Below are 144179 nucleotides of genomic sequence, written 5' to 3'. Positions count from 1 at the left end.
AATGCGGTTTTGCATGCAAGTAGTGCTCATGCCAGTTCCACAATTAAGAATATACCATTTGGAGAAATGGTACGCCTTAAGCGGAATTGCACCGAAACAGAATCTTTTGACACCAATCTTCAAGCACTCAAGAGTCGTTTTGAAGCTAGGGGATACAGTAAAGAGGTCATCCATAGAGCAGAGAACAGGACACGAAAGATCCCTAGGGACGAAACTCTTAGAATTAAATCACGTAAGAAATTCAAAACAAGCACAGATGTCAGATTCATAACAAAATATACCAGGCATAACAACAGCATATTCAAAATCCTAAAAAATAACTGGCATCTTTTAAAAGAGGTCCCAGGACTACAACTACATGTGAGAAACAATCCTTCAGGGACATATCGCAGAGGTAGAACACTACGCAACCAACTATGCCCTAGCTATCTCAAATCGAACAAAGATACCAATACCAACTGGCTGCCACAGAAACCGAAAGGCTTCTTTACATGCAGGGATTGTAATATCTGTGAATATGGCAGAGATAAAACCAAACAGTTTACATTCAATGGCTCACCAAATTTTGAAATTCCATCCTTTATAAACTGTGCGACTACTTTTGTAGTATATGTTTTGGGCTGCAATTGCGGATTAATATACGTGGGCAGCTCGAAACGCAACCTCAGGATAAGAATCCAAGAACACAGGAGAGCAATTTTGAACAAAGATGCTAGATACGTCCACACAAAACACTTTTGGGAAAAACATAGTGGGAAACCTGATTTTTGGTTCCACGGTTTGGAACATGTACAACTGCCCCTAAGAGGAGGTAATCGGGAGGTACTTCTCAGACAGCGGGAGGCAAGATGGATATGTAAACTACAAAGCATAAAATACGGTATGAACTTGGATAATGAAATGTACCACTTCTTATGAAGATATGATAAGTTGTATTGCTTAGAATCAATACTTTGCCAAAACTGTGTGAAGAACTGTGTAAAGCTCTGAGTCAATACTGTATCAAAACTGTACAATCCAATTATCCTTGAAAAATTAGTCTTGTCTGACAGGAGTACCAACAATATAATAAGAATGTGTCAGCGATGTGACCAGATATGAATTCAATATAGACACATCCTCCTCCCCTTCTTTACACTCTCCCACATATAACTAGTTCTACTAACAAATTATTCTGCTCCCCTAATGCCATCTTCCCATTTACCTCTAAAATCTGGACAATACAAAAATGTGAATGTAAAAACAAATATTGCGAAGCTCAATACTCAGTTTGCCTAAACTTAGAGTGTACCCCTATGTTTTCGGAGACAGCCCCAGGCACAATGACCCACCCGTCCAACATGCCTAAAATCGAACTAAGGGCGTAGACTGGCGAAAGTTCTAGATAGAGAACCAACATAATCATTATGGATTGAAATAACCTCGAGACTATACAACCCAAACCCGATAAAAGGGCTTACTATAGGGCAGCTATCCGTTCCAAGATGGCGCCCGCGAAATACGCGAGTTGCAACAAAATAAAAAGGCAATCGATATACGAGTATACAAAAGAAAGGTTTTGCTACCCAGGACTATGACACCACTTAGGAACCTTTTTTGGATACAGCTCGACAAATATTCGTGATTACAAGGCCAAACCAATTAGGAAGACAGCATGATCGACAACATTAATGTTTTTTCCATAAATAGCGATAAAATACACAGAAAGGAGTGTATATCTCTCATAGACACAGGATTGCACGTAGGGCCCGCCGAATTGTACTTCTGACGCGCTATACTACTAACGTCATGCAAAATTGACTAGTCCAAGATGGCGCCCGGGAAACAAGTCTAGTCAATGCAACTACGAGTTGCAATTAGCTTCTAAACTCGATCAAATAACAAATAAACATAAGAAAGGACTTGGAATTCAGGATTACGACATTACTGAGGGGCCAATTGACATCGGCTCGGCACTATGACACCAGGCAAACTGGGTTGTCATCGCGATCGGCAATTTGAGCGTTTTGTGCATACCGAGCGCTAAAACACACAGAAACGAGGTCACGTTTCTTATGAAAACTAAACTGCATACAAGACTCAAGAAAATGCATATACCATGCGCTATACTACTAACGTCATGCAAAATTGACTAGTCCAAGATGGCGCCTGGGAAACAAGTCTAGTCAATGCAACTACGAGTTGCAATTAGCTTCTAAACTTGATCAAATAACAAGTAAACATATGAAAGGACTTGGAATTCAGGATTACGACATTACTGAGGGGCCAATTGACATCGGCTCGGCATTATGACACCAGGCAAACTGGTTTGTCATCGCGATCGGTAACTTGAGCATTTTGTGCATACCGAGCGCTAAAACACACAGAAACGAGGTCACATTTCTTATGCAAACTAAATTGTCCATAAGACCCAAATAAAATGCACATATCATGCGCCACACTAGCAACGCTATGCAATTTTGACTAGTCCAAGATGGCGCCCGCAAATACGTATTCTTTGCAACCATCCACAGGAGCCAAAAACAAATTGGCCAATGGGCTAACTCCTATCTGTATATAAGGCAGTTCCAATACATGGCGAATTCAGCCTGGAACCAGCCATGCCGAGACGCCGAAACTGACGACGGTCATCACAGGTGAGAGACAGGGCTAGGAGCTTAGCAAATACATGTACTGGGGTTGTTTAGGAGTCAATATCCCAGGGATATGAGAGAAATGGTAGCACTAATATACTTTTGTTACACTATTAAGTAACTTTTTGCTACTTCTTGTGCAAACCTTATGGTTTCCTCTCTTTAATTTGAGAGTATCTAACTATCTTAACTGCCCACACAGAAGGCTATTTAAGAGTGTATAACTATTCTAACTGTCCAAATAGAAGGCTATTTCTCCTAACCCATGGAGAAATTTGTTATGCTGTTTAGAATAGTAACAACCTATACAGCAGGGATCCTGTTTAGGAGCATGGGTTGAGAGTTATTACCGTTCTGGGATATTCTGTTATTGGGCAAGATGTCCCTTGGCAGTGACCATATGTGAGATCAGGTCGGACCAATAGTCTGCAATGAGAATAGGATACAGTACTAGGGGCCTGAGAGGCATGTAGATACACCCCCTCCTGATTTTACTGCAATAACAGTTTCTCCTTTTGGGAAGTTGTACTATCTAGACTCTGGATTATTGGGTCGGGGAGACCCAACAACAAAAATTTAAACATACAGCAGTCTGTAGATGTAGGAATACATGAGGGATTGGGTGCCGAATTCTGAACAGATTTACTTTTTCTCCTCCCGTCTAGCACTGTACCCACCTAGAACAAATACAACCAGGGACGGGTAGCTCTTTGAAATATCAGAACTACTTTTTCGGACAAGACCAACAAAGTCCACGATATAAAGAAAAGACAAGGGAAGAGATACTCCAAAGACTTTTAAAGGTATGCATAATAGGAAGATATATAAGACACCGCAGGCGTAACATAATAATATAGATTTGATGTAAAACAATGTCTCTTTTATTGATTAGAAATAGGCTGAAAAAAGAAACGACCGAAAAATACCAGTGCGATCACAGAGGGATCTTACATAAGACAACTTACCGAAAATACTCGCAGCGGTAAGAACGATAGCCCTGTTAGCATACTCTTCACTGCTAAATAATTTGTGTCCAATACTATTACTACCTTCTCCTCTCCTTGCCCCTCTGATAATGAAACATAACCCAATTTGATAATGAAATATAACCTAATAGATGGAAAGGAGGACGGTCTATGTTGAATATGGGTAGGCTTTTTTGTGATGTAAATATTGGAAAGAGAGTGAATATGATGTTGATATGTACCATGCATACATATGCATACTACTAAGTCAATATAGCACATGATACAACAAGACTAAAACTTGCAGTTTGTATTGGTGTATTTTTGGTGTGATCTCTCCAACCTATGACAAAATTATGTACGTGTTACCTATTCATGACTGTGAAATAGTGATGATAGATGTAAATGTGTTAAGATAAAGCGAGACATATGCTTTCTTTTACTAATAGCGATATACTCATCTCTCTATGCAGGGGATGCTCAACACCAGAGTAGAATCTCAACTGAGAGACATACATTGTATTTAGGATGCTTTGAACCTTTCTTGCTGTTCTTCCACGTAAACCTCCCCCCTTCCGTGGTGGTAACCGTTTAAGAAAAGGATGCTTTTTAAAATTTTTTCAAGTTAACAAATATTCGCTGATCAGTCTTTCCTTTGCAATAGGCTACTGTGTCTTTTCTCTGTTTTCCCTGGTCTCCAGGGAAACACGTATCCTAGAAGGAATGCCCTTTGAGGTAATGTCAAATGGGATTATATGTACACGCTTGGCTATGCAGGAAATTGATGGGAATATTTTGTCTTTTATTTGTTCTTTCAGCCCTGAAGAAACTCCTTGGTAGGGAGTGAAACGCATTGGCTGATCTCACTACATATTTTATTGATGTGCCCTTTCTTGCTGAACAAAGATAAATAAAGAACATTTCTCTACTTATTCTATTTGGACTCTCATTTTGGTGCGCCCCCTTGAGTATCTAAAAACTGTTTAACTGATCTGGAGAGCACAGCGACGCCAAACAGCAGCTGGTGTCGGGGTTGGCAGCACAATATCAAACTGACTTGATCATAGACCCATTGGCACTGGAGTTTAGGTGCGGCAATTTAAGGTCCGCTGCTGCTTTTTCGTACAAAAAAAAAAAAAAAAATCTTACAATCTAAAACTATGTCTTTACAGCTCCATATCTTGTGCCATAATAAAATTGGTTGGATTGTGAACTCTTCAGTTAAAAATTAAGCCCCAAGTTTGGTGTGACATAGGAAGGAAGAGGATCGCGAAGGGAAAGAGAGAAGGTTTCTAAAAAGGCATACTTTACCATCTGGAGTGAATTATGGTTGATGTGACCCCAAATTCCCGCCCATATGCGGCTGTTGACATGCATTTGGCCTTGTGTAGTCTAAATATTTCTCTCAAGGGGTTTTCTGCCGAATTTGGTAGCAAAATTTAGCAAAGGCCAGGTAATTTTTAAAATGCAGCTTCCTGTTGTTAAATCCATCTTTCCAAGAGCCACGAGCCTCAAACAAAATACACAAATAAAAAAGGTTGTAGGGAAGTCTAACTTGACATTGCCAATCACAATGTTGTGGCACGTCGTAGCTTTTCATTATGTATGTTTTTCCCAACATTAACATTCAGGCCCAAATCTAGCATATAGTTGACAAAACAGGCAAGTAGTCGCTGTAAACGCAACATGGTACAGGACATAAGTACGGCGTGAATCAGAGAGGGAGTAGGTCTATGCACAATCTGCAGGACATCCCTACAGTATTTTTTTCAAAACGGAACCCAAACTGTTCATGTACAGGGTGAACAAAAAAGGTGCACTGACATATCCCTGTCTACCCCCTCTCTCTAGATCAAAAGTGCAAGTGAATTCACCCCTGGGTTTGTTGCACACTCTTGCCCTGCCGCTGAATACATTTCTCTTAGGAATGATATTATTGGGAGGGGGGTTCCCACCCAAGCTCTGCCAAACTTTCCACAAATTGTCATGCAGAAAGATAAAAGCACTTGACAACTCAACAAAAGCCCCCAAAAAATGTCCATTCTATATTAGGGTATATTTTCCAATTAGTAAATTGAAATCTAACCCCTGTGCTCTCATTACCAGACCCTTACTGAAGCCATATTGAAAGTCAGTAAGTATTTAATTATTTTCTGCCCCCTCTTCTAGTCTGTTCAGTAATATTCTGCCAGTCGCTTCACCAGGGAGTCAATTAGTGAAATTGGGCAATGACAAGCTGGATTAGAATGATCACCTCTCTATCAGGGACGTTGACCAGATATTCAAAATATCAGAGTGGCAACAAGCCCCTAACACTCTGGTCAAAATAGGGCCCCAGAATTGAATATTTGCATTTAAAAAGATCAATTGGAATGCCATCTGGGACAGAAGCTTAGCCACCCTTACTTCCCATAAGTACCCTATTAATTTCATCAATGGAGAAAGATAAATTGCTTATGTCAGATGGAGAACCCTCAGCAGCAATGGGATTGGAGCCCTGATACTCCAGACTTGAGGTTGAGTATATCTTGGAAAAGTGGGCTACCCAATCCGACTTTTGATGGTGACCTCTAATCTGGGAGCCCTATCATCCCTTAAAAATGGGGCATTAATAACATGCTAAAAGTCAAAGCAATCTTTAGTCATACTGGCCTCAACTAAAGATTCACAGGCATAATTCTTTAGTTTGAATTTCCTTTGTTTCTTCGCTAAGCTGTACTCACGTCTACACATTCCCACTTCCAGGATGCATCGCTGGGACTTCTGAAGGGCTAACATAAGACACCTATAAGATTTGAAGGATTTATGGTCAAACCAGCCTAGACTTTGGATCGGTTCATTGTTCTTTAATCCCACGAGAAATACTAATGAAAGCTTCCTTGATGCCAAAATCATTAGAAGAATGATATAAACATATCCCGAAAGCCTCCTGATGATCGATAACAAATTTATCAAAAACTTTATCTGAGTTGACTAGAGACCAACGAAGTGTAATTCAATTGCAGGTGGCTAAAACAGTATTGTCAGTGACATGCTCAGGATGATTGCTGTTCTGCTTCAATAGTCGATTTACATTTACACTTTGTGGGTAATGATCACTCATTGATATGGAGTGAGTGGTGAAATTAGATAAAAACATACCCAAATTGCAGGAAGATAAAATATAATCAGTAACAGTACTAAGACCACAACCATTAAATGTGCAACTAAATGAGGTTGGAGAGACACACAATTCATTGGCAAAAACAAGATTATACTTGAAATTAGATCATTCAATTTCACTCCATAATTACCATGAAGAAAGTGGATTTGATCAGGGTTGTTTATGTACACCGTGCCACAGATCCTTTAAGGTGGGAGATGACATAATTTAACATTAAGATCATCACCCCTACAATATAGGAAGCTCCTCCCCTTCAGAACATCATAAGATTTCAAGATCGCAATCAAGCAGAGATGAAACCTTGAGTATATCATATAACGAGGCATTATAATAGAAATTAACAAGCGCAAAATGAAGACAATTAGATATTTTGATAACAATTATCTGACAAAATGTAGATCTAATCTCTGATTTTGTCACAACATAGGACAATACATTTGATATAAAGATGTACAGACCAACCTGTGATCTGTCAGCTTGCAAAGGGACTGCAGGTAGGTGAAATGTCTTGAAACCATTCATATAGATGAGCTTGGGAGCTCAAAAACAAATTACTCAATTTAACTAGCTATTAGGATGCAAGCCATTATGACCGAATGCTACTTGGTTGCGCTAGAAGAAACTCCACCGGTGGAAACCCTGCACTTTTTTAACGTTATAATACGGTGTGTGAGGGAAGTTTCAAAGCAAAGAAGTAGTGGATAAAACTTCTAAAGATAGTTATAATACCTATGGTTGTTCCTGTGTCCGAAACTTATCATCCAATTATAATAGAAAATATCAGCGAGGCTATCAGCCAAGAGTTTGTAAGCAGTTAAAACTCCTTGATAGATATCACTGTTCTGATGAGCCCTCTCCTCAGAGAATCAATCAGACAGAAGTCACTACAATCAGAGGAGTGACTGATGTGACTCCACAAAGTCAGAACAATCTACCCCATATAAGCTATCAGGGTAGGAACAAATCCGACACAAAATAAATAGGAAAATTAAAGACATAAGTATATTGGAGAAATCACACCTCAAGAACAGGAAGGTAGTAGATAACAAAAAGCAGAATACCTCAAAGATGAAGAGTCGTATGATAAACTGTGTTTGGTCAATATCAATTCAAGACAGTGCCACAAAAATGACTATAGACCACAAGAGTCTCAGTTCCCTGCTGAGCATAGCTATGAACAACGATAATATTCTAGTGGAGACCCTGAATGGGCCTATAAAATAACTAAATGTAATAAAATAAAGCTAAAATCCAGATTGAAGGAACTACAGAAAACACAAGACAAATAATGGTTGGCATATTAAAATGCTGCTTTCTTGGTAGCTATCCCCTTTTTCCTGCTGGATTTGTGGGCTGGAGTTCAAACTCTGCACAATGGAACACTGCTGACCAGTATGCAGTGTATCTGCTTGGACCCTAAAACAAGTTGAAATTGGGTAATCCATGATTGGCATATTTAACTTTCCTACAAACTATAGTATATGGTACACCCATGCCCTGGAAAGTTACAGGTCTCCTATGAACTAAAGAACAACTCTGGGATCCACTAGCGTGAAAGGCCAAACATGACTCCAGGCCTACCACTGTGTTCCGGCTGCTGCATTTTGAATACAGGTTACTGCCCTGTCACTATGATCCTCTTTGACAGAAGAAAAACTCCTTTTTACATATACTTAAATCACCCCTATGTAGGTTGTGTAGCCCACAATGCTGCATGCATTGTTTTTAAAAGCAGATAATGTAGAAATTTGAAGTTGATTAGTGGCTAATATTAAATAGCTATTTTTACTGTGAGAATCCGGGCCCAGGGCCACGCCCCCTGGCTCTCTTCCACTATCATCCTATAGAACATACACCTCCTGCCAACTTAGGAGCTACCGACCGCCACAGGATCCCCTATGTTCCACATTTGACCCGCATTCATTGGTGGGAAATGCTCACCAATGCTCAAACTGTGATGCTGTAATTGCAACTTATCATACCCTCCCTCACCGGAAACCCAATAAGACTCTTAGTGACTATCTTATGGCTCTCATTAATGTCCGCTCACTGGGTAAACATCGACATGAGATAGCTGAGCTCATGGAGGAAAAACAATTAGACATTTTGTTTTTAACTGAGACCTGGTTGGACAATGCTTCGGAACCGGACTTGGTTATTGCTGTCCCCCATGGGTTCTCAATCCATAGATTGGATAGACAACGTCAGAGAGGGGGAGGTATAGCCATAATTGCACGGGACACATATATGGTCAGAACTGACGAGATACCGCTTCTGTCTTGTGAGGCTCTTCAATTCTCTATCAAACTCACTCCCTCCATAAATTTTAAAGGTATCCTTCTTTACCGTCCACCAGGACAAAGGTCGGCTTTCATTTCTGACATCAGTCACATTCTTGAAGTATCTGCCTTGGATGGATCATTAACCATACTAGGCGACTTCAATTTTCACTTCGATAAAACTGAAGACAGTGACACAGTTGCCCTCCAGGCATGCCTAACCACATTCGGGCTTTCCCAACTAGTGAAAGCCCCAACTCATGAAGGTGGCCATATCCTGGATGGTATTTTTTCCAATTTAGACAACCTTCGGGTTTCTGCAATTTTCCCCATTATATGGTCAGATCACTTTGTTATAACGGCCACTTTAACCAGCCATCCCTCAGGAATAACTATGGAGAATGATAATAACCGTCAGACCTTCCTGGACTGGAAAAATATTGACAGCAATAGCTTACAATCAGACCTGATTAAAACTAGCCCGATTTTATCACTTGATTCTAATCTTGCTACTACCCAATATAATGAATGGGTTGCATCTGCTGCCACTCGTCTGGTCCAGTCAAAACAAAGCTCTCGAAACAGTTCAACTCCATCTGCCCCTTGGTTCTCGGATACACTAAGGACACAGAAGCAGCTGTGTCGGAAGAATGAAAGGAATTGGCGCAGGCACTACTCTGAAGAGGCCAAAATAATTTACAAGCACTCGGTTATCATATACAAAAACATGATCCTAGATGCTAAGAAGAAGTACTTCTCGGAAAAAATTGAACTTTCTAAAAATTCAAATAAAGCATTGTTTGAGACAACTAAACAATTGGCTGGTTGTTTACCTAACCTTCAACCTCCCTCCTCCCAACTGTTCTGTGATGCTTTGGCCAATTACTTTTATGACAAAGTTAATGATATTTATGCGGTCTTTGCTAGCTCCGAAGAAACGCATGTAGATATTCCTTCTGAGAAGGTGAATCCCTCCACAACTGGTCCTTCTTTATCTCAGTTTAGGGAGGTCTCTATTACTCAGGTCAGGGATTTTTTGGCACCTATTAAATCAGGCTCTGCCCTTGACCCATGCCCTTTTAAAGTATTGCTACCAGTTTTGGAAGTTTTGCTTCCAGCAATTACTAATATATGTAACACTGTGATTACCACTGGAGTCTATCCCGCTGACCTAAAAAAGACTTTACTGAAGCCACTCCTAAAAAAACCAAATTTAGACAGGACTGAGCTCAAGAACTATCGACCGATTGCCAATTTGCCCATCTTGGCCAAAGTTGTCGAAAAGGCCTTGAATGCCCAACTGTCAGCCTTTATAGAACACCATCATTTATTGGATGATTCTCAGTTTGGTTTTTGCCAACATCATGGGACGGAGACGGCCCTGATCAAGGCCACAGAGGATATCCGAATCATTCGTGATGCGGGTGGCACTGCGGTCTTGATATTGTTGGACCTTTCAGCAGCATTCGACACGGTCGATCATGCGATTTTGATCGACCGTGTCGAAGATCTGGGGATTAAGCATAAGGCCAAGGCCCTACTGGCATCCTTCCTTGCCGGAAGAACTCAGGTGGTCACCATAGGGCCTTTTCAATCTACCACCCTGTCCCTGCCATGCGGAGTCCCCCAAGGCTCATCCCTGAGTCCGACACTTTTTATTATATACGTGTTGGACCTTGCCAACACCATCAGAGCTCATGGGATGAGCCTTACTTCCTATGCTGACGATACCCAGTTGGTCTTGGCCATCAGAAATGATGGACAAAAAGTGGCTGACAACTTTAATCTGGGCATGCAGGCTATAGGAAGTTGGATGGCCGCCAACTGCCTTAAATTGAACTCGGATAAGTCCGAGGTGGTCATCTTTGGACACTTATCCCCAGATTGGTCCTCTCGTTGGTGGCCAAAGTCCATGGGCTCACCGCCTACTCCAGTCAACAAGGTAAGGAACCTGGGTGTCATGGTTGATGACAGGCTTACTTTTCTTCCCCATGCAAATCAGATTGCCTCGTCCGCATTTTATAAGCTACGAATCATCAAAAAAATCCTCCCCTTTCTCCCTACCTCAGCAGGCAAGACCTTGATCACGTCCTTGGTATTATCCACCTTGGACTACTGTAATGCCCTATTTTTGAATGCTCAAGAGAGAGTCCTTAACAAGATGCAGACTGTTCAAAATGCCGCTGCCCGACTGCTGGGTAACATCCCCAAATTCCAATCAGTCTCGAGCACCATCAGAGAGTTGCATTGGCTTACCATTAGGAACAGAGCTAAGTTTAAGGCTCTGTGCATTGTCTATAAGGCACTGCACAACCAGGGACCGGCCTTTCTGACTCAACAACTGATCCTCTACCGGCCCGCTAGGTCCCTGCGGTCTTCTGATCTCTTCCAGCTGGAAGTACCCCGTACCAGACTGGTCTCATGGGGTGACAGAAGATTTCTTGTTTCCGCACCCAAGCTCTGGAACTCCTTGCCGCTAATCATAAAGAACAGTCCTTCTTTGTGGTCCTTTCGGAAACAACTCAAAACATGGTTATTTGACCAATAAGTAGATCCTCCTTTAGGGCTGAATTTAGCAGATATCAGCGCCGAGATGCCCAAGGGCCATTGTAGCGCTTTACAAATGTTTAAATAAATAAATAAATAAATAAGGCTGGCTGGCCCATACAAACCTCAAAAAAATATTAACCATGTATTCTGCTATCTCAGACCAGGAGCAAGCTAGAAAAAATATTGTTAGAAATGGGATTTCTGGTAGACTAGGGCTTGCGCCTAAGCCAGGCAGAAACCACCACTCTAGTCTGGGCAAGGGAGTTACACACTGAAGATAACCCCTGTTCACCCCCTTGGTAGCATGGCACGAGCAGTCAGGCTTATCCCAGAGGCAATGTGTGAAGTGTTTGCGTAACACACACACAGCAGCAACACACTGCGCACACCACAAAAGGAACTCCACACAAAGTTATATATAAAAATAGCCTTTGTATTATCCAAAACACATTAGAATAGTAATCACACAATATACACTGTGCCAACTGGCACTATGCAATATTTACCGGAGATTATATAGACATGACTGGGGCAATTGGGCCACTGTCAGGACCATCACAACGCACAAATAGTAAATGTAGAACACAATCAGCAACTACTGGCAAAACACTGTACTCAGCATTATATCCTGCAACATAAATCAGATTATGCAATCAGTATCACATCAGGCGTAAAATACATTATGCGCCAACCTCTTAAGCCTAAACACATTAGGCAATAATATCCTTACCATCATAAATACAGTATGCAATAATCTCATAAGCATAAACCTCAGATTATAGAATAACCCCCTAAACATATACATCAGATGTATAAATCATGGTGCATAAATCACATTTATGGTGACCCCTTGGCGACCCCCGGCGAGGGTCAGAGCAACCCCTGAAACTCCTGATACGTCTCTCCCCCTCCGCACAGCTCTGCCGGTGTGCCCCTGCCCTAGCTGGTGCTGCTGAGGACCTTCGCGTAATTGTGGTCATCCTCTGTTTCTGTGTCCCGTTTTTTGCTTCTGTGCCACTGTTTCCCCCTCTTTTATGCCCCGTTTTGATTTCTGTGCCACTGTTTTTCCCCCTCTTTGAATTTGAATTTGAATTTAAAAGCATTTATTAAGCGCACATATACCTAGTGGTTTCTTGGCGCTGAGGATGCAATTGAACCTAGAGAAAGGGGGTGCAGGAGGTTAAGACGGAAAGGTTTGCAGGAAAAGATTAGTTTTGAGCACCTTGCGGAAGTCAGAGTACAAGGGTATGGATCTAATGGCGGGGGGAGGGGAATTCCAAAAAATGGGACCAAGTACAGCAAATCTCACCCCCCATCCTTTTTTTCCTGCAGCGTTGTACGGACAGGAGGGACTGGGTGGAGGAACGGAGTTGTCTGACCAAGGTGTAATTTTTGAGTTCGGAATTTATAAAAGCTGGAGCAGTTCCGTCTCTGGTCTGAAACGTGGTGCAGCCAAGTTTGAAGAGGGCCCGCTCTCTGATGGGCAGCCAATGCAAGTCGTTTAGTAAAGGGGTGGCGTGGTACAATTTAGGGAGACCATGGATGATGCGGGCGGCTTGGTTCTGGACAAATTGAAGGCGTCGAAGGGAATAGGCCGGGACACTGTTGTACAGGATGTTACCGTAGTCAACGCGAGATAACACCATTGCCATCAGAATGAGCTTTAAGGCGGAGGGGGAAAAGAATCTGGAAATGTTCCTGATGGTGCGAAGGGTAAAGAAACAAGAAGATACCACCATACTGATCTGGGAGTGTAGGGTGAGGTGTTGGTTCAGCGTGATCCCAAGGGTTTTAACTGAGTGAGAAGGTAGGGGAGGGGCACCAAGTGAGGGGGGCCAGAACGTGGGGGTCCAGGGACTGGATGTGTCACCGGTGAGAACCACCTCAGTTTTATCTGGGTTGAGTTTGAGGTGGTTGAAATTCATCCAGTCCTTGATGAAAATCATAACGATTGAAAAATGTGGATGGACTCAGGGGAGTGGGAGAGGTTGAAGATCAACTGTAAAGCAAAAATAAAGGGGGAAAATGTACACGTTAAATAAAAGGGGGGAAAGGGAGGAGCCCTGAGGGACGCCGCACTACACCTTGCGTGGAGAGGCAGAAGAATCTGCAAGATAAACGGCCTGGGTGCGGTCTCTCAAGAAGGAAGTGAGCCAAGCCAAAGGGGGCCCCCTGATGCCCGCAGCCTCGACACTGGTGATAAGAATGGAATGATCAACCATGTCGAAGGCAGCGGACAGATGGAGGAGGACCAGGGCTTGGGACCGGTTGGCATCCATCCCATCCCTGAGTCTGTCCAAGACTGAGACCACAACCCTCTCGATGGAGTGGAGAGGGCGAAAGCCGGTCAGGCAGGAGTCCAGACAACCACTGTCCTCGACAAAAGAGCCGAGGACAGTGGTGATGTGGCATTCCAGGATTTTGCCCAGGTAGGGGAGAAGGGAAATGGGGCGATAATTGGAAAGGGAAGAGGGGTCAGCACCAGGTTTCTTCAGGATGGGAATTATTATTGCCGCTTTGTGAAGGTCAGGGACAGAGCCTTTGCTGAGGGAATGGTTGATGAAAGCCAAGGGGGGGTGGGACAAGCTAGAAAGATCTCTCTCAGAACAAACGCTGGGCAAACATCAGAGGGGGAACCGGATTAAACCCGGACCAACAGGAAAGATAGAGTTTCCCTAGTCAGCGGAGGTATGTGGTCTAGATGGAGCCTGTTGGGTGGGGGTTCAGAGGCAGGGGGAGAAGAGGGAGGTGGAGGTATGTTAGCCTTGATGGCTGTAATTTTCTCAATGAAGAACTTGTTTAGAGAATCACAGAGGGATTGAGAAGGGGGAGGTTTAAGAGAAGTTCTGTCTGATAAGGCCAACTCGTGGACGGTGGAAAAAATTTCCCTCGATGGATTTTCGGCAGCGAGTATTATTGCCCGAGAAATAGTTTGTCTTGGCCAGGAGAATTGCCTTTTTATATATGGTAAGCATGAGTGAGTAGTGGGTTTTCAGTGTTGGGCAATAGGCGCGCGTCCAGGCGTGCTCGGCCTGACGCACAGCTAATTTCTTTCCTTTAAGGTCATCAGTAAACCATTTGTTGGCGTTATGAGCACATTTAACTGTGACGTGTTTCAAGGGGGCCACTTGGTTGCATGTCCTAGAGAGCCAGACGTTGATAGCAGCAAGTTGGGATGAGGGGGTAAGCTCCTCTAGGGCAGGATAGGTGTCTTGAAGGGAGGAGCAAAGGGAGGGAATGTCGACCTTATTCCAATTACTAGCCCAGGTATTTTTGGGAAAGGAGGGCCATTTAATCGGACTGAGGTCTAGGAAGAACGAAATCAGAAAATGATCTTTTGTACCCCATTTTGCTCTCTGTGCCACTGTTACCCCCTCTTTTGTGCCCTGTTTTGGTTTCTGTGCTACTGTATTCCCCCTCTTTTGTGCCCCATTTTTGCCTTCTGTGCCACTGTTTTCCCCCTCTTTTGTGCCCCTTTTTGCTTTCTGTGCCACTCATTTCCCCCACCGCTGTGCCCCCTGCGGCCCTGCCCCCCTGACTGCCTACTGCCCATTTGCTACTCCTGCCTCGCAGCTGCTCCTCCCTCCCACCTCCCCATTTATGCCAGACTCTGAGTGGCCATGTCCATCTGTGCCCGTCCGCGCCTGGACCGGGCCCACGCCAGGAACCCTGGCCCCCGCACACACCACGATGCCAGCCTCTGGTACAACGCCAGCCCTCTCCACACACTCAACACCGGATTATCTCGTACCTGCAGCCAGGCCACCCAGAAACGCACCCAAGGACCCTTCATCTTGCCCGCCAACCCGCCCAACATGGAAACCAACTTCCTCAGATGTATCCTGCTCAACACCCGCTCCACCCACAAACACGCCGTCGAACTCTGGGACCTTCTCGACACCAACGCCCTAGACGTCGCCTTCCTGACGGAGACCTGGCTGACCCCCACTTCGGGACCTGACATCACCATAGCCATCCCGGAAGGCTACAAGATCACCCGCAAGGACCGCACTAACAGAATAGGGGGAGAAATTGCCATCGTCCGTAGAAACCCTCTCCAAATCTCGACACATGCCGACGACAACCTCTGCACAGCGGAACACCTGCACATTACACTGAGCCCAGCACCACCCTCAGAGGCACCCTCTTCTACAGACCCGCCAGACCCCGACTGCAGTTCAGCAACTCTATCATCAATCTCGTCAGCACACACGCCTTCGCCTCCACAGACTACATCCTCCTCGGGGATCTGAACTTCCACCTCGAGAACAACAACGACGCCAACTCCCCCACACGACGCCGGAATCCAAGAGAAGGCTCTGGACCAGACCACCTCCTTCCTCTCCAGGAGAACCCAGAGCATCCGCTCCGAAGCCACCAAGATCATCTGAGGCGTACCCCAAGGCTAATCTCTCAGCCCAACGTTGTTAAACATTGGTACCACTTTCCCACATCACCCGACAGCACAACCTAAAAATCATCTACGCCGACGACACCCAGCTGATCCTCTTGCTCACCAAGGACCCCCACACGGCCAAAACTGACCTCCACGAAGAAATGAAGGCCATCGACGACTGGATGAGGAACAGCCAACTGAAGCTGAACTCGGACAAGACGGAGTTCTCCATCCTCTGCTCCACCCCCTTGGCCTGGGATAACTCCTGGTGGCTGGCGGCACTAGAAGCACCCCCTACACCCACCAACCAGTCACAAAACCTAGGGGTCATCCTCGACTCCACACTCTCCATGACAAAGCAGGTCAACGCCATCTTATCCTCCTGCTTCAACATCCTCCACATGGTTCGCATGATCTTCAAGTGGATCCCCACCAAAATTAGAAGGACGGTCACCCAGGCCCTTTCGTCAGCAGCAGACTGGTCTACGGCAACACACTCTACGCAGGAGCCTGGCCAAACTCCTGAAACTACTCCAACGCATCCAGAATGCCTCCGCTTGCCTGATCCTGGACATCCCCTGCCACAGCCACATCACACCCCACCTGAAAGACCTGCACTGGCTCCCCATCAATAGAAGGATAACCTTCAAGCTCCTCACCCACGCACACAAGGCACTCCACGACAACGGACCAGCGTACCTCAATAGACCACTCAGCCTCTACAGCCCCGCCCGCCAGCTCCGCCCGCCAGCTCCGCTCCGGAGACCATGCCCTTGCCACCATCCCCCACATCCAAAGAGTGACCGCCGGCGGCAGATCATTCTTCCACCTCACCACCAAGATGTGGAACACCCTCCCCATCCACCTACGGCAGACAGAAGACCTTCTAACCTACAGGAGACCTGGCTTTTTGAACAGTAACATCATTCCCCCCCTAGCACCTTGAGACCCTCACGGGTATGTAGTGCGCTTTACAAATGCTATTATTGATTGATTGATTGACATTTATCCAAGGCACCACATAAATCACATTAGGGCCTGGCACCCTTCCAACCTTCAACTGAAGCCCAGGCCAACTGGCGTTCTCAGAGGGCTCAAATGTCTTATGTCCCAAATGACAGGGCTGGCTGCCACTGCAGCAGAATCCAAAGTGTGCAACTGCGCTGGCCAAAACATTGCAGCTGCCTCTAATTGCGGTGCAGCTGTGAAGATCACTGTGGACAAAAATTGAAAAGGGGCATTGGCACCTCTGAGCCCTCCGGACCCCCACCGGGGCCCTGCAAACAATGTGTCCCCAAAAGTTGCAGCTGCCTGTGCTCTCGCAGGGCAACTGGGATCAGCAGTGAAAACTCAGCACCACTGTGCCTCTCAAGCCCCACTGGGACTAACAAAAACAAATGTGCCCCACGTTGTAATTGCCTGCTACAGTGGCGCAACTGTGGAAATAGACACGGGCACCTCGGTGCCCTTTGGACACCCACTGGGCCCTAAGTACAAATTATGGCCAACGCTGCAGCTGCCCGCTATATGGTACAGCTGTGAATAAACCAAGAGTCCCTGGCAGCGCCTCTGGAGCCCTGCTCCGGGGCACTCTAAAGAAAACTGCCCCCATCATTGGAGCGGCCCGCTCTCCTGCGGGTCCGCTTAGGAACTAGGCACTCACAATGTGCCAACATGCAGCCCTGTTCACCGGGCTCTCTGGGGACTCTACTGTCCTCTCGCGGCTGGTCCCACACTCCTGAGGAGCCTGCGAGGCTCCCCCCTCCACTCTGCCTTCACCAAGTCCCTCTCCTGGGACACTGGACTGTGGAGGGGAGCCCGCGACACCCCAGACGGTTCCGGTGGCAGGCGGGACTTCCTCTCCTTGCTCACCGGATAGCTCTTTGAACCCCGCCAACAGTTAGGCAAGGCCGACTGGCTTCCTGGTCGGGCCGGCGGCTCTTCTTCTTGGTAGGGCAATGCGAGGTAGGCACCCGCTCAAAATAAAGCATGAAGCAGGGTGGGCACCCACCTAAAAATAAAACTCCAATGTTGGGTGGGCACCCGCCCTTAAGATATGCATGAGCAGGGTGGGCTCCTGCTCGGCAAAGCATCACTACGGTGGAGATTTCCTCTGAAAAGACAGGCAGCTCAGCGCTGCGAAGCCCACACGCTCCTTTTCTTGGGTCATTTAAATGTAGCGCTCAAAAGGCGCTGGATGCAACAAAAGTCCTTAGAGGGGGAATGGGACAACGCTGGGTCCAGGGAGGTCAGCCCACAGGGCCCTCCAGCAAGGAGGCAATCCCTTATGGCAGTTCCTCCTGGGCCCCAGCAGCAACGGCAGCCCCCCCCAGCACAGGAACAGCACAACAACTCATGGGGTCACAGCCCCTATATTTATATGTCACATTCCTTTGTCTGCAGTACAGGGCTTGGGGAACCAGCAAAAACTGATTCGGGGGGGGGGGATTGGAGCACTCTGTTTACCAGGCTCCTCTTCCCCTTTGTCAGGTGGGGGCTCGGTGATCAGACACACCACAGGGGCGAAACCAGCATGGTACAAGGCAGGGACGTTTCAAGGGACTAACTGGTAAATTAAATAGGCTAAACAGGTGTAGATCAATCTTACCATATGTAACACAGACAGCACCCGCACTTTACACTGGACAGCAGTGCTAAACAGCCCAGAGTCCTAAAACCACAAACACCATTTCAGAGAAAAGGCTAGGAGAAAGGCAAAACGTTTAGGGATGACCCTGCAAAAAGGGCCAAGTCCAAAAATATAATACAACATTTTTTTTTGTATTGGAAGGCAGACCAGTTGGGCTATGCCCAGAAAATTAATCTACCTCCCCTGTCACAAGCAGATTTCAGATGACACCTGAGCATGGGCCTTTTTGGGCAGGCAGGGAGGCACCAAACCCAGTGAGGGAAAAGCTACCCCCAGAACTGGTTTGGGATGACCATAGAGGGGAGACTGTAGGAAGGTACAGAGGCTCTGCAGAAGGAGAAAAGAATTTCTCTATCTTGGATCTAGTGAAAGAAAGACATTATAGGAATGTACACAGTTGGACACACAGGAACTGCTGATTAAGTGGCAGGGTTACTTCTGGCAACATTTACCCTATTGGTTAAGGAGGGCCAGGAGTGACCCACACCCAGAAGCTAGACCTCCTAAAGACCGAGACGAACCTGCCATGCTGAGTTGCTCAAGGTGCGACCTCACAGGGCAAAGTTTCTCTGCTGCAGCAAATCTGGTTTAGTGGGACCTCGACAAAAAGGTGTGGAGCCCTCATCAGACACAGCCAGAATCTGCACCCTCTGGGGATTTTGAGCTCTGAAAAAAGAGAATAGGGAGCCAATTTATAGCTTGGTGCTACGTATACTCCATCACAATAGCGACTAAAGGCATTAAAAGGACCCGCAGTGATGACGATTCCTGGAAATGGTTTATAAATGATTGGCAGCTTGGTGTTCATTTATAAATCTGGTGTGCCGTCTCTTCACCAGGGCAGCGGAGTAAGCTTCTTCGTTGCCCCAGGGGAGTAGCTGGGCATCCACCAGGAATTAATTCAGTCCCTAAGTTCAAAGGTAAGGTTAGTGTTTTGACTGAATGAAGCCAGCAAAAGTATCTGGCCAATGAGAAGATTTTCTTGTTGCAAAATTAAAATTTCCTACCAAAACCAGCGGATTCACTGGGACCCCCACCAACTCTTATCTGATGTTGTGGAGCCCCACTTGAATACAGCCTGATGCCTTGCCCCCGCTGAAGAACTCTGAGTTCCATTTTTAAGAGTAAGTCCCTAGTTGAAACCTCCAGCTGGATTTAACCTGGTTGGTGTATCCATAACAAGCTCCATTGAGGTTAGCCTGAAATTGCACATAGGGCCTGGTCTACCACAGGCCTGTGTTGAATTTAAATTAAGCCGGAGTAATCAGAGTAATTTGGTAATTTTTCTTTACTCTTTGATGCGGACTTACTGATCATAACGCAATTATTCCAGCTTGCATAATTAAGAGTATTTTGTGGGACAAAGCCTACTACAATATCACTTGCTATTTATTTTATGTTGCATTTAATGCTTTTGCCTAGCGTAAAATGCATCCTTGTGTCTATTTTGGAAAATAGCTCTTAATGGCAGAGTAAGTTGGAGGGAAATCGTACCCCAACTTCACATTTAGGTAGTGGCTGCTTGCCCTTGCTACTCATGTTCTGTTGAATTCCTAGCTATTTCTCAAAGTAAAATGCGTCCACCAGTGAATTTGTGATGAGAGGGTACATTTTAGCACTACGAAAATAGTGCTAAATGCAGAAGTACTCTTGCGACATAATTTTGCATAATCTCATTGAATTTTCGGGCAATTTAACATGATCTCGCTGCACTCATCTAAATATAGACACACACAAACATATTGCAGATAGTAAGGCAGTTAGCCTGCCCAATGCAAAGCACATTGTCACACATACATACAGGTAGAGAATAGTATGAGACACTGGGTAATTCAAAATGTTAGAACTCAGACATCAACAGAACATATCACACAATGCAACAACTCCCACGTACAGTTGGTACTTAAGATGAGTTAATGAAAATAGAAAAATATTGAGCACTTAGCCAAAAGGAACATTATATCAAGTGCAACAATAAGTCCCCTGAACATACAATAAAGTAAGTAAAAGAAAGAGGTATAAACAGGCAGGCACTCAGCCTACAGTGTGTGAATATGGCCACACCCAGACACATCGATGGAACGGCACAAAGATGGAGTGGTAAGATGTAAAGTCCCTGAGGCCGCTAAAGAATAAACAAAATATACAAATTAAATTAAAAACACAGGGACTGTGCAAAATACACATTTGAGCCCACATTCATTTGCTAGAATAACAATGTCCATAAGGAAAAGAAAGAAGTCTGCCAATTGTTTACTGCAAGCATTAATATTTTAAATCATATCATGATCTGTGTATATCTATGCAATACAAATCCCAGAATGCCTCGTAACAGGCAGGTCGGTTGTTAGATATATACATTTAAAACAGACAAAGGACTCACTGATGGTGAGCAAGACTTGCAGGAGTCAAAACAAGTTAGTGTTTGCTACCATATAATAAAATTGTGGATTCTGAAGATGACTGGTGTGCAGTGACTTCTTTGGAACTTGGCTTTACAATTGATAGAGGAAGTGGTCTATCCCCAATGCTAGCACTGATACATAGAGTGCACTGCTAAGCAGACCAATTTGCAATATATAAATATATATATATATATCTATATATATATATCTATATATATATATCTATCTATCTATCTATCTATCTATCTATCTATCTATCTATCTATATATATATATTTATAGATAGATATATATATATAGATATATATATATATATATATAGATATATATATATATATATATATATATAGATATATATATATATATATATATATATATATATATATATATATATATATATATATATATATATATATATATATATATATCCAAAGTTAGTTTTGCGCTCTGAACCCCTGCCCCTTGCAGCGGAGGGCCTGGACGGGGTAGCCACTCCCCAGAAATCCAAAAAGAAATTCCACACGGTAAAGAAGGAATGTCCAGGCCAGCTTTGCAGTTTAACGAGCTTTAATGTTCAGCTCCTACCCAACGCGTTTCGAGGTAAAACCTCTTGATCACGAACTAAAAAAAACATAGGTTATAGACCATATATAGTTAGGAATTAGCATTTACAAAACCTTATTTTACTCACACAAAACCATTGAAATTCGCATATATAGTTAGTTGCACGATACTATGTATCGCGCACCCGCAATCCACTGCTGATCATGTCACATATTACATCATTCATGATATAGTCAGTGACATCACTGATGACATCACTGATGACATCTCAAATGACATCACTGATGACATCTCAAATGACATCACTGATGACATCTCAAATGACATCACTGATGACATCACTGATGACATCTCAAATGACATCACTGATGACATCACTGATGGCATCACTGATGACATCTCAAATGACATCACTGATGACATCTCATTTGACATTACTGATCACATCACTGATGACATCATTCATGTGATAATAAGATGAACCTCTTCAGACTCTAATATAACCTTCGATACACTCAGTGTAAACAGACACTCACAGACTGGCACTCATCCATGAAGTTACTCACACATCTAGTCAGTCATGCAAAGAATCAATCACACCTTCATTTCCTCAACTATACAGTTATACACACCTTACTTATTCAAACATATACTAACACATATTTACTCTCTTATACAATCCCTGATACAAGTTCACAATGATCCATACAGCCACTCAAACACTCACTGGCTCTTATGCACAGTTATTTATATATGTCAACTCTCACATGTACTGTGTTTTACATATGTACTTACTTTGACATGTAGCACTGAGATATCCATTCACTCACCAATACACTCATGCATACAGTCAACAGCCCATACAGCTGTTTCCACATGCACTTTTGAACCCATACATCTAGTGAATCAACTGCTCACACATCTATGCACAGAGTCATACACCTCCCAGCCACCCACACACACACTCAGTCTACCATACAAATACTTGGGCAACCAATCAATAACCTATATAGTTACTCATATAGCTACTGATCAACACATGCAGCAGTTAACAACAGACATAATGATGCACAAATTAAGACAGTTTAGTCACTAACCCATGCACTCAGTGAGACACATGTAATCACTCACTCATACAGTCAGTCATGCACCTACTAAATCCTTCATCCAGACACTTATACATCCACTCATTCTTCAATATGTAAGACATATTTTAACTTTACAGAAACATACAGTCACTGGATGTTGTCATCAGTGATGTCATCAGTGATGTCATTTGAGATGTCATCAGTGATGTCATCAGTGATGTCACTGACCATGTCATGAATGATGTAATATGTGACATGATCAGCAGTGGATTGCAGGTGCGCGATATATAGTTAGTGCAACTAACTATATATGCGAATTTCAATGGTTTTGTGTAAGTAAAATAAGGTTTTGTAAATGCTAATTCCTAACTATATATAGTCTATAACCTATGTTTTTTTCAGTGAATTTTCAAGGTTTTGTAAATGCTAATTCCTAACTATATATGGTCTATAACCTATGGTTTTTTCAGTGAATTTTAATGGTTTTTTAATAGCAAATATCAAAAGCTGTAAAATGTATTCTTCTTTTAAAGGAAAAATATATTTTATATGTATTTAATATAACTTTTTTTATGTATATAAATTTTTTGAGGGAACTAATTTATCAACTATCATGCTGAAGAAGAGTGTGGGGGAAAAAAACAAAGAGGAGGGCTAAGAGGAAAGAACAATCAGTTCAAAAATACAATTGCTTTAAAGCATGAAGTGCTTTTACACACATTTACATTTAAATAACCCATATTAGAACATACAAAATATCTACAGAGACGGTGTACATTGAATTTTAGACTCTTCATTGGTACCTACATGTTGGTACTTACATCACCCACACAACACAACAGCTCTATTCAGAGCTACCCTACCTCAAAGCACTCTAAAATATTATTTGACTATTTCCCTTGGTTTTCCCCTTGTTACACTTTCCGGAACGCTACCCGGTGCGCGGACCGGGCGATAACCGTGCGAAAATTTGAAAAAAAGGTTGGTTTTTTTTACATATGTGGGCCTCCTCAGCCACCCTCAGAAAACCTAGGGGGTCAGGATATGTCTCCCGTGCCCCCTTATACCTATTCCCAACATTGTTTATCCTCCATCTTGTGACTAAAATCGTCCGAAACACAAGATGGCGGACTCCCGTTACGCTACCGGTGAGCTACCCGGTTCGCGTCCTGGGTAGCGCTTCCACCGCGAAAAATCGAAAAAAAATATATTTTATTTTTTTGCCCCGCAGGGCCCTTTAAAAGCCCCCACATCAATCCTAGGGGGTCAGGAGGGGTCTACCTTGCCCCCTTTCATTCATTTCCCCCTTCGTTTATTTCCACCTCTTGTCTCTCGATCCTACCGAGAGACAAGATGGCGGCCGCTCCAGACTGTTTAGAATGTTGAGAGTCACCGGAGAGCCAATCCGCTTCTCCTCGCGAAGTTCCATTACGCGTCTGGTACGCGAACCAAGGCGCTAACCGGGACGCTGTATATTTTTTGGAACGTTAATTTCTTAAAATCCACTGGAGCACATATCTTGAGACCTAGCAAATGCACATTGGGCAAACAGTCTCTAGAATTTTGCCAAGTTTCATAGAAATCCATTCAGCCGTTCGAGCTAAAAGTGAGTCCAACCGCCCTATGGAAAACTCAATGTTAAAAACACGTTTTGGGACCCCCCTTTTTTCTCGGCCCCCGCTTGACGAAACCCCCCCAAACTTTCAGGGGACGCTCAGAAACAAAATGTGCAATTTTCCTGAACATTTCAGCTAATTCCGTCCATCAACGCCAAAGTTATTCAACATAGAATTTTCAGAAATCCCTATTCAAAAAAATCCTAACTATATATACCTACTGGCGGGCGACCGCCAGTAGGTTATATATATATATGTATATATTCACTGAAAAAAACATAGGTTATAGACCATATATAGTTAGGAATTCGCATTTACAAAACCCTTTTTTACTCACACAAAACCATTGAAATTCGATATATAGTTAGTTGCACTAACTATATATCGCGCACCTGCAATCCACTGCTGATGATGTCACATATTACATCATTCATAACATGGTCAGTGACATCACTGATGACATCACTGATGACATCTCAAATGACATCACTGATGACATCTCAAATGACATCACTGATGACATTACTGATGACATCTCATTTGACATTACTGATCACTTCACTGATGATATCATTCATGTGATAATACGATGAACCTCTTAAGACTCTAATATAACCTTAGATACAATCAGTGTAAACAGACACTCACAGACTGTCACTCATCCATGGAGTTACTCACACACCTAGTCAGTCATGCAAAGAATCAATCACTCCTCCATTTCCTCAACTATACAGTTATACAAACCTTACTTATTCAAACATATACTAACACATATTTACTCTCTTATACAATCCCTGATACAAGTTCACAATGATCCATACAGCCACTCACACATTCACTGGCTCTTATGCACAGTTATTTATATATGTCAACTCTCACATGTACTGTGTTTTACATATGTACTTACTTTGACATGTAGCACTTAGATATCCATTCACTCACCAATACACTCATGCACACAGTCAACCGCCCATACAGCTGTTTCCACATGCACTTTTGAAACCATACATCTAGTGAATCATACACCTCCCAGCCACCCACACACACACTCAGTCTCCCATACAAATACTTGGGCAACCAATCAATAACCCATATAGTTACTCATATAGCTACTTATCAACACATGCAACAGTTTACAGAACAACAGACATAATGATGCACAAATTAAGACAGTATAGTCACTAACCCATGCACTCAGTGAGACACATTTAATCACTCACTCATACAGTCAGTCATGCACCTACTAAATCCTTCATCAAGACACTTATACATCCACTCATTCCTCAATATGTAAGACATATTTTAACTTTACAGAAACATACAGTCACTGGATGTTGTCATCAGTGATGTCATCAGTGATGTCATCAGTGATGTCACTGACCATGTCATGAATGATGTAATATGTGACATCATCAGCAGTGGATTGCGGGTGCGCGATATATAGTTAGTGCAACTAACTATATATGGAATTTCAATGGTTTTGTGTGAGTAAAATAAGGTTTTGTAAATGCGAATTCCTAACTATATATGGTCTATAACCTATGTTTTTTTCAGTGAATTTTCAAGGTTTTGTAAATGCTAATTCCTAACTATATATGGTCTATAACCTATGGTTTTTTCAGTGAATTTCAATGGTTTTTTAATAGCAAATATCAAAAGCTTTTTTGTGGAAAATGACTAAAATTAGGTATACATAAGCGGCGTTCATTTATGTTCACCACAGCCACTGTTGAAAGTAAAGTGAAAGTCGTGAAACATTGGCCAAGCCATCTAGTCCCTTTTAGGCCCCATCATGCACGTATGTAACAGCCATTTTGTGTGTCATGGCCTCTCTGCCCACTGCCAATAGCCTATGATTGTTCGGAATTTGTTCTCTTTTTGGGTGATTCTCTATTAACAAATAAGCACAGAGTCGCAATACTCTGTTTAGTTTTTGCAGATAGAGAAGGATAGGTAGTGCAGACTTTTGTCCCCTTTGTAACCCGTCATGCCTATCTCAATGTGAATGTGTTGTGCACCCCACGCAAAGAAAACAACATTTTTTTTTTTAATTTGCCCCGTGGGCCCTTTTAAAGACATTCTTTAGTCTAATTACGTTGGCCTCTATTGTATGTATTTTTTTTTATTATTTTTTTTTCTTTCGCTCCCGGTCGGTGAACCGGGTAGCCTAGCGTTACCTCAATTTGGTGCCGCGACTCGGTCCGCGAACCGGTAAACGTTCTTTTTGCGCAACTGCCGCGTTAGAAAACAACATTGTGACGCGTCGCGTAAGCGCGACGTATCGCGTTGTCGCGTAATGCGTCTTATGACGCGCCGCGTTAGCGCACCCGGAAGTGTTCCGGAGCGCGAACCGAGGCGCGACGCGCAGCGCCCCGGAAGCGATCCGAGGTGCGGCGCGGAGCGCGTAACGTAAGCATAACAGGTCATGTGACTTGTTTATAAAACTTTTCATTGGTTCATTTTACTTTTAGTTTCCTAATGATGGAAGGCTTGGTCATATGACCTTAAAGTAACACTTTTCATTGGTTTAGAACATTTTTTTTTCCCAAATAATGAAAGTCCCACCTTTTTTCCTCACTCTGACTTTAATTTTTATGAGGGAAAGACCTACATTGACTACCTTACAAATGGCTTCAATGATTGCTGCAGCTTGTGGACCCCCACCACCACCACCACCTCCTAGTAAGAGAGGACAACCTTCTCAGGTCATCCTCCAACAAGAGGAGGAAGAATAGGAAGAAGAGGAAGAGGAGCAAGGGACTGGGATGTTTTTACCTGAACAGCCAAGGAGGTCCCATGTCAAACCAAATAATATATGGCAATTTTGTTCTTTTCCCCAGGGACAAAAAAAGGTTAATGCCCGGTATGTTACCTGCCTGATTTGTAAAAATGAACTGTCCAGAGGAACAGAAAAAAAATACAGTTATGGTAATTATACCATGCATCGCCATATGGAAAGGTGGCACCCTATCAACTACAGTGCTGCTCAAGTACGTGATCTGGTGGATAACCCCCGACCTGTGGCCAGTATATCCACCAATGAAGAGGCAGTGACGGTACCAGAGGCGAGCGACATGGTCCCAAATATTCAAATGAAATTTGGGAGCATAAAACATGTCTGTATTCATTGTGGACAACTCATTTGAGAGAGTAGCATAAATTTAATCAATTTAGCTATTGATAATCATCAATGTCCCAAACGCCCCCGAAAATAAATTATCTTTTTTTTTTGTTGCTCCTGTTGAGCCCTTTATAACGAATCATTTTCATTTCCCCCCCCCAAAAAAAAAAAAATATATAAAACCGTTCAAAAATAATATAAAAAAAGTTCTTTTCAGAACTACCTCCCCTTTATAAGAATTTGCTAGAATGTTTAGCACTCTGACAACCTCTATTTCTTTTGGTTCGCTTCCTGGTTCGCGCGCCGGTACGCGAACCGGAAGCAAACTAAAAAAAAAACATTTTTGAGAAAATAAATTGAGAGTAATGTTAAAAGAAAGACAGTTAAAGGGAGTAACACAGAGATACTGTTTAAAGAGGGACTGAGAAAAGGAGTGGAAGGAGTAAGTAAGTAATAGAGAAATGAATGAAGTAAGTAGCAAAGGCAGAAAACTGAGGGTTAAACAAATTAAGCAGTGTAACTAATAGAATTTAAATGTGATAGAAACGTAACGAAAAGAGTACAAAACATTTACCTTATAATTGTCGTTAACTTAGTTACTTGTTATTTTTATACTTTCAATCTGTGAAAAAAAGAACAAACATTTAAAAAATATTAAAACATGCATTTTAAAATTAGAAAAGACAAGGGAAAAGATTGACAATCATCCAATTTTACAAAAAAATAAAGTTAGAGGCCTCCACTTCTCCATGCCCCCTACACAGTCCTAAATATATACATTTTAAACTTACGGTATCTTGTTGAAGATGAAGTGAGGCCTATCTTGCAACATGGTGCATCTTTTGCATTGTTGCTGCGTCACAAAAGTGACGGAACAGTGGCGCAAAAGAGGCGCAAGGCCATCATAAATCTACCCCTAACATTTTTAATGATTGTTTCTAGATGCTGATAAGGTGTGGCCTATCCACAGATTTGTTTCAGGTGAGTCCAACTCAGAGTTACAGATGAAATTTAAATTATTGAAGAGTACAGAGGAGATAATACATGAGCAGGCCTACCAACGAAGTGAGTCATGTTCACTGCACTCTTGAACAAACGTCAGACCTCCTCTATCTCCTTGAACAGGCCTAAATCTCATCTACACAATGTGATTCGTAATGTTTTGAAACACAGGTAATGTAATTGAAAAACGTGCAATTTTGTTTGCTCATTCCACAATCACATCACTTGTGTTTTTCCTTTGCTTAGGTATCTCATTGTGCAGATATAGTCTAGCATATCCAAGAGTACGGAGAAGGTGAGGACTGTATGCAACAGAGCAATGTACATTACTCACCTCCCTTGACACTTACAGAAGCCTCATTTTTTCCATGCCTCCTACACAGTTCTCAATGTGTATCATAAATACAAAAAGTACAGAATTAATTATACATGTTAAATGGTTAATTTTTGCTGTTCTCAGAATGTATCAAATTTCACTAAACACAGTGATTCGAAGGTATTCATCATATAACAGCGGGGAAAAAAAAAAACACAATCAAAATGATTGTGTTTAAAAAACCCATATAGCATAACCAATCAGAAATCTGTACTCCTTAAAAGTAACTTACTTTCCATGACGTCAAAGGATGTCCTATGAACAGCTTATACTCTGTTGTGCTGCTATTATTTTCAGCCCGCCACTTTCTGAAAGAAAAGCTCCATCGTTTTGAGAAATATGTTATATACAATAAATGACTTCTCTCTCTCTACCGCACATTTCCTCAAGGCCAAATCGTGAAAGAGTCATTTATAACTCTTGGAATTCTTCTAAGCAAATCCCGTCATTTTCTTTTTCCACAACTTTTAGAAAGAAAACGATCAAGATCACTTTCACAATCCTGTACTAGTAATATCTCACCCTTCTTGCTCACTCATGTTCCACATTTCCACATTTAACTTTTGACTCTATACTACACTTATGCACAAGGCTATATAGTGTAGGAGCCATTAGAACGTCTTGAAATTCCTCAGAATAAATCCCGAGATTCTTTCCCTAAAATGTTGGTTTTAAAAACACCAGGTAAGAATTTTTAAGGTCAAAAGGCAATTTTTTTTGAAAATTAAAACAGAATCATTGCAGAATGACCAGCCATTTCTAGACTTTAAATAAGCTGTGTAATGTCCTGATGTCGTTGAAGGACCGTCATGATATATAATTGCTGCAGTTACAAAAGTCCTTCCTGATATTGACAACTGCGAAGCCACAACATTTTTAATTAAAGTTGTCAATTTTGTTCCATCAGGCCTACATCGTTGAAACATTAAAATGACATACTGGCCATATGTTCGTATAAATAATGTGGACAGCATTGCTGACTTACATTGGCTACACTCCATGTTGTGATCGGCTGATTTTACTAGCTTATTAAAGGACACTGATTTACTGTCTGGCAAAGTTAAATATATAAATCTATAAGTCTACACTACTAGTACTTGATAGCCTACAGTTCTCGCAGTCATGCTGCCATTGATAAGAAAGGCCAAACAAGTGATCTACATATACACCTTCATCTTGTAATACATCAAGCATATATATTAAAAACTCTTGACAATCTTGCTGAATATTTTGAGAGAGTTGCGTTTGACCTGAACATTTGTCTAACAGATTTCGAATTTCAGACACACAGATTCACCACTCAATTTTTGATGATTTACCAATTGGCATTTTCTTTGCTTGACCAGACATCCCTCACTTCCAATTACAGCATACGCTCCTTTATCAATATCTTCTTTGATGTTCCTTTTGAATATGTAATTTTGCAGAACCTCATACAGACAAACATTCTCGAGGTGACTGCTTCTATTTGGATAATATGTATCCAACAAGTTGGTCTTCAAAATATCTGTACTGTTTGGCTCCTTTTCCGCCAAATACTCAATTTCCCGTACAAGTTTCAGAACTCGATTACGCGTTGCAGCAAGACAAAGACTCGCCCAAATGATACTCCTGGATTTGGCATAAAGACTTGCTGAAGACAACCGGTCAGAACATTCTTAAGCTCTGATTTCTCGATGCGACAACATCTTCAGACTGAAACTGTACAACTTCTTACTGAGGCTCTTTTCATGGGAAATGTCCTCCCACATATCCTTCAATTCTGTCTTTTCTTTTTTGGTGATGTAAGATGTCACATACCGAGCCACAGCCATACAGTTATCAGCCACAAACTGTATATCCATGTTAGCATTCCACATGGACAAAATCACTGGGTTGTAGTCATTGATATACTTGGACTCTTCGTTCCTTTTCAAATTGTATGTATTTTTGGGTGATTTCCTCGTCACATTATGTCGCAGAGAAGACATCAAATTGTTCACTCTTCCTTTAGATATCACCAATCGTGGATATCCAAAACAACATTTTGTATAGTACTTGTTCTTGCTTCTGAATTTACGACGACAGTACTTTCCACAACGATGGCTTTGAAACCGTAAAACTTGTTCTCTTAGACTTTTGTCTTCCTTTGTCTTTGGAACAGCACATGTAGAATACTGTTCTATGAAACTCATCACTAAGTCATCTGGATCTTTTCCAAATTTGGGAGCATCTTTGATCCACAGCAGCATATGTATATGAGGATCACCTCTTGCTTGGTACTCCTTTCTCCAGAAGAAATCCAACACCTCTCCAAGAGGTGGATTTTTCTTGTTCATGATGAAAGACATCATAGCTTCAAATCTATGATTGAAGTACCTGCATACATTCACTGGATCCAAAGAGCACAGTTCTCCGGGTGTCTTGAATTCGATATTTTCAATGTTTCCATTTGCCTCTCGTAGAAATTCAAGTAAGTCTTCCCAGCCATACTCGGCACAGCTGAGAGTGAGGAACCATGTGGGAGTTCCTAAGTTCCTCAGCATACATTTCAAATCACCATGACGACGGTACCAGTACTCATTAGTACCACGCTGACACGCCATGAGATTAATCAGGTGAGAATCCAAAATACTATCTTGCACATTGACTTTATCCATAAAGTCACTTGCCGAGATGTTTTGCATCTGTACACCACTTTTCAAGATGTGGTTCACTGCATATGACAGTCCAGACAGATCGCTTTCAAACAGTAGATGAAACAAATAGGGAATGCATTGACGAAACCTAGGATCTTCTGCATACAATCGTAAAGTCCGGTATTCAGAAGCAGGAATTTGAACAGGTCGCTCATCATATCTTCCTCTTGACCTGTTGGAAATAGCTGTGGGAAACACTGAGCTTCCAAACTTTCCTCCCAAACACTAATGGGACTCCCTTTGGCTTGTTTCATTTGAAACAACTCAATAGCATTCCCCATGACTTCCTTAGAATGCAAAGGATGAACACTATAATGTTCATATATTTCTTCATTTTTAGAGGGTTCTACTTTTTCAATTTGACCAGCACACAAATCGCTATCCTCTTCTTCACTTACTTCCACTTCTGCAACATATACATTCTTGTAGTACTTATTGTTTTTCTTCAAATACAATGTTGCCTTTTTGACTTTCCTAACATCCACTAAATCTTGCCATATGTTCTTAATCTTTGTCGGAACCCCATTAACTAAGATAACCAGAGGTTCCTCTTCCACTTTCTCTACTCCAATTGTATTAATATTTTTTTTTAAATCTAGAGGCAAATAAACAACTCTTCCCTTTAATCCTCTCTGTAAATCTGATGGAGGCAATTTTCCTGTCTTTGGCTCCATTCTTACAATAGCCTGAAAGGGATGCACACTTTGAATCAAAATAGATTCATAATTATTTAAATCCTTCAATTCAGAAGGAATGTCAACCAATTCCAGATTATTATGAACCGCTCTAGCAGGCATCCGGTTTTGATTTAATTTGTTACAACAATAAGTACACACACGTTGATCCAAACCCAAATCAAAACAGTTTTCTACCATCAAGTATGTTGGAAAATCCTTCCATTCACTATTATTTTCCCTTTCACTTTTCGCATATAAATCCACTAACTGAGGGGCCGATTAGGATGGCGGACGGAAACGTGCTCCGTCCGCCGTGGAAGGTGTCAAGATACTCCGGACCTGGCCGCGGAAAAACCGCATTAGCGATTAGGATCAAATGTGACCGAAACGCCGTCCGCGGCGGACGGAGCACAACAATCCCCGTCCGCGGCGGTCGAAGTACAGCTGATTCCGCGGCATGCGGACGGAACCCACAAAACACCGACCGCCGCGTACGCACATGACCAGGAGAACAACAACCTCCCCCGCGATACCTGCGTACATTCCGTGTCCGCAATTAGGATAACTCCGCAAGTACCCCGGTAGTCACCGCGATCCACGTCCGCGGCGGTAGCAATGCAATGAGAAACGGGGCACCACAGCGGAAGTCCAACATCCCTACAGTCATTCAAATGGCATACATACCGACAGAATCCATCACCAAACACAGCAAAATGGACGACAACCCACCTGACACAACTAAACCAAACACAAGACACAATTACCCACCCCCAAAAACTGCATAGACCACACCTGACAACACACCCGCCTATCACCTGACTGCCAATCAACATTCACACACGGCCAACACACAGACTATAAATTGACTCCCACCCACTCCCGAAATCCTCTGCATCCCAGCATAGCTGACAGCAGGAGACAATACTTGACTTGACAAACAGCAAACTATTTGATTCAGACACATAACCCACACCCAAACACACCCTGCACACAAACACCCACCACACCACACCCAAAGACACCCTGCACACAAACACCCACCACACCACACCCAAACAGCACACACCAGCACCTCCGCACTCCACACAAACACACCCCCCGAGCACCATGGCACCCAAAAAAAATCCTAAATTCTCCGACACCGAGCTCAAGGTAATGGTGGAAGAGATCCTTCGTGTGGAACCCCACATCTTCGGGTCCCTCGTGCAGCAGACGAGCATAGCTCGGAAGAACAGCCTGTGGGACCGCATCGTGACCAGGGTCAATGCCTCCGGGAGCGTTCCGCGAACCAAGGCAGACATCCAGAGGCGGTGGCACGACCTGAAGACCCGGGTGAAGTCTATAAGAGCCAAGAACTACGTCCGGGCCAACCATACCGGCGGTGGAACCCCCCCGGAGCCCCTACCATACACCGAGTGGGAGGAGAGGGTGCTGACCATCCTGCACCCTGACACCCTCGATGGACTTCCTGATGGAGAAGAGGCTGGTAAGTACCAACCAACCACCACAAACACAACAACACGGTGTGGGCCACACAACTCTGAAGACACATCCCACATACCCCAGCCTTGCATGCAGTCCACATACTCACCAACCTCTAAAGCACTCCTACAGGCCCCCATGTCCATAGAGAGGGTGGTGGTGGTGTGTGGGGTGTGTGAGGGGTCACTAGTCCTACTTCCAACAGGCTCCCATGTCCATAGAGAGGGAGGTGGTGGTGGGTGGGGTGTGTGAGGGGTCACTAGTCCTACTTCCAACAGGCCCCCATGTCCATAGAGAGGGTGGTGGTGGTGGGTGGGGTGTGTGAGGGGTCGGAACTACAACTTCCAACAGGCCCCCATGTCCATAGAGAGGGAGGTGGTGGTGGGTGGGGTGTGTGAGGGGTCACTAGTCCTACTTCCAACAGGCCCCCATGTCCATAGAGAGGGTGGTGGTGGTGGGTGGGGTGTGTGAGGGGTCGGAACTACAACTTCCAACAGGCCCCCATGTCCATAGAGAGGGTGGTGGTGGTGGGTGGGGTGTGTGAGGGGTCGGAACTACAACTTCCAACAGGCCCCCATGTCCATAGAGAGGGAGGTGGTGGTGGGTGGGGTGTGTGAGGGGTCACTAGTCCTACTTCCAACAGGCCCCCATGTCCATAGAGAGGGTGGTGGTGGTGTGTGGGGTGTGTGAGGGGTCACTAGTCCTACTTCCAACAGGCTCCCATGTCCATAGAGAGGGAGGTGGTGGTGGGTGGGGTGTGTGAGGGGTCACTAGTCCTACTTCCAACAGGCCCCCATGTCCATAGAGAGGGTGGTGGTGGTGGGTGGGGTGTGTGAGGGGTCGGAACTACAACTTCCAACAGGCCCCCATGTCCATAGAGAGGGAGGTGGTGGTGGGTGGGGTGTGTGAGGGGTCACTAGTCCTACTTCCAACAGGCCCCCATGTCCATAGAGAGGGTGGTGGTGGTGGGTGGGGTGTGTGAGGGGTCGGAACTACAACTTCCAACAGGCCCCCATGTCCATAGAGAGGGTGGTGGTGGTGGGTGGGGTGTGTGAGGGGTCGGAACTACAACTTCCAACAGGCCCCCATGTCCATAGAGAGGGAGGTGGTGGTGGGTGGGGTGTGTGAGGGGTCACTAGTCCTACTTCCAACAGGCCCCCATGTCCATAGAGAGGGTGGTGGTGGTGGGTGGGGTGTGTGAGGGGTCGGAACTACAACTTCCAACAGGCCCCCATGTCCATAGAGAGGGAGGTGGTGGTGGGTGGGGTGTGTGAGGGGTCACTAGTCCTACTTCCAACAGGCCCCCATGTCCATAGAGAGGGTGGTGGTGGTGGGTGGGGTGTGTGAGGGGTCGGAACTACAACTTCCAACAGGCCCCCATGTCCATAGAGAGGGTGGTGGTGGTGGGTGAAGGTGTGTGAGGGGTCGGAACTACAACTTCCAACAGGCCCCCATGTCCATAGAGAGGGAGGTGGTGGTGGGTGGGGTGTGTGAGGGGTCACTAGTCCTACTTCCAACAGGCCCCCATGTCCATAGAGAGGGTGGTGGTGGTGGGTGGGGTGTGTGAGGGGTCGGAACTACAACTTCCAACAGGCCCCCATGTCCATAGAGAGGGAGGTGGTGGTGGGTGGGGTGTGTGAGGGGTCACTAGTCCTACTTCCAACAGGCCCCCATGTCCATAGAGAGGGTGGTGGTGGTGGGTGGGGTGTGTGAGGGGTCGGAACTACAACTTCCAACAGGCCCCCATGTCCATAGAGAGGGAGGTGGTGGTGGGTGGGGTGTGTGAGGGGTCACTAGTCCTACTTCCAACAGGCCCCCATGTCCATAGAGAGGGTGGTGGTGGTGGGTGGGGTGTGTGAGGGGTCGGAACTACAACTTCCAACAGGCCCCCATGTCCATAGAGAGGGAGGTGGTAGTGGGTGGGGTGTGTGAGGGGTCACTAGTCCTACTTCCAACAGGCCCCCATGTCCATATAGAGGGTGGTGGTGGTGGGTGGGGTGTGTGAGGGGTCACTAGTCCTACTTCCAACAGGCCCCCATGTCCATAGAGAGGGTGGTGGTGGTGGGTGGGGTGTGTGAGGGGTCACTAGTCCTACTTCCAACAGGCCCCCATATCCATAGAGAGGGTGGTGGTGGTGTGTGGGGTGTGTGAGGGGTCACTAGTCCTACTTCCAATAGGCCCCCATGTCCATAGAGAGGGTGGTGGTGGTGGGTGGGGTGTGTGAGGGGTCGGAACTACAACTTCCAACAGGCCCCCATGTCCATAGAGAGGGTGGTGGTGGTGGGTGGGGTGTGTGAGGGGTCACTAGTCCTACTTCCAACAGGCCCCCATGTCCATAGAGAGGGTGGTGGTGGTGGGTGGGGTGTGTGAGGGGTCGGAACTACAACTTCCAACAGGCCCCCATGTCCATAGAGAGGGAGGTGGTGGTGGGTGGGGTGTGTGAGGGGTCACTAGTCCTACTTCCAACAGGCCCCCATGTCCATAGAGAGGGTGGTGGTGGTGGGTGGGGTGTGTGAGGGGTCGGAACTACAACTTCCCACAGGCCCCCATGTCCATAGAGAGGGAGGTGGTGGTGGGTGGGGTGTGTGAGGGGTCACTAGTCCTACTTCCAACAGGCCCCCATGTCCATAGAGAGGGTGGTGGTGGTGGGTGGGGTGTGTGAGGGGTCGGAACTACAACTTCCAACAGGCCCCCATGTCCATAGAGAGGGTGGTGGTGGTGGGTGGGGTGTGTGAGGGGTCGGAACTACAACTTCCAACAGGCCCCCATGTCCATAGAGAGGGAGGTGGTGGTGGGTGTGGTGTGTGAGGGGTCACTAGTCCTACTTCCAACAGGCCCCCATGTCCATAGAGAGGGTGGTGGTGGTGGGTGGGGTGTGTGAGGGGTCGGAACTACAACTTCCAACAGGCCCCCATGTCCATAGAGAGGGTGGTGGTGGTGGGTGGGGTGTGTGAGGGGTCGGAACTACAACTTCCAACAGGCCCCCATGTCCATAGAGAGGGAGGTGGGGTGTGTGAGGGGTCACTAGTCCTACTTCCAACAGGCCCCCATGTCCATAGAGAGGGTGGTGGTGGTGGGTGGGGTGTGTGAGGGGTCACTAGTCCTACTTCCAACAGGCCCCCATGTCCATAGAGAGGGTGGTGGTGGTGGGTGGGGTGTGTGAGGGGTCGGAACTACAACTTCCAACAGGCCCCCATGTCCATAGAGAGGGTGGTGGTGGTGGGTGGGGTGTGTGAGGGGTCGGAACTACAACTTCCAACAGGCCCCCATGTCCATAGAGAGGGAGGTGGTGGTGGGTGGGGTGTGTGAGGGGTCACTAGTCCTACTTCCAACAGGCCCCCATGTCCATAGAGAGGGTGGTGGTGGTGGGTGGGGTGTGTGAGGGGTCACTAGTCCTACTTCCAACAGGCCCCCATGTCCATAGAGAGGGTGGTGGTGGTGGGTGGGGTGTGTGAGGGGTCGGAACTACAACTTCCAACAGGCCCCCATGTCCATAGAGAGGGAGGTGGTGGTGGGTGGGGTGTGTGAGGGGTCACTAGTCCTACTTCCAACAGGCCCCCATGTCCATAGAGAGGGTGGTGGTGGTGGGTGGGGTGTGTGAGGGGTCACTAGTCCTACTTCCAACAGGCCCCCATGTCCATAGAGAGGGTGGTGGTGGTGGGTGGGGTGTGTGAGGGGTCGGAACTACAACTTCCAACAGGCCCCCATGTCCATAGAGAGGGAGGTGGTGGTGGGTGGGGTGTGTGAGGGGTCACTAGTCCTACTTCCAACAGGCCCCCATGTCCATAGAGAGGGTGGTGGTGGTGGGTGGGGTGTGTGAGGGGTCACTAGTCCTACTTCCAACAGGCCCCCATGTCCATAGAGAGGGTGGTGGTGGTGGGTGGGGTGTGTGAGGGGTCACTAGTCCTACTTCCAACAGGCCCCCATGTCCATAGAGAGGGTGGTGGTGGTGGGTGGGGTGTGTGAGGGGTCACTAGTCCTACTTCCAACAGGCCCCCATGTCCATAGAGAGGGTGGTGGTGGTGTGTGGGGTGTGTGAGGGGTCACTAGTCCTACTTCCAACAGGCCCCCATGTCCATAGAGAGGGTGGTGGTGGTGGGTGGGGTGTGTGAGGGGTCGGAACTACAACTTCCAACAGGCCCCCATGTCCATAGAGAGGGTGGTGGTGGTGGGTGGGGTGTGTGAGGGGTCACTAGTCCTACTTCCAACAGGCCCCCATGTCCATAGAGAGGGTGGTGGTGGTGGGTGGGGTGTGTGAGGGGTCGGAACTACAACTTCCAACAGGCCCCCATGTCCATAGAGAGGGAGGTGGTGGTGGGAGGGGTGTGTGAGGGGTCACTAGTCCTACTTCCAACAGGCCCCCATGTCCATAGAGAGGGTGGTGGTGGTGGGTGGGGTGTGTGAGGGGTCGGAACTACAACTTCTAACAGGCCCCCATGTCCATAGAGAGGGAGGTGGTGGTGGGTGGGGTGTGTGAGGGGTCACTAGTCCTACTTCCAACAGGCCCCCATGTCCATAGAGAGGGTGGTGGTGGTGGGTGGGGTGTGTGAGGGGTCGGAACTACAACTTCCAACAGGCCCCCATGTCCATAGAGAGGGTGGTGGTGGTGGGTGGGGTGTGTGAGGGGTCGGAACTACAACTTCCAACAGGCCCCCATGTCCATAGAGAGGGAGGTGGTGGTGGGTGGGGTGTGTGAGGGGTCACTAGTCCTACTTCCAACAGGCCCCCATGTCCATAGAGAGGGTGGTGGTGGTGGGTGGGGTGTGTGAGGGGTCGGAACTACAACTTCCAACAGGCCCCCATGTCCATAGAGAGGGTGGTGGTGGTGGGTGGGGTGTGTGAGGGGTCGGAACTACAACTTCCAACAGGCCCCCATGTCCATAGAGAGGGAGGTGGGGTGTGTGAGGGGTCACTAGTCCTACTTCCAACAGGCCCCCATGTCCATAGAGAGGGTGGTGGTGGTGGGTGGGGTGTGTGAGGGGTCACTAGTCCTACTTCCAACAGGCCCCCATGTCCATAGAGAGGGTGGTGGTGGTGGGTGGGGTGTGTGAGGGGTCGGAACTACAACTTCCAACAGGCCCCCATGTCCATAGAGAGGGTGGTGGTGGTGGGTGGGGTGTGTGAGGGGTCGGAACTACAACTTCCAACAGGCCCCCATGTCCATAGAGAGGGAGGTGGTGGTGGGTGGGGTGTGTGAGGGGTCACTAATCCTACTTCCAACAGGCCCCCATGTCCATAGAGAGGGTGGTGGTGGTGGGTGGGGTGTGTGAGGGGTCACTAGTCCTACTTCCAACAGGCCCCCATGTCCATAGAGAGGGTGGTGGTGGTGGGTGGGGTGTGTGAGGGGTCACTAGTCCTACTTCCAACAGGCCCCCATGTCCATAGAGAGGGTGGTGGTGGTGGGTGGGGTGTGTGAGGGGTCACTAGTCCTACTTCCAACAGGCCCCCATGTCCATAGAGAGGGTGGTGGTGGTGGGTGGGGTGTGTGAGGGGTCACTAGTCCTACTTCCAACAGGCCCCCATGTCCATAGAGAGGGTGGTGGTGGTGGGTGGGGTGTGTGAGGGGTCACTAGTCCTACTTCCAACAGGCCCCCATGTCCATAGAGAGGGTGGTGGTGGTGGGTGGGGTGTGTGAGGGGTCACTAGTCCTACTTCCAACAGGCCCCCATGTCCATAGAGAGGGTGGCGGTGGTGGGTGGGGTGTGTGAGGGGTCACTAGTCCTACTTCCAACAGGCCCCCATGTCCATAGAGAGGGTGGTGGTGGTGGGTGGGGTGTGTGAGGGGTCACTAGTCCTACTTCCAACAGGCCCCCATGTCCATAGAGAGGGTGGTGGTGGTGGGTGGGGTGTGTGAGGGGTCACTAGTCCTACTTCCAACAGGCCCCCATGTCCATAGAGAGGGTGGTGGTGGTGGGTGGGGTGTGTGAGGGGTCACTAGTCCTACTTCCAACAGGCCCCCATGTCCATAGAGAGGGAGGTGGTGGTGGGTGGGGTGTGTGCCAATGCCGACTGATTTTCAACCATAAATACATGTACACGTATAGGCAACATTACTCATCATCACATTATTCTTTTGCAGGGGATCCTAATCTGAGTGCCGCCATTGACACCAGGCCTCCAGCATCCCCAAACTCCGAGCACTCATGGGACAATTGTGCAGCCAACTCCGGGGCAGAGGATGGTGCCGGATCGAGCAGCCAGCCAGGGACCTCTGCCACGCAGGTCACACCTGCAACTACAACGACTACGGGCACTGGCATCACAACAACACCGGCGACTCGGACCTGCACAGCTGCCTCCAGCACCACCTCCACCACCACCACTACTACCACCACTTCTGCCCCTGCCGCCCTGCCCAACCCCAACGCCAACGCTGGGCCAGCGCCATCCCAGCCACGCAGGGAGACAGTCAGGCAACCCACCACTGCAAGGGCAGATCCTGCAGGCAGGAGCAGGGCGGAAAGAAGGGCTGAGGACACAACACTGATTGCTGTGCAACAGTGCCATGAAGCACTAGTCCGGGTGGAGGCGGGCTATGCACGTAGCCAGGAACATGCAGACCGGGCCCACCAGGACTTTGTGGACAACACCGCCATGTTGGGGGCCATCGAGAGGCGGCTTGGCCAACTGGTCGACATTTTCAGCGCCAGGGCATCCGCCAACACCACCCCCCCCTCAAACACCGGCACCGGCCACAACACCGCCACCGCCGACTGCGCCCCTGGCGGCGGATGTGTTACCGAATCAGCCTGCGCCCCTAGCTGACCCCGTGCCGGCACAAAGACGGAGGGGCCGTCCGAGGCAGGAAGTGGCCGAGAGCAGTGTTGGAGCACATGGCACACGCTCCAAGAGGAGCCGACAGTGACTCTTTGGAGTACCTGAGCCTCCGATCCAACCTGGAAAGTATCCGGACCCACCTGCCACAGGCCTGCTGCACTAGGCACACACCACCCTATGTGGTGTCTGCACGCCCATCTCATCTACCATTACCTTGGACTCTCACTCCCCCACCCCTTCACTCCTTTGTAAATATGCACCTACACCTATGCACAATCTGTAAATAAATACCACTTACTCACTCAATGATGTGTTGCCTCCATGTTTATTCACATGATTGCATCAGAAACAGACGTAACCAGGTTCAGGGATCCAACAGGTACAGAATAATGCCGCAACGGAGTGACCTAGGGAAACATAGAACCCGCAAACAGACGTTAGTAAACAGCATCACACTCATCCCAACTCACTGCAGTGCAACTTACAACAAACCACACACATCACTACACGAATGGCTGACACTACACACATCATGGAGAAGTGCATGTACTCATAAATGAAGACACACACACACATGCATACATCACATAACAAAACACATAGATGATCCCCAACACAATGACACCAGAGCAGCAAACCTACACAGGGCATACACAAGCAGCACAAGAGGGGCACACTCACAGTCAAGGGAAGTAGCGTGCTATGAGCTGGCGCCTCTGGTCCACACCTTCCTCCTCACCACTATCCTCATCAGTCGACATGGGTGGGTCGGGAGGGCGAGGAACTTGCTGTTCATCTGGGTCCAAGATCAGTGCAATGTTATTTCGCACAGCCAGGTTGTGGAGCATGCAGCAGGCCATCACAATCTTGCATACTTTGCCAGGTGCGTAAGGCAGGGCCCCTCCAGTCTTATCTAGGCACCGAAACCTAGACTTAAGCAGGCCAAATGTTCGTTCCACCACTCGACGTGTCCTACCATGGGCATCGTTGTATCGCATTTCTCCTGCTGTGGTGGGATTGCGAATTGGACTCAGAAGCCAAGGCCTGTTTGGGTAAGCCGAGTCGCCTGTGTATGTGGGAATTAGAGAGAGACATCAGTACCTGAACATGTGGCCACACCAAGCCACCCAAATATCACTCCAGTCACCACAGCATACTCACCAACAAGCCAGGCTTGTGCCGGACGCAGATTTGCCATCAGTCGTGGGACTATGCTGCTCCGCATGATGTGGGCGTCATGTGCAGAGCCAGGAAATCTTGCACACACATGTGAGATAATGTTGTCGGCCTGGCACACCACCTGCACGTTAAGGGAGTGGAAGTGCTTCCGATTCCGAAACACCTGCTCACGTGCCCGTGGCGGGATGATCGCAATATGCGTGCCATCAATTGAACCCACAACGTGTGGAATGCGACCCAGTGCATAAAAGTCTGCCTTGACCGCTGCCAACTCTGCCGCCTGTGGAAAATGTATGTACTCATGCTTGTACAGCATCATGGCTGTCAGTACATCCTTGAGTACCGTGCTGAACATGGCCTGTGACATTCCCCCGGCATGTCCTATAGTGTACTGGAATGTGCCTGTTGCAAAAAAATGGAGTGCCGCCATCACCTTTTGGGTGGGTGAAATTGAGCCTGGATAAGTTCTCCGCGGCTGCAGGTGAGGAGACAACTTGTTCACAAGCTCCAGCAATCGACGTCGATCAAGCCTGAATTTCCGGACCACCTCCTCGTCCACCATGTCCTCCAGCACAGTATATGGGCGATGGACATTTTGAGCCCTCCTGTGTGGGAGTAAATGGAATGGAAGTCAATTCACATACAACGCATGTCTGTGCAACTCACTCACATGTCACCGCACTCTATCCAATAGGCAGTGTACGATTTGCTTATGTGTGACACCTCTGATTGTCACAACAACATGGATTGACGTAGCAATGTGCACCCACCAGCTACATGATGTGTTGCAACATGTCCAATGCACTCTGTTGCACCTCAACATCACTGCCAACAAGGCATGTGACATGACCCAAAAGTGACGGTCATTAGTGGCACACCGATGGGCATGGTATGGAAACCATGGGATAGAGCATGAAGTGTGGAGTCACGCAATCACGCACACAACCCTCATCATGCAGCTGCAGACAATTAAACATAGTGCATCGTGCATCGTCAGCTGACATGCACTCATTGACGCCGCCATGGCGGTGCACTGCTTTCGCTGTTGACGTCTGGCCATACGCGGCCCGCGTTCAACATTCCAATTGTCTGCACGTGCTAGAGACCGGGACGGATGCATCATTTGCAACAAAGTTGTAAGAGTGGCGCCACCATGGCGGGGCACGTATTCGGCGGGGGAGGTGGAGGCCAATACAGCCATAAGCTGATGTGCATGCACATGCCAGTTCATGACCCCCTTACAGTGACATTGCATCAGGCAGCCTACACCGGCCGGCCCAGCTCTACCCACTACCGCCGTGCCAGACCTAGCCCTTGACCGCCGTTGCGGCCGTGCCAACTACCGCCGCTTCAGGCCCCCTCCACTACCGCCGTGCCAGACCTAGCCCTTGACCGCCGTTGCGGCCGTGCCAACTACCGCCGCTTCAGGCCCCCTCCACTACCGCCGTGCCAGACCTAGGCCCATGACCGCCGTGCCAGGGCCGCCAGGGCACGGCGGTAGTGGAGGGGGCCTGAAGCGGCGGTAGTTGGCACGGCCGCAACGGCGGTCAAGGGCTAGGTCTGGCACGGCGGTAGTGGAGGGGGCCTGAAGCGGCGGTAGTTGGCACGGCCGCAACGGCGGTCAAGGGCTAGGTCTGGCACGGCGGTAGTGGAGGGGGCCTGAAGCGGCGGTAGTTGGCACGGCCGCAACGGCGGTCAAGGGCTAGGTCTGGCACGGCGGTAGTGGAGGGGGCCTGAAGCGGCGGTAGTTGGCACGGCCGCAACGGCGGTCAAGGGCTAGGTCTGGCACGGCGGTAGTGGAGGGGGCCTGAAGCGGCGGTAGTTGGCACGGCCGCAACGGCGGTCAAGGGCTAGGTCTGGCACGGCGGTAGTGGGTAGAGCTGGGCCGGCCGGTGTAGGCTGCCTGATGCAATGTCACTGTAAGGGGGTCATGAACTGGCATGTGCATGCACATCAGCTTATGGCTGTATTGGCCTCCACCTCCCCCGCCGAATACGTGCCCCGCCATGGTGGCGCCACTCTTACAACTTTGTTGCAAATGATGCTTCCGTCCCGGTCTCTAGCACGTGCAGTTGCCGGTGTGTGAGCGTGACGGTCTGTGCAAGTGCAGCCAATGGGAGGTGTGGACATGGGCCACGGTTGGCCAATTGCAAGTACCGTATGGTGTTCACCGCAACACCAGGGCCAATCATTGGCCAAATTCCAAACACGCTCTCACGGCGGACCAATGGCTGGCGCCGTATGCCACTGACATGGCCACTGGGCCCTATATATGTGTGATGTGCAAAAGCAAACTTTCTACGATGACCACCGACTGCTGCCTGTGACCATCACCTCCACCTGCTGCTGCGGAGCTGACCACCGACTGCTGCCTGTGACCATCACCTCCACCTGCTGCTGCGGAGCTGACCACCGACTGCTGCCTGTGACCATCACCTCCACCTGCTGCTGCGGAGCTGACCACCGACTGCCGCTCTAGTGCCATACTCTGTGACCTTGCCATGTCGAGAGTCAAAGAGGTCCAGTCTCGTCCCTTCACCGCCGCGGAGCTGGATGTCCTCGTGGACGCTGTGCTCCGCAACTACGGACGCCTGTATGGCGCACCCGGACAGGCGGTAAGTGCAGTGGGGGATAAGTTGTAGTGCATGAGGTGTCAAATGGCACCTGGGCTCTGGAAACTTGGCGGTGTGATGTGTGACCAACTAAAGAATCGATATGTGCATGGCTGCTGAGAGTAATGTGTTGCTCCTATCTGTGTGACTGGCCAACTGTCCACTGACTTCCACCCTTTTGTCTCCCATCATGGTAGGTAAAGCTGCACCTTCGCAAGGACGTGTGGAGGAGCATTGCACGTGAAGTACGAGCAGCGGGGGTGTCCAATAGACGACATACACACTGCCACAAACGCTGGGACGACATTTCCAGACTGAGCAAGAATGTAGCGGAAGTGACACTAGGGCTGATTCCACGGACGGCACGTCTGGCCCGACGCTCAATGACCCCTCTCATGCACCGTATCATAGCTGTGACGCATCCTGACCTGTCCGAGCGGTTGCGTGTGGATGAACAGCAACGTGGCGGTAAGCTTACTGTCAGTGTATGTTGCTTGTGAGTGCAATGCATGTATGGTTGCCCACACACATTAGGGTCTTCCGTCTATCGTGAGTCTATTTCCAATGGCATGTTGGTGACATTGCCACAGTTAACTTTGCACTTGCACATGCGGAATGTTGAGACGCCACCTGCTAAGCTGTTCAGTTGTCATGCACATGCTGTAGTGCTCCGTCACCCCTTGGCAACACTTGTGTGCTGATGTAGTTCCTCATGCCCAGTGTGCATGCTGTACATGTATTACGGCCAACGCCACAGAATTCCTGTGAGGATGACTGCTTGGGGTGGGCTGTGTGCAGGTTGGGGGATCGATGGACAGTGTCATCAGTGGCTTTAGGGATTCCGCAGCAGTACTGTACGTGTGTGTGCCCATTACTTACACCCATTTCCTGTGCTTTTCAGCATTGGCAGAGGGCACTCAGCCACATACGGCGGAGATTACAGAAGGCAATGCATCCGGATCAGACGTCGCGCACACACAGACTGACACCGAAGGGGCCAGCGGCGGAGTGGGGGACAGGACCGTCCCGGAGGACTCGCATGTGGAGACAACATCGTCATCATCTTCCGACAGTGTTGGTGAGTCAGCACTGTTGTCACAGACTGGGAGTGGGCAACCAACACCTTCGGTCGGGACACAGCACACAGGGCCCACCCTGCCGGCAACTGCACCATGTACTGTACGTGCACGCAGGAGTAGGGGGAGCAGAGTGGCGTTCGGTGTCGGCACCGCTGCCCCAGCCTCGGTGACCCAAAATTCTCTTTGTGCAGAGGCTGTTGATCTGCTGCGACAGCTGTGTGTGGGCCAGACCAATATGATTAATGCATTCCAAGACCACGATAGGAAGTTGGGGCAGGTGGTGGCATTCATGGAAGGTATGCATGGTGATCTGGCTGGTGTACACAGGACACTGCGGTCATTGTCTAACAGTGTGTCGTCTGCCATTGCACAGTCGCATGGACTGGGTGGTACTTCTGTTCCACCATCTACAACTCTGGATGTGTCAGGGGGGAGAGACTTTTCTGATCTGGACTCTAATACAGGTTATTGCACTAGAAGCAGCGTCAGCCAGCACGTCAAGGCACGTAGGCCTCAGACCCCATCCCCTAGGTCAGGTAACTCTGTTCACAAGGACAACGTCAGATATAGTGGAGTACACACACGTGAGGCAAAAGAGGGGTTGGGTGTAATGGCTACACATGCTGCACAGCCATCCCACACACAAGGTACTACCAGGCCAAGACTCACTCCCGCTTCCATTGACACTACCCTGTACGAGGACAGTGAGAAGACGAATACATCTCTTGAGGGCTCGCATACTCCCAGTGCCAGGGACACTAGGAAGGAAGGTGCCACTCCCAAGGGCAGGGAAAGCAGGAAGGATGTAGGCACTCCCAAGGGCAGGGAAACCAGGAAGGATGTAGGCACTCCCAAGGCCAGGGACAGCAGGAAGGATGTAGGCACTCCCAAGGGCAGGGAGACTACGAAGGAAGGTGCCACTCCCAAGGGCAGGGTAAGCAGGAAGGATGTAGGCACTCCCAAGGGCAGGGAAAGCAGGAAGGATGTAGGCACTCCCAAGGCCAGGGAAAGCAGGAAGGATGTAGGCACTCCCAAGGCCAGGGAAAGCAGGAAGGATGTAGGCACTCCCAAGGCCAGGGAAAGCAGGAAGGATATAGGCACTCCCAAGGCCAGGGAGACTACGAAGGAAGGAGCCACTCCCAAGGGCAGGGACAAGAATAGTCACAAGACAAACGCACCTAAGAGGAGCACGGACAGTCCCAGGGGCAGGGACACACACGGGCAGAAGGGGTGTCCAGCTGATATGTACACCACAGACGACAAGTCTGCTGCCTGGAAGAGGGCACCATCCAGGGAACAGGGCAAGTCCGCAGAGTACAGTACTCCTACGGAAATGGAACATCCAAGGCCCAAGGACTCGCCCATGAATAGTGGCGCTGTCAGGGACAGGCATACATCACCCATAGTTGCTCTGAGACAGCTGTTTTCTGGCAAACGGAATACAGAAGACTCAGCAGTGGAGTCACCCCTTACATCCACTCCCATCATGGCCCGTCAGGGATGGATGCAGGTGGACCCTGTCGTGGCATCCCCCATGACACATGTTGCAGAGGCCACAAGGCAGCCACACAGCAAACGACAAGCAGGCTCCAGCACGTCCCCAGAGACCATTCCCCCCCCAGCACATGCACCTCCCATGGTGGGTGAAATTGCTTCTCAGTCCGGTCGACTTGTGGTTCCTGTCCTGTCCAGGGTGCAGGCACATGTCCAAAAGAAGCGTAGACACACAGCATTGACACATACCCAATCCGATATCGGCCAATTGCAACTATCCCCCGCTCCCAGAGCCACCCTGCCTCCTGGACCATACAGTCCTGTGGCTCATCATTTCAGTGGTCACAGTGGCGCTGGTGCAGTTGACTCGCATGTGTCTGTTAGTGGCAGGGTATCCGTCGAGACAAATCCTGTATCAGGTGCTGGCAGTGTATCTGGGTCTATGGGCCATGTGTCAGTAACTCGGGCTGTGTCGGTGTGTCACACTCCTGTATCAGGTGCTGGGAGTGTATCTGGGTCTATAGGCCATGTGTCAGTAACTCGGGCTGTGTCGGTGTGTCACACTCCTGTATCAGGTGCTGGCAGTGTATCTGGGTATATAGGCCATGTGTCAGTAACTCGGGCTGTGTCGGTGTGTCACACTCCTGTATCAGGTGCTGGCAGTGTATCTGGGTCTGTGGCTCACGTGTCAGTCACTACATCTGTGGCTGTGTGTCACACTCCGGTTTCTGGTGCTGCCAGTGTGTCCGATGCGGGTACTTCACGCAATCCACCTGATAGTGTGCTGTAAGTTGCTGTACTGTGCCCTCTGATGTACCTGCTCATGTGTCCACACTGCCCTGTTGCTGCCCTGTTGCTGTTCTGATACTGATGTACTGCCTCTGATGTACCTGCTCTGGTGTCCACACTGCCCTGTTGCTGTTCTGATACTGATGTATGCCCTCTGATGTACCTGCTCTGGTGTCCACACTGCCCTGTTGCTGCCCTGTTGCTGTTCTGATACTGATGTACTGCCTCTGATGTACCTGCTCTGGTGTCCACACTGCCCTGTTGGTGCCCTGTTGCTATCCTCATACTGATGTACTGCATCTGATGTACCTGCTCTGGTGTCCACACTGCCCTGTTGCTGTTCTGATACTGCATTGTGCCCTCTCATGTACTGCCTCTGATGGACGTTTTCAGTGCAATGGACTGTTGGAGCACTTGGCCCCTCTCATGTACTGCCTCTGATGTACCTGCTCTGGTGTCCACACTGCCCTGTTGCTGTTCTGATACTGCATTGTGCCCTCTCATGTACTGCCTCTGATGGACGTTTTCAGTGCAATGGACTGTTGGTGCCCTTAGCCCCTCTCATGTACTGCCTCTGATGGATGTTTTCAGTGCAATGGACTGTTGGTGCCCTTAGCCCCTCTCATGTACTGCCTCTGATGGACGTTTTCAGTGCAATGGACTGTTGGTGCACTTGGCCCCTCTCATGTACTGCCTCTGATGTACCTGCTCTGGTGTCCACACTGCCCTGTTGCTGTTCTGATACTGATGTATGCCCTCTGATGTACCTGCTCTGGTGTCCACACTGCCCTGTTGCTGTTCTGATACTGATGTACTGCCTCTGATGTACCTGCTCTGGTGTCCACACTGCCCTGTTGCTGCCCTGTTGCTGTTCTGATACTGATGTACTGCCTCTGATGTACCTGCTCTGGTGTCCACACTGCCCTGTTGCTGTTCTGATACTGCATTGTGCCCTCTCATGTACTGCCTCTGATGGACTTTTTCAGTGCAATGGACTGTTGGTGCCCTTAGCCCCTCTAATGTACTGCCTCTAATGGACGTTTTCAGTGCAATGGACTGTTGGAGCACTTGGCCCCTCTCATGTACTGCCTCTGATGTACCTGCTCTGGTGTCCACACTGCCCTGTTGCTGTTCTGATACTGCATTGTGCCCTCTCATGTACTGCCTCTGATGGACGTTTTCAGTGCAATGGACTGTTGGTGCCCTTAGCCCCTCTCATGTACTGCCTCTGATGGACGTTTTCAGTGCAATGGACTGTTGGAGCACTTGGCCCCTCTCATGTACTGCCTCTGATGTACCTGCTCTGGTGTCCACACTGCCCTGTTGCTGTTCTGATACTGCATTGTGCCCTCTCATGTACTGCCTCTGATGGACGTTTTCAGTGCAATGGACTGTTGGTGCCCTTAGCCCCTCTCATGTACTGCCTCTGATGGACGTTTTCAGTGCAATTGACTGTTGGAGCACTTGGCCCCTCTCATGTACTGCCTCTGATGTACCTGCTCTGGTGTCCACACTGCCCTGTTGCTATCCTCATACTGATGTACTGCATCTGATGTACCTGCTCTGGTGTCCACTATGGGCATGCTCCATTCTAGACTGTGACTTTGCTCCGAATCTGCGTAAATAAAATAGCGATTCATGTGTCATGCTTTGTCAGAGTCATTCTTGCGTGTGTGATGCTGGTGTGGATTGGTATTTTCTTGGGGGCGGTGGGTTCTGCTCAGGACCCAAGTCCTGCAACAAGAAGTGGGGTGACGCTGAAATCACGACAGGAAGTGACGACACATAGGGTGGCTTCCACTCAGTTGCAGTTTATAGTTATCATGCTCCCTGTTGAATTAGTGGGGGGACGCCGTCCACCCGCGTGGTACCCCGACTTGAGCCCTGGTTGTGCTACGTGTCACTCTCCCCTACCTGGGTCACGGCCCTTGGAGGCGTTGCCGTACACAGGCATTTGTGCATTTTGGGACATGTCACTCCCCCCTCCCTACGTCACCGCCCTGGCCGGTACTCCTCTCCAGACAGCGAATGCTTAGGTGCCTACCTGCGTCGTCGTCGATGGTGGGCCAAGACGAGGACGTACTGGATCGCGTAGAGTATCGGGTAAGCCTGTAGTGCAGGGTCCATGTCGGCGTGCGGCTCGTGGTGGGTATGGTCGCTGTGGAGCATCCGCCGTGTTCAGGCAGGTTGTTTATCCGCCGCGCTTTTATGTGTGTTTTCCGCCATCTTGATTTGGAGGACGGTCCTAGTCGTCAGTCCGTACGGCGGAGTCTCTGGTACGGTTACGTCCGCCGCGTAGTTGGGTGTGGTGGTGCGGCGGACCTTGTTCTACCGCCGCGGACGGATTTTGCCACGTATTTCGTATCCTGATTTGGCGGACGGAGTGTCCGCGACGGGCGCACGGAAAATAGGCCTGTTCCGCATACTCAGGGTATGCGGAGGCACTTCCGTCCGCCATCCTAATGACCCCCTTAGTCTGATTCTTATAATAAGTGCGTCGACAACACACACAAGTGAAATTAGGCCTCTCACTTGATTTTACCTGAAACGTGGCAATTTCCTTTTGAAAATTATCTGTACTGGAAACCTGTAAAGTAGCTTCCACATTACCTTCTTCTTCTGGGTCAATTTCAACATTCTCCTCTTTACTTGTAAAGTAACAAAACTCAATTTCTTCACAAATATTCTTCACATCTACTTCAGAACCATGCAAAAGAGCAGTGCATAATTGTTTAAGCATAATTGCTGGACTCTTACCATAATACAACATTCTAACTAATTTCCTCACTTTACTATGATGCACTGCTAGCATCCTGAAATGATGAAAAACACTCTGGCATACTCTCCTGGAAAGACAAGCCAGTGAATGACCATGCAAACCTGTCACTTCTCTCACTCTGCAAGGATCTAATTCTTGCAACAATTTTATTTTCTGTTTTAAACTTTTCTTATTAAATGTCCGTACAAAATCACAAAGAAAATTGATGGAATCCTGTCGCACACTGCAAATAGAACTACACTTCCAGGTATACACTGGTCCCTTAGGTCGTCTCCCTAAAACTTCATTACCTAACACCTCTTCTGCCTCTGTTGACACAAGTTTTTCTTTTTCAACAGGACAACCATCTTTCACCTCATAAGCTCGACCACTGGTGTCAACTGCATGCACCAATTCATTGTCCTGAAAGTAACTCTCCTCATTGAAAAATGCCTCACAACTTGAACTATGCATCCATTCTCCTGAGAAAACTTCACAAAAATTACTACGATTAACTACTCTCTTCCATCTACTATTTGATTTGAAATCATAAATTACCTTGTTTAGTTTCCTAATTCTATTGATTACCAAAATAAATAACTTTCGCTTAATTTCAAAAGCCTGATCAATAATTTTCTCTACATTTTTCTTTCTCTTATAAAAAGCCACTTTCTTTTGACCTATCTTTAAATGTTTTAACAAATTGCCAATTATCCTGTTGCGGAACATTCGTCTACGAATGTCCCTAAACTGATTTTTCTTTCTACTGCCATGCACAGAGTTATCTCCTGCTCTACCAGTAACATTTTTGATTGTCCTTTCCTTTCCGTTTAAATTGGCTCTCTTTTTCTGGACTAAAACTTGTTCTGTAGTTATACTTTTGTTTCTACAAATGTTTCTAAGGAATGATTTCGTTCTCTTACCCGGAGCTTTTTTTGTGACTTGACGAGATTTTATTGTAGAGGACTGCTGCAAGCATTTAGTAATCTGCTGTCTTTGTCGTTTTGTAGCCTTTCGGATTCTATCCTTAGACGGCATTGTCTAATTTCGAAATGATCTGCAGTTGAATCTGTGGTAAAATATAATAAAAAATGTTATTAACCACTATTACCAAACAGTAAATCAATAACAGTAAGGATTTGATTCAGCAATGCCATAAAGATGATTCAGTGAAATCTTCTTAATTTAACTGTGTTAGTTTTACAGGGCTTTCATGCAAATGACTGCCCACCCTGCAACAAAACGCCCACATGAAACCTGACGCAAGTTAAATTGTATACTTACCTGCAATAATCCATCTGCCAGTGTTTCGGTCCCTCCACCCTGCCCCTCCCCCTCCCTGCCTCCCTGCCCCACCGTAACTCCCTCCACAGCCCGCGGCTGCTATCTTGCAACATGGTACATCTTGTAAATCACTGCTGCATTATAAAAGTGATGCAACAGCAGCACAAAAAAGGCGCACAGCCATCATAAATCTGCCCCTAACACTTTAAATGATTGATTCAGGATGACGATAAGGTGTGGACTATCTAGAGGTTTGTTTGAGGTGAGGCCTACTCAGGGTTGCAGATGAAATTTAGGCTTGTTGAAGAGTACAGAGGTGATAATACATGTACAGGCCTACCAATGAAGTGAATCATGTCCACTGCACTCTTGAACAAAGGCCAGACCTCCTCTATCTCCCTAAAAACACCTAAACCTCATCTGCACAATGTGATTCGTAATGTTAGGAAACACAAGTGATATAATTGAAAAACGTGCAAATATTTTTGCACATTTAACAATCACATCACCTGTATTTCTTCAGCTTAGTTATCTCATTGTGCAGATGTAGTCTACGTCCTATGTAAAAGCACACCCTATCAATACTTAAATTAGCCAAGCACACATGGGGGCGTATTTACAAGGACCTTGCACCACGGGGAAATGTCTTAAATTAAAATGGGAAAAATAACATCAAAGGGACTCAAAGGCCTTGTAAATATGCCCCAAACAACCTATGAAATACTAGCAGTTTATATCAAGAAACCTAATTGATTTCAAAAAATGTTTTTAAACCTTTTATGTAAAACAATTATATACCTACATTCATGGGGAACTGACTTAAAATGCCCTAATACACATGAAAGTGTTTTTTTAAGGCCCTTGCACCTTTTTTTCCATTACTTTTAACATGGCTATGTAACTCAAACAATCAAAATCAAAATTTGCCAAGCACACATGGGGGCGTATTTACAAGGACCTTGCACCACGGGGGAAGTGACTTGAAATGGCCAAGCACACATGGGGACGTATTTACAAGGACCTTGCACCAGGGGGAAGTGACTTGAAATGGCCAAGCACACATGAGAGCGTATTTACAAGGCCCTGGCCTTGCACCAGAGGGAAGTGACTTGAAATGGCCAAGCACACATAACGGCGTACTTACAAAGAACTTGCACCAGAGAGAAGTGACTTAAAATTGCAAAGCACACATGAGGACATATTTAGAAGACCCTTTCCTCAGGGGGAAGTGACTTAAAATGACCAAGCACACATAGGGGTGTATTTACAAGGCCCTTGCACCACTTATGCATCACTTTTAACATGTACACTGTGGAGCACCATGGGGCAAAAACAACACAGATGCATCATGCATCTGTTCCGCAAAAGCGACGCCTTGCAGGAGTCACATCGCAAGTAAATAAATTCTCATAAATTTTAAAAGCATTCCTTTTCCTTAAAAACGATTTTCTGGTCATAATTTGAAAACACAGCACAGCTCCTATGTACAACCACACCTTGTCAGTACTAATATTTCACATTATCACCAATTACAATTTGTAAAAGAAGCAAAATCTTCTTGGAAAACATAACGCAAACACTTGACACAAAACATCATTTTAAATGCACAGCTGGCTTCCTTATTTTCTCCAAAAACCATACTAGTCTCTTTCTAAAGTAAAGGAACCATATCTCACCTTAGCAAATGCTTTTTGAATTTCAAAACAGTCTCAGAAACACACCAATTTTACAAAAGCAGAGCAAAAGGTATGCACTCCAGAGGCTGGATCCAACAAAGGCACAGAAATGCTGATATTCATGACACATATCTCTCATGTCACCCAATCAAAACTCTTCCCTCACTTTTTTCAAATCAACACCCTTCCCCCCTCTGCCCTTTCTGCCCTTTTTCCATAGCAACTACCTCCTGCCAGACCTCTCATGTTTACAAGTTCACACAACAATGTTTCAAATGAACTCTGAACTCTCACTACACCTGCTAATCCACTGCAGTGTTTCTTAAAATCATTTTTTATTACCATTCAAATTACATCTTTCAAAGAACACATCCATGCACCCTAAATTTCTGTTTTCAGCAATGGAAATCCACCAATCACTGCTAATGAATCATTAGCACTCAAACTCCACAGTTTTTTTCTTTACAAACTCCACTGTTTCAACTGCCATTTCATTCCCACACTTCATCTGACTGCAGCAGAACCTCCTCTCGCCATGTTTTCTGTCTGGATTCTAGGACATAGCTACATCCACTGGGCTCACAGGTATGCTGATAACAGAAACTTACACAACCTCAATTTACAAAATGTGGAAATCAAATGGATTGGGCAAAGAGGATTGAGATGTCACCAATTGATACCATTGGTGAAAACCTTTTTGCATTTGCCAAACCCTGACCTCATAATAGTGCACTGTGGAGGAAATGATTTGGGCACTTTGACTGGGGTAGGTCTGGAAATGCTCGTAAAGGACACCTTTGAGTAATTGATGGCACTTTTTCCTCAAACTACCTTGGTATATTCCAATATATGCCAAAGACAAAAATGGAGGTGGTCCAATCAATTTTGTCCACAAATTGAGAAATCGAGGAAGCATGTAAATAAGTCTGTTTCAGCTTACATGAGAGACCACGGAATGGGCTGCATCTACAACAATAACTTGCGTTACTACATGCAAGATATCTACAGAGGAGATCGCGTGCACTTCTCAGATGAGGGGAACAGAGTTTTCATACAAAATTTAAAACTGTGTATTGGTACCTACTTATAAGTACCTAGAACTTACACAGAACCCAAAAGCTCTTTTCAGAGCTACCTTAACTATAATTACTCTTTAAACATTTTGAATGTACCTTTTGTCACTAATTTTCACTTATGTTCGCTTCCCGGTTCGCTACCCGGTTCGCGTACCGGCAGCTAACCGCGCGAAAAATTCTTTTTTCTCGCACATATGGGACTCCTCAGCCACCCTCAGTAAACCTAGGGGGTCAGGATACGTCTACTGTGCCCCCTTCTACCCATTCTGAACATTATTTACCCTCCATCTTGTATCTCAATTCTACTGAAACACAAAATGGAGGACTCCCGTAACGCTGCAGATTCGCGTACCGGGGCACGCACTGAGAAGCGCTCGCTTAAAAAAGGTGGGAAAGTAATTTACAGAAAAACCACTGGAGACACTTTCACCAAATATACATTAGCTCATACTACATACCAATCCCTACCATTTTCACAAATTTGGTTGGAATTCCATTTAGCCATTTAGCATGTAGACCTCTCTAAATTCCCTGAGGTAAATTACTTCACAAAACACATCTGAAGTATTGGAATTGACAACCAATTAAAATGTTACTTCATTTTCTACTTTTTTTACCTTACATTTGATTGATTATGTACCTGGATATATATATAAAGAAAGAGAGAAAAACACAGCCATTTTGACTACTACTTCCTGAAGTACATTGCAAGAACATTTTCACTGACAACTTAAACTTGTTTTTAAAAGGTAAGATGTTATTTTATAAATTTGTCCGGAGAACTATGTTATGCAATTTAAATTAATTTGGAAAACATTTTTAGATAGTTATATACGATCCCTCTATAAGAGTTAGACATTGAGAAAGGCTTGTTTATTATAATTTTGGATTGATTTACGTTTCTGTGTTATAATTATGAATTTACTTAGTCTTTTTCACAGGCACTTTTTAATAGTACTACTTCACGCCTGAAACCATACAGTGCCCATAGATAACTTCTCTTTTATAAACTCACAAGTACCTGTCTGAACTTAAACCCAACATTGCCCTATCTCTACTGATATATTTATTTTTTATGCAAATTTCAGCACAAAAATGGAAGGAGAACAAAACGTTTCCTTTGAAATTGCCCTAGAGATGAACAATGAGGAAAACATTGAACGCATTGACTTGGAATTCATGGACGAATCACGAGACCAAGAACTTCTACAATGTGTAGAATCTGTGGATTTGTTACTTCATTATGAGGACGATAAAATGTGGGAAGTTATGTTCACTCAACAAGAGGACATTTCGGACAGTCAAATGTTAGACAGTCTATTAAATTTTGAAAAAGAATCAGAAAAATAAATGTATATTTAATAATCAAAAATTGTTCTAGTCTTTAATCATTTTTATATGTAATTCATAAACTAGTACCAAATTGAGTCAGACTTATAGTATACTGTGCAACTTTTTTATGTTACACAATAATTTTGCTCATAGTTATTTCCTTTCTCCAACTATATTATCTCCAATGTGTATTTAACATCTCTTTATCATCTCCTGCCTCCATATTGTTTCTACTTTCCTGACACACTATGGTATGAATTCCATATTCCACAATAACTTCTGAAACAACATGCAAGATATCTACAAAGGAGACGGTGTATAATAATTTTTTGACTCTGCATTGGTACCTACATATTGCTACTTAAATAAAAAAAATTTTTTAAAAACAACAAAACGAACAATCAATAAGCATACAATATTTTAAAAGTCTATCATTCTTGTTTCCTCATAGTACGCTCCCTGGACCGCTTTCCGGTGCGCGTACCGGGCGCACCCCACGCGGGGCCTTTTTAAAGCCTCCACATCAAACCTAGGGGGTCAGGGAGGATCTACTATTCCCCCTTATGGTCATTTCCCCCTTTGTTTTGGCCTCCTCTTGTCTCTCGATCCTACAGAGAGACAAGATGGCAGCCGCTCCGGACTGTTTAGAATGTTGACAGACACCGGAGAGCCAATCAGCTTCGCTTCGCGAAGTTCCGTTACGCGTCACGTACGCGAACCGGAGCGCTACCCGGAGCGCTGTCACAGATATATATTTTTTTGAACGTTAATTTATCAAAATCCACTGCAGCACATATATTGAGACCTAGCAAAAGCACATCGGGCTAACAGTCCCTACAATTTTGCCAAGTTTCGTGCAAATCCATTCAGCCGTTCGAGCTAAAAGTGAGGCCAACCGCCCTATGGAAATTAACATGGGAAAAACGCGTTTTGGGACCCCCCTTTTTTCTCTGCCCCCCCTTGACGAAACCCCCCCAAATTTTCAGGGGCTGCTTAGAAACACAATGTTCCATTTTCCTGAAAATTTCAGCCAAATCCATCCACAAACGCCAAAGTTATTAGACATAGAATTTTCAAAAATCCCATAGAGAAAAAATCCTAACTATATATACCTACTGGCGACCGCCAGTAGGTAATATATATATATATATATGTGTTTATATGTGTGTATATATATATATATATATATATATATATATATATAAATACCAGTTCTATGGCAAAATGAAACCCCTCATTTTGTTCCTTTTCAAATTAATTGTATTAAGTGTTACCGCTCTAGTTGTTCTTTAGAACACTCTGGGACATTCTGTCATTGGGCTATAGTTGGGCTACATCTGGCTGATATTTGGGCTACATTTGTTTTTTTTGTCTCTGCTGGCCATCTTTGGGCTACATTGGGCTACATTGGGCTACATTTGGGCTCTAACATATATATAGCCCAATGTAGCCCAATATATATTTTTCAAGTTAATTTTCGTAAAAACCACTGGAGCATATATCTTGAGACATAGCAAAGGCATATCGGGCTACCAGTCCCTACAATTTTGCCAAGTTTTGTGGAAATCCATTCAGCCGTTCGAGCTAAAAGTGAGTCCAACCACCCCATGGAAAACTCAATGTTAAAAACACGTTTTGGGACCCCCTTTTTTTCTCGGCCCCCGCTTGACGAAACCCCCCAAACTTTCAGGGGAAGCTCAGGAACAAAATGTGCCATTTTCCTGAACATTTCAGCCAATTCCGTCCATCAACGCCAAAGTTATTCAACATAGAATTTTCAGAAATCCCTATTCAAAAAAATCCTAACTATATATACCTACTGGCGACCGCCAGTAGGTAATATATATATACATAAATATATATATAGATTTATTCCCCAACTGCATCAAATTGAGGAGCCAGCACACGTTGTTGTGGGGGTTCTTCCCGTTTATTTCCTTGGTTACAGCATTCACACGAACAGGGACGCGTTTCAGCAGTCAAGCTGCCTTCATCAACTAAATAAATAAATATATAGAAAAAAAATTGTGTTTTTTGTGTTAATTCTCATGGGGATTTTAGACATGACTATAGCCTGAACCGCTGGACTGAATTACACCAAATTTGGCAGAAAGATAGCTCTTGGGCTAGAAAGAGACCTTTGTATGTAGTGGTGTAAATCCCCTCAGTAGTTTTTGAGATATTAATGTATATCTACAATTGCAAAGCCTTCACAAATAATTTCTGACATGTCATAAATATATGTGCGTACAGAAATGTGATTGGCTAGCTGCAACCTATGTAGAAACTTGTGGCCGCCATTTTATGTAACAGGACACAGCCCTCGGGGGATCAAAAGAAAGCATGAAAGTTATATAAGGGGTTATAGTAGAGGTACCCTGACCCCAAAGTTGTGATAAAAGGGTCTTTGAGGGACCCCTTAAGTGTGCAACATGTCAAAAGATTTTTTATTGTGATATTCACAAATTTGTTGTGATGTTCAGCATGGCTGCCTGTGTAACATGATTATCACTGAAAAACTAAAAATACATTCAGACACTCACTCTGAAATTAACGTATTTTCTCAGTGACCCATGCACACTATTACACCCATTCACACTCCCACTCAAAGACTCACACACCCACTCACAGACCTATTCAGAGATTCATGCACCTACTCACATACCCACCCAGACACTCATTAGCCCACTCAGAGATCCACTCAGACACTCACACATGCACTCACAGACCCACTCGGACCCTCACACACCCACATACAGATCCACTCAGACACACACACACACACACTCACTGACCCACTGAGAGATAATGCACCTGCTCGCAAACTCACTAAAAGACTCATACACCCACTCCCAGACCCACTCAGACACTCACATACCCACTCACAGACCTACTCAGAGACTCACACACCCACTCACAGAAGCACTCTGACACTCACAGACCTACTCAGAGACTCATACACTTACTCACAGACCCACTCAGACACTCACACACCCACTCAAAAACCCACTCAGAGACACCCACTTAGACACCCATTCAGACACTCATACACCCCACAATGAACAACTCAGGTACTAATGCACCAACTCACAGACCTACCCAAAGACTCACATACCCACTCACAGACCCATTCAGATAATCATTGTTAGACCCGGCATCTTTGACGTTGGTTTCCCCTGTATTTCTGTCTCAGTTGCATGTATTTTTCAGTGCCAAAGTGTGACTACTGCCTCTGTAAATTGTTGTCAGGGATAAGTGATCTATAATTGGCTTATTTGATTTATTATAAGTCCCTTGTACAGTGCAATGTGTGTGCCCAGGGCCTGTAAATCAAATGCTGCTAGTGGGCATGCAGCACTGATTGTGCCACATACACAAGCAGCCTTGCAAAGAGTTTTCAGAGCTGCCATTGCAGTGTCTGTATGTAGTTTAGTACTGCCATGTTGACCTGGCAAGTACACCCACTTACCAGACCCTAACCGTCCCTTTTCTTTCATATCAGTCACCCCTAAGGTAGGCACAACGTACCCCTGTGGGCAGGGTGCAATGCATGTGAAGGTATGACATGTCATGGTGTTTTTGACATGTCCTAATAGTGAACCACTATTGAAAGGCACTCTGTTCCATAGGATAGAATGTGGAGTTACTTATAACATCTGCCCATGGGAACAAGATAGGAAAGTGGAGTTTGGTATGCCTGAACGTAGGATGTTAAGAGGCACCTTTTAGTAAGGAGAATTTCTATGCTCTGGGTTTGAAAATACCACTTTTAGAAAGTGGGTATTTTCTTGCTTGGCCATCCAGTGTGCCTCTGCTAGGTTTGTGTATTGACTGTCTGGCTTGAAGTGACACGGGCTGGAGATGTGCATTCTGTTCGTACAGCCACTTGCGCCCTGTCTTTCCAGGGTGAGCCAGGACTTCGCTGAATAGACCCGAGCTGTATTTAGCGTAGGGGGAGGAGATTTCCTTTACACCTGAATGGGCCTGATCAACCTTGGACAATGGTGTCTCAACCTCCTGCTGGGGAGCTGGGCGAGAGAAGGCAGAACTAGGTTTTGCTGAGTAAAAACACTCTATATACCACAAGGAATTTTGACTATAAAAAGTGGGGCCCAGACCCCAGACTTTTAGATCATTTCTGGAATTCAAGAGGAACCTTTGCCAAGGAGAAGAGCTGGAGAAACGGATGGAGAAGTACTGCCCCTTTGCTGTTTGCTGTCTGGGGTTGGCTTGCAGTGGCTGTTTCTGCCAAGGAAAGGATAAGGACTTTGCTGTGTGCTGTGTCCCCTACTTGAGGATGATCCTAAAGGGCTTGAAGTAGAGCTTACCCCTTGTTCTGCAGTCTCAAGGACACAAAGACTTCATGCCCAGCTCCCCTGAACTACCTTGCCAGGAGTTCTAACCTGCCAGAAGGTTCCTGTTGCTGAGTTGGGCCTCTGGAAGTTGTTCCTGCTGTTGGGAGCTGGAGAAGTAATGCAACTACAAGAAGCATGATGCATACACACCTGTTTCTGACGCATCACAGAAGAAACCGATGCAGCATCTGCCAGAAGCTGGAAAAATTGCTGCCCGCCGAATCCCGTGCACCAATCTCAAAAGTCCGAGATCACTGCACCGATCCCACGCAGGCCCTGCTGTGCTGCTGAACGGACCAAAGCATCATGGGACCATGGCTTGTTGAAACCAATGTAGCGCCATTGCCACTGCTGCATCAATAACCAATGCATCCCGATCCTCACCCATCACACTGGGACACCAAGTCTACGAGAACACCGGGCCGCAGTAAGAAACTGTTACATCACCTCACCTCATAGTAAGAAACCAATGCATCACTTCCTCTTCAGTAAGGAACCGACAAATCACCTCCCCTATGTGGCAGTAAGGAACCGACGCATCACCTCCCCTGGAGTAAGGAACAGACGCATCACCTTCCCGTGCATAAGGAACCGACACATCACCTTACTTGCAGCTATTTTTGTTTATGATTATGACTCATCCTAGGTACTTTTTTTAATTTACTTTTTTATATTTTTATTAAAAGTTTTTCACCTTTTCTTCCAGAAATTCTACATCAAATCACAGCTTTATACAGCACATCAAAACCATAAATACTTATATACAGTATAGATTCATTGCAATTGAGTTTCATTACAATATATTTTGTCAAAAAAGAGATTCCCTTTGGGCACAAAGGGAATCTCTTTTTTGACAAAGTCATTAGTTGGTACCCCATCCCTTTGGTAGAGGGTTCCTCTCTCTTTTATTAGAGATCATTACAATATATTACAATAATATGAGCTACCTAATCCTATCCGAGAGGGATCGTGCAGTCCAACCTGAAAACACTCTTATTAAGCTAAGAAGGAAAAAGAAAAGATAAAGATGGCTAAAAACAGAGACAAGAGAAATACAGACGACCTAGTATATACAACAAATGGCAGCGGTGTCAGTTATTCCAGATACTCAGGTCAGCTCCAATCCCACCTTCCATTTCCTAACAAGATCCCATATTCTCAGGCCAAGCTGCCTCCCTCTCCTACCTTTCCGTGCATAGATTTATTTTTCCAAGTTATAAGCAGCCAAAAGATTTGACAACCATACTTGTAATACCGGGGGTCTTTTATCCAACCAGGCCCTAGCTATACCTAATCTATACACTGCCATAGCTTCAAACATGAATTCCCGCTGGGAGGTGTCAACATCTGGGCTGATCCCTAATAGTATCCAGGCTGGTGTAAGTGTTATTTGAATACCTATTAATCTATCTAAAAATAACTCTAAATCTCTATTTAAGAGTATGCAGTTGAGGACAGGTAGCAAAGATGTGTACAATATCTGCTTCTGGAAAATTACACTGAGGAGAGCAAATCCCCGAGGTACCACCCCATTTTGCTATCCTAGCTGGGGTAAAATATAGAGAATAAAGTGTTTTGTAGTGCTGTGCCTGTAAAGGGGCTGAACAGAGAATTGTACGACCGAAGTCTAATGACTCCTGAAACCAGTGTGTTTCAAGACTCAATTTCTCAGCCCATTTAGTGCTGTATTTACCTATGTAATCTGGTTTACCTGCTGCTAAGCTTGCATAGAAACTACGGATCGTATAGTCACCCCCTTTCCCTATTTTGTCCAGGATTTCGTTGCTACCAAACCCTGCAGGCCCTCCCTGTTTCGTATTCAAAGAGCTCCTAACCTGTAGGTATTTAAAAAAACTCCTAATGTTTATACCGTATTTATTTATTAATTCTGTGAACTGTACCACCCCATCCGAGTCCATAATATCACCAATCTGTATTACCCCTTTACCAGCCCAGCCTGCCATAGTTAAATCCACGAAGACTACCTCTGGGAAGAATCTATTTCTATACAACATCTTATAATATACAAAATCAGTGCAATTTAGAAAACAGTTTTCCACCTCTACCCCAAAACCAGCTGCATACACCTCTGTGGAATTGTTAGTAACCCTTTGATCTAGATCACCACCTCCAATCAAACCCTGCATATATTGTAGAGCCGCCGCCCAATAATATAACCTAAAATCCGGGGCACCCCACCCACCTCTATCTCTGGGGAGAGAGATAAACCTATATACCCTCAGAGTTTTGCCGTGAGCCCAGATAAATCTATTCAAAGTTGCCTCTAATGCATTAAACCACCTAGCCTCAAAATATAAAGGAATGGCTCTAAAAAAATAAAGACATTTAGGCAAAACCAATATTTTAATGACATTGGTGCACCCCACAAGGGATAGATGCAGATTATTCATTCTCTCTAGGTATACTCTTACTCTAGCCATTAGAGGGGCCATATTGTTCTCCAACATCTTATTCAGATCTGCCAAGATCTCAACCCCTAATACACTGCAGAACTGGTAACCCGTGTGTCACTGCAGCATGTGTGGGTATTTTTCACTATCTGGGTCTTAGTTCTGTTAAGTCTGTATCCTGAGACCTCCCCGAAATGCTGAGCTTCGGCTTCCACCTCCCTGATAGCTATAGTCGGGTTGGATGTTAAAATAGCCACATCGTCCGCGTAACCAATGTTTTTACCTCCCTGCCATTTATCCTTAGTGGTGGGATATCAGGATTAGCTTCTAGTCTACACAACAACAGGTCCAGATATAGTGCGAACAGCAGGGGAGAGGAAGGACAGCCTTGTCGGGTGCCCCTGAAGATCTTGACCGCCGTTGAATACCCCCTAATAACCCTGATCCTAGCTGTTGGTTCTTTATACAAGGTCTGAATAGCCTTTATGTAGCCTTCCCCTATACCACACCACCTCATTGCTGTCCAGTTTCCACAGATAATGCCAGGAGACCCTATCAAGCGCCTTCTTTGCGTCTAAGAACAAGGCTGCCATAGAGTCCCCTGGGACTCCTGCCGCATCAAACAGTGTAATTACCTGTCTGACATGCTGAGTAGTACCTTTGCCAGGGTTAACACCATGCTGTGATGAGCTTACCAAGCTCTCGATGGTTCCAGCTAGCCTTTTCGCTAAGATTTTAGAGAAAATGTTCGCATCTGCATTCATTAATGTGATTGGCCTATATGACCCCGGTGCTAACGGGGGTTTCCCTTACTTTAATATTACTATGATGTCCGCCCCCCCGCCCCCCATGAATTAGGAATCGATTCCCCCTGCTGTGCCTGCGTTATGATGTTAAACATATCCAAAACCAACACTCCTTGGAATACTTTATAAAAATCGACCGGATCTGATCCAGGCCGGCAGCCTTACCCGAAGGGAGGCTGCCCAGAGCTGAGACGAGTTCCTCTAGCTGAATTGGTAAATCTAGAGCAACCTTCTTTTCCTCGGGCAAGCTCGGTGGTTGGATGTCTCTAAGGTACCTTGCAGTATCTAATGACCCCTTTTTACTATCAGAAGTATATAGGTCCGTGTAGAATTGCCTAAACACTTCTCTCACCTTATCTCGTTCAGAAACAGAATTGCCCTGCCCATCAGTGATCTCCTTAATGTCAGATGAGGCTAATCTTTGTTTAGTACGGATAGCTAATATATGGCCCACTCTCTCACTTAGCTCATATGCAGTTTCCTTCTTAGTAAGATAATTCTGTGCAGCTTTCTTGGCGATACATTCTGAGGCTTCTGCTTTAAGTGCCACAATTTTAAGTAAATGTTTCTCCAACGGGAGTTGCTGCTGGATATCTAAGGTTAACTCTTCTTCCGCCTTAAGCAGACTTTTACTCAATTACTCTGCCCTAGCTTTTTCCCTCCCCTGATTCTAGCTTTAAACGCATCCCACACTATCCATGGGGATGCTGTCCCTCTATTTATTTCCCATAAATTCTTAATCCATACCTCCATATATTTAAAGTATGCCTCATCTTTCAATAATGCTCTCTCAAAGGTCCACTGCGTATCCTGTCTTTGTGCCTGGTCTATTTTAATCATTAAGACCAATGGGCTATGGTCTGAAATAACCCGAGTCTGTCTTTCGATCTGGGAGCCAGGAATCAGACAGCTGGATATTAAGAAGTAATCCAACCTGACCATAACTTTGTGGGGAGCCGAAAAGAATGTGCTTCCATCTATATGCGGGTGCAGCTTAATCCATGGATCTACCAAAAAATTATGCTGTACCATGTCAGACAGTGCTCTATACGTTTTCTTTTTCCTCCCTGAGTAGTGCCCCCCTACATGCGTAAATGAACTAGTGAGGTCATGAATATCAAAGTCGCCGCAACAGACAATTGGCTCAGGCCACTGAGCCAGCTCTGCATCTAAAAATTGGAAAATATTGTGGTCGTCCTCCGTAGAGCCATACATTGTAGCCAGCGTGAGCTTCTCTCCTCTATAGGTTATTTTCAACAGCACCCACCTACCCAACTGAACCCACTGATCCTCTTTCTTCCTATTAATGACCAAGTCCCTGCTTCTACCGAACACTGCTACTCCTCTGGTTCTTGACCCCTGCTTGGTGTTTGCCAATAGTTTGAACAAGCTGCTCCAAGAGGTACCCCTTCGCCCCCTCTATGTGCGTTTCTTGTAAGCAGAGCAGGTCTAAACGAAGTATTTTAAGAAGTGCAGCAACTCTAACTTTTTTGTTCACATCATTGAGCCCACAGATGTTAATCGATGCAATTCTGCATGTTATTAAAATACATCAAATGTCTTGCCTTCGAGTAGAAACGGCTCATTATACATAATAAAATGGAAAAGAAAAGCTATTATACTGTATTGTGTGTACTGTGAAAGCTGTGAAAACTGTGAGTGCTCCCCCTTCCCGACCCCCTTTCAACTCCCCTCTCCCCCCACTGTCCCTTCCCTCAACCCCCTTAGCCCCCCTACGGGCAAATAGGTCACGCATGACCTATGTGTGACGGCTGTTGAGTGCAATAGTTGCAGCCCCACCCTCCTCCCGTTAACGCTCCAGTAACCTTCAATCTCCTGACCTCGCTCAGATTATAACAACACAGATACCATACATCTGAACCATACTCTAGTTATCCACCCCTCTTCTCGGTCAACTAATTAATGTACTGCTGTGCCGCCAGCTCAGAGGTAAACATCCTGACATTCCCCCTCAGAATAATTTTGAGCCTTGCTGGATAAAGTAGATATGCCTCGTGTCCCAAATTTTGTGTGGGTGAAATCCACTGTCTAAGCCTCTACCTCCTCTCCACTGTGGCATGGCAAAAATCTGGACGCTCGAAGAAGGTAACCCCTTCAAATGTACATCTTGCCTCTGGTCTTGCCTTATCCATGATGTCCTGCCTAGCCAAAAAGTTACCTATATATATAAGAATTGCTCGGGATTTTGAGTCTCGTGCAGCCCCATGGTTCTGCCTCTGGACCATCGGAAAATGGTGCGCCCTCTGAACTTCGCTCTCCCAGTTCCAAGATGTGACGTCCGGAAATGCCCCCTTTAGTATCTTAATTACGTATGCCCTCGTGTCCTGGCCTTCCAGTCCTTCTGCCACCCCAAGAAGCCTTATATTGTTTCGCCGCTGACGATTTTCAAAATCTTCAAGCTTCCATTGTATATCAGCGGACATTTTCTCTTGCGCTTCTTTAAATTCCTGCCATGGGGTAACATCATCTTCTAGCCTTCCACATGGGAAACCCTATCTGCCATCTGTTTGTATAGCTTGTTCATTTTCCTCATGGAACTCTGAATTTTTTTGGCCATCAGTTTGGCTCGCCGACTCTCTGATCGAGCCTCAGATTGCATCTGCTTCAGGGTCGTATATACCAGGTCTAATGAAGTGGCTTGAGGCAAACTCCCCCCTTTCTCCCCCTCCATTTGCAGGTCCCCGTCAGCTTTTTCGTGGTATAGACGAGATGTTGCCGAATAGTCCCAGCACAATTTCGTATTTGAGCTTTGTGTTGATGGGCTATTTGAGGGGTTTTATTTAGGTTTAGATTTTTTACGTATTTTCTGGAAGTTCTTATGACCTGGCAGGGCTTTCTGAACCGATGACTTTGCTGCAGATTCAGAGTCCGTGCTTATAGACAGGCTCTCATCTTCCTCCTCACTTGAGAGATAAGAGTCAGAGTCTTCATTTAAAGAAAAAAAACAGTCACTTTCGGGAGTTCCAGGGAATCCCCCTCTGTCAGCAACTGGAGTATTTCTGTCATTCCCCTCCTCCAAAACGGTCTCGCCAGTTGCCCCTTTTACCGACTGATCATTACCCTCTGAATGTGGTTCTTTCAAGGGATCACCAATTACACCCTCTGAGTGGTTTGCTCAGTGCGATGCCAGCCCCCTTACTTGACTTTTGTTGCTCAATGCCTTGAGGGTTTTCAGCCACCACAGTCCCGTAGTTCTCCACCTCGGAGCCTCCTTTGCCTGAGCTGGCGTCACAGCAGTTTGCTTGTTCTGCCCCTGCTCCTGCCGCGGTTGTTGCCTGACAACCGCTTTCCCGGCATCTCCAGCCGGAGATGCCTCGTGACCTGTCAGAGGCTCCGGGGTTTTCAGAGAAAACGATTCTTTCAATGTTGGTTGGCTCAGTGCTGGATCCCTCGGGTCCTTGGACATTCTCGCATCTGCTTAGCTGAGGCCTTGGCGTTATCTCTGTCCTTGCCGGTGTCCCCGGTCTTTTCCTTCATGTTGCGCTGCTCACCTGTGCTGCCTCTGCCACGAAACTCCAGTAACTTTCCAAGATTTCTCCTCTGCTGAGCAGAAGTTCACACTGCTGCGGCTGCTGGAGCGTCCTTGTCTCCCCTCGGTGGTGGTGGGCGCTTCGGAGGGTCTGCATCTTTCAGCTGCCTGGCGCCCTTCGGTGCCATCGGTCTGCTGTTTCTGGGGTGATAAAGCCCCCAAAGGAAAGAATGCTGAAGCCATTCTCTGAATACTACGTTAATTTTGCGCAGCCAGTAAAACAGACCTGACTCATGGACAAGGTAAAGGGGCACGATTATTCCAATCATTCGGTTTACAACATCTCCGAGGTCAGAGTGAGCTTGCTGAGCCTATCCTCTTCAATCAGTCAGCGGCCATCTTGCCCCTGACCTCTGGCCCATCCTAGGTACTTTGTGTTGAAAGTGTTGCATCTATAGTTTGCTATGAACAGAACTGTTCCTACATTTCAAAAGTCATATTTTGATTATTGTTTTGTGGATTTGTGCTGTTTTTTTTTTTTTTGGTTTAGATAAAGATGCCTTATTTTTCTGAAACTGGTGTGGTGTCCATTTGTAGTGGTTTCACTATAGTACTGAATGTGTTGACAAATGCCTCTGAGATGAGCCTGCCTGCTCGTGCCAAGCTAGCAAGGGGGTGAGCAGAGGTTATATTAGAAGAGTATCCCCCTAACCCTGTCTACGAAGAAGGTTTGCTACTCAAACATAGGTGCAAACCATTGCCAACTAGAGACCCCCATTTCTAACACTCATGCACCCACTCAAAGAACCACTCTGACAGTCATGCACCCTCTCACAGCCCCAATCAGAGACTCATGCACCCATTCACAGACCCACTCAGAGACTTACAGACCACTCAGACACGCACACACCCACTCAAAGATCCACTCAGACACTCACTCATAGAAGGGCTCGGAGACTTTTGCACCTACTCAAAGACTCACACACCCACTGACAGACCCACTCACAGATTTATGCACCCACTCACTGACTCACCCTGACCCTCATGGACCCACTCACAGACCCACTCAGACACTCATGCAACTACTCATTAACCCACCCAGGCACTCATCGACCCACTCACAGATCTACTCAGATGCCCACACACCTACTCATAAACCCACTTAAAGACCATGCACCCACTAGCAGACCCTGTCAGAGACTCATGCACCCACTCACAGACTCACTCAGACAGTCACATACCCGCTCACAGACCAACTCAGAGACTTATGCACCCGCTCACAGGCCCACTCAGACACACATGCGACCACTGACAGACCAACTCAGAGCCTCACACACCCACTTAAACAATCCTTCACCCAATCAAAGGTACTCAGAGCCTCATATTTCCACTCAGAGACCCACTCACCCATTCACAGACCCACTGATATACGCACACACCCATGCACAGACCCACACAGACACTTAGATATACTTTCCCACCCTCTCACTGACCAACTCATACACTCACATACTCACTCACAGACCCAATCAGAGACTCGTAGACCCACTCACTGACCAATTCAGAGACTCAAACACCCACTTACAGACCAGTTCAGCTACTCACACACCCACTCACAGACTGTCGGAAAGTGCCTCTTTTGACATGGTTAAGTGCACACATTTTGCCTGGAAAGGTTCAACAAAACCATGAAAGGTTTGATTGGTAAAGGTCCTGAAAAACTCACTTGTAGTGGGATTTCTTATTGCCATGCCTGCTTTTCACATACAGAGAGGTGCCACAAAACGGAGTAGGATTTTCTTCCTTCTGTTTGGTCATCCTGGAAAGGGATGATTATGTCTTGGGAAGGAAGGATGGGAGAGGCCTTCTAAAGAGTGTAAACATCACATTGGGGACTGTGTGCTTGGCTTTCATTCCAGAATCTCAGAGTACATGGAATAATCAAACACAAATCCGGGCCATCGAGGGGCTTCTCGCTTTTAGGAAGGCGGTCAAAACCTTCCTCTTCCCCTTGGCACCTTAGCTTCGCTGTTGTTGTGTTGTGTTTTTCTCCTTTTGTCCGGTTCCCTTGGTTCTGATCTCGCGCCAGGACGCCCCTTTGCTGGGGCATCTGTGCTCGTAATAAATCCGGTTAACATAACATAACATAACATAACATAACATAACAAATCTTGAGGCCAGCTAAGAGCTCCAGAAGCTCTGGTATGATCAAAAGGCTGCCATGGAGAAGCTCCAACCAGGCAGATGGTGTGGGTTTTGGAGTTCGTATCTGCTAGTGCCATCCAGGTACTTGGGAGAAAAGGGGACATCACCTATCTGGTGGAACCATTGCACTTACAGGAACCAAAAGAGGGTAATCCATAAACAGCCTTAAACCCTATCATGACAGGGCTGAAGTGACCATGCTGGTCACAGATGTGGATCAGGAAGCAGAGAGTGAACCTCTCACTGACCTCCTCTTAAACAACCCTAAAGATGAGTCAGTTGATGGAGTGGTCTTGTCAGACACCCTAACTGCCCAACAGCAGACTCATTGAAGTCCAAAATCAGTTTGCTGAGCTCTTCTCCTTTACTTCTGGGCAGGCTAACTGGTGTACACGTGTTGTGGATACTAGGGACAGCCTACCTGTCAAAAAAAATCTACAGTCATGTCAAGTAGAGCATCAAAGCTGAAGCAAGCAAGATGCTTATATTAGGAGTCATTGAACCCTCTGAGAGACCCTGGGCCAGCTCAGAAGTTTTAGTCATCAAGCCTCACACCCAGGGTAGAAAGAATGAGATAAGGTTTTGAGTGGAATATAGGGGCCACAATGCATTAACCACCCTATTTCTAGGGCTGGTGAGCTAGTTGACAGGTTAGGGCAGCTAAATATCTCAGTACTTTTGATCTCACATCAGGTTACTGGCAGATAGGTCCGCCCCTGATGCAAAACAAAAATATGCATTCTCAACCCCAGATTAGCATTATCAATTTACTGTTTTGCCATTTGGATTTAGGAATGCCCCTGCCACCTACCAGAGGTTGGTGAACAAAGTCCTTGCTGTGTTGAAATTCTTTAGTGCAGCTTATATGGGTGATGTTGCTGTCTTTAGCTCCACCTGGCAGGATCACCTGATCCACCTTGGCAAGGTCCTTAAGGATCTGAGAAGTTCAGGCCTCACTATCAAGGCAAGCAAGTGCCGGGTAGGATAGGGCAAGGTTGTGTACTTGGGCCACCTTCAAACCTTAAAAACCAGGATCCAGACAAATCTGGATTGGTTAGCTTTAAAAAGTCAGACTCGTGTCACAGCATCCCTTTGCTTGACTGGGTACTACAGGAGGGTAGTGAGAGGCTATGGGTCCATTTTGGCCTCCCTCTCAAAACTGACCTCCAAGAAGATGCCAAAAAATGTCAACAGGACAGTGGGCTGTCAAAAGGCTTTAGACACCTTGAAAGAAGCAATGTGCTCAGCACCCATTGTGAATGCTCCAGATCATACCAATCAGTATGTTGTGCAGACTGATGCCTCCCTCTGAATATGGAAAAGGAGCAGTCCTATCCCAAACCAGTGATGATAGCCATGACCAACCTGTTGCTTACACTAGCAGGAGGCATAGAAAAGTCTCTCTTCTGACCTGATTAGCTCCCAGTTTTTGCCTAGTGCATGATGGGATTTGAAATTTAAGTGCTCTGGGTTGCTGATAACCAGGTTCCAAGTGCCAGATCTTTTCCCTAAAACTGTACCATGATTCAATCAATCAATCAATTATAACATTTTTATAGCGCACTACTCACCCGGCAGGGTCTCAAGGCGCTTGGGGAAGGGGTCCGCTATTGCTCGAACAGCCAGGTCTTGAGTTGTCTCCTGAAGGCGAGATGGTCCTGGGTCAGCCGAAGATGGATGGGGAGGGAGTTCCATGTCTTGGCCGCCAGGTAGGAGAAGGATCTACCTCCGGCGGTGGCTCTTCGGATGCGTGGTACGGCGGTGAGGGCGAGGCTTGTAGAACGTAGCTGGCGGGTGGGCGTGTAGAAGGTCAAGCGGTCGTTGAGGTACTTGGGGCCCAGGTTGTGGAGAGACTTGTGTGCGTGGGTGAGGAGCCTGAACGTGATCCTCTTGCTGATGGGGAGCCAGTGCAGGTCCTTCAGGTGGCCGGAGATGTGGCTGCGTCGGGGGATGTCCAGGATGAGTCGGCGGAGGTGTTCTGGATGCATTGGAGTCTTTTCTGTAGCTTGGCTGTGGTTCCGGCGTAGAGGGTGTTTCCGTACTCCAGTCGGCTGGTGATGAGTGCCTGGGTGACTGTCTTCCTGCTTTCGGTCGGGATCCATCGGAAGATCTTGCGGAGCATGTGTAGGGTGTTGAAGCATGATGAGGAGACGGCGTTGACTTGTCTGTTCATCGAGAGGGAGGAATTCAGGATAAAGCCCAGGTTGCCTGCGTGGTCTGTTGGCTTGGGAGTGGCGCCCAGGGTAGGGGGCCACCAGGAGTCGTCCCAGGCGGAGGGCGATGATCCCAAGACGAGGACTTCCATCTTGTCGGAGTTCAGTTTCAGGCGGCTGTTCTTCATCCACTCATCGACGTCTTTCATCCCTTCATGTAGGCTCGTTCTGGCGGTGGCGGGGTCTCTGGTGAGGGAGAGGATCAGTTGGGTGTCGTCGGCGTAGGAGATGATGTTGAGGTTGTGCTGGCGTGCGATGGCTGCAAGAGGTCTCATGTAGACGTTGAAGAGGATGGGGCTGAGTGATGATCCTTGCAGTACCCCGCAGATGACTTTGGTGGCCTCGGATCGAAACGGGGAAAGGCACACTCTCTGTGTTCTTCCGGTGAGGAATGAAATGATCCACTCCAGTACCTTCTCTTGGATACCGATGTTGCTGAGGCGTTGAACTAGGGTGCGGTGGCAGACAGTGTTGTACGCTGCAGAGAGGTCCATGAGGATGAGGGCCGCTGTTTCCCCATTGTCGAGCAGGGTTCTGATGTCGTCAGTGGCTGCGGTGAGGGCGGTCTTGGTGCTGTGGTTGGCTCGGAAACCGGACTGCGAGGGGTCGAAGGATCCGTTCGTCTCGAGGAATGCTGCAAGCTGTCTGTTGACGGTCTTCTCCATGACTTTGGCAGGAAAAGGGAGGAGCGAGATGGGGCGGAAGTTCTTGAGGTCGGTGGGGTCAGCTGTTAGTTTTTTCAGTAGGACGTTGAGCCTGGCATGCTTTCAGCTCTTCGGGAAGGTGGCGGTGTTGAAGGAGGTGTTGATGATGTCCCGGAGTTGGGGTGCGATGATGGAGTCGGCCTTGTTGAAGACGTGGTGGGGGCAGGGGTCAGTTGGAGATCCGGAGTGGATTGTGTTCATCGTGCGGGCTGTGTCTTCGGTGGTCACCGTGGTCCAGGTGCGAAGGGTGGCGGTGGGAGGCGTTGGTTCGACGGTTGGGTGCGTGGATGTTGCTCTGAAGATGTCGTGGATGTCGGCGATCTTGCGGTGGAAGAACGAGGCGAGAGAGTCGCACAGATCTTGTGAAGGAGTGATGTCGTTGTTGCTGGTGCTGGGGTTGGAGAACTCCATGACAATGCTGAAGAGTTCCTTGCTGTCGTGGGCGTTGTTGTCCAGTCGTTCCTTCAGTGATTTCTTCTTGGTGGTGCGGATAAGCTGGTGGTGCTTGCGGGTGGCGTGTTTGAGGGCTGTCATGTTGTCTGTGGTCTGGTCGAGGAGCCAGGCTTTCTCGAGGGTGCGGCAGTTTTTCTTGGAGTCCTTGAGTTGGTCAGTGAACCAGGAGGTTTTCTTGCTTCTGGGTCTGCTGGGAGGGTTCTTTAGTGGCGCGAGGTCGTCGGCGCAGGCGGTCAGCCACTTTGTGAAGTTGTGTGCTGCTTCGATGGGGTCCGTTGTGCTGGCGGGTGGGTTCTGGCTGAGGGAGGTGGTGAGCTGCTCGGCGGTGATCTTGCTCCAGCTCCTGTGAGGAACCTGTTGCGGGTGGTGGTGGGTCGTGGTTCTTCTGAAGCTGAAGTGGACGCAGCTGTGGTTGATCCAGTGAAGTCCGGTGGAGTGGCTGAAGGTGATGTGCTTGCTGGATGAGAAGACGGGATCAAGCGTGTGGCAGGCGTAGTGGGTGGAGGTGTTGACCAGTTGCTTGAGTCCAAGGTTGGCGAGGTTGTCCAGCAGGGCAGAGGTGTTGCGGTCCTTGTTGTTCTCCAGGTGTAAGTTGAGGTCCCCTAGGAGGATGTAGTTAGCGGAGCGGAAGGCATGCGGGCTGAGGAAGTCCGTGATGTCTTCGCTGAATTGTGTACGTGGTCCTAGGGGTCTGTAGACGAGGGTGCCTCTGAGGGTCGTCTTTGGGTCGGTGTGTATCTGGAAGTGGAGGTGCTCGGCGGCGGCGAAGGTGTCGTTGGAGTCGGTCGTGATGCGGATGGTGTTCTTGTGTACGATGGCGATGCCTCCTCCAATCTGGTTGACGCGGTCTCTCCGGGTGATCTTGTATCCGTCTGGGATGGCGATGGCGATGTTGGGTGCGGAGGAGGCGTTCATCCAGGTTTCTGTGAGGAAGGCGACGTCTGGTGAGGTAGTGTCGAGCAGGTTCCAAAGTTCGATGGCGTGTCTGTGTATGGAGCGGGTGTTAAGCAGGTGGCTGTTGTTGGTGCTCGGCTTGGTGGCTGTGGTGCAGGACCGGATGCAGGTGAACTTGCAGGCTTGGCAGGTGAAGGGTCCGTGGATGCGTCTCGGGGTGGCTCGGTGGCAGGCTCTTGTTCCGTCGGGTTTGAGTGCGATGAGGGTGGCGGTGTCGTAGGTCCGTCGTGTGGACAGGCATCGTCGGGGACCAGGCGTCCTGGCGCTGGGCGCGGTCCAGGCTCGGACGGGCGCACACGGGCTTGCCTTTGGCACGCCTTCGGCGCACAATCGGCGCGCCCGCTGCGCGTATGCATGGGCGTCATAAGAAGGAGGGAGGAGCAGCTGGGTGGCGGGAGCGGGGCGGCAAATGGGCAGGAGGGGGGCGGGGCCGCAGGGAGGCAGCGGCAGGAAAGGATGTCAGAGGGCGGCTCAGCGGCGGCTGGGTCGTCCGGGGGGAAAACAAAGAAAAAACGAAGGCACAAATGAAGGCAAAACAAAGGCAAGATAAGGCAAAACAAGGCAGTGGCAGTGGTGTGTGGGGGCGACCTCGCCTGGTTACAGGCTCAGCGGTCACTCAATTGCCGCATGTTCAGCAACCCATGTAAGCCCCTAGTAAATGGTACCCCTTCAACCTAAAGCATGCATACTAATGAAGGTCCCTGATGGCTGACACATACCTGATTCTATCCTAAGGGACCCACACACAAATTCCACACAGACTGCCAGTGCATGATACAAACCATGAAGCGGCACACTTCTATGTATCATGTCAAAGTCACTGCATTTAATAAAAGTAAGTCACCACAACAGCTGGTCTTTGAGCCCTAATGTAAAGCGCATTATATTTTATGAGTGGACATATCTGCATTAGATGATATGCTTCTGTGATGTCTAGTTCTATTAATAGATGTTACAAGTGAACCGGGAAGCCACATGTGAACAGGGAAGCCATCTAAAAGTGTGTACTGGGCACTAGTCAAAATGAGTTACCTAGCTACATAATGGATTCACTGACACATGTGGTGTTTGGTATCAAAAACCTCATATTAATAAACCCACACTGTCAGCAGTGATGGATTTATTAATACATGCACCGAGAGGGTACCTTACAGGTAACCCTCGAACCATACTAGTCCTTCAGTGTGCTGGCTGACTGGTCCTGTCCAGCCTGCTGCTACAGATGAGTTTCTGACCCCCTAGGATGTGGGAGTCCCACTCGCAGAAGTCAGAAACAATACCTGCTCTGGAGGGAGGCGTTTACACCTTCTCCAGCAGGAAGACTAGCAGCCCCGGACTAGCCATAGTGGGCACTGGGCAATCCCCCGGTGCGCTGCATGGGTGGCGGCCGTTTTTGGGCCCCTGGGGGCCGTTTTTGTTACAGGGCCGTACCAAAATCGGCCGAAAACCGACCCCGCTAAAGAGTTCGGCGGCACCTCCAACCCAGTGCATAAATACAAAAAAGAAGACCAGGTCTGTGGTGGTGAGTTATGATGTGCGGTAAAGAAAGTCACATGGATGCATGTATCACAATAGTTGAGTCGCACTGGGCTATTGTATTCCCTTCAGACCACCCACGTGGCGGATATTCATCATGTGGGAATTAGCATTCGCTCCAAATGCCGCCCAACCGACAACTGACGGTGCGGAAAAGGAAAGCGACGCATTAAGCCACAGTGTTGCTCAATGGGTAATACTGAATGGGTGCAGTGCTATAATGATAGTGCTAACTAAGATTAACTACCCAAACTTAAGATGAATTAATAAAGAGAAGAGTGGGTGCCAAGATTAAAAACACGCCTCGCAGTCAAAAAGTAAAACTACATTGCGGCGCTGTGCAGAGTGGTCAACTAGTTTCAGCTACATGGAAAACTATTCCAGCTTTCGTCAGGACCTAATGAATACTAAGCTACTGCAACAATTTTATACTAAATATGTGAAATTACAATCAAATATTTGCATCAGAAAAACATGAAGTGTACTTGGAGAGATCAGTATCTGCCAGGAACTTGGAGCCCCAATGTCCACTGGAGACAGGTAGGTATTCTTCTGCCTATTGACAAAATACAGAAAGTACACACCATACATTAAAGTGTACATATAAAACCACATAACCTCACATATACCACACAAACACAACTCACATGCGGAGACAATTTACGTTCCACATATCAATGAACATACTAGCTCAGTGAACATACTAGCTCAATCACACGGAGGCATTTCCTCCTAGTGATACTCACCCAGCTTTGTGTGGGTGACGACCTCACCTCGCCCGGCAACCGCTCGGGAAGAAGAGGCCCCGCTCTGATGTGTAGGAAAAAGAAGGCACAGTAAACGCACAGAGCTTCTGTACCTCGCCACATTATGCTACACATCTACCCCAAAGAACGTGTGGTAGACACCAAACTGCCCCTCCATATATATACCTCAGAGACACGGCGCATACCAGTAGCTCAGGAATGACAGTTAGCTCTGGTCAAGTAGTGAATATGGCCACTTACAGGCCTCTAGGTCACATATTGCAACAGTCTATAGGGCACAGCATGATTGTAAACATGTGCCAGAAAGTCAAAGGGATACCATGTCATTACGAACAGAATGGACCCTAATCTATTATTGCAAGAGGTGAGAGATTAAACACCTTAATATCCTTAACTTACATTGGGATTAAGTTGTACATATCAGGCTCAAAGCGGCGCTGTAATACAATATTAAAGTACAATAAACAGCGCGTCCGCTGGCTTACCTATCCGTCGGTGCCCCATGTTAAAATCGAGCGGAAGGGAAGGTGACGGCGGGGTCATCCACCTGTTTTAAATATCCGGATGATTAAGCTCTGCCGCCTATCACGGTGTTAGGACCTTAGATACTATTGCACGCCCCTCCTTTACAGACGTTGCGCATTAGGATGCTGTCATAGAGAAGATTACCGTCGCGGCACAGACCCGATGCTAATCCTTAGCGCATGCGTGCATGCAACCTACTTGCTGCAGCAGAGTCTGTGTCATACGCATGCTCTATAGCGTCTTCTGTAGGAAGGGGCAACCAAGGCAGAATCTGCCATTGATACAAAAAGGCGGAGGCTGATAAAGAAGTCACATGTTTTATGTGAAATCATCACAGGCACTAGTCAAAACAGTTATAATATGGAAAGTGCCCAGTATGCACGTATAAAAGTAGCGCACACAAACAGAACGTGTCTGCATTCAATTGTAGGAGGTAGTCAAAATGACCGCAATTGAGCTAATCCCCAGTGACACCCGCCGTTTAAGGTGGAGCTGACAGAAACACCTCAGCACATTTCTATGGGCAATAAAACCAGAGTCCCAATAGGAATGTGTCAATGACTTTCACGTCTCCATTGTTCCAAGTTGAAAAAGCTCGAGCCTTCTTAAAATAGTGCTAAATAGGGGACAGGACCACATAGTGAGGTGTCTCCTATTCTGTTGCATACATCTTATTGTCCGCAGGACTAAGGCAGAATATGGGGGCAGAGTGAGTCAAACACAATTTAATTGGCGAGAGCAATTCGTGTAAACAAAAATCTGAGTTTACAACCACAATAAATAGACCCGCAGCCAGAAAGCTGCTCTAAATACTATAAACAACAGATGGCACCTCCAACCCCCCCCGAGTGGGGAGGGGGGGCCGGCCGAGCACTTTGCCGTGCCGGTTTTCTTTCCCAGTCCGGCCCTGAAGACTAGTAAATTAGTAAATTAGTATGTCAAGACAGGGAGCTTCAAAGTGCACACCACCTTTAATATGTACGCCTAAATTCCCCCAGACCTGGAGGATGCCATCCCCTGCCCTGAGGCCCATTTGGCACCAGGACAGCCAGGAAATGGTTATAAAAGGAGATGGATTGCACCTTTACGCTAGTCACATCCCTTAGGAGGGGCTTTTCAATGAATGTTTGGAAAGCGAAATTGAAAAGTGTTGCATCAGCATCTGGGAAGGTACCATTCACTACATTGATTGGAAACCATACGGTGGGGACTGGGGTGTCCTGTGGCTATGGGATGCTGGCACATTAGTTTAGTCTATTAGTCAAAATCTGCAGGAAAAAGGCATTTAGGTGACCCAATTAGCTAAACATAGGTAACTGTAAACATATGTTTACCTGAGTCGTTACAGCTATATGTGTTACATACCTACTTAGATTTTGAGTAAGAATCCCAATCGGTAAAAAATATATACCTATATTTTTTATTTTCAATAAAATATTGCGGCAAATTTGCCATCTTATTAGGTAGGTATGACAACTTTAATGTGAAAAGTAGAAAAAATATTATATATATATTGGAATTAATAAACGAATTGTAATATAATGTATTGTTCATTCCATTAGATTTTTCCGTATTTTCATAAACTAAGGACGGTCTGGTTTAAATGAATTGAATATTAGTGAAAGTAATTACTCAAAAAGCTCAGAATGAAAACCCATTAAAATAAGTAATCTATCTCCAGGACATATTAAGCCTAATTTGTTTGCTTTGTTTAAAATAGAGTCAATTATATATCCATCATGCTATACAAAGGTCCTGTTAGTATCAATAATGATGTGTTTCCATTTGTGTAAATTCACAATTAAAACATGCATTCGGTTGTGGAGTTATGATGGTAGGTGCTCATTACTGTTTCCACTTTTTATTGAAGCATCGTTTGAAATCCAATTTTGATGGTATATACTCATCAATATATGTCTCTGTGTTGCATTACTGTTTGGTAATAATAATTATTTTTCTGCACTACACGAATTCTTTAATGAGTTCTGCTATCGTCTGTCTTTTTTTCTTTCAATTATTGCTCTTACCGGATGCTACTCTATTTTCAACATAATAGTAACCAAAACTGACACCTTTCTATCATGGTGTGATACACTTGCGCAGATGCAGAACTTAGAACGAGATACATTGTGAAAACAACTGATTGGAGAATCACCCTTTTCTAAGTACCACAAGACATAGGTATAGGATTTTTGTCGCTTAATTGTTACATTCATATATTAGAGCCACAGAGGATGTGCTAGACTTTCTGACGCTTTTTATACGCCTCAAAGTTAAGATAGTTTTGTTAATCATTCTTTATTTTCTTTTTGTTATAGTTTTTTCCAAATCGTATACCGGTAATTGTATTCTAATTTTGATGTGCACTTTATTTTTCCTGAAAATCAGCTGTGCATAATGTCTGTAACTCTCATGATCAGATATATCTTATCTCACCATTGGCAATATTTGATCACTTTTTTTTATCTTACCAGATGAACGTAAACTGCTTTAGAGACACAGGCCTAGATGTAGGTAATAGGAAATTACCGAATGGTAAATACCGAATTTTACCGATTCGGTAATTGCTATGTAGGTAAAAAATTCGGTAAAAATACCGAATCGGTAAGATTCGGTAATTACCGACTCAGTAATTACTGAATCGGTATTTGCCAACGATTCCTATGGGCCTTGAAGCCCATAGGATTCAATAGCAAATACCGATTCGGTAATTACCGAATCAGTAAAATTACCGATTTTACAAGGGGAACAGGGTGTCACTTTGACACCCTGTTGCACCCCTGTTACTGGCTTGTATGCCATGTGGCACACAGACATGCCCTAAGGGCATGTCTGTGTGTCACATGGCACAGGTGTACATGCACAGATGTGCATGTACACTGAAATTCGTTATTTACCATGTAATAGTATTACATGGTAAACAACGAATCGGTAATGGCCTGTGGCATTGTTTCTAGTGCCACCTACATCTGTATTTACCGATTTGGTAAATTTACCGATTCGGTATTTTACAGAATCAGTAAATTTACTGAATCGGTAAATATACCGATTCTGTAATTAGGAGGCACCTACATGTCAAATCCCAAATACCGGTTGGTAGATATTGCTCCGACTGTACAGACTGATGCATGCTGGGCAATGAGCTGGTGGAAAGCATCATGCTTGAGTCATTGTTAAATCTGAAATCAAGAGACTTACTCAGAGTCACTGTAAGCCAGACTCCCTGCTCTGACTGGTTAGACTTCTAGTTCACATCTGTTCATGCACCCTTTGGAAAGGAGTCAAACTATAATGCAATGATATTCAAGACAGATTCAAACTCAGTCTGTTGCTCAAACACTAAGATGATGAACTTGTGGATCAAAGGTAATGTGGCTGCTGGCAAGCTATAGGTGAAACTGACAGGACAGACAGTCAGCTTCTCGAGGTCATGAGTCAAGGTGTGCTCAGAGAGGCGTGTTTTGAGTTGGGCCCCAACTAGATGTGGATGGAAATGTTTACTAACCCCCATATCTGGCCTGAGTTTTGTGATCAGATTCTGTAGGAAATTGGGTATGGTTGATGGGGGTGAAAACCTACTCAAGCGCAACCACAATTTTTGTTGGGGTTAAAGACAAGTAAACCCCAAATTAACCTCTGCAAAAAACTCTGGTAGCTTGCTGGAAAAACAATCAAGATTAACTTAGAGACAATATTTAAAGTATTTATGCAGCACAAAAACAGTAATGAAGTGAAAAAACAACACATGAACAATTCCACACTGTTGGACTTGGTCCTTTTTGCAGGGTTATCCCCAAACTTTTAGCTTCTTCCTCCTATTTTTTCTTGACCTGTTGTTGTTGGTTTTAGGACTCTGGGCACTCAACCACTGCTGATCAGTGCTAAAGTGCATATTTTCTCTATGTAAATTGTGAACACAATTGGTTCTCCCTGATTGGCATATTTGACTTACTGGTAAGTCCCTAGTAAAGTGCACTGTGTCTCAGGGCCTGTAAATCAGATGCTACTACTGGGCCTGCAGCACTGATTGTGACACGAAGTCTGTTGTTCGGGTGAAGAAGGCTGGTTCTGGGAATACTGAGAGCCTAACAGAGGGCTCTTCCAGTGCTTGGAATCATACCTCCCACACCATCTACGGTATGGAGGTATGATTCCAACAAGTTTGATACCAAACATGACATGATTTGTTGCAGCTGTTTTCGAGATGGTCATCGTGTGATTACTCGGTTCCTGTCTACATATATATATATATAGTATATGGCTGCTTCACTGACAACCAAGGAGAATGGACTCCATAGGCTGCAGAGTGTCCTGCTCATGCAGGGGCACCCTCTCACTTACAACCAAGCACCCTGCCTTCATTACTGGAAAGGTCTGCTAGAAGGGGTGACATAGGTTGACTTATAGGTTTTAAGTGCAATGACCTTTAGATATAGGAAACCTATATCTTAATTAAGTGGTGCAAGCACCAACTTACACAGGCTGCAATGACAATGACAGGCCTGTTGTTCCATTTTGCATGGTCTCCCATGGGAGGCATAATGCATGTTTCAGTCCATGGGAGACCTCTTGGGTACATATGCCCTGGGTACATTAGTAGCATATACTAGGGTTTGATAAGGGTACCCCAGTATCCAATATGGGATTGAACCTAGGTACTTAACACAACAATTTAGGGAGAAAGCAGATATACTGGGGTCCTGATTAGCAGCAACCCAGTCAGACTAGTCAAAAACAGCATCACCACAAGCAAAAAGTGGGGGTAACCATAGAAGCAGATCCTACTTTCCTACAGATGCTTCGTGTGGCCCGGCATCAATCTGGTGAAGCTGCAAGGCTTTACATTGCTTGCCATCAATTCCAATGAGGCTGGCAGCTGTGTGGTGAGGCTTTGCTGGGGTTTTCATTGCTTCACATCAGTTATGATTAATCTTGAAGCTGTGCTGCTAGGCTTTGCAGGGCTACGAGTCAGATTTGGTGGAGCCTTCATTAAGGCCAGGAGGAGCTCTCTCTGATGCAAGCCAAGGGCCCAGGACCTGGGCAGGCATCGCTTGGGGCTGAGGAAATGAATCCAGAAGAGGCCAGCAGGGCTCAGGCAGATACAGTTGCAGGTCCAGTGCAGAAGGGCAGCAGTGAGACGAGGGGTGGGCTCCCGTTTTAAAGTACAAGCGAACGAGGCAGGCAACATGCGGGGTGGGCACCCGCCGTTGAACGATACCCATAATGCAGGGTCGGCACCTGCAATTAAAACAAAATAAAATCGGACGGCCACAATACCAGGATGGGCACCCGCTAATCCCAGCAATATTGGGGGAATCCCTAAGCTGGGGATTCCCTCAGGGCTGCAAAGCTCCAGGGCTCTTCTTGGAGCCAAATCTCAGTGCTCCCAGGGCGCAAAAAGGCAGCATCTAGTCTGGTCAAAAGCAAAGGAAGAACAAAAGGTCCTGGAGGCATCAGGGAGGCAATGTAGGACCCAGGGGCCAGCACACAGGGCCCTCCAGCAGGGAGGCAGCCCCCGTGGCGGTCCCTCCTGGGCCCCACCAGCAGCAAGCCCCCCCTCTGTCAGGATCCAAAAGCAGAACATCTTCCTTGGGTCACAGCCCCTTCTTTTATACAGCATTTTCCTTTGTCTACAGTGTAGGGCATGGGAGAACCAGACACAACTGGTTCAAGGGAGCACCTGAGCACTTTGGTTTGCTCAGCCCCTCTCTCCCTTTCACAGGACAGGCCAGGGGCATCAGACGCACCACAGGAGGTGGAGCCAGAAGTAATGTTTGTCATTAGCTCTGAGACATAAGGCAGTTATGTAAACCTTACATTTTATCTGTTTTATTTTATTCATTGCATAAAAAATCATTATTTTTGAATGCAAGCGTAATATCGACCAACAGTTTTAAAAGATAAAACCGTTGCATGTCACTACATGACTTTTGAGGCACTTTAGGAGGATGCAAGAATTATGAATTAACTTTTTCAGGATTATTATATTACATGAATAGACATATTTTCGCTGACTAAATATTGATGAACAAAATTAAATGACTCCTCGAAGCACATGGCCCAGCCTTCAAAAGCCATTTCATGTAAGTTTGCTAAGATAAAAATGTTGGCATCAAGTGATATTTGTTTTACAGAACAAGATCGCTGAACATGACTGCATAAGTCAAAACCATCAATGCATCCAGCTTCCACATCCCAAAGATGTTCAGGAAGATCATTAAATGGCTCCAAAAGAACATTAGACAAACTGTCACTCATTCCCTAGTCTCCAGCAAATTAGACTATGGGAACATCCGATATGTCGGGATCCCCAAGCAATTCACTAGAAGACTATAAACCATTCAGAACTTGATAGCCAGACTCATCTTCAATCTTCTACCCAGAACTCACATCACACCACATTTCAGGGAAGTACACCGGCTTCCAATACACAAACACTCTCAATTCAAGTTCCTCACACATATATAATCATGACACTACACAACTCAAGCACCACCTACCGGAACAATTTCATCTCCTTCCACCACCACCAAGACACCTCCGCTCCACAGGACTCTTGCTCACACACATACCACACATGCACAGAACTAGATCAGGAGACCAAGTGTTCACTTACATCCCTCGTTAAGGGTGGAGCGCCCTCCCACTCCACCTCAGAGCTTTCTTCTCTCTTATAGAATTCCTCAAGAGCCTGAAGACCTGGCTTTTCCTTTAACCAGCCTACCATAGAAAGAGCTAGGCTCACACACCTGCTCAGCACCGGGATACCCTCATGGGTGATAGTTGGGTGCTGTTCATGAATACACATTACATAACATTTACATTTATTAGCTTACTATATAAATACATGAAACATGACCTAACTCTATACTGAACTACGTTAAAGAGAGAGAACGATGACTGATTTTAAAGAATAACATACCATTCAGTATTTGAAAGAGCCTCCTTGTGCCACCACAGGAAAGGCCAGAAGCTTACACAAAAGCATTGGTGGAAGAAATGTAGTATTTGATCTCAAAACATGAAGTGGTTCTTGTGTCAAATGTAGAGAAAGGCTCTAAACTATACTCAGCTATTTTCCAGGTGTACAAAGCATGAGCTAGATTAGTTCCATATTTAAACAAGTGGATCAGAACTGGATATACAAGCAGGACATATCATATCAAATCCCAAAATCTCCAGTTTAAGAAAGATTTCTCCAGGTCAGTGTTTTGCTGTGCCACCTCAAAGATACGCTGCCCACATTCAACCACAAATAGCTGGCAGGCAGTCACCAGCCTGATGACACCTTCAGTTGGGTTTATTCATGAAGAATATATATTAACCCACCATGTGAGAAGGCTGGTCGGAAATGCCCAAATTTCTAGTCACTCAGAAATAGCAGCAAGTAGATTCAGCAGTGTATACTGGTCTGCATAAATAAATATCATTTAACGTGAGATCCATCTACCTGGGGTCATAAACAAATAATTCTGGTTATATAAGAGATTATATATTTTCTGATTTGCTTACAGGAAAAAAGATTTGCTGGAGAAGAGTGTCAGTGAATCCTACTGGTAGTCATGAATGCCAGCTGCATTGGTTGGGGGTAGCCATAGAATCTAGATTGATGCAGTGGCATTTGACAACCAAAAAGGGAGACTTCCAATTGTAAAGAATTGATGACAGATCACTAAGCCTTTATGGCCTTTGTTAGAAAGATCAATCATAAAAACGTTGAAGGCAGAAGTGTTTGTAAACGTTTAGTTAATGGCAATCAACTGAGGTAGCATTCCAACCCATTGTTTTCATCAATTGTGCCACTATACATAATGACCTACCCCATGCAAATCAATACTGACCCTGCTCTTCGTGGGAACAGTCCATCCTAAACTGCCTGCCGAGCCCCCCTCCAGGAGGAAACACAAGCACCTCCATGCTGGTATTGGCCTTGTTAGGCCTCACCAGTGATATTCGGCTTTTATCCTATGACGCAGTGACCCTCGTCTGGGCAATCACTTCTTTTTATACTTCAGTGTAGCTAGTATACCCAGCCATAGATTCTGTGCTCACTGTGCCATTTGAACCAAGTTACACCTGACTGAAAAGCCTCAATCAGGGCAAAACAAGTATTGTGTTGCTTGTGTTTTGATCTGGCAAACCAGGCTGAGCATTTCCTTTTGAGCAGGGTTAAGACTGATTTTCATATGGATGGCATGGTGACCAACGCAATATTGGACTGGGATGCAGCCCTGAGTAATTACCAGTGACTGAGATTATTTCAAGCATTACACCCATCACTTGAAAGATTTAGAGATCATCGGACATGGGCAGGAAAAGTGAGAAACACTAGTAACTGTGCTCTATTTGGCCTAGTATGAGAGATCATGAGTGGACAGAGAGGCAGCTATTTCTCTTGACAAAAGTACATGTAAGCAGTTAGGATAACCAGCTAGAATATTGGCTCTGTCAGGTTTTGCCCTTCTCCCACCACTTAACTATATCTCTGATGGTATTTTCAAATCTTTACAAGAGAGTTGTTTTCCCAGAAATTAGGGCCCAGATTTATGTAGAAGTTATGCAACAAAACTCAGTGCAGCAAGAACAGTTGCTGCAATGAGTAGCCGAAAGGTAGAGAGCAGAAAAGCTCCATATCTACTAAGATATTGCACTGTTCTGCGTTCTGCAATGGCACACTTTTGCCTGCTATTGCAGTTGGGCTCTGTTCATTCAGTACACCCAGATTTTTTGATTTTGAATAACCCTGATTTGGACTTTTTAATGTTGGTGAGTCTCACTACATGTGTCTCAACTATGGAAATCGTATGGCAAATGAACTGTCTGTTTACCACCAAAGCTCGCTTTTAAGATACGGCTGCTGTGATGCAGCAAGGTTATGGGGCACTTGGCTGGTGACACTTGAAATGAAATGAAATTAAATGAAAAATTATATTTATATAGCGCGTACATACCCTAAGGCCTCGCAGCGCTTGAACTGAATAATGTGGTGAGCAAATAGCAGGATTTAGCACATTTTAGCGAACAGGTGAATTTTTAATATTATCCTAAAGACCATCCGGTCGCTGATCTCCCGCATATTCGGCGGGAGCGAGTTCCACATCTTTGCCGCCAAGTGTGAAAATGCCCGGCCTCCCCATCGAGCCTTATTGACTTTAGTTGTAGTGGCGAGATGCAGAACGCTGGAACGAAGGGTTCTCGATGGAATGTAAGGTACAACCAAGGAGCGCAGGATAGCTGGGCCTGTTCGGTGAAATGCTTTGTGCACAATGCACATAGCTTTGAAGTGCATTCTGGCAGCTATTGGGAGACAGTGGAGTTCTTTTAAGGCCTTCCTTGCTGATTGCCAGCGAGGGATGCCAAACAAAAGTCGAGCAGCACAATTTTGTGTAACTTGGAGTCTGTTGATCACTGCTGCCGGGGCTCCCAGATATAGTGCATTTCCATAATCCAGGCGGGAGAGTATCAAGGCCTGGACCATGATTCTCCTCGCCTGGAAAGGAAGCAATGGGAGAATCTTCCGGAGCATTCTCAACAGTCCAATACAGATGGAAGCAGTTTTGGTGGCCTGCACAGAAAAATCTAATGCTTTATCAAGCCAGACTCCAAGGCTCTTAATGTGGGGTTTCGGTGAGGGAGGGGCGCCAAGACAGGCGGGCCAGATGGAAACCAGAGTGGTCGGTGCAAGATTGCCTAGTAGCATAATCTCTGTCTTCTCCCCGTTGAGTCTGAGACATGAGGACTGCATCCACTTGGCTACTGCCTCTAGACAGGGCCCCAAGGTGTTGGATCAACCCTCTGTGTGATCCAAAGAGACCACCAGTTGGGTATCATCCGCGTAGGTGATAATACGCACACCGAAGGGCTGCACTATCCCTGCCAGAGGACTCATGTAGACATTAAAGAGTGTGGGGCTCAGGGCCGAGCCCTGAGGAACCCCACAGCTCAGAGGGTGATTCGAGGATACTACGTCGCCCTCAAACACCTGGAAGAAGCGCTCATCCAGGAAGGAGGTCAGCCATTCCAGTGCCGGGCCCGACACGCCCATGCCACTTAGACGATGTAATAATGTGGCATGGTTAACCGTGTCGAACGCGGCACTGAGATCTAATAGTATAATGGCCGCCTTCCCTCCCCGGTCCAGCACAGATCTTGTTTCTTCTGTTACCGCGAGTAAAGCGGTTTCGGTGCCATGTTGAGGGCGGAATCCCGTCTGGGAGGCACAAAGCAGACCATTGGACTCCAAATAATCTACCAAGATGTTATTGATGTGTCTCTCCAGCAACTTACTCATCCAAGGGAGAAGGGAGATAGGGCGGAAGTTGGCCAAGTTGTTCTGATCTAATGTAGGCTTTTTGAGAAGGGCCCTAACCATCGCACATTTCCACTGGGCAGGGACCAAGCTGGAGACAATGGACGAATTTAAGACATCTAAGATGACAGGACATATAGCCTCGCTGACTTTAAGGAGGGTCTGAGGAGGTGCAGGATCATTGGGAGATCCTGAGGTGACTTTAGAAAATATTTTCTTCAGTGCGATGGAGTCAAGAAGAGGGAACTCATCGAGTGAACTGTGAGCTGGGGCGTCCACTTTAGGGTCAGCAGTGGTGTCACGCTTCTCTGCATCAATGGGGAAAGAGGAATAGATGGCCTGAATTTTCTGAGAGAAAAAGGTTGCCAAATTGTTGCATCGAGCGAGCGCACCAACAAGGGATACGCACTCAGGAGGGGGGGAGATTAATGACTTTGCTATTTTGAATATCTCTTTGGTCTTGGGGATGTGACACATGTCCACACATCTGGTGGCTGGGGAAACAGCCATAACAATGCATATCTTACATCGAATGCCGTTACAACGCGGTTGTTACAATGACTGCGTAGTTACAATGCGATCCATTACATTGCAAGTTGTTTCAACGACTTGCTGGAGGGGGCGCACTGGTGTTGGATATAGAATCCAACACCTTCCGTTCTGTTGCACAAACTGGAGTAGGAAAAGTAAATTATACTATTCCTAAGTCCAGTGCACCCCCTACAGCAAGTTGTTGAAATGACTTGCGATGTAATAGTTTGTGTTGGAACAACGCAGTCATTGTAGCGGCCACGTTGTTAAGGAATGTGATGTAACGCATGAAAAGTAAAAGTATATATTCGCGGGCTGCGAGTGCGAGAACACATTTGTGTGCAGCCCGTTAACTCTGCACAGGCAGTCTGGTGCAGCGGGGACTCTGCAGGATTAGATGTTTACCTGGGGTAGAAATTAAGTCAGAGTGATTTATTGTTTTGTCTGTTGTGACACTTTATTATGCACATAGGGGGAAAACTGTCTCAGAGTGATGTTTTGCTTCACTTTGGCCTACAAAGTCCAGTGACATGTCAAAATAGGGTGGACGTATGCAAGAAAAGTAAATCTGCAAGTTCCAAAATATATCTGTACAATTTATGGGTTATCCAGAATTGTTATATTTCTCAGGCTCAGCTCAGGTTTGGAGTCCAGGCCTTTTCTCACCCTGCTGTGCCAGGTAATTACATTTCTCTCTAGCAAAAGGAACAGAGGCCTACACACACAAAGAAAGCAATTAACAGTGCTTCAATAAGCTCCTGAGGAGGAAAGGGTGGGACTGGAGAATCTGCATCTATCAATCAGGTGTCACACTGTTCCAGGGATGGGCCTGTCCAGGCCCACTGAACAAAAGAGGGAGCCATGACCTATGGAGCCAACACAGGAGGGGACTCCCTTTTGAGGATTTAATGAGAAAGGCCCTGGCAGTGATGTCAGAGAGGGGCAGAGCTGAGGCCCTCAGAGGGGATGTGACTAGTAGCTCCTGGATGATGCCATTCTGAACTGTCTCAGCATGCTCTGCAGGAGGGTTGAGACAGGGGTGGAGAGGTGAGTTGGCTCCCTAGGATTGGCCAGGGGTGCCTGGCTTCTTGAACCTTTCACTTCCCTTGCACAAGGAGGAGACTCTCTTTCTTTCCTGGCATTTTAATGCGCTACGCTGCTGGGCCCTGGGGCCACCATGGACAACTGGAAGGAAGGATCCCCTCGACACCAGGACCAGTGGGACTCCCCAAGGGCAAGTAAAGCTGTTTCTTTGCGCCTACCAAAGACCAATTGGGGGAAAGCCCTAGTACTTCTGCAACCAGAGACAAAAACTAGGAAGAAGGCTAGTGCAGGGAGTCAGGAGAACCAGCTCTATGAGGATTACAGCACTTTGGGGGTGAGACAGTCTGCTGCAACTGCTCCCAGTGAGCCTGTGTTATGGCATTCTCAAGATTGGTGGCCTCTGATCTCTTTCCGAATGGATCGTTTCGTGCGCTGCAGCCCTTTTCTAAAATGATCCCCGCAGTTGTACAGGGTCCAGGGGTCAGCAAACAATACTTTATTTTAATGAGGGGTTCCATTGCTTAGGCCGCGCTAAAGAGGGTGCTGGAACTACATCCTTTGCTGCCGAATGTAGAGAGGGAAGGGGGTGCGTAGTCGCACTTCCCCATAGCCGTGGGACTGTCCCCTCCCAGTGCTCTTTTCTGGGTGGAGCGGATGGCCACGTCAGTACTCAGAGGAGCTCTTGCTTGTAGGAACAGCATGGAAAGAGAGGCTGCTGGCCCCCACGGCTGAACATGAGGTGAGGGCTATGTGGAAACTGGCGGGGCAGCATTGTGTAGGTATGGGGGTGCTTGGGTGGGATGGGGTATCCCTAAGACAAAAGAATAAATGAGGAAAAGTCACATGGAGAGCTGCTAATAAAGTATGCACTGCTCCAAGTGGGAACACCCCATAATGCCCTGCACAGCCTTTTAATTTACATATTCTTCTGCTCATGGTGGCCCCAGAATGGCAGTGGGGGGTTGCAGGAGTGCTGCTACTCCACCCTAAAGAGTTTTTACCAGGGACTGACCCTATGTTGGTGGGGTCCGAGAAAGGAGGAGTCCGCTGGCATTTTCATTAATGTTTTAATGCTCTTCCTGGGTTGGAGCATCTCCTCTGCAGCTGGGAGTGCAGGGCCCTCTAGAGTTTATTCTATGGTTGCATTTATTATGGCCTAAAGAAGTTAAAAGAAGGTACATATTGCACAGCACCCACTAGGGGCTAAGTCTGTGGTTGCATCTTACGTAATCAAAATGTGATGCCCTCTAGGGGCTGTTTTGATGACTGCATTCTGATGGTTGAAATGTCTATCAATCAATCAGGGATTTGGAAAGCTTGGCTCCTAACCTGTGAGGGTCTCAAGGTGCTTGGGTGGGGGTACTGCTGATTTATTTGGGTGTGGAGGTTCAGTCTAAGAGCTAGGTTTTAAGGTCCTTCCTGAATTGGGTCAACAAAGCGGATTGCATGAGATGGAGGGGCAGGGTGTTGCAGGTCTAGGCAGTGAGGTAGGAGGAGGATCTTCCTCCGGTTCTGGTCTTTGGGATCTGTGGGATGGAGGCTAGGGCGAGTTGGGCAGAGCGGAGTTGTGTCAAATCATGGGTTTGTTGAGCACAACTACTCACTCGTAAGGGTCGCAAGGCGCTGGGGAGGAGGTGAGGTGCAGGTTCCAGTCCATCAAGGAGGAGGTCTATTGAAGAGCCACGTTTTGAGGTTTCTCGTGAAGATGGGGAGTGCTGTCATCTGTCTGAGGTGGAGCAGTAGGGCATTCCAGGCTCTGGCCGCGAGGAAGGAGAAGGTGTGGCCTCCCGATCTGGACTTACTGGTGTGGGGGTCCACGGCATAGGAGAGCTGTACTGATCGTAGTGTCCTTTGGGGTGCGTGAAATTTCAGTCGGCTGTTCAGGTATGCTGGTCCGGTGTTGTGGAGGGCTATGTGTGCACGGGTAAGAATCTTGAAGGTGATTCTAGCTTCAATGGGGAGCCAGATGAGTGTGCAAAGGTGCTGGGAGATGTGGCAGTGTTGTGGCAGGTTGAGGACCAGTCTTGTGACGGCGTTCTGGATGTTTTGTAGCTTGCGGGTGAGCTTATTGTTTATTCCGGCATAGAGTTTTTTGCCGTAGTCAAGTCTGCTGGTGATGAGGGCGTGAGTGATGATCTTTCTGTGTTGGAGGGGGATCCATTGGAAGGTCTTGTGTAGGAGTCTGAGGGTGCGGAGGAAGGAGGATGCAAAGGAGTTGATCTGGGGGCCCATTTTGAGTTCGGAGTCCAGGATGAAACCGAGGTTGAGTGCGTGGTCCGTGGGGTGGGTGGGGTTCCGGGGGCGGGGGCCATCAGGTGTCATTCCAGGAATTGGTATGTGGGCCCATGATGAGTACTTCTGTTTTGTCAGTGTTGAGTTGTAGGCAGCTGCTTTTCATCCATATGGTGATTGCTTCCATGCATTCTTGAAAGTTGTGTTTGGCTGCGTTGGGTCTGTTGGATTGGGAGAGGATGAGTTGGGCGTCATCTGTGTATGAAACAATGTTGAGTCTGTGGGTTCCAACAATGGGAGCGAGCGGAGCCATGTAGACATTGAAGAGCATGGGGTGGAGGGAGGATCACTGGGGGACTCTGCAGGTGGTTAGTGTAGGGTCCGAGAAGAAAGGATGGAGTCTGACCTGCTACGTTCTGCCGGAGAGGAAAGAGTGGATCCAGTCGAGGGCCTTGTCCTGGATCCCTGCATCATGAAGTCTATGTGTCAGGATGCGGTGAGAGGCTGTGTTGAAGGCCACTGAGATGTTGAGGAGGATGAGGGCTACTGCCTCTCCTCTGTCCAGGAGGGAGCAGATGTCATCTGTTGAGGTGAGGAGGGCGGTTTCTGTGCTGTGTTTTTTTCTGAAGCCGGATTGGGAGGAGTCGAGGATGTGGTGCTCTGCGACGAAGGTGGCGAGATGGCTGTTGATGGCTTTCTCAATGACTTTCTCTGGTAACGGAATCAGGGAGATGGTTCTGTAGTTTTTGAGGTCGGTGGGGTCCGCTGAGGGTTTCTTTAGGAGGGGGTGGGGTTGATCTTGGCATGCTTCTAGTCATCGGGGAAAGAGGCGTTTGCTAGGGAGCGGTTAATGGTGTGGCAAAGCATGGTCGCGATGGTGTAGGTGGCTATGCTAAACATGTGGTGGGGGCAGGGATCCGTGGGTACCCTGGAGTGGATTGACTTCATCATCTTCAGTGTGTCTTCGGTGGTGAGGGCTGTCCAGCTGTCGATCACTGGCTTCAGAGTGTCAGGTGGTTGGTGAGGGTTCAATTTGTTAGCTGTCTTCGTCAAAGTTGTCATAAATATTCTTGATGTTGTGGTGGAAGAAGAGGACTTGTAAAGGGAGGGATGTCTGTAGACTCGCTGGTAGGTTGGGCGAAATCCTTGATGATGCTGAAGTGCTCTGTGCTGTTGTGCGCAGGTGTGGATATTCTGTCTTTGATTGCTGGTCTTCTCATATTTCTGATGAGCTGGTGGTGGGCATTGGTGGTAGCTCTGAAGATGTTGTGGGCTTCTGTAGATTTTGAGTTCCTCCAGGCCTTTTCAAAGCGAAGGCGTGTGTGTCTGGACTCTTGAAGTTCGGTTGTAAACTATCTAGCTTTCTTGGCGTGTGTGTTGTTGTTCTTCTTGAGCAGGGGCTATGGTGTTGGCACTGTCGGACATGCAGCTGTGCAGAGTTCGGGCTGCGGTGTTGGGGTCGTCGTCTTCGGCGATGGTTGGTGTGGAGTTGCCGAGTAAGGAGGTGACCTGGTCATCGGTAATTTTGGTCTAGTTTCTTCGTGCAAGCAGGTGCTGGGGTCTGTGGATAGTGGGTGTTCTGAAGGTGAAGTGGATGCATCGATGATCTGTCCACGGGAGTTTGTTGGTGTGGCTGAAAGTGATAGAGTTTCCTGTTGTGAAGAGGGGGTTGAGGGTGTGTCCTGCTGAGTGTGTGGGTTCGGTCATGATCTGGTGGAGTCCAATGTTGTGGAGGTTGTCCAGCAGGGATGTGGTGTTGGGGTCTAGTTGGTTGTCATTTTGGAAGATGAGGTCTCCCAGCAAGGTGTAGTTGGTGGATGTGATGGCTTGCGGGGATATGATGTCCGTGATGGAGTTGAGGAATGGTCTGTGGGGTCCAAGCAGTTGGTAGATGAGGGTATCTCAGAGGGTGGTGGTAGGGCTGGCCTGTATCTTGAAGTGTAGGTGTTCCATCAGGTCTGTGGGTTCGTCGGGGAGTGTGCTCAGCCGGAGGGTGGATTTGTAGACAATGGCAATTCATCCTCCATGGCGGGTGTGGCTGTCCTTCTGGGGAGATCTTGTGTCTTCGGGGGATGGCGGTGTCCTGTCCTGAGGTGGTGGTGATCCAGGTTTTGGTGAAGAATGCGATGTCCTAGATGGTGCTGTTGAGGTGGTCCCAGATTTTGGTGGCGTGTTTGTGGAGGGATGGGACATTGAGGAGGATGCATTGTAGGGTCTTTGCTGAGGTTGTGTTCATGCGGGTGGGTTGGTCTGGATCTGTAGTCCTGGTGGTGCGGCAGGTGTGCCAGCAGTGGTGACAGCTGAAAGGTCCATGGGTGTCGGCTGATGAACCTACGTGCAGTTGTTGTTGCGACCAGGGTTGAGTGCGTGGAGTGCCACTGGGTTGTAGCGTTGGCAGTGCGGAGATCCAGGGTTCCTGGCGCTGGTCACGTTCGGGTCGTGGACGGGCGCAGATAGGCTTAACTTTGGCGTGCCTTCAGCACTGCGTGGCCACCATTAAGTAGGGGTTAGAGAGGGCTGGACAGCTGGGAGGCGGGAGCGGGGAGGGGAACTGGATTGTGCTAGTTGTGCTGGGGGAGTGAAGAAAAGTTATAAAAGATAGTAAAAGGGTGAAAAAAAATAAAGGGTGATAAGCGAGGAAAGGGAGCAGTAAGGAGAGGATAACGGGAGCAGAAAGCGGAGCAAGAGAAGGAGTCAGAGGTCCACTGAACCACCAGGGATGAGGAGCAGGTATAACCTGCAGGTGGAGGAGGGCCTCGAACACCAACACTTCAGGACTGCAGGGGCTCAGGAGGGCCTCACTTGATGGTGGAGCAGCGAGAATGGGAGAGCAATTTCACTGACAATGAGTCAGTGGTCTTGCATGTCTTTCTCTGCAGCGGCTGCCATTAAGTAGGGGTCGAGGACGGCTGGACAGCTGGAGAGGCGAGAGGGGAACTGGCTTGGGCTGGTCACTTAGTGGGGAGGGGCCGCTGGGGTAGCAGCGGCGGGAAAAATGGATGCCAAAGTAGGAAAAGGAAGATAATAGCAGAATGAAAAAGTGAAGAAAAGTGATGAAGGAGAGTAAAATGTGTAAAAAATAAAGGTTGAAAAGTGAGGAAACTGAGCTGAAAGGAGATGATAAAGGGAACAGAAAGCAGAGCGAGAGAATGAGTCAGAGGTCCCCTGGACCACCAGGGCAGGGATGAGGCACAGATATAAACTGCAGGTGGAGAAGAGCCTCGAACACCAACACTTTGGGAGTGCAGGGGCTCAGGAGGGCCTCACTTAATGGTGGAGCTGCGAGGGTGGGAGAGCAATTTCACTGACAATGAGCGAATGGTCTTGCTTGTGGAATGTGTGGAATGCGAGGAGGTGATTCAGATATTCTGGTCCTGGATCGTGGAGAACTTTATAGGCATGTGTGAAGAGCGTCAAGGTAATTCTTTTGTTGATTGGGAGGCAGTAGAGTTGTTGGAGGTGTTGTGTTTTGTGGCTGCAGTGGAGTATCTTGAGGAGCAGTATGGCAACGGCGTTTTGAACATTCTGTAGTTTCCTGAGCTGGTTCTTGGTGATGTCGGCATGGATGGTGTTGCAGTAGTCAAGTCTGCTGGTGATGAGTGCATGGCTGCCTGTCTTTCGGGATTCTGTGGTGATCCATCGGAATGTCTTTTAGAGCAGATGAAGCATGTGGAAGCAAGATGAGGATACTGTGTTGATTGGTGTTTCATTGTCCAGTTTGATGCTGAGGTTGCGAGTGGGTTCTGTAGGGATGGGAGGGGTTGAGGGGTTCCTAGTATGGCGGGCCACCAGGAGTCATCCTAGACTGAGGGAGTGGGTCCCAGAATGAATACTTCAGAATGAATATTTCGGTCTTGTCCAAGTTGAGCTTGTTGCAGCTGTCTTTCATCCATGTAGCAACAGCCTTCATTCTGCTGCGAAAGTTGATTCTGGTGGCTGTGGGTTCATTGGTGAGGGAGCTTCGTGTCATCTGCGTAGGAGACAATGTTGAGTCTGTGGTTTGTGGTGATGGCGGCAAGGGGGGGCCATGTAGACGTTGAAGAGGGTGGGGCTCAGGGAGGTGCTCTGGGGCACTACACAGCTGATCTCTGTAAGTTCCAAGAGGAATGGGGGAAGTCTGACTCACTGTGTTTGACCTGTAAGGAGGGATTGGATGCAGTCTAGTCCCCTGGTGCAGATTCCGGCGTCCTGGAGTCTCATGATTAGGGTGCAGTGGGAGACAGTTTTGAAGGCAGCCAAGAAGTCCAGTCGGATGAGGGCCATGCTTTCACCCCAGTCGAGGAGGAGGTGGATCTCATCAGTGGCAGTGAGGAGTGCGGTTTTGGTGCTCTGGTTGCTTTGGAAGCCAAATTGGGAGCTGTCCAGGATGTGGTTCTCTTTGATGAACTCAGAGAGTTAAACATTAATGGCCTTCTCAATTAACTTGGCTGGGAGGGGGAGCAGAGAGAAGGGCCTGAAGTTCTGTCGGTTTGCTGACGGCTTCTTCAACAGGGGGTTAATCTCGGTGTGTTTCCAGTCATTAGGAAAGGTGGCTTTTTCAATTGAGCAGTTAATGGTGCAGCGAAGATAGGGGGCGATGGAGCCAGCTACTTTATGGAAGATGTGGTACAGGCAAGGATCCAATGGGGCTCCTGAGGGGATGCGCTTCGTGGTCTTGAGTGTGTTCTGTGTTGAGCAGAGTCTAGTTGAGCATGACTTGAAGGGGTGTGGCGTGATTGCATGTGGTAGTGGCAGGCGTAGTGGCAGGGTCTTGGGTGTCAAAGCTGTCTGATCTTGTGGTGGAAGAAGGTGCTGAGTTCCCAGAGGTCTTGTGGGATGTTTGTGGTCTTGCTGTTGGGCCTATTGAACGTCTTGACGATGGCAAATAGTTCTTTATTGTTGTGTGAGTTGGTGTTGATTCTTACTTGGAAGGCCATTTTCTTTGTGGTTTTGAGGAAAAGGTAGTGTACGTTGACAGCGGATTTGAAGGTTTCTTGGGTTTTCGGGGTTTTGTTCCTCTAGTTCTTCTAGTATCATCTGCAGGTGCGTCTGGATTCGTGGAGGGTGGAAGTGAACCAGCTGACTTTCTCGGAGTGTTGCTTGCCTGGTGCCTTCTTAAGGGATACCAGAGTGTCAGCCCTGTTGGAGAGCCATTCGATGAAGGCTGCACACTGCAGTGTTGGCGTCTACTTGTGCTGGTAGAGTGGTAATCCTGAGGGAGTCACTGAGAAGTTCTTTGGCCTTATTCCAGCTTTAACGGGGGCAATGAGAGTGGTGGTGTATAGTGGTTGCGGCGATGACGAGATGCACTCAATGGTCAGTCAAGAGGCGTTCAGTGGTGTGGCTGCAGGTGATGTTCCAGCTGGCTGAGAAAACGGGGTCGCGCATGTGTCCAGCTGTGTAGGTCGGTGCAGTTACTAGTTACTTAAGTCCAATGTTGGCGAGGTTCTCCAGTAGGGAGGCAGTGTTCTGGTCAGTGGGGTTTCCCAGGTGGAAGTTGATGTTACCAATTAGGATGTAATCGGTGGATCCTTGTGCATGGGGTGCAATGAGGTTTATGATGGCTTTGGTGAAGGGTGGGCGGGGTTCTGTTGACGAGGGTTCCTTGGAGGGTGTTGTTGGAGTTGATCTGGATCTGAAATTGGAGGTGTTTCATGGTTGTCTTTGGGTAATTTGAGTGTGTGGTCAGTCACAGAGTGTAAAATGTGTTATTGCTATACTAATGTTGACAGTGATTATGGATCAAAGTGAATATGCTTTATTATTAGTTATAAGTGCATTTACACATGATTATTATTGAAGATTACATTTACATAGTAAATTATGACGTCTTTATTATGTGTTTTATTGATCTTGTACCTTTGACCAAGCCAATAGATGTTCCCAATATTTTTGTATGACCCTCTGGGGGGGTTAAGGGTGGTTATGCAATGCCCTCTATGGTATTTTCCATCTATCTATGTATATATTTGTAAATTAATGTGTGTAATAAATGTCCTTTTCCTTTTTCTAAAGAAAAAGCATCAGCTGGAATAATATTTAGTGATTGTTAGTTTTGCATGCTAATGAATGGTGATTAATAGGCCTGCTGGAGTCATTGGTAGCAGGCACGCTACAAGAAGGAGGGCCAACTCAAACCAGGATGCACAAGGGAACTTACAGGTAAGTCAGAGGGTTCCCAAATGAGGGATAAGGTTGGAAGTGTCTCCTCTGGTACATTGGTGCCGAGGCCGAGTTGGGTGCAGTGCAGGTTGGTCAGCTGCTGATCAAAACCTGGCTTTTTACATCCGTCTAGCGTCATCTCTTCCGGCTAACCGTTCTGCTAGCGCTCGGACGCCCTGTTGCTGGGGCAGCCATGCGCTGGATAAATCACCTTAACATAACATGTGGGGCCTTGGTTGAGTCTTATTTCAAGGTATCAAAAAACCCTTGGATACCCATCTCGTATAAAAGGTGCAGAGGCACTCTTTTTTATTTGTATTTGATAAGGGGAGTGCCTCACCCTTGGGGGCCGATTCTGATTTGGTAAACTATTAAATTGTGCCACATCGTAGCGCCATATCGTAGCGCTATATCGCATTGGCTGAGTGTTTGCTTTGCCTGGTTTCACTTTTGTTTATGCTGCCATTTTGTTGTTTGTTTGCCTGCCAACCCGTCCCTCCACCCCGCTCCCGCCTCCCAGCTGCTCCTCCCTCCCACAGATAGCATAGGAATCGCCCTGCCTGCCCTAGCGCTGTGACCATCCTGACTCCTGCTGAGGTGGTCGCTCCCCACGCTCCCTGATATCGTAGCGCTGGACTGCTACATTGCCTGCTTTCAAATCGTGCCAGATTGGTATCGTAGCGCTGCGCTGGACTGTTACATTGCCTGCATTTAAATTGTGCCACATCATAGCGCTATATCGTAGCGCTATATCGCATCGCCTGAGTGTTTGCTTCGCCTGGTTTCGCTTTTTTTATGCTGCCATTTTGTTTGCCTCCCAGCCCGTCACTCCACCCCGCTCCCACCTCTCAGCTGCTCCTCCTTTGCCCCACCCCCTCCACTATCCACTTATGACAGATGCTTTTGCGCGCAGCATTCACGTGCAGCGGACGCGCCCCATGCGCGCCGAAGGTGCGCCAAAGGTAAGCCCGTCTACGCCCGTCCGCGCCTGGACCGCGCCCAGCGCCAGACCCCCCCGTCCCTGCAAAATCCACTCCACCCGCATAACGTACGACGCCGCTACCCTCTCAGCACTTAACCCCGGCCGAATCCCAAACTGCTACCAAGCCGCCCCAGGACACACCCATGGACCCTTCACCTGCCGCTCCTGCAAGTTCGACAGCATCAGGACCCACACAAAATCCACTACCTCCAATCAGAGCTCCAACACTAACCACTTGAAATGCATCCTACTCAACACCCGTTCGGTCCACAGACACACCATTGACCTTTGGAACCTACTCGACACTACATCGCCGGACGTCGCCTTCCTTACAGAAACCTGGATGAACGCCTCATCAGCTCCTGACATCGCCATAGCCATCCCGGACGGCTACAAGATCATCCGAAAGGACCGCACCCACCAAACAGGAGGAGGCATCACCATCGTCCATAAGAATACCATCAGCATCACGGCCAGTTCCGACGACAACCTCGCTCCCGCCGAACACCTTCACTTCCAGATCCACACTGACCCCAAGATCACACTCAGAGGCACTCTCATCTACAGGCCACCAGGACCCCGCACACAATTCAGCGAAGACATCACTGACTTCATCAGCCCACACGCCCTCCCCTCTGAGGACTACATTCTACTGGGAGACCTCAACTTCCACCTGGAAAAGAAAAACGACAGCAACACCACCACCTTTCTGGACAACCTGGACAACCTTGGACTCAAACAACTTGTTGATACCCCCACCCACTATGCCGGGCACACACTTGACCCAATCTTCACCTCCAGAAAGCACATCTCCTTCAACCACACCACAGCTCTCCATTGGACGGACCACAGCTGCGTTCACTTAAACTACAAAAAGACCACAACCCACAACCTCCCACAACCAGTTCCCCGAAGAAACTGGAACAAAATTACCACCGACCAGCTCTTCACATCGCACCACCAAAACCCTCCTGCCAAATCATTGGACCCAAACCAAGCAGCCACCAACCTCACACAATGGATCACCCACAGCGCCGATGAACTAGCACCCTTGAAAAACCATCAAATCAAGCAAGGTAGCAAAAAAGCCCCCTGGTTCAACGATGACCTTAAGAAATCCAAGAAGTTCTGTTGCACCCTCGAGAAAGCCTGGAGAAAAAACCCAACCACTGACAACCTGACCACCTTCAAGAACGCCACCCGCAAACACCACCAACTGATCCGATCCACCAAGAAATCAGCATTCAAGGAACGACTTGACAACAACGCCCACAACAGCAAGAAACTATTCAACATCGTCAAAGAATATACCAACCCCACCGCCGGCACCAACGACATCACTCCCTCCCAAGACCTCTGCAACTCCCTAGCCTCATTCTTTCACAACAAAATCGCCAACATACATAACAGCTTTGAAAACCAGTCCGGAGACCAGTCCGCTCCACCCACCTCCGAACCAAAACCCCCCTCTAACAACCTTTGCGCCTGGAACCCAATCACCACTGAAGACACCATCCGCCTGATGAACTCCATCCACTCAGGATTGCCAACCGACCCATGTCCCCACCACATCTTCAACAAAGCAGACTCCATCATCGCACCCCATCTCCGAGACGTTATTAACTGCTCCCTCAACTCCGCTACCTTCCCGGAAAGCTGGAAACATACCGAACTCAGCGCCCTTCTGAAGAAACCCACAGCAGACCCCACTGAACTTAAGAACTACCGCCCCATCTCGCTCCTCCCATTCCCTGCCAAAGTCATTGAGAAAGCCGTCAACAGTCAGCTCGCCGCCTTCCTCGAATCCAACAAATCCCTCGACCCCTCACGGTCCGGCTTCCGAGCCAAACACAGCACCGAAACCGCCCTCATCGCAGCAACAGACGACATTCGAACACTACTGGACAACGGAGAAACAGTTGCCCTCATCCTACTTGACCTCTCCACAGCCTTTAACACAGTCTGTCATAGCACCCTCATACAACGCCTCAGCAACGTCGGAATACAAGGAAAAGCATTGGACTGGATCATCTCGTTCCTCGCCGGAAGAACCCAGGGGGTCCGCCTCCCCCTTTTATATCAGAGGCCACCGAAGTCATCTGCGGCGTACCACAAGGATCATCACTCAGTCCCACCCTCTTCAACGTATGCATGAGTCCCCTCGGATCCATCGCGCGCCAACACAACCTCAACATCATCTCCTATGCAGACGACACCCAGCTGATCCTCTCCCTCACCAAAGACCCAAACACCGCCAAAACCAACTTACACGAAGGAATGAAAGATGTATCCGAGTGGATGAAGAACAGCCGTTTAAAACTGAACTCGTACAAAACGGAAGTCCTCATCTTAGGCTCATCCCCCTCTGCTTGGGACGACTAATGGTGGCCACCGGCCCTGGGAACCGCACCCATACCAACGGACCACGCACGTAACCTGGGCTTCATCCTGGACTCCTTCCTCTCGATGACCAGACAAGTCAACGCCGTCTCATCATCATGCTTTAACATCCTACGCATGCTCAAAAAAATCGTCCGTTGGATCCCCACCGAAACAAGAAAAACAGTCACCCACGCTCTGGTCACAAGCCGACTGGACTACGGAAACACCCTTCATGCCGGAACCACAGCAAAACTACAGAAAAAACTCCAACGCATCCAAAACGCCTCAGCCAGACTCATACTTGACATCCCCCGCCAAGATCACATTTCCGGTCACCTGAAAGACCTCCACTGGCTCCCCGTCAACAAGAGAATAACATTCTGTCTCCTCACCCACGCATACAAAGCCCTCTACGACCTAGGACCCGAATGCCTCAACACGCGCCTGTCCTTTTACACCCCAACCCGACAACTACGATCGTCCAATCAAGCCCTCACCGCAATTCCGCACGTCCATAGATCCACCATGGGGGGGTAGATCCTTCTCCTTCTTAGCGGCCAAAACTTGGATTTCTCTCCCCACCCACCTCCGCCTTACACAGAACCACCTCTCCTTCAGAAAGCAACTAAAAACTTGGATATTCGATAAGTAAAGTATCCCCCTCCCTCAAGCGCCTTGAGACCCTCTGTGTGAGTAGTGCGCTATACAAATTTTGAACTTGAACTTTCCGTACGAATCGTACAATTCCGTCCGAATCGCGTAGTATAATTCTTAGGAAAAATATATGAGCGAATCGTTGCAAACCGTACGAAAAGCAAGGGAAAATCCATATGACACGGACCCTCAAAGTCAACCGTACAAATCGTAAACATTCTGTATGACCCAAAAAGTACGATTCGGACCAGGGAATGAGAACGCAATTTGTACGGAAAACGTCATGTATGAGCATTTTGTACGGAGAGCCACACAATCACATATGCACCGTACCCCTGCAATCATGGGGTGTTCGCACCGTACCCCTATGCACAGTACCCCTACGCACCATTCCCCTATGCACATACCCCTACGCATCATACCCCTATGCACTGAACCCCTATGCACCGTACCCCTACGCACCATACTCCTACAGACCGCACCCCTATGCACTGTACCCCTATGCACCCTACCCTTATGCACAGTACTCCTACGCACTGTACCCCTGCAATCATGGGGTGTACGCACCGTACCCGGGGGTCTGTTTCGTACGTGGTTTGAGTCGAAATCTGCTTTTCCGGACGTTTGAGCGCCCGTAGAAAAAGAGTTGTATAGAGTGTTGACGAGACGAATCATACTTGCTAAGTCGGAAAATGCTGCTTCGATCCGTGCGTACGTTGCGTACTGCATGTTCCGAATACGATTTGTATGGATTTTTAAGTCATATGGTCTTCCGTACGATTCGTACGGAGATCTGCTTTGGGTCCGAATCATACTTCATCGTACATACAGGGACATTTAAGGGTATGATTTGTAAGGGAAATGTGCTCCGTACGGCTATTTGTAAGGGATTTTACCGAATTGGAATCGGCCCCTTAGTGTTGGACTTGGGCCTTTTGGCAAGTTCACCCCTAAACTTTTTGCTTTTAAATGTGACCTGATGTTAGTTGTTTTTGGCTTGTGCACACTTTAGCACTGTGTTCTGAGTGCATGTGGTGAGATTGACCTGCCCTCCCATAGGAATGCATGGGGATATGTGTGTCCATGGTAATTCCTGGTGAGAGAGGAGTGCAGGGGTGAGCTGGATTGGGCTTTATGATCCTCAAGCAGTTGCCCACCCTGCATCTCTGTGTGGCATTTCCTTTGGAGGGCAGTTGGCACAGGGAGTGCCAGGGCCCACATTTTTGCATTCCCAGCTGCCCAGCACTTAGTGGCACGTTTAGGCCTAACACTCTTGCTCACTCTTCTTTGGCTGCAGGCGCAGACAGCCCTGACTTTTGGGACAAAGGGCATTTGAGCCCCATGGAAGGCTAGTTGGCCTGGGGTCAGTACCTAAAGTGATTCTGGTGCACAGTGATTGTATCCTGTGTTTCAGGTCTAATATATTTTATGTCTATGGCATAATGTATGTATGCACCCTGTTTTAAACCTCTAAATATGTTTTATGATTAGGAGATTGTTTTGTCTAGTATGGTTTATGCTAGTCATTTGCGTGACCTATGCCTAAGGTGGTTAGTATTGCTTAGTGTGTTCCTACCTTTTACCAGTGGGTACTGGTTGGGTTCTACAATTATTATTTTGTGCTTCAGTTATTCTATGTTCTATATCCACTATTTCTATTAAGTGCTGATTCTGACGGTGGTCCATGTGGCCCTGTCATTTGTATATATTCCCCTGTAAATACTGCCCAGTGCCAGTTGGAACAGTGTATATGTGTGATTATGATCTAATGTGTTTATGGTAATACAAAGGCTATTTTTTTTTTGTCAAAGGTGTTCTTATGAATACTTGTAGAACAGAAAGAAAAAGAAAAACATGCGACAGTCCCGCACAACTTCCCACGCAGGGGGCAAGTGTATAATACAAAAACCATTTGGAAGAGGGTCTGAGGCAATATTTAAAGACCTGGCTTGAATATGACGCCCCACAAGAACATCTATATACCAGCAATATCCAAGGGTCTCAAGCTGCAGCTCTGAATGCTATACTAACCTGTACAAACTAAACATGTGGGCTGATTTCCTTAGTGAAAACTACTACATTTGGGAATGCTTATCACTTAAACGGATTCCCATCACTCACCCTTAGGTGACATGCTTCATCATCTGGGTCTCCTCATTTATGTCACACTGGTGACACTAAGGGCTACAACCCCTTCATAGGGATGAGGGAGCCCGAGGATGTTTTAAAAGGATCACTGCCTATACTACCAGATGAGAGCAGAAGAGTTCTTCAGGTTTGTATATGGGAAAAAATAATGCAGTGCACGCAAAAATAGAAAAAACTGTGAATTAAAATTGACCCATAAGAAATCCTATCTTTATTATTGTCTCTCATAGATCAAAACTAAAAACAATGCAACAATGACAGTCTTGGGCACATAACTGTCTGTTGTAAAAAAACAAGATGGTCAACATGTTTCAGCACCTACGGACAACATTTTAGTCCTATGCCTTCTTCAGGACCACTACTTAATTGCTACTGCATATGTGTAAACAAATATGTAAAGAAAGGTGGTACATCAAACTCCACTAGAGATGGTTGGAACTAACACAACCATATCACCTGTATTAAGGCTTGTGTAGACCTTTCTCAGCAAATCCCATACAGCTCATGATTTCTGCAAAAGAATATAAGGCAATAAACATAACCAGTTCAGCATGCACAGGAGCACACCCATTCAGAGCAGAAAATAGAGCTCTGAGAGAAGGCTCTGCAAGGACCTGGAGATTGAATTCTGAGCCGGCGACCAGGGGTGTAGCTTCCATTGTTGCGGCAGATGCAGTGGCAACGGGACCCAGAAGCCTAAGGGGCCCCCCTGAACCTTCACTATTGCTGTATTGCACAGATAAAGCAACGGCCAGATGGCCCATTTCCTTCACTGTACCATGCCACTGCCGATGACCCATCCACGCATCCACCCCAAATCAAGCTTCACACCAGGGTCATTAAGAAAACAAGTATTTACAGTGCAACAGGTCTCGCATTTACTCGAGTTTATCTATTGGCATTGTAAATAACAATGCCTTTTATTTATGTTTTCAAAACAAAAATAAAAGGCAACGTCATTTACAATGCCAATAGCTCAAACTGGAGTAAATGCGAGACCTTTTGCATTGCAAATGCTTGTGGAAGTTAAATTGAGCCCCGGTTAGATGATGTGGGCCTTTGCGGTCACCTCCAACTCCGCCTCCCTGATACAGTTTTAAATTGATTGACCTCTTAATCGGTGGGTATATTGGTCATTAATGTCTTTGTGAAGCCAGACGAAAATTCCTTCATCATGTCATTTAATTTGTTTCGTTTGTTTTGGGTATTTGTTCCTCTCCTTCTAATTCAGTTAATCAACATACTCATCTGTAATTAATATTTTTTTAAACTTAAGACATGAACTGATCAGGTTTGCAATCGCGGGTCTCGAAGAAAACCACATGACCATTGTGTTAAGGGAACCGAATATTACTACAACAGTAATTTCTCCTTTATTCATTCATGAAAGCTGCGACATTCCCAGTCACCGAGGGCCATATTATCAAAGACCGCAATAACATTATCGCCGCTTTAGCGGCAGGAAACTGCCTCTAAAGCGGCGATTCCCATAGAAGCCCAGGTTCTGGTGAACCTGGGCTTGTATGGGAATTCACAAGGGCATATTAAGCCTCTTATCGCCGCTTTAGAGGTAGTTTCCTGCTGCTAAAGCCGCAAAAATGTTATTGCAGTCCTTGATAATATGGCCCTTAGTCCGGTTCTCAGGACCAAGCATGGATCCATGAACCCTCACAAGAGTTTGCGAATCGATGGTGGACCCGCTCTTGAGTCCAGTATGTATGAGGACCACAGGTCTGCGTGGGGTCACTCTTCGTGAGTTCATGGATGGCTCTATGTGTAGCTGAATTTTAATATCTAATTGAGAGTCCGTCCTTGTGTCTTTGAAGGATTGACAGCGACATTGCAGATATCAATAAATGTAGTGCAGGATGCTGGTTATGACATAATGTTTTGTGTGATTTTTTTTTGTAAGACTTTCAAAGTAACTATTATTTTGAGGGTCTTGCATGTATTTTCTACTCACTTTTAAAGTGCTTTTAATTTAGAAACCCAACCTGCATTTATTTGTACTCAATATAATGACCATTTACCGGTAGTGACTCTCGAAATAGCCTTTCGGTCCAATACATTTGAAAAGAAAGTGTGACTAGGGAATCTAATGTCACAGGAATGGGACTGTCTGTTTAAACTATGGAGGGTTTAAAGCTATGTGGCCGAAAGGGACATAGGAGTTGGGGCAATTGGTTAGCAGAGATTCTCAAGTGGTCATTGCACACAAGATCTGAACAGCATTTACACTTCCAATTCTCGAATCTGACCTTGTTTTGCTTTCAACACACAATACAAATGTTTTGCTCTTACAGTCTTCATTATCCGCTTTGAGTGGAGCACCTCAATGGAAACTCAATTAGAATCAGCATTTCAAGGTCAGAGCAGAGGGCATTTATGAAAACTTTGAAAACAATGAGATCCACGCAGAATGCAGTGTTTCCTGGTAGGTGGTCAATAAAGGGTCGGATACTGATTGGACTTGGCTCACTGGCTAACACTCTCGGCACTTTGCTTACAGAGTCAAATTAGCGTAAGGTTTACACAGCCTTTTACTCATTTCATCTGTAAAATGGGTGAGTTCCTGCCGTTTCCCCTGATCACTTTTAATAAAAGGTCTACATGATAGCAGCATTTTAATTCTAAAATAGAGAAAATTCAGTAAAATATTACAAGATTAAGAGGTGTGTGGCAGGCCGTGACACGGGTGTGACCTGGTGAAAGGGTGGGTTGGTGGGGAAAATATAGTCTCACATGACACTTATTAGGAGCGCTAATTAGCATATTACAAGCAAGTTAATTTTAAGTTCCTTTTGCTCTTTTTTAATTAAAAAGATACACTTGTCATGAAGTCATCTTCATAGAATTCCACTTAGTTTAAAAGATATTCAATTCATGGAATCCTTAAGCGAGTACAACTTAAGGCATCAGAGTAGAAAGCTCTTGTTGAGACTTCGAAAGGTTGAACAATGTGGTGGACAGGAACATGTGGTGATCACCATTTGAATGGGATAATGTATGAAAATGGGCTAAGATTTACAGAAAGTTCGCATTTGTTTTGCATTATTTTTTTTATCATAAACCTGACGCAAAGTGTTATGGTAGGATTAACAATCCAATACACATCACAATATGCATTGGAATGTAACAGAAAGCTGTGAAATGCACTGCCTGCTGTTACTTGCATCAAGGTGGCATTCCATGGGTGGTGCATGGGCATTCCTATACAACCAAAGATGGGTTTCAATGCAAATCCCTATCTACAAACAATTGTGGATTTGTCAAAATTGTGCAACTCCCAGAGGCAGTCCTAACGAGTAGAAATGTTATCATTTTTCCTCGTTTTTCACTCTCTGCATGTGCGCTACATTCAACAGCACACATACAAAGTGAGATAAAGCACAGTTTTTGTATTGAAAGGGACACACTCCTATACAAAAACGTGGCGTCACGCAATGTATAAGGGTGTCTGCATTGGTGCATCGCAGCCAAATGTGTGCAAGAAGAGGGAGAGAGCAGAACAGCACCATATCTTAACACCTTGGCCGCGGAGTGAATCCCGCTGCAGTGCTGGTGATTTATTGAGTGGGCAAGGTTCGGATGGCCCCTGACCGTCCTCCGCACACGCCCACTGTGACGTCCTACGGATGGAAAGGGATACTAGATATAGTGTTGTTCCACTCTCTCCCAGTCATGCAGCGTTGCATGAATTGTACATCTATCAGGTCAAGGATCTTTGATTTGGTGCCGATCTTTCTTGTAAGCACCTGCCTTACGTATTCAGAGGTGGGAGAAATGTGGCATACATTGCTTTTGAGAAATCTTTAAGTAAGCAAAATGCATAAATGGCAACACGGAACACCTTGGCTGACTGGATGTAGGAACCCAATAGTATCTCAGTTAATATTCATAGGTCTACCAAAGAAAAATAGTTTGACCTCACACATGGCGCTAAACAAGTCAGTAAGTGACGATCGCAAAAAGCGAGATCGCAAAATCGCGAGATCGGGAAAACGGGAAGTCGCATTTCGAGCACAATGATGACATCACAACCAGGAAGCAGCAAGTTCCCACCCCCATTCACCACAGTGAGGCAGACCTCGAGTCAGCAACTGGGAGAGCTCCTGCAATTCTGCTTGGATTTCTACTGTGATACTACACTGCAGCAATGTCTGAGGATGCAGTTCCTGGGCCCAGCAACACCACAGGGCGGAAGAGAAAGTTAAAGTTCTCCGAGCAGGAGCTGGAGCACTTAATAGAAGGGGTGGTGGCCAACCACTCCAAACTGTTTGGGAAGGACTCTAGGAGGGTGCCTGAGCAGGAAAAACGCAGGATCTGGCAGGGTATAGCGTCCACGGTGAACTCTGTGGGTGTGGCCGATAGGTCACTGGACGAACTTAAGAAACGCTGGTACGACCTCTGAGGTCATGCCAAAGAGAAGGTAGCTGAGAGGCTTGGAGAGTCCCTGGGCACTGGAGGGGGAGGACCTACAGTCCCTCCAAACACCCCCTTGGAGGATCAAGTAGAAGACATGCTGGAGACTAAGGCGTGCATCGGAGTGACTCGTCTGGACTCATCCCGCCCCACCCAAGATATCCAAGGAATGTGGCATGCGACTGCGACCCTGTCCATATAGCCTCCCATAATGTTCCATAGTCATGCCATTGTTGCACATCGGGTAATGCCCTAAAGCATTGTGGGACATGTACTGTGGCCACAATGTAGAAGTACCACAATGCAGCCAGACAGGTTCCAAAGTACGCAAAGCCATAGGCAGTCAGGGAATGTCACCCAGCATGCATGTAGCAACTGCACGTGTGACAGATACATGCAACTAATGAACGTCCACTTCCCCTCACAGATGGCGCAGACAGCAGCAACAGCGAGAGGCTGCAAATAGATGAGGAAGCACAAGATGAGGAGGAGGTGCCGCCACATACACAGCCTCCAGCCCCTGTTGCAGCAACAACTCCTGCAGCCAGGTCCACCACCAGTGTGCCTCCTGCGTCTGGCGCAGCAACTACTCCCGCAGCCAGGCCCACTACCAGTGTGCCCCCAGCCTCTGCTGCGGCAACTACTCCCGCAGCCAGGCCCACAACTAGTGTGCCCCTAGCCTCTGCCGCAGCAACTACTGCCACAGCCAGGCCCACTACCAGTGTGCCTCCAGCCCCTGCCGCACCAGCAACACCAACCGTGACACCACCAGCAGCTGGTGCGTCAACATCAGGGCCCGCGACAGCGGCAACACAGCGGCCACCCACTGTGTCAGGCCAGCAGATCAGGCGTGGCAGGTCTCGCCTGCAGACCAATGCACCTAACACCAGGAGGGGGAATGGACAGCGGCTGGCGAGAATGAGCGTGGAACGACGCATGCTCCGTATACATCAGCTGCAGGCACGCCGGCAAGGTGCCATACAGCTTCAGCTATACAACATTGGCCGCAATGTGGCCGGAGTGGGGGACCGGATGGGCCGCATGACGGCAGCCATGGCAGGTGTGGGGGAGGGAATGGCCCGCATGACTGCAGCCATGGAGGCCAACACTGCTGCAATGACATCGCAGCGCAACGCAGCCCGCCGCCGCCACCGTCAGCTATTGACCCGGCTGACGGCCTACACCAGGTCCAATTATGTAATAGGCAATGCCACCTCACAGTTATCGCGCCAGTCCCTTGCGCAGCAGCAGCAGCTCATCCAGTGCTGCGAGGATGTGGCCAGGGTCCTTGAGCACCTGACCACTGCCGTGACAGCACTTCACCCTGCTCTGCCTGCCACTGTTGGTGGTGATGATGCCAGTGAGGGGACATCGAGTGTGAGCAGCCACTCTGCCTCACACGTAGGGGCACTCAGACGCAGCACCAAGCCCACTGCAGGAACACGTGCCTTGGATGAGGATGAGCCGCAGAGGCGCTTGGGTGGTACGCGCAGGAGGCACACATGACTTCATAGGACTTGTACAGGCACAGGCTGAGTATAAGCCTGCCCTGTCCTTTCACACAGCAGTATGCAGAAATACTGTTAGCAATGACAAGATTTAAACTGGTACCATTATTGTGAATGAAACAATATTATTTAATTTAGCATCACACATTGGCGTGTCATTATTACATTTTGCATGCATTTGTGATTTGTGGGGTGAGGGTAGAGGGTGCACTAGAAACTGTTCAGTGTGATGTGGTTGCGACGTCTGTGGCCTTCAGCTGGGTTCTCCCCGCGTGCATGGCGCGCATGTGCAGGTGGCCGGTCGTCCCCTTCCGATTCACTGCCAGAGATGTCGACAGGTATCCGGCGCTTGGTAGCAATGTTGTGTAGTATAGCGCACACACCCACAATGCGGCAGCACACTTCAGGACTGTAGTACATGGACCCACCTGTCTTGTGAAGTATGCAGAATCTGCTCTTCAGTAGGCCAAAAGTTCTCTCTATGCAATTCCTTGTGCGTATGTGTGATACGTTGTAACGCCGTTGCTGTGGTGTAGCAGGGTTGAGGTATGGGGTGAGGAGGTATTCACGCAGGGCGTACCCACTGTCACCTGAATGAGAGGAGCAGAGGTTGAGTGCCTGTGCAGCGCAGCTAGTTATTCGCAATGTGACATTGTGGGCAAAGTGTACTTACCAAGTAGGTGTCCTTCCCCGAAGTCTCCCCTGACCAGTCGTGTGTGGAGGACGCTGTGCCGGAATATGAATGAGTCATGTGTACTCCCCGGGTACTGTGCCACTATGTCCGTGATGTATGTCTTTGCATTGCAGACCATCTGGATGTTGAGGGAGTGGTAGGATTTGCGATTGCGGTACATGTACTCCGTTGCAGCAGGTGGGCAAATGTGGACATGGGTACAGTCAATGCATCCTATCACGTGTGGGAAACGGGCAACATTGTAGAATTGTAGCTTGGTCTCATCCAATTCCTGTTGGCTGGTGGGAAATTTGATGTGGTGGTGTAGCTGGGTCAGCATTGCGTCAAGGAAACTACGTAGGCAGCGGGACATGGTGGGCTGGGATATCCCCCCAGCTACCGCAACTATCCCCTGGAAGCTCCCAGAGGCCAGGAGGTGCAGGCTACACAATACCTGGACATGTGTTGTGACGGCATTGGTTCGCCTTGTTGGGTGCTGCATCAGGGGGTCAAGGTCCTGTATTAGCTTGATGATCATAGCCCCATTCAGCCGGTACTTTGCGTATATTTGCTCTCTGGTCTGGCCCAGCAGGGTGACCCGCTGGTGGAATATCCTGTCCTGGATTCTGCGTCTCCTCCTTGCTGCTCGCTGTAGCCTTCGCCGCCTGACCACCATGTACATTCCTGGCATTGTGAGACTCCTTCTGCTGATGCTGCTTCCCCTTAAGTGTGTTTGGTCAGGCCTGCACCAGTTACTGATTGGCCAACGGTTTTTCAATTTTTTTTACTATGGGTTTGATGGTTACCACCTGCTTTGGGTTGTCCTTAAATTGCGCCTTGCAAAATGCGATTTTGGGCTTTTTCGCTATCAGCGATTTTTCATGAATACCGATTGCGAGTAATGTGCGATTTCGCAATTATTTTCACAGAATCCCTGATTTCTCGCTATTTCCGATTCGCAAATGGTCTCCTGCCGGCATTCTGCGAATATTTTTGCGATTTCGCAATTCTGTGTTTGCGAATTCGCAAATTTCATGGTGAATCCGATAATGGGAATTGCACCTGCGATAGCATTTTCGCAGCTATTGCGGGCGCAATTTTGCTTCATGAATCAGGCTGTATGTAATTTGAGCTAAGCGCAAGGAGTAACCAGGGTTGTAAATGGTAATACTAGCGACTGTTTTAGCACTTGCACCCATTAGGAGATGAGAGAAAATAATACTCACTCATTTGATGTGCTCAGTCATGTACCACCAGGTCGTGCTTGATGATAATTGCCTACACAAAACAAGGTGCAAAGAGCGATAAAATATCGCTTGTGCACGTAATTCCTTGTATTTTTTAAAAATATGTACAAATCGCCTTCAACTAGCTCCTGCTGCCAGCCTCAAATATTTGTACCATGGTGGCATCATTTTTGTAGCAACAAGGTGCAAGTGTGTGAAAGGTGCCTCGTCAGCCTAACATTTTAACATATGGAGACATTTGAGCAGTATGGCTTAAATAGGCTCAAGGAGTTTTTGTACTCTGTTTTAGTACTAGCACCCATTAGGAGATAAGGGCAAGTAATATTCACCCATGTATTGCGCTCCCCATCAGGCCGTTTATGGTGGTGATTTCCAATGCAAACCAAGGAACACGGGGTAATACCACAATATAGAGCTTTCCAGCCCGTTAAATAGGAGATCAAGGGAACAAAAAAGAGAGTTGGGCTGGTTGTGAATGTTCGTAAGGCAAGGAGGCACACAAGTAAAACATTCTATAGGAGAAAGAAGGGGGCACAATGAAAGCACTACTCGACATGCAGTATTAAAATGCATTTTTGTAAACTATGACTCCAAACAGCAAATATCTGATTTCAAAACTAAACCGTTTATCATTTATCATTCTGGACCAATTCCTTGCTAAAATCAGACTTTATAGGTAATATCGAAGATCCATGCCCCATTTTTAGTGGGTCGGTTATATACATTTTACAGTTAATGTTTCTTTTTTTTCCTTTGGCATATTAACAACTTCTTTTCCTGCCATTCAGTGGAAGTCCCGGCAAACCGCATGTGAAATTAGAAATGTCTTATTCATGCAGTTATTTATTATCCTTCCTAAAATGAATTAGAAATTTGTCCCTGTGAATAATGTTAGCCATAATAGTTTATTTACCCCTATTCATTTGCCGTAATAAAAATGTGCGAGAAGGTGCAGAAACATTATTTCTTGCTTGAAGTGCAATTTCATGTGCTGAGAAAAACATGTTAATATGATGCAAAGTGTTGCTGGAATGTAGTTCTCAAAGGATTGGTGGCATTAAATGCATTGTGACAAGAAGGGCCCTCAGAAAGGAAGCATTTATCTTCATAAAGCCATTAAATTCACTGAGCAGTGTCCCACTCGTACTGCAATCTGCTCACTCCATTAAAGGCATAGCTGTGGAACAGCCATAATCAGCCTCTGCTTTTACCTTAAAGAGGAATAATCCGTGTGGAAAAGGAAACCCGAAAACACTACGGCTCCAGTTTCTGCACATGTAAAAATCCACCAGCATGCAATAATATTATTAATGAAACCAGCTGCTGTTGTCAGGAAGCGTGCAGTCTAGGGCTGGGATGGACTGGAAAGTGTGTGCACAACCACAAATGTTGGCGTTTTTTGGGGAGTTCGCATGCCTGATGCGCAGAGGTGATCACTGCTGTTAAATCTTGCATGTGGTGGCCACTAATGTAATCATATCTGATGTGGTCACTATTTCAACATTAATAACAGTAGCTCAGGATGCTTTCATTGAACATGAGTAGCTCTTATTACAGAACATTTTGGAGACACCTGCTCTAGATCATCGAGGGGTAAGGAAAGGACAACACAAGCTGTCCATGTCTGATGGGACATACATTCATACAAGCACAACACTTGAATGATACCCTGTTGTTCTCCAATAGTGTTAAAAGTTAACACTAAAAAGCTGGCAGTGCGTCCAACATGGAACATAGGGCAATACAATACTGCAAATCAGGCACTTAGGGCCAGATTAGGATGGTGGTTGGACTTTCGTCCGAATACCATCCCTTTGGAAACAGGACTGCCCAACTACCTGTCGGCAGTCCCGCAGCCGGCATCACGATGCAACTGCCTTCAAGGCAGTTGAAATGTGTATATTTTGTATTGCAACGTGTGCTGTGCGCAGCAGCACACGCTGCAGTACAATATATACAACCTGTACATATCCCTGCACTACGTGGCAGGCACCATGCGCCTCTGCTGATGAAGACAGCCTTTGCTGTCAACAAGGTATGCAGTACATCTCTTCTCCCTACGAAACAGTAGACCGCAAGTTGCCCTTCCTTCCATGCTCTCTTAGTATAGCACATAGAAGTAGATGTGAGGTTGTTAGGCTCCAGATATAATTTGAATTATATTTTAACAATGCTAGAAAGGTTCATTTTGTTCTCATTAGCCTTCTTGCTATTTTTAGAATATTCTATGCAGTTGTTAAAGATGAAATGAGAAACAAATTATTCCTGCAGTAGTAAATACTTTTAACTTAAAAGAGTACATTTTTCTTAGTAAAATGTGTGTGATTCTGTGAATAATGAAATATGCTTTGTTGCTGTTTCCACGGTGCACCTGATACCTTTATTGGATTGTTAATAACCCAAATGCAATGCTTCCATATAAGTTACACATTCAATAGTGTTTTGCAGGGATACAATATTCTGTCTTTCACAATCATCGCTGGTGCATTGAACTGAATTCACGCTTGTCACCAAGGGGTGGGAAAGTGCAGCTTTCAGAGTTAAGCCAAAGTCGTATCTTATTCAACACTTGGACTTAACATTTCTTTGTGTGCTCTACTGTGTTTCATGGTACCATGTTTGTGTTGTGCAGTGATCACTACATATGTGTTGTCCTTTGGGTAAACCTCAATGGCATACGTATGGGGAGCCCTTTATCATTCAGAAAGTACTCTGTACTTTACCAGGGGACCACAGCTCCCACCTGACATTGCGGCAGGTGGTGCCCATGATCATGTTCGTGCCAGGAGGCGCTCAGAGGCTGCTTGGGGCTCCATCGGTGCGGGCTGTCAGAGCCCGGAGGAGGTTGGGCTGGTCCACCCTCTTCGTTTTTCCCACCTGGACTTCGGGACTTTGGGGAAGAGTCACCAAGACCTAACCTAGTGAAGCTGTGTGAAGGTAATACTTCTAAATGTCCCCTAGTTTCAAGGTAACTTCTAGTATGGAGAAACAGAAACCTACTCCTGCTGTAAAAACTAGTGATACTACTTTAGATGGTTTCCTTCAAAAGGCAGTGGGGTATCAACAAGGAAATAGAGCTAGCAGAGCGAGGAATCTCACTAGTCCCACTCCTTGATCTACCTGCCCCCACCACCTCTGATTCTCAAACAGCCACAGCAGAAATTGACTCTAAACAGAGGCTACAAGCCCCACTTTCGCCCACTGTTATAATCTTGAGCCAGGGTGATCTATGTATCCCACGTGTTATAACTGAGCCTACCAATTTCGCAACCTCACCAAAGACAAAGACAGGGTCTCAGACTGCAATAAGAGGAAAAAGGAAGCGTACTGATCTGGCAGGGGCTGACCATAGACAGAAGGGCCACTCACAAAGGGTCAAGAGATCTAAACAAACCCGCTCCCTAGTAAATATATGCAGAACTTGTGTTGGAGGAGAAAGAACCACCTCAGGATAAAACAGACATATCCACTGAAAGACTTAGTAAAGTAGTACAAGAGGACTTGCCACCTGTTTAAGCCCGCTAAGTCTCCATAGAAGAGCACCGTGACCGATTATTGAACACTAAAGAGCAAATAATGACAATTGAAAAGTAAAAAGATACGGCCCCCTGGTAAAGTTATGAAGGTAAGAGGGTAGATGATGTCCCCATTAGTTCAACACAGAGTGGGTTAGCCTTTACAAGCAAACTCCCCACCACAAGCAACCACTTTTTCGTGTAAGAATTCCCCCTCAATAATGCTAACAATAATTTCATGGCCCCAACACTACAGGACTTCGGCCCGCAACAGAGTTCCCAGGGGAATAACCAAATGCTGGGATATGGGGGCATAAATTCATTAAGATCTGGCCCTTTTAGTGGGGGAAGATTGCTACAAGGAAACATATGCAAACGGCCCTGCACACTGGTCCTCAAAGCGGGCGGGTACAAATAGCATCTGAAACCTACTTCCTGATATCACACCGAATACATTGATTTTGACAGGGGTCCGCCATTTCTCCATCGGCCAACAAGAAAGTTGCCAGAGTCTTATTAGTAAATCAGAGGTACATATGGAGGTGGTGATGGACGGAGCATCTGAATCAATCGAACACTCACACCCAGTCAAAAGATCTGGGTTTAATCCATCACCATTCTTTAGCCCACTCTGCCACCACAGTTCAGACATGGCTATATGCAAATCAGTCTGACTCTGTGCCTCATGAGAACAGTCCAGCCTGAACTGCCAAGCCATGTCTTCCCTGGACCGGAAACAAGCTTCAGAGGACCGGTTTCTGGCATTCCAGCCGTCTTCAGCCCGGCTTGCTTGAATCCAGTCGCAAAGTGAGCAAGGGACTCACGTCAGAAAATACCCTGCCACATTTATGGTGGCCAAAAGTGGTACAAAAGGGGGTGGTGATGGACGGAGCATCTGAATCAATCAAACACTCACACCCAGTCAAAAGATCTGGGTTTAATCCATCACCATTCTTTAGCCCACTCTGCCACCACAGTTCAGACATGGCTATAGGCAAATCAGTCTGACCCTGTGCCTCATGGGAACAGTCCAGCCTGAATTGCTAAGCCATGTCTTCCCTGGACCGGAAACAAGCTTCTGAGGACCGGTTTCTGGCATTCCAGCCGTCTTCAGCCCGGCTTGCTACAATCAAGTGGCAAAATGAGCAAGGGACTCACGTCTGAGCATACCCTGCCATACTTATGGCAGCCAAAAGCGGTACAAAAGGGGGTGGTGATGGACAGAGCATCTGAATCAATCAAACACTCACACCCAGTCAAAAGATCTGGGTTTAATCCATAACCATTCTTTAGCCCACTCTGCCACCCCAGTTCAGACATGGCTATATGCAAATCAGTCTGACCCTGTGCCTCATGGGAACAGTCCAGCCCGAACTGCCAAGCCATGTCTTCCCTGGACGGGAAACAAGCTTCCGAGGACCGGTTTCTGGCATTCCAGCCGTCTTCAGCCCGGCTTGCTTGAATCCAGTGGCAAAGTGAGCCGAGCCAGGAAATCATTTCTGAGCATACCCTGTCACACTTATGGCGGCCAAAAGCGGTACAAAAAGGGGTGGTGATGGACGGAGCATCTGAATCAATCAAACACTCACACCCAGTCAAAAGATCTGGGTTTAATCCATCACCATTCTTTAGCCCACTCTGCCAACCCAGTTCAGACATGGCTATATGCAAATCAGTCTGACCCTGTGCCACATGGGAACAGTCCAGCCCGAACTGCCAAGCCATGTCTTCCCTGGATTGGAAACAAGCTTCCGAGGACCGATTTCTGGCATTCCAGCAGTCTTCAGCCCGGCTTGCTTGAATCCAGTGGCAAAGTGAGCCGAGCCAGGAAATCATTTCTGAGCATACCCTGTCACACTTATGGCGGCCAAAAGCGGTACAAAAGGGGGTGGTGATGGACAGAGCACCTGAATCAATTAAACACTCACACCCAGTCAAAAGATCTGGGTTTAATTCATCACCATTCTTTAGCCCACTCTGCCACCCCAGTTCAGACATGGCTATATGCAAATCAGTCTCACAGTCTCATCAGTCTCAAAATGGGGGAAACAGAGGGCAGAAGGGTATGAAATACAAGGGAAACACATTGCAGAAACGAAGGGTGCATAGTTTGGAAATGAATCAGGGGTCAATAGCTGTGTGCCTAGCGGCCGGGAACAAGGACGTCAGCGCAGCACGGGTTCAGCTATTGCAGTGCAAAACAAACAATGCTGCGAAAGTAGGACTTCCCTCTACTGCCACAGCTGCACAAACCAGAGGGAGGCAAAGCAAGGACAACCAAAATCCGTGGACACTTACCGATTGCGAAGTGTGTCCAAAGGGTCACGACACAGGCACAAATGGCTGCAGACACGGTGGGCAATACAATATACTAGATTTTCAATTGTGTGCTGAAACATCGCGTTGTCATTTCACGCGATGTAACATCGCCAATGTGACACGCGGTCCTATTACATGGCCGCATTTGCGTCGCAACTACATGCGATGTGAAAATGGCCAGTGTAACGGCCTTTACGATGTAATTGCCGCGGTGCGAACGCCTGCGATGACGTTGTGGCCAATCGATTGTCATACAACCAGACCCTAAACCCAAGACTTTAGATCGTTCCTCGAATTCAAGAGGAACCTTTGCCAAAGAGAAGAGCTGGAGAGACTGAGGAAAACTACTGCCCTTGTTGTGTGTATGGGGTTGGCCTGTAGTTACTGTTTCTGCCAAGGAAAGGAGAAGGACTTTGCTGTGTGCTGTGTCACCTGCTTGAAGGAGATCTCCAAGGGCCTGAAGTGATTTGGCCTCCTGTTCAGAAGTCTCTGGGGCACAAAGACTTCACCCCCAGCTCCCCTAAACTCTGCTGGTGTGAGTTGTTGCCTGCCTTTAGGCGCCTGTGCCAATTTTGGGCCACTGGAGGTTGTTGCTGCTGTTTGGGAGCTGGAAGAGAGAAGAAACTCAAAGAACTACAGAAATCGACGTGTCACTCTTCTTGCAGCTGTTTTTCCGACGCATCCTTCACGGAGCGAGAAGAATTTCCTTGCATCGCGGCAACACTGCGAAAACCATTGCTGCAAGAATCACCGCATTGAGTGTTCGTGGCTGAAGAGGACCGACGCAGCGCCGGTCAATGACGCCGCATCGATCGCCAACGCATTCCGGATTTCCACGCATTGTACCTGTGCGACAAGGTCTTTCGATGCATCACATACGAGCCAGAACCAGTATGCAACCCTTCCTCTGCGTGCAGCGGGACTGTCGCATCGGATCAGTGACTTAATATCGAGGGACAAAATATCAAATTGACAAAATATCAAAGCCAAAATAAAGAAAATGACAATATCAACCACTAATACTTAATTAAAAATAAACTAAAATATCTAACCCACTATATCGACTACTGAAAATATTGTTTCTAACATTATCGAAAAACAAAATATCGAAGATAAAATTATCGAATAACATACAAATGATGAACAAATAACCATTATATTGAATATCAAAATATAGACAACCAAAAATATTGTTTCATTATTAAAATTGATTAAATCTAAAACACGTTATCACATATATATTCATATAAAACATAAATGTTCACAACATAGACATACACAATACAATTAATAAATATAAATTCATGCTTTCCAAACACATTAACACCAAAATAAATATTATTTACTAATATCACTTATACCTAAATAAATAAATACTTTACACAGAAAAATCACAAAATAGATAACATTTAATTCATAAAACACATTTAAACGTCAAAATATACTTAAAAGATATTACAACTACTTAATTAGCATCTTACATATATGGAAGCAAAAAAAAAATTCAAACTGAACACAACAACAAATGGAATTCTAGCAGTAACAAAAAGAACCAATCACATAAACTAACTAAATAATTCAACAGTATGAAAACCAAAAAAAAAATGTTTGCACATTTCCATTTCAACACTACAAGAAAAGAGAAGAGGAAACGCTATCAGATTGCTTCCAGATAACAACATTTACTTTTGAAAGACATACTTAAACTACAATAAGTAAGAAGATATTATTTTTCAAAACTTTAATACTGCTGAAATTCTCTAAAAATTTCATCCCAATTACAATGAACTAAAAAATACTTTCATATATTTATATCTCCACTACAGATTCTTCTAGCTACAGGAATAATTATCTACAACAACGAAGAAAATAAAGTTAATAAAAAAGTAAGTATATAAAATAACTACTTTAAACAAAAACGATAATTTAGCTAATTAAAACAAACCCTTTCCCAATTTCCCGATCACAAATGCTGCAAAATATCTTAACATTTTTTCTTATTATATCTACAGATATATCTTCTACATTCAGAAAATAACAGCTACCAAACATCAGAAGAAAATTATTTTCAACATCTAAATCAACATTGTGGGGCCGATTCCGATTCGGTAAAATCCCTAACAAATAGCCGTACGGAGCATATTTTCCATATAAATCGTACCCATAAATGTCCTCGTACGTACGATGAAGTACGATTCGGATCCAAAGCAGATCTCCTTACGAATCGTACTAAACACAGTACGACAAAAAAATATGTGCGAATTGTATCCGGAACACACATTACGTGACGTCTGTAAGTAAATAAGCAGCAGTTTCCGGCCCAGCAAGTACGATTTGTCTCTGCGACACTCCGTTCGACCCTTTTTCTATGAGAGCTCAAAACGTCCGTAAAATCAGAGTCCAATCCGAACCGCATCCCCGGTACGAGATGTACACGCCATGAACGCCATCGTCCATGTCATCCCAGTCCTGTATACCTACGACCTGGCGCACAGAAACCGACGATGGAGCATACGGTGAGAACAACGTACCGCAACAACGGAAGTGTACTTGTACGGTGCGTCTAACACAGTCGCGTATGGCACCATCACAATAGTGATAGGATGCGCACACACGCCAGGAATGTAGGGGTACAGCGCGTTTCACAAGCTCACTTATGCACCATTGCAATAGTGATACGAGGCAAACACTCGCCAGGAATGTTGGGGTACGGTGCGCTCGCGTATGGCACCATTACAATAGGGATACTATGCGCACACACGCCATGAATGTACGGGTACGGTGCATTTTACACGATCGCGTATGGCACCATTGCAATAGTGATGCGAGGCACACACACGCCAGGAATGTAGGGGTATGGTGCTCTCGTGTATGGCACCATTACAATAGTGATATGATGCGCATACACGCCAGGAATGTAGGGGTACGGCGCGTTTCCAACGCTCACGTATGGCACCATTGCAATAGTGATATGAGGCACACACACTCCAGGAATGTAGGGGTACGGTGCGCTCGCGTATGGTACCATTACAATAGTGATACGATGTGCACACACATCAGGAATGTAGGGGTACGGTGCGTTTTACACAATCGCGTATGGCACCATTGCAATAGTGATGCGAGGCACACACACACCAGGAATGTAGGGTTACGGTGCGATCGTGTATGGCACCATTACAATAGTGATAGGATGCGCACACATGCCAGGAATGTAGGGGTGTGGCGCGTTTCACACGCTCACGTATGGCACCATTGAAATAGTGATACGAGGCACACACACTCCAGGAATGTACGGGTATGGTGCACCCAACTCCTGTACGCCTAGGACCTGGTGCGAGAACAACAACCAGGGGCTAGGGGGGGTGAGGGGCATGAAACATCACTCATACCAAAGTCCCAACCCGTAATCTGTATGCCATACATCACCACCAATGTCCGGTTACCTGGGGAGCATGTCCGGCAACCCCTGCATTACCTCCACATTGGGATGTGCAGGTCTGGGCCAGCAGTGTCCAGCTCCAAGGGGGGTGGGTGTACATCACTACCAGCAGTGGCCAGTAATATGGGGGTCGGTGCAGAGGACTCCCAGCAGTGGCCAACAGTATGGGGGTTGGTGCACAGGACTCCCAGTACTGGCCAGACATATGAGGGGTGGGTGGAAATGACTCCCAGCAGTGGCCAACATTTATGAAATGCTTGTGTCACCATACTTATTACCCCCACTGTGGGGATCACTATTCTTAAATATATGAAGGAGCCAATTGGCGGAATTATTTTCATACAGTAACTTACTGTGGTTCCCTATGCCAGTCCAGTACCACAGCCTCCAGTCTGGTAAAGAACAGCCTCCTTGAGTAATTGGCAATTTCTGCTGTTTGATAGATCTACTAGCTACTTCCCTTTACCAGTAAATTTAGAAATAGCAAAATGTACTTGTGTGAAATAGGTGATAATGGCATGTACTGGAAATGCATCGAAAAGATAAAGTATCTTTGGTAAAATGTTCATTTTAACCAGATAAATGCACCCTATCAAACAGATTGGCAATTTTTTCAAGCTGTGATCTGCTCAAATAAGGACATAACTATATTTGAAACAGAGATTTAATATCGGTGTAGTCATAATACCCAAATATCTACCTACCTATTGGTGTAACACAGATATCAGAACTAATGGTCCACCAACTAAAACAATTTGAGTTTTACTAGAGTTTAATTTATATCCAGATATGCAGTCAAACCTGGCAACCACTTGCTATATAATATTTAAGATTGGACTGATCCAATGTCTAAGGACAAATATGCTGTCAATGTATAAGGTTGGTAGAGACTGAATTGGCAAATTTGAAATAGGAGATATATCCTTCTAATGTATAGTATCCTGCAAACAGCCGAAAACTCTTTCCTGCAACAGGCCCTTTCTGTGCCGCAAAGTATTTCTTTATATGTTGTGCATGAAGAACTTGGAATGCCTTTCCTCTCAGATGAATTGGCTTTTCGTCCCGTGGCATTATAGCTCAGGATTTGGGCCAAGCAGGAAAATACACTTAGCAAACAGATCTCAAAGGACTGTCTTTCGCTTGACCATCTTTTTTGCATTCGATGACTTCAGTATATAAGAGTAGGCCTTTTGAGGCTAGGCAGAGCAGAACTATTCACTGATCCGGAGAGCTTATGTAAGAGGGACTATGCATGGGTCAAAAAGTGTTTTTCAAGAAGGAGCCACTGCGAAACAGAGGAAGTAGAGCTGTGCAAGCCCAGTGTGCGTAGGCACATTATGTTATAAACGGTGCCAACCACAGAACCGTATCTTTTAGGGCTCAAAAGCATTCATGACCATTTTTTATTGATGAGGTTTCGGCTCGATCTTTTCAACTATCTCCTGGCTCAACCGTGTGGATCCCACAGAGGTCAATGGTCACCCCATCTCCGCGATGTCATCAACTGTTCCTTCAACTCCGCTACCTTCCCGGAAAGCTGGAAACATGCGAACTCAGCGCCCTTCTGAAGAAACCCACAGCAGACCCCACTGAACTTAAGAACTACCGCCCCATTTCGCTCCTCCCATTCCCTGCCAAAGTCATTGAGAAAGCCATCAACAGTCAACTCGCCGCCTTCCTCGAATCCAACAAATCCCTCGACCCTTCACAGTCCGGCTTCCGAGCCAAACACAATACCGAAACCGCCCTCATCGCAGCAACAGACGACATTCGAACACTAATAGACAACGGAGAAACAGTTGCCCTCATCCTACTCGACCTCTCCGCAGCTTTCGACACAGTCTGTCATAGCACCCTCATACAACACCTCAGCAACATCGGAATACAAGGGAAAGCTTTGGATTGGATCATCTCGTTCCTCGCAAGAAGAACCCAGAGAGTCCGCCTCCCCCTTTTAGATCAGAGGCCACCGAAGTCATCTGCGGCGTACCACCGCTGGTTTTACGCTGGTAGGCAATCCGCCCGATTGACTACTGGGCGGAAAAGCTGTTAATATGGTGGCGGTGTCTGGTGGTGGCGGTGTCTGGTAGACACCCTATCCATATTAGTAAGCATGCGGGGACATGCCTTTCTGTGGCGGCGTTAGGCATGCGGTCTTCTACATTGGGGGCCCTAAAAAGGCCCCCAGGGATTCTGGAGGGTGGGAGGTGCACATGGGGGGTACCTATGGTACCCCCTGCATTACAATGTACAACATGGCAGGCTCCACTCGATGCCTGTCACGTTGTGCACTGAAATGCACAACTTGCTTTTGTGGCATTGCGGCAGGCGGTGCTTTCAGCCCTTTCAGCACTACCCGGCGCAATGTTACAAATGTTACAAATGCAGGATGCGCCCGCCAGTGTGGCAGGCGCATCCTAATTGTTGGTGCCGGACCGCCACATGCATTTTGGGCGGTCCCGTTTTCCGGATAAAGCCCGCCATACTAATGTGCCCCATAGTTCCTGGTGAATTCTGGCTGTAGATGATTGGTACACTGTTTGCATTAGCTTGATGTAATCAGGGTTGATTTTGAATTCGTATAATAATTCCCATATAAATTCCAAGGATACCAGATTAACGTTGGCCGACGGGAGCACTACCTCGCTAGTGCTGCCAATGGCCGACGCGGCCCCGCCCATTTTGCGGAAGTGTCGCACTGCCGCAAAATCGCGGCCGCGGCAAAGGGGTTAAAGGCTTCAACATTATCTAATAATATAATTTTTAAGAGTTATGTAACATTTCCTTCCTATCAATGTATTTTGAAATTTGAGTGTGTGCTACTGTCCTTATCAGTTATGAAACCTTGTTGTTCATCTGAAACTAGCATTGTGATAATTTCACATGAACCGAAACTTGCTTGTAATCAACCCTCTCTAAATAACGTGCAATATATTATGTTTTTTTTACTAATATTTACATTTCACAACATTTCTAGTATCATGGGGAAGCTTGCCTATGTGCTTTTACTAATATTAACTCGAGTATATTAATATGGCCACCGCAACAGGGGGAATTTCACTGAGCATGCATCTGCCACACTCACGTGGTGTGACGTCTTTTCTGCTTGGTGGAAATCTTTGCTTCTGCGCACTCACATGCTAATGCTTATGCTGCAGCTTGTTCATTCTGCTTAACTATTAATGCACAAGATAAAATAAAGTAATGGGGTTAGAGTAGAGGTAAGGGGTATACAGTGCATCCATTTATTTTTATATTCTAATATGATTCTTTTTGACTTTGCTACTAGCTCGTACTTTGGGCCTGAACACTGTCACATCCTCCATCTTGAATGATGCCGCAAATGCGCAAACTGAATCATTGGCTTTGAATAATTGCCAACATCCTTCTTACCCATGATGTTCCTGGGAACCTGCTCTACTGACCTCTAAAGAGGAGGCAAGAAGACTCAAATAAATGCAATGTATATGATTTGTATGCCAATATTGGTGGGTGAAATAAAGTCATGGGAAAGTAAATTGTGGATGGGGATTCAATCAATATGAATCGAATTGAAATTACATCATCTTAGTATGGTGTGATGACCTCTCCTCATCTTTCCAGGCAATCACTGAAGGGGAACACATATTTGCAATATTTAGGGGTGGTAAATTGCCCTCAAAATGGTATAACTAAGGTAGGTTTAGATTGAGAAATTGTCTGACTTGTCCGAATAGCTGACCTGTTATTGACCCAACGCACTCAATAGGCGATCAAGAGCAGAGGTGCTGGCGGAGCACTCTGTCAGAAGAATTGATCACCCAATCAGAGTATTTATTGGCTTTCCTAGAGAGAGGGGTGTGATGCTGGCGTTGCAATTAAAAGAGGTCACCTGTCCTGATCTGCACTTGTCTTGTCCCATGGGCACCTGATTAGTCAGCAGCCTGGTCCCGGTTCTTTTTGCCCCAGCCCGTGGCCAGGATTAGTCATGGCACCATTCTAGGTAAATATTATCTGTGTGGTATGTCCATGTGCTATTTCCCTTTCTCACCCTTCCCAGGTACCAATGTCTAAAGGTGCTACTGTGATTTCTTACAAACTTAATGTCCTATAGGTTATGTTCTTGGTTGTAAAATTCATGGTCACGAGATTGTGGCCCTTTTCAATTTGACTCAGAAATTCTCGCATAGATAAAGGTTTTAAAACGTTCTCCGAGTCTGTGGTTATTATAAGAAAAGTAAATATGTTTAATTATTGCCTGTTTATGCTAACCCCCTGATTCACAGGACTTATAGTAAGGTGACGAGGATTGTTAAGTCATGGTTTACAGCTACAAGTCCTAAATAGGACCTCTGGGCAACTGATAGGGTGACTAAATTAGTAATTGGTTAGGCAGGACTACTAGTTCAAAGTGTAAATGTTATATGGGCCCAAAGTGAGTATGGTAAAACTGAGCTACTTGGTCCCTGCGCGCTCCATCAGTATACTTTTCTTGGTAGCAGAGCTATGGTTAGGGATTAGTTAAAAATAGGTAGTAACTTGTGTATTGACTATTGATTATTGATTGTTTATTGATTTTATGTACTAACCAAAACTGTTTTTGTGTTGTTAAATGTTGTTTGGAATATCCCGGGATAAAGAAAACAGTTGGTAAATAGAAGCCATATTGTTGTGAGGTTACTTGCCTTGAGGAATAGGTGTGTAAAGTTAGGTAAAACTTGAAGCACATGTTAGGGTTTATTTTTCCTGAGTATAATTGTGAGAGTGATTGGTAGCAAAGAATTTCACTGGTGAAACTTTGGTCTTATATCACCTAGAAAGGGTAATTCTGAGGGAGTAGCAGGTTCTTTTTGCTTAAGTGAAGAGTAAACCGAAGGTTGTTATAATCTCACAGTGTTTGAAGAGTAGGCGGAATTAGGTTTACTCGTTGCAAACAAAACAAATCTTTCCTTAGAATTTAGTCAATCAGGCACAGTAGCGAATGTTTCATGTTGAATATTCAAAGAAATTTAATTGTCGCATTACCTTGCAAAGGAGGGAGTCAGTCACGGGTGCTGCACTGACGTCACAGAAAGCCGTGCTGGGATTGGTAGAAACAGCGGGTATGTAGCCGTGAGAAAATTGTTAAGGAGGGGTGAGTGCAGAGAGTCAGATTCAGGTCACAGAAAAGCTGCGCAATCATTGGTTAATACTGCTTGTAAGTCTAAACTTCATTGGTCATTTAAAATAAGAGACGTGCTGGTATTGGAGAAATATTTCTGCAGAGTAAACAACCTGAGTTAATTGAATTAATTGACATTTCGTAAAAAATTAAAAAGCGGTATATGTGTAATCTAGATCCACCAATTGTAGGAAACCGTTCTGATAGAAAATATTTAGGATTTGCGAGAGAACAACAAATTAGAGAATGACCTTATATCATGTACAGAGAAAAAAGAAAGATGTCACTTTTCAGTAGAATAAAGAATTATTTCAAAAAAGACAAAAATATTAAAAATAGAGAGGGGATTATTATTCCACCTCCAAATACGCCCGCATCATACATGATGGTAAAAAGGGGATATCACACATGTGTGTGGTTAGAAAACTGGATAGAATACATCAAGGAAGACGGTATTTTGGCATTTCCAGAACATGGCACCTTCAATGGTAGAATTTTGTACAACTTAAGTAATCGTATGAATAAATTAGATCCCAGACCAAGGTTAACGCAATATGAAGCTCTAAAAGAGTGGGAGACAGAGGCATTTGAGCGAGTCAGGTCCTGAAGTGACAGAAATTGGAGTACGTTTTATCCCAGATTCCCAAAAGAGACAAGAGATAAACAAATGAAAAAGTGGAGACAGTCCATGCTAGTGGAAGGATTATATCCTGTTTTTACCACAGAAAACCCTTCAGGAAGTAAAAATACAGGGAACCCGAGAAATTTAATGACCAGTGGTGATTCAGATGATGAATTATTAGATGACTTGTTAATGAAAAATCCACCACCATATCAAGAAGAAACACAGAGAGTTACACCTAGTGCTCCGTTCTTACATCCACCTTTAGTTCCGCAGGTTATACAAGAAACCTCATTAGAAAAGGTACTTTAAGAGAGAGAAAAGGAAGCTTTAAATAAACAGTGTAGTGAACTAATTCAGAAAATTTCCCAATTAAATACAAGTCCTAAAGCTTTGACAATACCTGTAACAATAGGGCCTGTTGTTCCTTTGTATGGGGATAAGCAAGGTATTTCTAAAACTACTGTTCTGACTACACCCATAGTTCAGCCAAGAAAAGAAACCCTAATAGTTGATGATCAAGCAAGTGAATGTGAGTCGGTAATTTCCTTAATGGATTTACCTATACAAGAACCAGTAAGTGACTCGATCAGGAAAGTTACACCCCATGTTCAAAAGAAATACAGATTGAAACATCCTCAGGAACGAGGCATGCAACTGTAGTAAGTCCAGAAGAATTAGACAGATGGACTCGAAAAGCCTAAATCACACTTAAATGTATTGGACATATTCAAATTGAGGTTGGAATTAGAAGAAATGGTAGCGGGAAATGTGGGACTGGACAGACTGAACTCATTTGATGAAGATGAATTATTGTTTATATGCAAAAGTACTACTGGAAATACAAAATATACCATGAAAGGTTAATGAATTTGGCTTTGGAAATGGGAATTGACATTGGCAAATCAAAGGAATTGCAGAAACTGTATAGAGCTGAATTTTCTGACAAAGATTTGGAAAACATGAATGTGTAAGGTCGTAAATTACAGATAAAGGAATTGTTGCCGTTGTTGCAAAAATGGGGAGATCTAGACAAGTGGAAAGTAAGATGGACAAAGAAAAAGGAAGAGGCACAGGCAAATAAAACGTCTTCTGAATACTTACTAAAAGAAGCAGAAAAAGTCGAAAGGTCGTGTCCGATGAGAGGAGTGCCAGGAGGAGGTTATGTACATGTCCCATGGTCCCAACCGGATATTTTATCATTTACTAATGATCTCCCAAAGCTCAGAGAAAAACCTGTAGAATGATACTGACAAGTTGAAAGGTTCGAGAAGGTATCTAAAGTATTGTTAAAAGATTTAGATGGTTTATTTGACATTGCTGTTCCACCTGATTTGTGGTCTGAGTGCAAGATCACTGTAGATTGGCCTAATGATGAATACCCTAGAGACCAAAAGACAGGAGCCCCTTCAAGCGAGGTAATGAAGAAACACAACCAGGTGATAAATTACTTAAAATGGAAAATTCCCCCCGAAGAAACAGTTTGGACTAAAATAGACAGAACTACCCAAAATAAACATCAATCTGTACATGCATATTATGAACGCCTCTTGCATGTACTTAAACAGTAAAGTGGTTTAGAAAACATTGATAATAAAGACATGACTGATTTTATTTATCGTTTTGTGTCCGAACTAAAACCTGAAATCTCCCAAACAATTAAAGAGCATACATTGTGTTGGCAAGCAAAGCCTGTCGACAAAATTCTCAAGTATGCAAAATATTGTGAGGATAAAAATAAAAAGAAATTAGAAGAAAAGGTCATGTGGGCTCAAGTTAAAATGGTAGAACAACAGGAACTTCACTTAAGTCAGCAAGCAAATAATCAGAAAAGAGGGGAAGGCCAAAGTGAAGGAAGTGGGGGCAAACCAAGGGAAAAATGTGTGAAGAAAAGGCGAAGAAAAAGTTTCCTTGTCATGGGTGCGGAAAATTAGAGCATTGGAGAAACAAGTGTAAATTAATACAGAATAATAATGTCCAAACTCAAAATTTAAATCCACAGATGCAGAATGAGGTGTCAATGAGACATCCACAACAGGTAATACAGAATCAATTGCCTCAAGCCCCTATGCCAGATTTTGTGAGTCAACCCAAATACAGTGTGGACACCGGATTTCGGGAGGGAAGTGGTAAGAAAAATACAGTAACACCACAATTTCTTTAACAGGACACATTTTTTGAGTCGGAAGACTACTGACGGTGCCTCAGAGGGGGGGGGAAGGATTGCGAACTTGGCGCATCCTTACCAGTAGATCAGTCAGGTCCGTACATTGAATTGAAAGTGGAGGGAAATGATATAACCTTTTTGTTGGACAATGGTTCCACCGGTTCTACTGTGAGAACAGCAGACATCCCAAACCTACCCCTCTTGGGAGATGCGATCTAAGTAGTGGCCGTTTCTAATAAACAAATTAGGACCTCTGTCACAGAACCTATGGAAGTTTGTATTGGCAACTTCCGAGAAATGCATACATTTGAAGTGTGCGATTTTAGCCCTGTAAACTTGCTAGGAAGAGATGTATTGTGCAAAATGAACTTCACAATCGTTTGTACACCCAATGGTGCTGAAATTCGAACTCCAGATGAAGACAGAGTGTATAAAATGATGCTGGCCGGACAAGAAACAGAAGTTAAAAATATGTCTCTAAAAGATTTACCAGGAGAGCTAAAGACTTTTGTAAATTCTGATGTGTTGGATTTTACTGGGAAAGAGGTAGGCCTAATGGCAGACGTCGATCCCATAAAAGTAACAGTGAAAGAAGATGCAGTTTACACAAACATTCAACAGTACAAAATGAGTCCCAAAATAAAAGCAGGAGTTGCACAAGAAATAGGGTGTTTGGTTGAACAAGGTATTCTGGAAGAAATAATGAGCAGTCCATGTAATTCACCTATAATTGGCATAAAGAAACCAAACGGGAAATACAGGGTAGTCCAAGACCTGCGTAAAATTAATAAAATTGTTGTCCCATGTTGCCCAAGAGTACCAAATCCAGCTGTTATTCTGTATCAAATACCATGGGGAGCCGGATGGTTCACTCTGATTGATTTATGCCATGCTTTCTTTTCCATGCCGCTGCATCCAGATAGCAAATTTTTATTTTCGTTCTAATTTGATGACCATGTTTACGTGCTGCAGCTTGTTCGTTCTGCTTAACTATTAATGCACAAGATAAAATAAAGTAATGGAGTTAGAGTAGAGATAAGTGGTATACAGTGCATTCATTTATTTTTGTATCCTAATATGTTTCTTTTTGACTTTGCAACTAGCTTGTATTGTATTGTATTATATTGTATGTGGATTTGTAGAGCGCGATTGCTGCCCGGGGGCGTCCAAGCGCTAAAGAACCAACAGAGAGAGGGATGGTGCCGGGGGCCTTTACTGAGGGGGGTTGAAGAGGAATGTTTTAAGCTGTTTCCGGAATGAGGAGAGGTTGGGGTTGGCTCTCAGATGAAGGGGCAGGGTGTTTCATGTTTTGGAGGCATTGTGAGCGAAGGTCCTACCGCCAGTTCTGGACTTCTTTATTCTGGGTGTTATGGCCATGAAGGCCTGGTTTGATCAAAGATTCCTGGTAGGTTGGTAGTGAGAGACTAGGTTACGGGTGATGAGGGGGCCCGTTTTCCAGAAGGCCTGGTGCGCGATACACAGGGCTTTGAATTGGATTCTTTGGTGAACTGGTAGCCAATGTAATTTGATCAGCCCGGCTTTGGCAGATTGACGACGAGGGAGCTGAAGTAGTGTGTGGGCTGCGCAATTCTGCACAGTTTGTAGTCTCCGCAGTGTATATTCTGGGGCAGCTAGGTAGAGGGCGTTGTTAAAATCCAGGCGGGACTGGATCAGGCTCTGAATGGCTACCTGTTTGGCTTCCATGGGTAAAAGATGGAGAACCCTCCTTAACATCCTAAGGAGGCCAAAACAGGTAGCTGAGAGTTTGGTGGCTTGGGTACCAAAAGACAGGGATCTGTCCAGCCATACCCCAAGGCTCTTGATGTTGTCCTTGGGGGCCGGGGGGGGGTGCCTAGGCAGGGTGGCCATAAAGCATTGAAAGATCTAGTGTCGGCAGGGCCCAGTAGCATTAGCTCTGTTTTATCCCCGTTCATTTTGAGTGATGAGGAGGACATCCAGCTCCTCCTCTAGACATTTCCTGAGCCCTCCTCTCTTTGGCATGTTAGCTTCCTGCGCAAATGAGACCACCAGCTGAGTGTCGTCAGCATAGGAAATGATCTTAACTCCAGACTGACGGACAACCTCAGCCAGTGGCCTCATATAAATGTTGAAGAGCGCCGGGCTTAATGAGGAGCCTTGTGGTACTCCGCATCTTAATGGTCTGCTGGTGGATGATGATTCACCGTCGAATACCCGGAAGGATCTGTCCTTCAAGAAGGACTTGAACCAAAGCCAAGCTTTGTCTTTTATGCCGATATTAGCCATACGGTCCAGCAGTATGTCATGGCTGACCATCTCGAAGGCCGCGCGTAGGTCAAGGAGGATCACTGCCACTGATCCTCCTTGGTCCAGGATGGTTCTGGACTCATCTTTGACCATAAGTAGCGCGGTTTCGGTGCCATGTTTTGGTCTGAAGCCTGTTTGAGTGGGGTCCAATAAATGGTGGTTTTCTAGGTAGGCGACCAGTTGGCCGTTGATTTGTCTCTCTAGAATTTTGCTCAGCCAGGGCAGTAGAGAGATTGGCCGATAATTGCTGAAGTCTGAGGGGTCCAGGCTCGGTTTCTTTAATAGGGCTCGAACCATGGCTCGTTTCCATTCCGGCGGTACTATGCCAGTAGTGATGGAAGAGTTTAGGAGGTCCATTATGATGGGCAGGGTGACTTAAGAAGCTGACATAACGATGTCCGGCGGGGCTGGGTCGTCAGGGGAGCCTGATTTGACTTTCCGAGCCACAGATTCCAAAGTCATAAGATTGAGGGGGGGGAAGTGGTCCAGTATGGGAAGAGGCTGAGAAAAAGGGGGTGTCAGGGTAGAATTGATCTGAGTTGGGGGGTGGTGGGCATGGAAGGGAAGGATTCATAGATGTTAATGATTTTTTGGAGGAATAAGTCTGCCATTGTGTTGCAGTGTTCTGTGGATTTGGTCTCAGACAGGCTGGGTGGCAGTTTAGTGAGATTTTTCACGATTTGGAAACTTTCTCTAGGTTTAGATTTGGCTGAGATTATTTTTTTTAGAAAAGTATGCTGCTTGGCAGGCTATGATTTGTTCTTTGTACTCTTTAAGTAGCTTTCGGTATTGAGTTTTATTTTCTGGTAAGGAATCGAGACGCCATTTCCTTTCAGCTTGCCTACACTGGCGTTTCTTTGCCCTAAGGGATTCTGAATACCAGGGAGCAGATTTGTGGGAACGTTTAGTTGTGGTTTTACTTTTGGGTAGGGAGTGGTCAAGTGATTGGGTGATCAATTCTTCATATGTCTGGTTTGCAAGGCAAGGATCCTCGTTATGAGGAGGTGGGTTGCTGGCCAATTTGGTGATCCATTTTTCAGTTGAAAGGCGAGACCAGGGTCTGGCTATTCTTACTGTGGGTCTGACGGCTAAAGGCCTAGGTGTAGACCATGAGAAGGGGACTAATAAATGGTCAGTCCATGGGAGGGGGATGGGTAAACCCATTTTCAAGTTAGAACAGTTGCTGAATACTGGATCCAGCAGGTGACCTTGAACGTGGATAGGGGAGCTGACCGATTGGTGTAATTGCAGCGCTGCTAGATCATCTGTAAGTATGGTTGCCGTATGGTCTGCTACAGAGTCAAAGTGAAAGTTAAAATCACCTAGCAGGGTGAAGTTAGAGGAGGTACTAGCTCGTTCGGCCACAATCAGTGCCAGTTGGTTGTGGAATTGCTTAGGGGGACCGGGGGGCGGGAAATGAGAGTACCTGAAAAGCAGTTGTTAGGGGAGAGTTCGAGGCTGAAGGCTAGGCTTTCGCAATCCGGGATGGTTTCTGGGATGACTCGGCAAAGGAACTGCTCTTTGTAGATGATTGCTAAGCCTCCTCCTCTCCCTTTAGGCCGGTCCTGACAAGAGATTTGATAGCCAGGTGGAAGGGCTGTGACCAGGGCCGGATCGGAGTCTGAGGTGAGCCAAGTTTCCGTCAGGAAGACAATGTCAGGTATACGTTCTTCCATCAGGAGTGCAAGTTCATCCCTATGTTTGGGTAGGGATCTGCAATTTAGCTTGTACTTTGGGTCTGAACACTGTCACATCCTCCATCTTGAATGATGCCGCACATGTACACACTGACTCTGAAATTGCTGAAGCATTGGCATTCAATGATTGCTAACACCCTTCTTACCCACGATGTTCCTGGGAACCTGCTCTACTGATCTCTAAAGAGAAAGCAAATAGACTCAAATAAATACAATGTATATAATTTGTATGCCAATATTTTTGGGTGGAATAGAGTCATGGGAAAGTAAATTGTGGGTGGGGATTCAATCAAGCAATTTTAATATGATTTATGTGTAAATGGATTACTATATCTAGTTGTTTATGAGGAGCCTCTTCTCCCTGAATCAATGTTGCAGTTTGAGAGGAAATAGATTACAAGATTCCCCTAAAGTAAGCTTGCAAAGGGTGGGTGGATACCTCGATTAATTTTGATAATTTCCAAAACATTGGCCTGTAGCAATTTATTATAATCTTCATGGTCAGTAAGGTATCTTGGACAATATATATAGAAATTGATTGATATATATGCATTCTCCCAACTCAGTAAAATGGTGGAGTGGTTGAAATGCAAAACATGATAAATCTTAATTTTGCAGGATGTAGAATTCAATGTGCTACTTATGCTTAAATCTATTCAATAATACTGTTTATGTGTGGTAAATAAATTTACCTAATCATTTTTCCGCATAATTATCATTACAAGACAGCTCATTCAAATGAGAGGCAGAGTCCGTGGTATCTGAGTCATACGGGCTTTAATGGACAATGGACCTCGAGGTTGGATATCATGTTCCGTCACCACTAGGGTTCGGGAAGGGACAGTCAACGTTTTATTAACATTACACATTATATATAGTAAAGTAACATAATTGAATCCAATACAGTAGGCGTAACAGGTGAAAAGAGCGAGATAAGAACACATGTGCGTAAGAGGAGGCGTGAAAAAGAGGCGTACATATGGGCGTGCACTGTACATGTCAGAGAAACGCCACAAGAATCGTCACATGTGGGTGGATGCATAGAGAAAAGTTGCAGAATCAGCAGAAACCCTTAACCCGGATGCGCGCGCAACGAGCATGACGTGAAACTGGGGCTTTGACTTTAGCACTAGTGGAGGAGACTGGTGTCTGGAGTGTCAGGGCAACCTGTACCTATAGCATATCTGGTATCTTATGTTTGGGGGATGTAGTGTCTGAAGTAAAAGGTCTCTCGGGCAGGGGCCATCCCATACTGAAAGCTAGTGCGTGCATACGTGTCTGGGTGCAACGTGCGGAGCCATGGGCCCACCATGGTAACGGAGCCAGTAAATCACTTGCAAGGAAGACAGAAAAGGCCGAGCCCTTTGCTCTGCAGCCGGGAATATGTTTACCTATTTCACTAGACTGGAATGTGTTTTCGAGGAGGCTGAGCAGATAACTGTAGGTAAAACATGAATTTGGCAGGCAGTCCAGGCCGAGCCGGGCACCGCTGCGCTGGCAGGAAGTAAGGCAGAGGTCAGGGATGCGTACAGCTTTCGGAGACAGGAGAGATGAGGCAGAGAGGCCTCGTTTAAGGGCCTAGCTCGACTGGGCCAGGAAACATGGAGAAAACGTGTGCGAATTTCAGAAGTGCACCATGTAAAGACGGTGGCACCGTATACCTAGGAACATATTTAACGAGACTTCTTGGTATGGTTGGATAGCTTACATGTTAAGGATGGACGCAAATGTATTTGCGTCTGTCTAGCATACACAGAACAGAAGTTACACGACATACATGGAACATGGGTGCATGGATAGGGTGCGAGTGGGGGACACATTGGCTACCTGAAAATTTCTATTACCTCATTCCCTCCTTGGACCCTACTACACCCTTTAGGATATATCTATATTCATGAGACCATCTATCTGTTCGTAAAGCATCATTTGTTCATCTTTCTTTTTTCGGGAACGGGAATGTGTACTTGGATGGGGAATACAAGCTGTGGCGCACAAGCCGCAAATCGCTGGCCCACATTGCAGACATAGACAACAACTGAATACTATGAGCAGTGCGATTCCTAGGAATGACAATAACTTCCATCCCCAGGCAGATACTACACTCCAGAACCAACCTGACCAAGTCCAGGAGCCTGGATTCTGGTGTATCAGGTGAGCTATTTCATGAAGCCGAGTTATGGCCTTATACACGGATGGCGCGTTATTTGGAATAAACACGCAACAACTGGATCCGATGACTCTACAAGCCCCGCCCCTATCGGCCAGGATGACGTCAAGGACAAGGCGGTTCTGAAGAACAACAAGTCTCATAGCAGACTGCTCCTCTGTTAAGTTACCTAGGGCAAAAGTAGTTTCGTTCACTACTGCTTCAAGGATTCTGGTCAATTTGCGTATAAGTTTACTATTGGAGACAGTGCCTAAATAAGGGAAGAATCCCTTATTGAAGTCTGTGTATTGTTCCCATGTGGTTTCAGTATCGACTATTGGGAGATCTCTCTTCTGTCTAACGTGAGTGAGGCGGGAATTCCTGTGATAATCAGATGGGGCTAGAAAAACAGGTGGCAGTAGGAATGCAATAAAACAAGTACCATCCCAGTCTGGAGGTAAACGTATATAGGCAGTCTGACCACATATGAAATAAGAATGGCGAGAAGCTTTGAAAGTAGACTTGCCTTTATCACTGAATTCGACAACAGTATCACAATCACTGTGTCCTAGATGTACTGTACCATTCTTTCTGACGCATAATTCACCTTTTACTGGTAAAACTGTAATAGACAGCAAGTCCGAATTAGTCTCAGACTGCACGTTCAGGATCATGAGGTTAAGTGAAAAATTACCTAATCCATACACTTCATTTTCTAGATCGGTCCCTGTCCTTTGGGGAAGACCTTCCTGGTCTGGGAAACATATTCTATTCATGACTGTATTCAGGTTCCCCCATATCCAATTGCCTTGGGAAACCTGGGACTTACTATCTAGGGAAGACATTAAAGTAATACATGCACCACACGAACCATTATGTGTGAACGGGTAAGGAAAGAGGGGCAGAGCTCCCTTGTAGTTCTGATAGGGAGGGAATCGGCCACATATCCAGCAATTAGTGGCATTGCTGGTCTGGTGAGAATGGTGTAACATACGGATGAATGTATTGTTGCGCATCGCTAAACGATAGGAAAGCTCATGTGGGGGCAGTTCACTAAACGTGTGCTCTGCAGTGTCATTAGTAGAAAAAGAATGTGCAATAGGAAAGAACATATGTAACATCCAACTCGTGCAGATTATCGTAAGACTCAGAAAAAACATAATAAGTAATGTTAGAACACAACGGCTTCGGAGATTCTTACAATACTTTTGTTTCTTGATCTCCTGTCTATCTCTCTCACTAGTGGGGTCTATCTTATACATGTCAGGAACCTGTCTAACCGCTTCACCCAGGATGGGACTTAAACAATTAAACTGTCTGACTTACTAGACCTCAACTTCATACGATACTCCTCTTGGGGAGTTTTCTCTAGCAGGGGGAGTTTAGAATCAGTCTGTGGAAGTGGGCAGTCCTTAAAGGGAGAGTCTGGCAATAGTCCGTGAATTTTTTTAGCATGGCTCGAATGCAGCCATCCTTTCCTCCCCTCCACTTTAACTGCAGTCCTTGTAGATAACAAAACCAATTTCGGCTGCTTCCATCTGGGTTCCAGCGGACTCTTCCGGTCGAAGGAGGATGAAATCCACCCTGTTCCACGGGGACACCTTTTCCTGGATTGAACTGACAAACAGATCATGCAAGTACGCACTTTCTGTTTTGCGGCTGCTCGTAAATGTTTGTTATACCAAAGATTCTGTAAACTGTCTAACATGGCTTTCTCTCCTAAGTGTGCTTGACTATGTGCTGTATTAATTATGACTTGAACCATAGAGTCGGGGAGGAACCATGTGGCTCTACCCTTCGTAATCCATCCCTGATCTGTTCGGATCCCTCCTTGTTCAGTCCATTTTTTAATTTCGTCTGGTGTGGCATGTGTCTGTATGTCGAGTACATCTAGAATGGGGTCTTTCACTGTCAGGCAATGTGTCGGTGTAGGTGTGTCCATCTTTGTCATGTCAGTCGGAATATCTGTCTGAGCAGTGTATTTGGCTGTACGATCTGCCAGGTCATTACCCTGGGAAATAATGTCGGTGACTTTGGTATGTGCTTTACATTTCATAATGGCTATGGCTGTCGGCAAATGTATAGCTTCTAGCAGAGCTTGAATGAGGGGACCATGCTGGATCTTGGTACCGTGAGAAGTTAAAAAACCTCTCTCTTCCCAAAGAACTCCGAAGTCGTGAACGACTCCGAATGCATACTGTGAATCTGTGTATATGTTAACTTTCTTGTTCTTGGCTATTACACATGCTTGGGTCAGAGCAATGAGCTCTGCAGCTTGAGCAGATAGTGTGTCAATAGGGTGTGTTTCTATGACTTCAGATTCAGTGGTCACTGCATAGGTGGCCACTAATTCTCCTGTACTTGTTCTCATACATGAACCATCCACATAAAGTGTCAGGTCTGGGTCGGTCAATGCAATGTCTGTCAAGTCTTGTCGGGGCTTCGTCACTGTATTAATGACTTCAACACAGTCATGTGGTGCTGGATCTGGGGTACCCAAGGGTAACAACGTGGCAGGATTGAGTATGTTGCAGCGTCTGATTTCAATGTGTGGCTGGAACAGTGTCAATTCATAACCTGTCAGTCGTGCTATGGTCAAGTGTTGAGTCTGCGTACGGTTCAGAAGTACTTCCACGGAATGTGGAACCTGTACTGTCAAAGGATGTCCTAACACTATTGAATCGCTTTGTCTGATAGCTAGAGCTGTTGCTGCAACTGATTTCAAGCACGCAGGCAGAGCCTGGGCTACTGGATCCAATGTACTAGAAAAATAAGCACAAGGCTTGTGGTGTCCTGCTTGATCTTGTGTGAGAACGGAAAACGCTGTGCCATCGCGTTCAGTGACAAAAAGTGTAAAAGGTTTGCTGTAACACGGTGTCGCTAAAACTGGTGCTTGACATAAGGCTTTCTTCAAGTCATTAAAAGCTTGTGTATGTTCCTGAGTCCAAGGGAGGACAGTCGAAGTCGCTGCCTCCTGTGTTGTCAACTGTATGAGTGGCTTGGCTAGAAATGCATACTGGGGAATCCATTGTCTGCAGTACGAAGTGAGGCCAATAAAGGCCCGTACCTCCTTTTGTGTCTTGGGTTGTGGCAGATGTGCAATTAACTGGATACGATCTGGTGTCAACTGTCTACCCCTCTTGGACAGCAAGTGCCCAAGGTATACCACTTGCTGGGCACAGAATTGGAGCTTCGAAGGGGATAGTTTGTGCCCCTTTTCGGCAAGGAAATACAAGACTGTCAGTGACGCGCGCTCGCAGTCACGCTCGGTCCGTGCTGTGATCAGTAGATCATCGACATACTGTAGTAGAGCAGTGTCAGTAGGCATGTGAATACTGTCTAGTTGTCTTTTCAATGCTTGGCTGTAAATGCTAGGGCTTTCTGTGAACCCTTGAGGTGCACGTGCAAATTTAAAGCTTCGGCCATTTAAACAGAATCCGAATAAGTATTGGCTGTCAGGATGAATGGGGACGCTAAAGAAGGCGTTCTTGAGGTCAATTACAGTAAAGAACGCTGCTTCGGAATCAATGGCAGTCAATAGGGATGAAATGTCTGGGACCACTGGATACTGTGGTACAATGCATTTATTCAGCTCTCGAAGATCGATCACCAGCCGATAAACTGGAGGTGCATTTGGGTCAGTTTGTTTAAGAATCGGGATGATTGGAGAATTACATACATTGGAGTCAGTTTATACAACTACTCCTTGGGCAATTAGTTCATCAATGATTTTCAGTAAGGCTGCTACAGCCTCGGGGGGCAATTTGTATTGTCGGATTCGGGGCAATACAACACCTTGCTTGAGTGTAACACGATAGGGAGTAATATGCATACAACCTACATCAGTTGGACCTTGCGCCCATAAATGCTGTGGAACATCTTTCAATCTGACATCAAAATCTCTCAACACATAATGGCCCTTGAAATCACGAAGGAACAATCTCACTCCTTCCGGGGAACAACATATAACAGCTCCTAGAGCTTTCAGTGTTTTAATACCAAGTAAGTTTTCAGGACACGCTTTTGTAAGCAATAAATCGGGACAATGGACCAACTGCAAGGGGAACTGGCTGTGATACTTCGTTAACAATAGGCTTTCCTGAAAAACCAAGGGAAACATTCTGTGAGCCAGAGTGGGGTGCCCCTGGGACCTCGTCATGACTGATGGTAGTTCTGCTCGCCCCCGTGTCAATCAGAAATTTTCTGTCTTTCCCTAACCCCTGACTATGTACATAGGGACCATCTTGATCTACAGGAACCTCAATAAGGGGCAAGCCAACCTCCCTCTCTAGGCTGTTTCATGTGTACTGCTGATAATCTGGATACTCAGATTGTGCATACTGATACATCTGTTGTGTGACGTGTTGTGTTGCGGCAATGGGTTGAGGTTGGGGTACAGCTACTGTCTGTTGCTGTGCATGTTGTGGAGGAGGTTGCGGATTCTGTTGAATATTCTGTTGAACATATTCTGGTCTAGGCTGACGTGGTCTTTCTTTCGTTTTGCCTGTAGCAATATTGTGTCTGAGAACGGCACAATCACTTATAAAGTGACCTGGCTGCTTGCAATAATTGCAATTTCCTTTAACAGGACCTGTAGGATGACTAGTCTGTGTGTTCTGAGTGTTACCCCTCTTCTGACCATCTGCTGGAACAGACTGGGCAACTAGTACTTTCATTTTAGTGTCTTTCATGCGTCTCTGTTCATGATTGTGTTCCTCTCTGATTCTATTCTGGTGGTACTGTAACATTTGTAACATTTGGGAAGGCGTGTTAGCTTGCCATGTACTTTCGACTTTCAATACTCTGTTCTTAACCTGGGGTAAGGAATTCTCGACTAATTTGGTCACGAAAAGATGTGGGAATGATTCTCTACTTGTTTTCAGGCCACTATTAATAATAAAACATTTCTCGAATCTCGAATAAAAATCACTAGTGTCTTCGTCTTGTTTCTGTTTGCAGGCTGAGATGGCATCCCAATCTTCCTTTTTAACTGTCAATAATCTGGGCAAAACCTGTACTAACAATCCTGGCAATGCTTTAGTTTTGTCCCCAAGACCTAAACCTGGGGTACGTCCCTTCTCTTCGTCTTCTAATTCGGCCCAAATAATCTTTTTATCTCCCACCTCCCATTCCTTTTCTTTCAGTTTTTCGTAAATCCCTGCTGGCAACAATACTTTTAACATTTTAAGAATGTCAGAATATGTGTAATCGCCCATAAGTAACATGTCTTTTAATTCACGGTGGAAACCTGCAGGATCTTTATCATGACACGGTACAATTTTCTTCATTTCCAATAATTCCATTTTAGTCAAAGGAGTATATACGAATACGCGTTCAAGCGTATCATCTGGCTTCCGGATTGGATGTACTTCTCGCAAAGGGTTCTGTCTGTCTAGGTGATATGGTTGTCTTACTGGGGGTGGAACGGAAACAAGACGTGGAGTCAGGAAAGTTCTGTATTTGTGACGTTGTTCTAGAATGATGTCAATTAAATCGGTACCTAGACCTCTCCATCTTCTCAGGAGTAAGTCTTGCAATAGATTATACAATGAACCTGGATCAGATTGTTGATTTTCATACTGTGTAATGAGATGTTGGGTCATGTATATACCAGCTAGTCGCTGTTCTTCTGGAGTAAGACTTAAAAACGTTTGCACTACTAAATCATCTTTATATATACTGTCATCCCCGGCCCATTGGACTGCTGACCGGGCTAGTTCCTGATCACGTAAGGTAGTGAGTTCATGATAACCTATTCTTTCTTTCAGTATTTTATCAGTGACTTGGAATATATGTTCAAGGGAACATTGCTCTGGTATCGGGGAAAGGTAACGTTTCTTGTTTTCTGGACGAATGGGTCTGTCGAAAGGTCTATCAAGAGAATACTGTTTAGGGAGTTTCACTCTACCTACGTACGCTATTCTATCTTCTGTCTCTGCTGGAGTCTCTGCTTCTACCTCCTCCTCCTCCGAGGAGTCATTCTTGTCTGACTCGGCTTCTTTTTCTGCTTTCTGTCTGGTATGTATCGCTACTATTTCTTTACGGATCTTTCTGGACATAGCATCTATGCAATTCTGTCTATCATGTTTACCTTCTGCAATATTTTGACTCCATTTTGTCAGTACATTCATCTCTTCCTTAACAACACCTGTCTGATCTTGTTCCCTTATCAAACAATTAATCAAGAATCGTAATAGTAAACCTTGTGTCTCAACTTTCTGATATGCCATGGCCTCACGAACACATTCTGGCCTCTCCCATGTTCTAATAAAATGATATATGTTGTCTCGATGTTCTGGCATTTCTGGTAATAACATCAGATAATCTGTAACACGTCGTAGACGCAACGAGGCTAACATCATGTCTCCTGTCTTGCCAGGTACTGGATCATATCTACAATCCGTAAGATACTGTTTAAGTTTTTCATGGGGCATCGCTTTCGGAGTACGCTGTGTAGCTAATTCTCTCATTGTCATTCGATGTAACTGTGGCGGGGTGTGAGAGTGACCTCCTGAAGCACCTCCTGAAGCAGAACCATGAGCATGACTTGACGTCATTGCGTGTGGGAAAGGTACATGTAACGGGGACGACTGACTCTGGGACGCATCTGTAGCAAAAGGGTTAAGAGGACTAGTAGTAGGGGGACCAGTAGCAGCAGCAGTAGAAGGGGAAGTGACAGCAGGTGCGGGAAGTGAATCTCGGCGTGGAGGGGTCGTGGCTTGATCAGCCGGAATATGCTGTGGTAGATTATTATTAGCAGGTTGTACGGGTACATTGGTATAAGCGGGAGCTACATCATCTAAATAGGAAGAAAGGAAAATATCTGCTGCGGTCTTATTGTGACGTACTTTAGTCGGAACCAATGGAGGTGGCAAGTTAGGGGGTACTTCCGGGGTCGCCTTGGGCAGGCCCTCGGCAAGAACTGGATACATGCCTGTAATGAGTGCATTTCTTTGGCGATCTAATTGTTCTGATCTGACCTGTTCTCCTTCTTCTAGTAACTCTTTTTCTTTGGCTTTTTCGGATTCTTCTCTACTTTTCTCTGCTTTCCTGATTGCTTTTTCTGTTCTTCTATGCGATTCTTTGCGCCACAATTCTATGGCATCTTTCTGAGATTGTCTGGCTTTCTTTTTCCATAACGCTTCTTCTACTCTCATGATGCATTCGGCATCCCATGTCCCTGAGGCAGGCCATCTAAACTTCTCTTCCAGAGTCTTGGTGTAGTCCACCCATAAATCTAAATACAACACAGCATCTAAGCCATGTTTATGGTACATAAAATATCCTGGTGTGTCCCTCGGCGGGACAGGAACTGCTTCTTCAAGTATCCCTTTCCTAGTACCTATCTGACGTAACTTTGAAAACAACGGCATTTCTGGAATGATTCGGACGTGAATACAATAACCACAGTAATAAACAGTAAACGATCATTCACCCCACAACATTGAAACACATTAAAACATGTCGGACTGAAATTACCTGGAACACAGAAAACACAGTAAAACTCTCGAGATAAAACTGAATAACTAGATGCACTTCTAAAACAGTACAGACCGGTCTCGTAAAGAGACACGTCGGACCGTATCCACCTAAGTGAACACGTCAGGACCAGAATTGTGTACCCAACTCTGTCTTTACCAGGCACAAACTAATGAACCTGTCTAGATGCGTTCCCAACAACGGTACTCACCGGGAAGCAAGAAACTGAAGGCCTCGGAAACTGGACTGGACTCTGGACTGGACTGGACTGGACTGCTACGACATCGGACTGGCACACATCACGCTACCACGCATGCGCTTCGGAACAGGTGGGCCTCCGGACACCTCGGACCTTGCTCTCTCGACTAGGGCTCTGGTCGGGATCCTCCGCATTCCTCACCGCCTCGTCTGGACGCCGGACCGCAGTCTCCGTCTCCCTTGTGGACCCTAGGGAAGATAGCGGGAATCCCCGCAAACGTGCACGGTTTCCGTCGGGGTTGTAGAAGGGGTCGAAAGCCGTGTGACTTCACCGGCGAGTGGGGAAGGGGGTCCCTATTCGGGCGCCAAATTATGTGGTAAATAAATTTACCTAATCATTTTTCCGCATAATTATCATTACAAGACAGCTCATTCAAATGAGAGGCAGAGTCCGTGGTATCTGAGTCATACGGGCTTTAATGGACAATGAACCTCGAGGTTGGATATCATGTTCCGTCACCACTAGGGTTCGGGAAGGGACAGTCAAAGTTTTATTAACATTACACATTATATATAGTAAAGTAACATAATTGAATCCAATACAGTAGGCGTAACAGGTGAAAAGAGCGAGATAAGAACACATGTGCGTAAGAGGAGGCGTGAAAAAGAGGCGTACACATGGGCGTGCACTGTACATGTCAGAGAAACGCCACAAGAATCGTCACATGTGGGTGGATGCATAGAGAAAAGTTGCAGAATCAGCAGAAACCCTTAACCCGGATGCACGCGCAACGAGCATGACGTGAAACTGGGGCTTTGACTTTAGCACTAGTGGAGGAGACTGGTGTCTGGAGTGTCAGGGCAACCTGTACCTATAGCATATCTGGTATCTTATGTTTGGGGGATGTAGTGTCTGAAGTAAAAGGTCTCTCGGGCAGGGGCCATCCCATACTGAAAGCTAGTGCGTGCATACGTGTCTGGGTGCAACGTGCGGAGCCATGGGCCCACCATGGTAACGGAGCCAGTAAATCACTTGCAAGGAAGACAGAAAAGGCCGAGACCTTTGCTCTGCAGCCGGGAATATGTTTACCTATTTCACTAGACTGGAATGTGTTTTCGAGGAGGCTGAGCAGATAACTGTAGGTAAAACATGAATTTGGCAGGCAGTCCAGGCCGAGCCGGGCACCCCTGCGCTGGCAGGAAGTAAGGCAGAGGTCAGGGATGCGTACAGCTTTCGGAGACAGGAGAGATGAGGCAGAGAGGCCTCGTTTAAGGGCTTAGCTCGACTGGGCCAGGAAACATGGAGAAAACGTGTGCGAATTTCAGAAGTGCACCATGTAAAGACGGTGGCACCATATACCTAGGAACATATTTAACGAGACTTCTTGGTATGGTTGGATAGCTTACATATTAAGGATGGACGCAAATGTATTTGCGTCTGTCTAGCATACACAGAACAGAAGTTACACGACATACATGGAACATGGGTGCATGGATAGGGTGCGAGTGGGGGACACATTGGCTACCTGAAAATTTCTATTACCTCATATGGGATTTGGAGTAAAAAGTGTATTTCCTCATGTTGGATTTTAAAAGTCTCCAAATGTTAATCAATTCTAGTATTTCCATCTTAATAACAAAGCTAGCTCTAGTATTTTTCATATGTCTTGTGTGGGTGCTGCTAGAGATGTCTATTTGGGGAATTAAAATGCAGTTAAAGTCTCTTGCAATAATAATGGGTATGCAATAGCTGCTGAGAATATTGTAGCCTTTTTCTTTTGCTTCTTAATACAATTAATAACCCTGCTTATGCACGCATCAGAATTATGAGTTTGGCTGTATTTAACTTGCCCGGTAATCATCGGATTCATTAAATACTTCAGCTGTCATCAAACTTCTGCAGGTTAAACCTGCTGAAATTTAAGAAGGGAATTTGTACTGAATTTACCAAAGCATGCATGTTTTGGTACTTTAAAAAGCAAAATCCACATGCCTTTCCCCATAAACTCTTGATATGTGTCATTTATGATGCAAATTAAATAGCATACGCTGGGATATGATTATTTATCATGTCCAATAAATAACACCTCAACTTGAAATCAGGGCTTTAGTAGTTCTAGCTGTTTCTTCTGAATTATATTTGTACTTAAAGCAGACCATAATTTCTGAGAAATTCTTTTTTTCTCTTCCTCTTTTGTTTCCTATGCTCTGTTACCCTTTCCTCTTGTTTAATTCAGGATCTGCAAAGGATCAATCCCTTGTGCTATCTTCTAGCTCTCATGAACTTGGAAGAAAGGTTCCACTTTCCAAGCCCAGGCTTCATGCTACAACTCCGAATCTCCCCTGATGCCAGTGTGGAAATGTTTGTGCCAGTGATATGGGACGGTGGCCTGTCCTGCTGGCAGGCTGTGCCCCATGTTGAAACCAAGGACTGTGCATTATGGAGGTGGGTGGAGGGGCGGAGAAGCAGGGGCAGTGGCCGGTTGATTGGTGTGCAGATGAGCAACATAGTTGCGGAGTCAGCTGGCTGGAGCAGAGATCCAATGATCTTTGCTGCCCTCAGATACCAGAGCACAGCTCGGCCTTATTGAAAGCAGGGATGCTATTCAGAAGTAAGAAATCAAAATTGAAAGATAAAACAAAAGCTCACATGACCTATTGGCAGTTAACAAAATATGTATATAAAAGCAAAAAACTCAAAGACACCTGGGTGGAGGCCATCACCGACACCAGCAGTGGGATCTGCCATGAGAAGGGGCCAGATGATGAAGAATGCCA

Source organism: Lissotriton vulgaris, chromosome 4_1 (genome assembly GCF_964263255.1).
Source record: "Lissotriton vulgaris chromosome 4_1, aLisVul1.2, whole genome shotgun sequence".
In the NCBI taxonomy this organism is placed as follows: Eukaryota; Metazoa; Chordata; class Amphibia; order Caudata; family Salamandridae; genus Lissotriton; species Lissotriton vulgaris.
This window is presented reverse-complemented; position numbering follows the sequence as displayed.